This window comes from Thunnus albacares, chromosome 12, assembly GCF_914725855.1.
Source record: "Thunnus albacares chromosome 12, fThuAlb1.1, whole genome shotgun sequence".
Taxonomy (NCBI): Eukaryota; Metazoa; Chordata; class Actinopteri; order Scombriformes; family Scombridae; genus Thunnus; species Thunnus albacares.
The window spans coordinates 21,506,010-21,645,352 of record NC_058117.1 but is presented as its reverse complement, the minus strand read 5'-3'; the positions used below and the strand labels follow the sequence as shown (position 1 = coordinate 21,645,352).

Here is a 139,343-nt window from a genome sequence, read left to right as displayed (position 1 = left end):
TTCAGGCATCTTATCTGCCTGAGTTTCAGTACAAATTTTGCTGATCACCTTTGACCAACTATTCAGCACAGACGCAGCCTGCAGTATATCAAGAAGCCTTTAAAAAGCTGGATGGATACAAGAGTACAAAAAAAGTAACAAAAATCAACAAACAAGGCTGATAATCTTAGTAGTTTCTGGACTTAATCTTTATCATACATAGAGCTGAAAAATCGGTTGATTAATTGATTAACAGAACATTGCAACTACTTTGACAACTGGTTAGTCATTTAAATCACCTTTAAGGCAAAAATGCCAAAAAAAAAAAAAAAAAAAAACTTGTACAAGCTACATAAATGTGACTATTTTGTGCCTTTCTGTGTGTCTGTGTTTACGTTTTCAACAGCTGACAAAGTCAGATAAAGCAATCTGAATATGTCACCTTGAGCTCTCGGAAACTGTGATGGACATTTTTCTAAATTTTGTGACATTTCAAGGTGCGTTCAGACAGATAGGCTGCTGCTACAATCCCATCATGTAGCTAAATAGAGCGGAAATGGTTATTAACATGACACGATAATTATGGTGAACTATCATGAGCATTGTGTATTGTCCTTGTATAGATTAGGCTATATAGTAGTCAGCGGTGGAAGAAGTACTCAGATCCTTTACTTAAGTAAAAGTACCAATACAGCAATGTAAAAATACTCCATTACATATATTATTATAAAAGTCCTGCATGAAAAAAATAGTATTAGCAGCAAGATGTAATTAAAGTATTAAAGTAAAAGTACTCATTTCATCCCTCTAACTGTTATATTATTATATATGACATCATTATATTATTAATAGTGATGCATCAGTGTGTAAGCAGCATGTTACTGTTTGAACTACTTTATATACAGTTAGCTAGTTTAGTCCAGTGGTTCCCAACCTAGAGGTCGGGCCCCTCCAAAGGGTCACCAGATAAATCTGAGGGGTCGTGAGATGATTAATGTGAGAGGAAAGAAGAAAAAACAAATCTGTTTAAGTTTTTGGACTTTTTCTCTAATCTTTGATTTTTGGCAAAATATCGGATCATTTGAACATTTACTTGAATGAAACCATGTGAGAAATTTAGAGGGAAAAATCACTATTTGGTGGAGCTGTTAACAACTCATAAACATCTGAAATGTGGCCCCGACTACACACTGCTTTATGTAAGACGTCAAAAGCCAAAAATGTTCCATCTTTAACAATGTGTTGTATTTTAAAAGCCTGTTATATTATCCATTGTGTCAAATTTTCACCTGGAAAGTAACTAAAGCTGTCAAATAAATGTACTGGAGTAGAAAGTACAATATTTCCCTCTGAAATTTAGTGGAATGGAAGTAGCACAAAATGGAAATACTCAAGTAAAGTACAACTTGGCCTACTTCGAAGCTGTACTTAAGTACAGTACTTGAGTAAATGTACTTAATTACTTTCCATCACTGATAGTAGTAATGTTGTTTGTTTGCTGTAGGTGAAGAGGGAACTCACATACCTCTAAAATCAGCTAATGTATAATTACCACACTGCCAGTGCGGTTTCTGTGGTTGCCATGGTCACACAATGAGCCGTGAAAGCAAGTTGATGAAACTGAACAGCAGTGTTTCGCTAGAGCAGCAGCCGCCTCTCTGTTCTCGCCACTGCGGCAGGGCGGAACTGTGTATGACCATGGCAACCACAAAAACTGCAGCGCCACCCAGGAGCTGATTTTTACTGCCGGTCTCTTGAGCTTCTGGCCTAAACCTCTTTGCCAGTAAAGAGTAAATAGTCGTGGAGCAATCAGCTTCAAAGTTTAATTTACACGACTTGGCAACTGAACGACATTAATGAAACCTGCTGTGGTGAAGGTTATATCTGATGTAGCCAGGAGCTTATCGTATGAGAGACGAAACAATTAATAATTAAAGGACCAGTGTGTAAGATTTAGGGGGATCACCTGGAAGAAATGGAGTATAATATTTATAAATAAGTTTTAATTAGTGTATAATCCCATGAAAATAAGAATCATTGTGTTTTCATTTCCTTAGAATGAGCCCTTTATATCTACACAGGGAGCGGGTCCTCTTCCACGGAGCCCACCATGTTGCTTCTATAGTAGCCCAGAACAGACAAACCAAACACTGGCTCTAGAGGGGGCCTTCTGCGTTCTTCACGGCCACCGTAGGTTCTCCTACATCCCTTTAAAGGGGAGGTTGAGTAAGTGTTATTCAGTTGGTTGCAATCTGCAACCTCATTAGATGCCACTAAATCCTACACACTAGTCCTTTAACAGCTGTAGATTTAAAGGTATTGGATCCTTTGTTAGCTTTTATTATAGCTGGGCAAAAAAATCAATATATCTCTTCAAAATACTTAAGGCGCTGCCAACATGATAACGGCTGCAGGCAACTTATACAGCAAAAACGACTAGATTGTAATTGTCAATGAAATAAACTGAAGTGTCTGACGTTGACCTGAAGTCTACATGTGAGCAGTCAAATACCAGAAAAACTGGACTTACATTATAAACCCATAAGATGTAACCCATTACATCCTGTTTATCATTGAGAGAAAGATCCCGCTCCTGTACAACCATTGTGTCACCTGCAGTAAACTGTCAACTCACCCACATGGTTTGTAAATATCAAGAAAGTAAAGAGGAAGAAAAAGCAGCCGGATGGAACAGGTTGGTACATGTGGGAGACTTTTTTACAAAGAGCCAGGATGTAACAGAGATGTCACATTTAAGAAAAAGCTTTTTCCCACAGTGACAGACAACAGGGCATCAGGTCACACTTTCTATTCATGTAGCCTACTCATGTGCCAAGTCTTAAAAGAAAAAATGATGTAACATATCAGATGAAATTCCTTGAGTTATGCTCTCCTTGTGTCTGTGCTGGTTCAGACACTCTAAACTCCTTTTAAATGTGAGTGATTGTCACTTTTAAGCCCGTCACAGATCATCATCCTCATGCCTTCTGCCCAGTGCATCCTAGGAAAAAAAAAAAGAAAAAGAGGAAGTAACACTGCAAGAGCATGACAGCATACAAATGAGTAAACAGAATTAGTTGGTGGAGAAACTGTGTTCCAAACTGTAAATTATGCAGAGATATATATTTTATTCTGTCCAGACATCTAAGGTCAGAATTTGTCTGTGACTTTCAAACAGGAGACGATGTGAAAAAAACTGCTTTTCTACCGAGGTGCCACAGAAAGGAAGATAAAGGGGGAAGAGTTTGGGAGCGGCTGCAGTTGTTATGTTCTTAGTTTAGATGTATATTATTGTGTCGAGCTGTATGACAGGTACATGCATCAAATATTAATGCCCTTGTGCCTGATGAATACAGTATATAAGCAAGTTTTGGTCTGATTCCTGCTCACTGCAGTCAGCGCACAGCATACATCAACCTGTAGGCCAGATCCAACACATGAATACAAAACGAATGGACCACTCTCACTGATATCCAAGGTCGCAATCCCCCCTCTCTGTGGCTGCTGTTACTCGTTATTGTACTGTTTTTCAAGGAGTACATTTACTAAAGACAATGTTTCAGTACACCACACCTTACTGATATCTTTTAAGATGGATTTACGTTTGGATTTTGCTCAGAAAGTCTGATTTTTTAGAAGGAAAATTATCGCAGAGGTCAGTCCAAAATGGTTTATTTTGTAAAGGGGGCAGTTGAAGGAGATGAGAAAACATGGTGCGCTACTAAATGATATATTCAAATGTACATGACATTCAAAGGGTATTACAGTTATCACTCAAATTTTCCACACATGAAGTAAGCCTTCATTCCAACATGTTTACCAAATGTAAATGAATAAAAAGTTTGTACATTTTCCAAAATAAAAATATGTATCAACACAATAAACCCTCGGGATGCTGGAAAAAAAAAAAAACAAAACAAAAAAAAAACAGTTGCATGCAGAATGTAGGCTGATGAGTTAATTTTCTTGACTTGAAAAAAAGGTCATTAAAAAAACCACAAGGGTGAATGACTAACACATATTATTAATTTTGAGACAAATTTGAGGTGAATCCTTCTGCCCTTTTGTCCTCACATCATTAACTCACATTAGCAGAAGCTGCATTGTTTCAGTCTTTTATTCACTATAATATAGGTCAATAGGAAATATAAGAAACTGCTATTAATGACAACTTGAGTGGTCTTGGCTAGCCATTACAAACAGCACATATGTGTTGAGATGCCTCATGAAAAATGATGGCCAAAAATAAATTACATTTGCCAAAACCTAACGCACAGACGGGTTGGGATGGGTTGGGGGTTGGGGGGTTGGGGGGTTTGGAGGGTAGAAGGGTTGGACTCGACGTAGGACTCGAACTGGATGACTAGTCAAATACACTGTGAATGAAGCTCCTCTGGATGTGTGGCGTCCAGAGGTACGGCTGTAGAGTGAGTAAAAAGGTCCCAAAGTAGAAACTGCAGTCTTAACATGTGCCATACTTTAAAATGTAGAGGAAAACACCCTTACACTCATCAATATGATGAGCAGAAAAGTCCCAAACCAAAGCTTTGAAGTCTTTATTTTTGCTATCGGGGAGAGGAAAAAATACTCGAAAACAAAAATAAAACACAAAACAGGAGAGGGAGGGAAGAAACGACTCCAGATATTACGCTGAATGCAGAGAAGATGAACTGCACGAGTTGGGTGAGACACTCCGGCACAGGGGGTTATTTCCTGGAGCTAGACTTCTAATATCCAAAAGTACTGGTCTGGAGGACCATGTTTGGTCAAGGGGTGTCCATGGAGATGCCTACAGCAAAATGCCTCAACAGCAGCATCTTAGCAGGCTGTCCGAGAGTGTGACGCTATGTGCTTCCTGCCGCTGCCTGGCCCTCTCCTCCCTCTGAATTACCTGCAGGAAGAGAGTGGCAGCAGGTTGACCAAGGTGGTACCACAAACACTCCAAGTCATGACATTTATTTGATTTAAAAGCAAGAAATCCCAAAAATGTTGCAACATGCGTTCAAATGTCAACAACACATTTTCTTTTTTTTTTTAATTCACTGACTTGTAGCAGGAGTGGAGGCTGAAGCGGAGGCAGAGGCATTGTCTTCCTCGTCGCTGTCCTCTTCGTTGGACTGCGGTACCTCGGCCTCAGGGATGGTTGTTGCTGGGGTCTCGGGCTCCTGCTCTGCCCTGCTCTTTAGGGCTAAGATACGGTGATGTAACGCTGCAGCCAGTTGACCTATGTCCTTAGAGCTACCCTGAGGGAGAGAGAGAGACGTGGCAGAGACAGCTTAACCACAATGAACAAATTAACACTTTCACATTACCCTGTTCACATCATTATGTGATCAGAGCGGTCGAGATCATTTCACAGCACTTTTCCAGGACAATTTTTTAGTGATGATCCGGCTGGTATGACAGTCAGTGATCGCGCCATACACGAATATGTTCCTCTCTGTGGAAGTCTGATTTAAAAGTCAAATATCATCTCTTACATGCTCGACAGATTGATCACAGAATAATGCAAACACACCTGCAGATGTACAGCACTTCACTTTATTAGTCTAACCAAGTTACAACGATGGTTTGGGCAACTCTCACCTCAGCTTTCTCTTTTCTCTCTTACTTTTTTCTCCCGTCTTTCTCTGAATAATAAAAATTAGTAAAAAAATAAAGAGCCAGCAAAGGTGTCTGGCGCCTGCCTTACTCAATACATAAACAAATAATCAGTAAGATCAGTGCATAGCGCAACATAAATTGGCCTAAATATAACTTAATAACATCCAAATGTTCATTTAAGTAACTGAAAATATACCAGCTGTATCATGGATATTCATTCTGCAAAGTAGTCAATACAAAACAAAGTAAATGTCACATTCAAATAAAATTGTTCCTCATTGAGTTTAGTGTAGTCTCTCAACACTCTACTGTGTTTTCCCAGACTTTTTGCTAGTGCTGCCAGTTCTTCCCTTTTCTAACACGTCAGTGATAGGCATTTGATCTTGACAGTAATGTGAAGTCGTGTTTTTTTTCTCCGCCCTGACTGCCATTTCATCTGCCTCCTTCTGCCTCAATGCTTAGCATTATTCTTTGCTGTTTTGTTTTGACATTTGCCACTTCATGGGGGATGTCCTTTCTTTTCTTCTCATGAGCGGTTTGGTCTTTTTTTCTTCTTTTCATCCTGCAGGTACTGCACATACCTCATCCTTGCTCCTTTGCGGTGTTGAATGAGGTCTTTGGGCAGGGCTTCATCTATTGCATGCCCAGCCACTGCATCCTTGACCAAGTGCAATGCTACTACAGACCTCTCCTTCAGGTTTTTTTATGAGCATATCCTTGTTGACAGAGTATCCTCTTTCTACTGCAGCTTGTCCATGAGACAGTGTGAGGGGACATTTCCTTTGGTCCCACAGTGCTGCATACTCTGCTCTGCCACTGACAAATCTTCCAAAAGATTTATTTTGTGGTTATGGTTTGCACTGATATGTAATGAGAATGCTTTATACTGAGCAAGAACTTTGTCACACTCAGAGGCAGTGTACCATCTCGCATTGAGGACAACCTGTAGGAGTTTCTCAAATACTGCTGTTGCACTTTCGGCTTCTGTTACCATGGTCACAGGGTCAAGGGAGCTCATGTGCTGCGCTGTCGGATAGATAAGAGGACTTCCCTCCATGATTTTCTTGCAGGTCACAGCAAAGTGTTTCTTGGACACCTGTATATTCACTGGATTTTCCTGGAGCTTTTCAGATGCCATCTCCAAAGCTTCAAATCCCATATCCAGCTGTTTGAGTGGCACATGGATTACTTTGTCTTGTGGGTCCAGTTTCAGAAGCCGTACAGGTGTCTATCTTCTTCAGTTCTTTCCTTTTGATAAAGCGTGACATCAAGGCTCTCAGGGTGGACTGGAGCTTCTTTGCTAAAAAAGGTATCATTGGGGCATCGGTCTGGAATGTCTCCAAAAAAGGCTTCTCTCCATTTTGAAAGCTTCTACGCACAACAAGCAAAGCAAAACTTCCCAGATTGATAATCTCTGGCACATCTGGGTCCACTTAGCTCTTGTCCACTTGGAATATGCTCAGGAACTTCCAGCTGATCATTGGGCCACCTATTGAGACCTGCACGAGCTTATTAGTATCAAGTGGTGACTCTTATTTTCTCCAAATGCTTCTCTAATTGAGTGTGTCCCATAAACTCTGAATAAAAATAACACACAGCTACCTTCCCTTCACGTTCACTCTAGTACCACACAGCATCCATCTGTTCTTTCTGTGTCACTTTATTTAGGCATTCATCAAAAGACACTACATAGCACTGTGCTTTTCTTATGTCTTTGATCAGCTGCTCTTTGATATATGGACACAAGCCAAAACATGCAAGGTAAGCCGATTTTGTTGCACCACATGAAAACCACAGGGATTAAAGCAAGAAAAGATTTGTGAGCCTGAAAAGTTGTCCAGGAAGAAATGTGTACAAAGTATTGAATTAAGTATTATATTAATTTAGAACTGCTCTATGCCTGATATCAGGCATGGTGCCTGAGAACTTTAAGCCCTGAGACTGTTTGGCAATCTCACTTGTCCTGGAACATCTGACCAACAATGACTGACATATCAGAGGTGGAGTTGAATGACTGGTGTGAAATGACCGTCTTGATTACCCAGCAAATCTCTGCATCAAGCACAGCTTGGCCGGAAAGCCGAGCTGCCTTGTGCTCTTGAGCTTTTTCCATGTTCACTTGTACTGGACACTTGTAACGCTGTGCTTCCGTGACGGCCACTTTCCTTATGCACAGGGGCTCCTTGGTTTGCTGGACAGCTACTTCCCTCTCCTGTGTCTTTTGAAGGCATCACCCTAATGAAATGTTTTATTCTTCTCTGATTGTTTAATTGTCCAGCAACTTTGACACAGTGCTGAATGACTTTGAAAAAATATCTAATTATTTTGACAGATATTGCAATTGCGGTATGATTTGCAATATTAGAGGGAATGATCATTTTTACATCATTATTCTCATTTTCATTGAAAAAGATTAAAATGATTATGGTGCGATTTTTATGGGGATCTGTACCTGTGCGTAGAATATGATGTATGGGCCAGGACATCTCTGCAGCACGACAATATTTAATTCAAAAATGGTATTTTGACAAACATTGTGCCTCCTGCAGTTTCAAAACTGCAGTAGGCCATATCGCAGTTTCGATAAAATTTTAATTAATTGTTCAGCCCTACTTTGAAATGGCCTTGCCCTCGTGCATTACTCTTGAGTGCTGAGATTCCCACATTAACAACATCAAAAGACTTCTTGCAAAACTTGCAATATGCCCCATGCACATCTCCTGCCACTTCCCCTAGGGGGTCCCTAAACTGGGGGTCTTCTTTCTGCCCATTCTTGAACTTGCGTTGTCCTCCTGACATTCTGTCACTACTGTAATTAGAGGACAAGTGTTACAGAAACATTTCAGTATACGTGCATAACCTTTAGATGTTTTAATGTCACTACTTTTTACTACCATCTCCTCTTACTGTTGTTTTTTTACTTCTTGCCTTGTTGTAATTCTCTGAAAACTGAGAAACATCCCCTGTACATCCCCCACACCACTCTTAAGGGGGAATTTTACAACAAACAAGAGTGCAATGCGTGCGTCCCGTACAATCAGACTGACTGACTATGCTGACAGTGTTTTTAAGGCAAGTACTTGGCCATTTAGCAAAGCAAGCAGCTGTTACATCTCTTTACTGAGGCTTATTATCATTTACCAATCATTGAGTCTACATATATCGTACCAGTGTGCAAGGATCACAACACAAACGGCGCACTGGAGTCAGTTATGTTGATCACACAGTGCTGGCCGGCATACAGTCAAAGCACCTCTGATTCTGCTGTCGCCATTTGAGCTTGGTGTTGGAAACAAGTGGAGATGAAGGGGCGAAAAAATGCAACCAAATGCTGTTTCTTCTATCGTTTTGGATGATGATGAAGATCGGATTATGCTCAAGTTGGATGCAGTCGCAAGTTACAGGTTACGTTAACTTAAAACAGTCGCTGTTCTGTATTCAAAGTTAAAAGTCTGATATAATATTCTGTCAGAAAACAGTCAGGTTTACCAAAGCACCACCAAGTTTGTTGAAGTGCAGTTTTCAGTCCGTCTCTTTTCTTTCTGACCATCCTCATTAGTCATCGGTTCATGGTGCTGCCGTCTGTCCAGTTGCAGTGCCTCTCTTTTAGGCTGCCGCTGTGATGTAGCTTCTGTGGTGGCTGCTTCCTCCTTGACACTCTGTTTTGTTTGATTCTGAAGCACTGTATTCGGCCTCATAGGTAGTAATAGTGCTGCCATATCTCTGCTCTGACATTATATTGTAAAGCTAGTTGTTTGTGTTAGGAATCACAGAGAAACTCAGCAGCTAAAGTTTGTATCAGCTTGCGACTGTAACGTCGCTGCGGTGGTCACTTTCTACTCCACAGCCTGCTGTGTCTGACTCCACAGCGCAATATTCAGCCTCAGATCATGAAACTAGTTTTCCTAGTATGATAGATTAGTGTCTTCTTTTCCCTATCGTGAGCATAACAGACAGTGTGTGTGTGTTTTGGAAGACCCACATTTTACTGTCTTTGAAGGCACCACTACCGATATCGCCTGTAGTTCTTCCTTGACACCAACGGCATCACTGTATGTGTGAAATGACGGCGCTGGCGTCGAAAGAACAGTAGATTTTGCAGCTGAGACACAGAGGACATTGATAACAACTGTTGTTGTTTTTCACACTATATCCCTAATTTGAATGGCTAGAGATAAGGCTGAAAATGCAAAGTGGCCCTCTAATCTATATACCTAATAAAAACTACCATAGTTACCAGCCAGCAGTGACTAATATTTAGATTTGAAGGATAATGAAACTTACATTATTCAGCGTTCCAGCCATTTAAGTTGTAATGGCTTCCAACCTGCATGTGCCACCATGTGACATGACTTGGGGTTGTGTTCACAGCATTTCCGAAACATAACCGAGAGCAGCCTCTTCAAAATACTCTTTTCCATAAACTACCAATGAAGGTTAATATGATCCTGATCATAACTTAACCCTTTCAAATGGAAATATTATCCGTTTTAGGGGAGCTCTGATAGATCCTGTAGCCTAGTAGTTTATTCTCAACTAAAGGGAAAATAGGAAAATGTTGAAATAATATTCTAGGACAAGATTTTCCAGGACATTTGACGTTTTCTCTCATTTTCCATGTGTTTTCCGTGACTGGAAAATTGTTCAATTGTTTTCCAGGATGTGTGGAAACCCTGTGCTGTTACTGTGCACCATCAGCAGCAAATTAAATCAGGAGTAGATTTGAAAACAAAGATGCTTTTTACTAAAATATGATATAATAAACAGGACAAATTGGACATAAAGCCTTGATTCTCTCTGCAGTCCAGGTAAATAAAAAGGTATAAGCTGCTAATTTACAGTATAGTGTTTTGTAATACGTACCGATATTAGGAAGACCTTGACCCCCTGGTCCTCTGTGTCCATGGCAGTGATTCGTACACTCTTCTCGCTGGCCTTGTCCACCTGCATCTGGGGCCAAAGCTTAGTGTTGAGGATCAACCGGAGGCTGCCCTGGGTCCTCATCACTGAAAGGGTTTAAACATAAACACACAGCAATGAACTACAGGCCAAAGAAATGCTTGAATTATTGCTATTCTACCCGACTCTGATCTCAGTCTTGTTAGTTCACATCAGAGAAAACAGAATGGTTACTTAAAATATTAGTGATAACTAGACACCATCATGCAGCATATTTAACTGCTGTAATGTCTAGTCCACAGAAGTGTGTAGAGTGGGAATGGGCTCCCCCTTGTGTTCAAAGTCAGATACTGCAATAATGATGGTGATGAAATCCAACACTACGAACCATTTGTATTTTTTACTGAGATAAATGTCATCTCTTATCATTTGGCACAAACATTCAACCCACAAACAAAACAGCATTCACAAGTAATTCTTCAATTTTTCTGTCACATACACTGATTCAAACACGGAAAACCAAAGCTGTGAACACAACAGTAAGTTGTTTATTTTCTGAGTTCATTCCGAAGAGATTTCTGCAGGTGTGTTTACCTAGACGGGACTGTAGCGTGCCATCATCTGTCGATGCCATGTCGTTGAGCCTCAGCAAACCTCGACCTCTCTCTATCCAAGACTGAGCAGTCTTCTCAAAAACATATAACTTGCACTGCATCTGAAGTAAAAGAGTGAAAAAAAGGACTGCATTGCTTTCTGCCACATTTATTTACTGCATGTCTTGAATCCAGTGAGCCCACCACCTACCTGTAAAACATTGCTTTCCGACTCCTCTCCAGTTTTGACGTCGACTTTCTCTAAGATGCACTTCTTGGCTGTGGCTTTGGTGTACGCTGCTGCAGACTCCTCCAAAGACTCCGACACACTGTTCACTGGAAAGATAATACACAGCGGTGAGAAATCAGCACCTAGCTGGAGTTTGATCAACAATTTGTGTGCACAAGCGTTAAGTCTGCTCCCACTCCTAAAACATTTTTGTAAGACATGATGGACCCAGGGTGGCACTTTGCCTCATACACAAACTCTTTAAAGGCTGCTGTGGATCCTTTATATCATATTGATGAACAACAGCTATGAATTGCTGAATTTTTTTCCTTTGTCCTTGGGTAAAGTGGACAGTAACAAAAACATGCTGTCAAACCCCATGAATGTGCATACAGTATCTCACTAGGTCACACAGCCTTTTATGATGTTGTGTTTAACCCACAAAATAACTCACTACTGTCAGTTGTGTTAACACATTGACCACAACTGTAAAGTAGGAGTTCGTGTTTGTATAAATATGAAACCGAATAAATGAAATATATAAAAAAAACAGTTTGTTGTAAAAACATTCGTCTAACCAAGCAATAGAATAAGCAAGTCTTAAAAGGGAAAATTCACTGCTGTGAATGATGATTTCTTAAAACTAGGTCACCTATGTAGTAGAAGTGTGCAATTACTTTTGAAATTGGTGCCCTATGACAAGAGAAAACCGAGAAAAAGGCCGTAGATCCCCCATATCGCTCTGAAGGGGGAATCCTACAACAACCAGAGTGGACTGTGTGCGGTCCATTCCAATCAGCTACCGATGATGGTGTGTTTATGGAACGCAGGGGGAGAGTACATTTCCCAGCAGAGCAGCCGGTTAGCAGACTCAAAGTATTATATCTCTTTACAGAGGCTTATTTTCGTTTACAAAACATTTTTCTTCATTGAGTGTGGATATATTGTAGCGGTGTGCAAGGATCATGGGGTCAGTCTTGTGGCTCATGGCAAACTTACTAGAGTTGCACACAAGCCAGAATAATGCCAGAGCTGCCGGTTGGCCGTCAAAAAACCTCAGCGCCTGCTGTCTTCATTCAACTTAGTTTGGGAAACAATCATGGACGAAAGGATGAAAACTGCAAGCAAACACTGTTTCTTTTGCCTGTTTTGGACAACGAGGAACCGGGACCGAATTGTGCTCCTACTGAATGCAGCCGCATCTTTTCCAAGTTATCTGAATAATTTCACTTGCAACTTGGTGCAGATGTGAAAAATTCTCTGTTGGTACCTTATTTCTACAGTTACTTCTATTACTGACTAACTGTTACTATTACTGTTACTGACTAAAAGAAAAAAAAGGACAGTTCGATACCCTCTTGTATGGCATAATGTATGGATGTAATCAAAATTTTGTGTTGGGAGGAAAAACAAAAAAGATATTACTTGTAGGGCTGTCATAGTTCCAGAAAAATTATGAGACAAATAAATATGCATCTCAAATTACAGATGTATATTTTACTATTACATCTCTTTAAGATGGCTGATCAAACACTAGCTCCCAATTAATTTTGATTCTAATGCTGAAAGACTTCACATAAGTTGGAATCTTTCAGAGACGACAGCACCGTTACATTTCTGTCGAATTGCTTTTTTTGACTGTTCCAGGTATTTCTGTAGCCAAGAAATGTTCTTTGTGTCTCTTACATCTATTAGTAGTCAAACCAAACAGCAAACATTTTTTGAATTAACAGGGTTGTGTTTTTTTTTTTTTACCCTTCTCTGGGGTGGTTTCCTGTGATGAGGGCTCTGAAGCAGGGGCAGCTGAAACCTCTTTATTTTCCTCGTTTGAGGACTCGCCCTTGGGTGGACTCTGAAAACACAACAAAGCTGATCATTGGAACTTGTTCAAAGCTCAATCATTAGGAGTTTTCATGGCAGAGAGCAGACTGACTATTGAACAAGCTGTATAAACTCACCAATACTCGTTCCGACATGTTCTGCCCAAAAACAAATTTTGCCCCACTGTCTGTACTGTTTGTGGCATTTTTTGAACTGACACAGCATGAAAGGAAAAAAAAAATAGATTAGTAAGTTGATCAAAGTTACTCATGAATGAAAATGAGTTGCTAAAAATACTTGAAAGAAGACACCATTTCATTCTGACATTACCTTGGGGTAGAGATGTACTGTAAGAAATAATTAGTGCCCTCTGATTGAGAGTCTGGTGGCACACCATCCTTTGACTTGTCTTCCGTACTGTTCTCCTCCAACTAGAAAAAGAAAACAATTGTGTTAATTTTGGAATCATGCATCATCCAAGCTTAAGGAATGACCAAAACACTCTCACAAATTCACATTTAATGAAAAGCTGACTAATATGCAGCTTAGCAAGTGAGCAAGCAGCGAGTCATCATTTCAAAATTGTCTAAACATTCCTGTCACAACAGTTCCAGGCTGACGACAAAAAAATATACAAAAATCATTTTGGACACCATACAAAACACCACAGAAAATGCATCTCTGAGGCTATAAAAAGCATCTCATTCTTCAGAGTGAAATCTTAGAGAAAGGTCTCAAGCCGCTCCTCTGACTGCCACTTTTAACTGTGTATATTTGGACAGTTTGTCACACATTATCACCTCAAGCTTGTCTGTTCACTGTGTGTCACAAACAGATGTAAGACGAGTAGAAAAACCCACCTTTGCTCTGTCTTTGATATTCTGACCAAACACAAAAGATATTGCTACATCTGTCTCCTTCTCTCTTCCGCCTCCATCTTTGTTACCACTTGCTCCATCTTCCTCATTTTCATGTTTCTTGAAATTGAACAAAAAAAAAAAAAAAAAAAAAAAAAAAAAAAAGAGAACCAGGATCAAACTTTAATCCATTTCTACTGCAGGCACACTGTTATCTATGTAGCTAACTAATGCTATGATATTATTTACACAGGTCTGTGATGAATGAATTAATTCAATGTCAAACATTTGCATAACTTTTTTTTATGAATACAAGAGTCGATATACTTCCTCATTAAAGCAGAGGATGAAAACAACCACAACGCTGAAAATCATTAGCTCTTCTATAAATAAGTTTCACACTTGTTCACACTTTCTGACGCCCTAAACAAAAGGGTATAGCCTTAACTGAACTGGCTGATTGCTTGCTTGCTTTTCAGTTCCCATCTGCAGATAACGGGCAGAGATTTAGCTTCTTCTTACCAGTGACTTGGCCAGGGTGGCTGAGTGCTCTGTGTTGTTCAGGAAGAGGGACTGGGTCACAGGTGCCCCATCTGATGACTTTTTCACACCGTTGGTTCCACAACTGGAATCTGAACAGACAGAAACGATAAAATCATTTTCAGTTTATTTTCCCTGAAGGAAAAAAGGCTCGTGCAGCAAACACTTACAATATAAAAGTAATGAATTATCAGACAAAGATTTTAATGATGTTAGAGAATGTTGTAGAAGTATCAACTCAAGAGTGAAGGTCACTCCAAGTTTTACTCACTGGACTCTATATGTGATTTTGAGGGTGGTGCCTGGAGAACTGCAGGGCGGAGGACACTGCGTTGCTGCTCCTTAGGTTTCTGACTTGGGACGCCTGCAACAGAGACAACTTATTGGTGTGATTTCTCTGAAAGTCACTTCCTTTTTTTTTTTTTTTAAACACAGAGAGATTTTATAGTTTCACCTGTTCATGTCTAGATGTACCATTTCTGAATGGAGCCTTATAAAAGAGTGCAAGCTTGGGTTTTTTCCCCCATTTCAATCAAGCTAATGTGAGAAAAATATTACTTAAAGACATCAAACCCTCACCTGAACTCGGTGCCTGTCCATGTATGAGAGTGGGTGGCTTTAAACGGAATCCCACAGGCTTCTCCTCTGGTGAGATGGAGAACGGGAGAAGGCGGACATTAAAGAAACATCCAAGTTACACAGCAACTTATAAAACTTTCTTCCGTCTTTGCACCTTTCAAATCACAGGCCCCGTTACCACAGCAACCCTTTATGAGTCTCAGGAGTTGTGTACGCTCTAACTCCTGTGCAGTAATATGGCGGGCTCTAGGGCCTCCGATCTATTTCTACATCTACGTCTCCATCTCAGTGGCTTTACTAGCCTGACATGACCTGGCACTCGTGTAACTATAAAGGAAGGACTCTGTCTGTATGTATGTCCTTCGTTTATCTCGAGAAGCGTTCATCCAATCGACTTCGCACTTGGCATGTTAATTGCTTAGGACCCAAGGACGTGCAATGTTGAATTTGATGCAATTTGGACATGCGACACGTTAATAAACTTTGAATAAACAAGTGTTCAGCCAGACGCTCAGCTCCCCAGCAGTGGGGTGGGGCTTCAGGGCTCTGCGACTCCATGTTATGAACACAGCCAGAGATCAGAGCTGTACAGTGAGTCAGAGAAAAGTATTTTCACATGGTGTGCTTGGACATGCAACATGTTTAATATTAATAAACTGTGAATAAAAAAGCAAACAGCAAGCCACTCAGCTCTGTGTCTGAGTGCGGAGTATACAGCTAAAACACGTTTGGACATACGAAACGTTTAATATTAATAAACTTTGAATAAACAAACGAACAGCGAGCCACTCAGCTCTGTGTCTGAGCACAGAGTATGCTCTCCAGGAGTAAGGAAAGAGCTGGGTGCTGAAATGGAGTGGAGCATTTCCCTTAATATGGAAATGAATTTGGACTAGAGTGAGTGGATATTCCTACTCAGAATAAAATTCTATGATTTGGAAATTGCAGAGGACCTGGAAATGCTTAATAGTTTGTTAAATGACGTAATAGTCAAATAACAAAAAAAAATTACTGAAAATGTTGAGTGGGAGTGTTTATTAAACCTTTACGTCTCTGTATGAGTTGTCTTCATCAAAAAATATTTATGTTTCTGATTTTTTTGTAATCCATAATAATAAAACCATAAGCATGAGCACAGCCAGCGATCAGAGCTGTACACAGAGTCAGAGAAAAGTTTTTTTCACATGGCGTGCTCTAAAAAGAGAGAAGTAGACAGCGAAAACGCAGCTTTTAATCAAGAATGGACAGACTCTTAGGCTAGTTCCCACGGGCAATTCAAAACCAGTATGTCTCACAATACTGCACAAATCTTCTGAGCAAATATACCCACTCGAGTGAAAATAAACAATCTAAGAGCCCAAAGTGATTGATCCACTTTATTTTGGGATGCACATTTTTTTCAAGAGCTCTCTGTTATGTATTTTATTTTTAAATATAGCCCTTATTATACTTGAAATGAGAAAAGATTCACTATTACAGTACTTTTATTACAAGCACAGAGCCAAAAGCACTTATAAAAACTGCATCTTCTATTTCTCAATATTTATGAGATCCTATCCATGTCTACTGAACATTAATATTAAACAAATTTCACTTTTTTTTTTTTTAAACAAACAGGGCCTATTTTCAATTTACTAACCAGGTCCTAATACTTAGGACATGGAAGTGCACTAGACACAGCTGCACCATGGAGATCTCTGGTGTGTTCATCGTTGTTTTCACTTTCCAATAAGTGCTTTATGTAATATATTTGAAATGGTTATTAATTACAGCCTTGTTTGCTCAAGTGGATGTCTCGTCCTCTCTGTAAAGCCGTGTTAACTGGTGACATCACCGCTCGCCATTTCTAAACAATGAGCTTGTTATAAGGATGGTCAAAATTATGAAAATAACACCCAAGTTGTTTATCAAAAAACACAATTATTCCATCATCGACCCACTAAATATAAAGCAAGGTAATTTTTCTGATGAGACATATTATTAACAAAGAACATTTACACATTAAACATACAGACATTTCCACAATTGTTACAGTCCCACTGCAGTCATTATTTTAGCCAATTTAATTTTTCTCCATCTTGCTTTTATATCTGTACTGTAAAGTTCACGTTAAAGTGATTCTGTCAGTTTAAATAACTTTTTATTACTACTGACTGACTGAAATGTCTAATTTCAAATGATTATTAGCCGTTTTCCATGCCCACCTCCAGTGAAATGCACATGATGAACCTTGAAAAATATTCATAGTCACAAATGGTGAACAGCATGCCACCGACTATGATATGATAAATGTTTTATTCAGAGCTTGAGAGGACTCCGAACTGCAGCAAAGAGACCGCACAGGTACAGAACGGCGATCCAAACCTGTTCTGTTCCTTTGTGTTTAAGACGCCACAAAGCTTGACTTATTCTACAAAATTTGAGACCCACACACTAGTATAATAGTTATTCCTTTTTTTAAAGAGATGTGAATGAATCACAGCAGTCCATCCGCACAAAATACAAGGGGGCTTATAATAGCTAATAAGACATTCCTCTGACATGTTCAGTGGCACCACACAAAGTGCAGCCAACTACCACCACATGACACTGTGGCATCTTACAATAATAAACCCTCTGCCTCAACCAATATCAAGCTCAAATTTGCTTTTTCCCTAATACTGGCAAGATGAATTTGGCTGGTAAACTTAGAACTTGTTTTCCAGCTAAACTTGGCAGTTCAAACAGTCATAATCCAGAACAGAACTACATTATGTACAGGCAGAGTCACGGGTCATACAAGGTCATAATGTTCCCACAATGAAGAAATCGTCCCTGATTTACTAGGGATTTTGTGAAAATACTCTAGAAACTTATATTTGATTCAATACTGACCATTATCTTCCCAAACAAATGCAATAGGCTACACCTCTCTCTGCAGGTTCTATTTGCAACACATGATAGAGACACAGACCACTAGTGCAGACAGAAAGAAACAAGAGAGGACGTCCAAATTATTTCAAAATAACCAAACCTCAACCCAAAGCTAAACACAACAAACCAGCCTGAACTGATATCTTGAGTAATCAAAGTTGACTGGGAATGCACTGATCTGGCACCGTATGCCTCTTCCGACTTCACTGTGTAAGGTTAACACCACACATAAAAGAGGAAATGTATTGTTTATTTCAACTTTACACTTATGTTCGTCAATGTGCATTCACTTATTTAAAACTGTTACTGAAAAATCCAATCATGCCTGTGGGCTTTGCATTCTGTAACAACACATTTTCCTCTATCCATTAATAACACCAGACGTCCAGAGCAGATATTTGTAGGGCTAGCTCAGAAGTAAAATTACCACATGTGATTTGACCAGAGCGGGTCACGGCGAAGGGGGTGCATTTGCAGGCAGAGGATATGCAAAACTTTGCTGACATCTTATTTCCAACTATATGACTTTATAATACAAACATCTTCAAAAATTATTTCTGATATATAGAATCTTCAGGCTAGCAAGTTATTTTTCTAACAATTTCAGTCAATTTATTGCATTTGTAGTCTTAAATTGTTGAAAGTAACTGAAGATATAAATGTTTTTGACCTTTGAGACTAACATTTTCACTGCAGTGGGCCTTTAAGAAGTGAAGAGAAACTAATGGTGATCTAGATGCCTCACCTGGCTCAGAGTCAGAGTTCCCAGTCGGAGACTGGCAGAAACTTGAGGGCATGAATACATTGTTCTTGGGAACTGCAAAGTAGCGGACAGGCATTGCACTCAGCATACAAATCAACATGTACACCACAAGCAAGAACCAAGAAAAAATAAATGCTCTGCTTAGTCACCACGTGCCCTTACCAGAATGTGGGGGTGGGAATGATGAGGTCCTCTCTCTTTTCACAGGGGGGCAATAGGTTCCCTCGTCTTTGTCTGAATCTGAAAGTGGCAACAAAATATTAATATTCCAGTTTAAATAAATCTTTTATAATGATAATATTAGCAGAGCAAGTGGCCAGTTTGGATATTAGATTTACCCTCTCCATCTTCTGCACTTGAGCCCTCCGCAGATCGCTGCAAGTGAACATAATGCTGTTAAATTCTTATTTTTCCCCAAAAGAGTGGTACTGTTGTTGTTAAGTTGTTTAAAGAAGTATTTAAAAAAAGGACACAAAAAATAACACTGGATTCCATGTTCCTGGTATTTAGTCTGGAGCTGTAACTATTAACAAAAGTGAAAGTGGTATTAACTCAACAAAGATGTGCTTGACATGAGATCAACAGATTTTGACTTGTTTAAAGTTCTAGTGATGAAATAGTTGATTTGCTTAACAATTCTTCATCAATGTGTGCTTTTCTGTGATACAGTCCAGACTGAATATCAGTATATACTCTGTATAATCATACAATATGTCTTGAGCCTTGATTAATACTTGAATAACATATGAAAAACTTACCTTCTGTGCTTTATCTTTTTGGAAAACAAACACAGGAGGCGCTATGGCAGGCTTGTCTGTTAAGAGAAGATGTAGGCTAGTCATCCCAGCACTGACTCAAGGTATACAGCAATCCAGTCTGTTTGGTTCTTTAACAAAACAGCTTAAGCTATGGCCTTCACATTCTGTGACCTAGATATTCTCTTAAAAACATGAGTACCTGGTATGACACATGGGAAGTTATGCGCATTACAAATTTTCATACATCCATAAGTAACATCCTCATAAATTCATAAACTTGCAGTGCCACTTCAAGATATCGCTGGTGAAGCAATCAGTAAAGTCTAACACAACTGTTTATAATATTTAAATGCCAGATTTAGCTACTGTCAAAAATAAGTGTAAAAGTAGGAAGTATGAAAAGACACTGACAAAATAATTTCCATAAATGCAGAACAAGGATTAACCTTGGTCAATGTAAACCAGACAACAGAAATCAACTCTTTTAAACCAGGCTATACTACAGTAATAATGCAATGCTATTCAGAAAGAATGTACTTGTAGGATGTAGGACAAATTGGATCACACAAAGTTGACCTAAACTTCATCATCAGATACCAAAACAATATAAGAGACATTACTGTAATAACCAATGTGTCAGACAGCCATCAAACTTGCCAAACAGTAACCTAACTATTTTGTAATCTAAAAATGGGGTTTTATTCAGGTCACCACCAAAACATTTTGTTGCTACTGTTAACTATTATTACAGCCAACTAGAATAGCAATCGAGCCAGGTAACAATTTCATTCCACCTCAGGCCACTTAACGCGTTTACCTTCACACTGTAACCTCTGTAAGATGTGTAATCCTATAACGTTGGCAGACAAAGGTTTTTCTCTGTCTGGGTTGGGCCTATTACACCGAGCAGGTGTAGCATCGTTGTCGTTTTTGAGCCTTGCCGGGGTATAAACGCATGCGGTAACATCCAAATCCCTCCGACATTCACCATCTCTAACACAAACCCTCATGGCTGTTTATATATGGATGAAACACATTTAACAGCATAAAACGTGAAAACCTTGTGTGACCTATATTTAAACATCTAGCTTTGTATCTCTACGATTTGACTACGCTAACGTGGTTATGAATGTATGAATTCCAGAAAACGACAGTGATATTCAACTGCAGAAATTCAGATGTTCCCGGCTTTATGTTGAGCATGCTAGCATTTACACTATCTGACCCGATCCAGCAAATAGCCGACACCACCGGTTGTTCCCTAAAGCCGACCCGTAGCTTAGCTTACTGGCTATAGTTAGCTTGCTAATGCGCTCCATCTCGCATGAGTCATCTCGCCTGTACAAGCAATAACAACAAGAGCCTCAATGAATTCTGCCATAGTTAACACATCAACATAAAGACACTGTGTTCTGAATGGGGTGAATAAAGAACATGAAGGAAGCATTGTCTCTGGGCTGACGGTTTTTTCTCTCTACGCGCCTAAATGCACGTCAAGCAATCCGGCAAACGAGCGCTAACTACATTAAACAAGAAGGAGGTCGTACTGTAAACGTTTCCTATCAATCACATTAGCTGTGTAACAAGCAGTGCTTCACTTCTAAGGCATAACAGCCTTTGGATAAACGTTATATCCACTGTAACTCATTTAGCTCACCACAAAAAGGCAAAACATCCCGACTATAAATAGCCGGGTGTTAGCGGCTGCATTTGAGGGCGTTCCGAGGCATTCCAGGTATTACCCACATCCCAACGGTTAGCAATGTTAGCCTGCTTGCTAACGCTGTGGTCTTGTAAACGCTACGGATCAATATAACTCACTTGAACCCACCATTAACATGCGGCCAAGTAGCTTCATTTCAGTTATCTAATATGCACACAACGTAAAGGCGCCGTTTATAACACCACAGTGTCTGTATTGTTTTTCTCACACTGCCACTTACTCACCTTCGTTTGCCAAGTCCGCCATTTTACTTCGACGCTCACACACCCACAACCCACCGCGCAGATAACACAAGTTGAGGCAGAAATGTTTTCATCAGTGGCAGAGAGCACATTGCCACCGTTTAATAACCCCCTAACCCTCTCCTGTGCCCGCCAGTCAGCCACACAAAACAGTGTCTGTTCGTGGCTGTCATTATGTTTTCACTGAGCACGTTTCAACCAGTTTTAACCAGGAACAGCTTTAAAGGGTAGATTCACAATTTTTTCAAGACTGTCTTAAAAACAACATTCAGGTGCCCAAATGAGCACTGAAAGAGGTTTTCCTCGCCGTAATCATTCCTCCTGTTCATACTGGGTATTAAAGGACCCCCTTCAAATGTGCTTTTAATGTAAGTGATGATGGGGAGGCAAAATCCATAGTGTGTCCATACAGTCATTTTGTATAAAAATGCATTAATGCATTTAAAAGTTTACCTTAACTTTATGAGGCTTCAGCAGTCTTGTCTGAGTTATATTTGCCACATTTACAGTCTTTTTAAGTGTAAAATTCCCTCTTTGTGTTTCCCCAGCAGGGCCGTTTCTAGCTTTTGGTGGGCTGTGTGCAAATTGTAGTTTGCACCCCCCCCACCACCACCACACTTATGAATACACACCAAATTTGCATCATATTCCATATGCATATAACTGAGACCAAATTACACTTTTTACACATACAAAACTAAATGAATATTGGAACAGTGTCTATGTTTGTCGGGATGGATTGAAGATCAGTAAAGGACTCAATCAGTAGCTGGAGCCAGAGGCTAGGTTCAATAGAAGATTGTACTAAAACTTTTCTTTTGTAAGAATATAAAATGATACAGCCTAAGCTGTCATTTTAACAATATCTATCTATCTATCTATCTATCTATCTATCTATCTATCTATCTATCTATCTATCTATCTATCTATCTATCTATATCTTCAGGTGCAATTTATACAGTTTCACAGTAGGCCTATACAAAACCCATATTTCAATTCAATATTTCAGCAGTTAAACATACTGTTAAAACCAACAGATATAACTTAAACCAATTCAACCTCTTAATTAACCATATTGGTGTCTTTAGTTCCTCTAAAACAGTGTCCCTTATGGTGTAACAAAGTTTAGTTCTTCTTCAGATATGTTCAACCTTCCTCAGTCCTTAGTTGTAGTCAGTCTATTCAGTGTTTAGGTCAGGTTTAGTCAGTTCTGGATCTGTTCTCAGTTCTGAGGTCAGTTTAGAGTTCTGGGTGCAACTGGTAACACAAGCAAAGGGATTGCGGGGCTTTTAACACAGTCCTACCACACCAGTGTCATCACATAAGGGGATGATGGAAAGGTGTCTTCCTCCGGGTAGATGAAGTCTGAATGGTGGCTCCCCATCTCTTTCGTCGAGGAGCAAATCCAGAATCCAAGGTCTGAGGCATGGTATCTTCAGAGAGTCTCAAAAACCGAGCCTGCATAATAACAGGGCTATTATTTTAGGTCAAGTCTCCATTATCTATGGTTATAGTAAATCAACACATCATTAAACTCTCAATATGTCACCATAACATAATAGCAGTTGCAGGGGCCCTGCGCACATTTATAGTTACTTATAGTATAGTAACAAAAACAGGGAATTTGGCACTAAAAAGACTGTAACATTGAAAGATATCTACTTGATTTGACTAATTTGGACAGCTGAAGCTACAGATAAACTTTTAAATACATTTTTGCACAGAAGGAGGTTTGTGGATTTTGGCCCCCATCATTTACACTGCAAGTCCATTATGAAGGGATCTTCTAATGGTATGAACAGGAGGAATGATTATGGCATTTGGGTACCCAATGATTATTTTAAGACAGACTTGGAAAATTCTGAACCCATCCTTTAAAGTTTGCTTGGGTAGCATAACCTACTACTACAGCAACTCCTCAGGCCCTTATAGAAATGTGATACCGTGTCTTGATTTAAAAAGTGTTTCCAACTATGAGTGGCACAGACATACAGTACATAGAAATACAAGTTACTGACCTTGTGGAAAGAGTAGTTTGCCAAAAATTCCAAAGAATTGTTTTGTGATCATGATTGATGCCAACAAATGCGCCCCTAAGGAATTAATAGAAGAGACAAATTGCAAAAGAAAATGCTGCAAAGATCTGCTCACGGTGCACAAGCAAGAGAAGCCACACAACAAGATGAAAGATGCCCAAAGTGCAACAATAAACCTCAAGAGACGTTCCTACAGAATCTTAGATTCCTTGCTTCAGGACAAACTAGAAGCTGAAAAAATAAAAAAAGCTTCTGCAGCAAAGATAAGTACTCTGAGTCATATGTGACAGGGAGGAGGGGGAGTCAGCAGCAAAAATTAATCAGATAGTAATTATTCCATAAACTTTGTCAAAATAAAGAACAGGAGTGGTAACTCTGATGTTAGATATTTTGTGTCATATTTCTTTCTTGACACACTAATGTACTTTTTAAATTTACCTTTCCAGTTTCAGCTCTAGCACTACCGCCTTCCTCGGAAGTGTTGCAGGTGATTGTGGTGTTTAGTATGACAACCAACTGTGCAAAGGTAAACAAACAATGCCCTGCTCACATTTCATAGATTCAGATTGTGGCTCTCCTGTTATCGTCATATTTAAGTTTGTACACACAGTGGCGCAGTGCTACCTCACAGTGTGAACGTTCAGAGAGCTCGCCCTTTTTGAGTGATGTTTTATTCTCATATCTGTATAGATAAGTGAACTGTAGGTGCCTGTAGCTGTGAATGTGAATTGTGTTGTCCACTGTTTTCGATCAAAACATACAAATGACTCCAAAAAGCGGTCACAAACTTATCCTTTTTATTCAAGAACAATAAAATGTTTTCATATTGCATATTTCAGGAGTCATGTTTTAACACTTTCAGAAAAACAAAACAAAAACATAAAACTCTTTGGTATGCTGCTGTAATGTCAAGCATGAGTAATTTTACCGAACAGATTCAATTAAAGATAGCCTGTTGAGTTTTATATTCAATGTTTCCAACTAAAATGCCTTATGTGTATCCTTGAGGTCTGACAAACATGTTGAAAGCATTTCCTACCTCATAAAACATTTGCAAAGCCTTTGCATTGTTCATACCAGCTTGCACTTGTCCTCTCTTCTTTTATGGGTGCATTTAAGGAGATTGCATTTACTTTGCTATGAATCAGACATGAAAGCATGATGAGCTGTTCTGCAGTGCTGATAAGTTCCCAGAACCATAAACACAGAAATGCTGCTCTGCTCTGATCAAATCCAGGAGTGCCACTTTGTTTAAGATTAAATCTGACTTTCGTCCTGATGCTCCACATGTGTCTTTATCCATGTACAGTGCCGTGTAGATAGGCCTATTTATGTGAGACTCTTGTCCATGTAAAGCCAACGCAGTTCACCTCACCTGCCACCAGAGGGAAAACTAGCCCATGATACCATATCTTTTATGTCTTTATTGTTCAATCAAATGGAAATATAAACCAGACATATTTGGCATAACATAACATAACATAACATAACATAACATAACATAACATAACAAAACATAACATAACATAACATAACATAACATAACATAACATAACATAACATAACAAAACATAACATAACATAACATAACATGCTTTTCAAGGCTTTCAGTTATTGTGTAGGCTGGAACCATCTTTTTTTTTAACTGAAGTTAACACATGAAAATCCCCACAGTATATGCTGAATGTAGCAGTGGGGTCATAGCTATATTGATTGTTACATACCATTTGTAAATTGAGATATACAGTACTTTTATTTTCCTTTTTTGTGTGATTTCTAAATCTTGGAACTGCCATATTTCCCAAACCTCCCCAAATATCAGCTTCTGTTATCATGAGAAATTGACATTGTCATCTGGACATAATGAAATAATTATTTCATAATCTTGAGATAATGGGATTAAAACAATAATGACAACCGTAGCGGTTCTCTGGCCCTTGAAAGTGACCAAGTGCCAAATAAACAACAGTTAGACAGAAAACACTGGGCGAATACTGTTATAAACATATACCAGTTGTTTGCCTTGTAAGTTCAGTTATGGTTAAATAACATTGAATAGAACACATTTCATAACAATTTGTGTTGCACAATGTTAACTAAAAGTTCTCAGAAAGAATCATACTGTGAATTTTCCCTCTGGCAAAACTCAAACAAGCCACTGCATGTGTTTATGCTGCTTGCCACAGAAGGCCCTCATCTATCAGAGGAGCTTGGCTTGTGCTTTGAACCAAAACAGTTTCACTTCTTTTCACCACCATATCTAATGTCCACTTTAAATCTGTGAATCAACATTTTTTTTTTTTTTTTTTTTGGTTGCAGGCCACGGAAATAAGCTCTGATGAAGTTGTAATTATGCTCCAACTTAATGTTTGAACATTTTTGTCTTTGCCACACTGGATGGTACCAAACAGTCTGTTTAATGTTGTTAAAACAGTAAAAATTGCTACTTAATTCCAGCAGAATCTATTTGAGACAAGAAAATCAAACAAACAGTTCTGATTTGTTGACTGCTTTGAATTACTGTAAGACATAACAATATTACATAACTGGCTTTAAAGCAAGGGTAATTATGATGCATTCTATATGCATTCTAAATTAGTATAAAATACAAATTCCAGCTGAAAAGCTACATTTAACAATACACCCTACGCAAATGCATAGTCCACCTATAGCAAGACACGGCCTTGCTGCGGTGGAAGTATAGTAATAAAAAGAGGGAATTTGGCACTAAAAAACACTATAATGTTGAAAGATATCTACTTAATTTGACTAATTTGGACAGCTGGAGCTTCATATTAGCTTCAGATAAACTTTGACCTCCATCACTTACACTGGAAGTCCATTATGAAGGGATCTTCTAATGGCCAGTATGAACAGGAGGAAGGATTATGGCAAGAAAAAAACATTTTGATGTCCATTTGGGCACCAATTTTTCAAGACAGACTTGAAAAATTGTAAACCCGTCCTTTGAAGTTTGTTTGGATAAGATAACCTACTACTACTACAGCGTGTTATCAACTACAATGAGGTTGCCATAAACTCACTACTGAGTGGCACAGACGTACTACATAAGAATATAAGTTAAGGGAAGAGTAGTTTGACAAAAAATCCAAATCATTGTTTTGCAATCATGATTGATGACAACAAACGAGCCCCTGAGGCCTTGATGGAAGATACAAATTGCAGCAGAAAATGCTGCTCAGATCTGCTCACGGTGCACAAGCAAGAGAAGCCACACAACAAGATGAAAGATGCCCAAAGTGCACAGACGTACTACATAAGAATATAAGTTACTGACCTTTTGGGAAGAGTAGTTTGACAAAAAAATCCAAATCATTGTTTTGCGGTCAGTTTCATTTCTTTTCAACACCATATCTGTCCACTGTAAATCAACATATTTTTATTGGTTGCACGCAACAGAAATAAGCTCTGATGAAATTGTAATTATGTTCCAGCTTAATGTTTGCATATTTTTGTCTTTGCTGCACTGGATGGTACCAAACAGTTTCTTTAATGTTGTTAAAACAGTAAACATTCTTACTTAATTCCACCAGAATCCATTTGAGACAAGAAATTAGAACATACAGTTCTGATATGTTGACTGTTTTGAAATACTGTAGGACATAACAATATTACATAACTGGCTTTACAGCAAGGGTAATTATGATGCATTCTTTTTCCAAAACCACAACTCCCTTGTTATATTTGAGTGGTTATTCACTTGATCTTATCAGCCTGCGGGTAGTGCTGAATACAGCTGAGTGATTAATAAATCAGAATAAAATTTCAAAAGTGAAAAACTACACTTAACAATAGTGCAAAACCCCCCAAACAAACAAACAAACAAACAAACAAACAAAAAAACAATTTAGCCAAGCGTAAAAATCTGCATTATTTTTCACTTTGAACAAATCCTGAGACTTGCAGTGTCCTCCACAGATCAGTCCTAATTTATCAATGATGACACATGAACATACTGTAGATTTTTATGTGTTTCAACCCTCCAGCCCCGCCAGAAATAATGTTAATATTTGACAATTTTGCAAAACACCAGATTATGTTAATGTAATCTGTTTTTCTGCAAACCCTTACCTTACCCTAATATCTGAATGGCAACTATGGTGTGGTTGAATTTAGGAAAAGATGTATTTATGGTTTAAAAAAAGAGCAAACTCCGCTGCACAAAAGTCAGAGTGATACACACCCATCCATCACCCCAACCGTACCCTCTGCTTCTCTATATAATAGGTTTTGTTTTAGTTTTTTAACATATTCCAGTTAGGTTATGTGATTGCCTAAATTTGTGATTATTTCTTGCTTGGTATGTTTCAAGCATACAGTATCTGAGAAGTAATGGCTGCACTGAGATGAAATTCGCTCTCTAGATTCAGGTAACCCCTGACCTTTCTTAAAAATTATGTGTTACCTGACTGTTTTGTATTGAATTTGCTGAGCATGTTCATGCTCCCAGCAGGAAGAAGTTACCAAAACAGGAAGGCTTCAAAATCAGTGAAAAAGCAAAATATGACAACTGGTGGAAAATTATGTGTTTGTTTTCATTTTTTTCTTTTTCAGGTACATGTAGTTTACAAATGGATGGTTGCAATAGAAGTAAATCAGTATCATTATTTAGTTTGTGAGACAGCTCTGTCCTCATCTCTACTCTAGCGTTTTTGTACTGTATGCCAAGGGAACGTTTCTCACACAGTGATGAAATGACAGAAACAGTGATGGGATAAAACAATGGATCATATTGTTGGAACGGAATGCTAAAGACAACACAATGTATCAGTCCAAGTACCCTTGGCAGTGGACTATCATCTTCTGACAAATATTTAGTGCCATGAATCCATCAGGATTTTTGGATATGTAATTGCAACCAGGAAAAGAGATAATCACACCCGACTCTATACTTTTTTTCTTGTCAGAATTCCAGATTGTTTTGCCAACAAACATTCAGAGCCAGAATCATATAATCGACTGAGGCAATTTGAACGTAAATCACAGCAAACCAAAGTTATATGAACTGCTTTAAAGCCTGGGTGGCAACTGAGATGAAACAGGAAATTTTCAGATTCCTTCTGTACAAGACAAGGTACAGCTAGTCGTCTATTCTGAAGGAATAGAGAATATAAAGAACTGAATTGAACACCAGTATCCTTGCAGGCAAAGGAAATGGAAAGGGCAGTTCCCTGAAACGCCTCATTGGGCTTTAGCGGGGATGGATGTGAGCTCTGCTAAGAGTATAAACAGTGAACAACACTATCATATGTCCACTCATGCACTCCAGGCTCATTAATATCTGTCAAAAAGCGTTCAACAAAAATCCATGTGAAAAGAACACAGCAGCCTATTTTCATGAATTAACAGGAAAAGCTTTGGGTGGATACGCGACATGGCAACGCTGACATGTGTTTTTTTAATGCAAAACATCTCAACTGTCAGATTACAATGTGACTAAAAGGACACTTCATGTTTGATTCTGTACAACTGATGTGTCATAAATCAGAGAGTCAAGCTCTCCTGAGAATACTGGCAAGCTAAGAAAGTTTTAACTATGAGACGGGTGTATTTTGACAACATCTTTTTTGTGGGGATTGAGTATTGACAACAACAACCGAAATTCCCACCTTCTTCATCTGTCGAATTAACTTCACTTAATGCTACAAGTTGATTTAGCTGTTCATTAGCTGCATGTGTTAAAGCCCCTTTAACACATGCAGTCTATCCCTGTAATGTTCAGGAACATTTCCTGCATGGGGTCATGTGTGAATGGGAGCAGGGATGGATATTCCGGGAAATCTATATGCAAATTTCTCACCTCAAGACTTGATGTATGAGTGGCATACTGCATGATGGGCAGTGCTTGATTTTGGCTTGTGTTTTCAACATGGTGACCGTGTCACAAACTTTCTCATTTTACGGCTAAACAGTACATTAAAATATGTTTCAGCAAACACTTGAGGTGAGAAATAGGCAATGCAGTAACATAATCTTGATTCATATTTGATCGGGACTGCCTAGTTTGAAAGTTTGATCTGAGTTTTGTGAGTTTCGCCTTCTTCTTCTGCTGAGGTTTATGGTGGTTGGCATCCACGTAAGTGTTGCATTACCGCCATCTGCTGGACTTGCCCCATCTATTCCGGCATTGCCATGGCGTGTGTGAAAAGGCGCAGGATGGAGATTCTCCTGAATGTAGCTGCATATGTGAATGGTGAAAATCACTAGCCGTGCCTGAAAGGTTATCCTAGTAATTAACAGACACTATGTGTGAAAGAGGCTTACTCTAAGCCAATCAATCATTATATTGACCACCAATGTTGACATATAAGTCATTACTTTTTCATTAATGGCTTAAAAAGTGCAAAGGCTTTCCTGTCCAGGGGTCAAAATGAGAAATACAAACATTGCCACAGCTGCAAAACTTTATCAAACATTCATAAACCATTTCACAAGTTCAAAATATTTATGACCTTTATTTGATTCTGTACAGGTCAGCCAAGCTATATTGATCCTGAGATACAGTCTTTATGGCCTGATAAAACTGTCTGTGACATCAGTTGGGGATTTCAGCAGACAATTACAAGTAAATGAGCAACAGAAACACCTTTCATCTTCACCTTTATACCGCACTTAGTAGTCTCTAAGTGATAGGAATTGTTTTTTGTTTTTTACGCTAAGCAGGACTATCCAATATGCAAGGCAACATTATTCATTTCTATTGTGCCTAACAAATAAAGAGCAAAATAAATGAAATAAAACAGAGGCCGGATGTCATTTATGTGTATGCATGGCAGTCATGCTTCATATTATCAAATGAAGCTCAAATATGCTTTCAGAGCAACTTTTCAGACTGAAAGTGTAATTCAGTCAGTGGTGCCTTTTGGGTGGATTTGTTTGGAAAATCTCAAGACAATTGTCATATTGCATGTGTACAGTATTTGTCATGTTATTTGTGTATGTATGATGTGTATTAAAATGAGGTTTTGAATCAAAATGCTGCTCTATATCTTTTTTGAAACAAGCAAGCAAACAAAAAACACTCCAAAAGTTATGGAGGTGGAAGAGTTTTCTAAATAAAGATATTTAAGATGTCTCCTTGCATCTTATACTGGATGTAACACCAGCCAGCAGTGGCGTCATTTTGATTATTTACCAGTGGAATTAACTACCTATGGCCCCAACATGGAGAGGGCCCTCAATAAACCTGCAATTAAAAGTTACTATCTGCAATTTTGAAATATCTATGTAATTAACACAAATCAATTATTATTGCTGGCTGATTTTTTATTTTATTTTATCTAAATAAACATGAAAATAATGTTCTCTGATGTTCTCTCTCCAAGCAAAGCTGAAATTTGCAGATAATTCTGATTATACAGATTCAGTCATATGCATTGATAGACTTTTGTTTTAGTAATATTAAATAATGTATAAACAGTTAATTCCTGACTACCTTTAGAACCACTTCAGATGCATGTGTTTGGCTGTTGATTCAGTTATCTACATGTGTCAAAATAGATGTGTTAAAAGGGGAAGAGGGCCTACTGGGAAATGTTGGCAATGCTTGTTTCCCTGTTTCTTTTAGTAAGTACTACGGGTGTACCCAATACATTAGTCGGCACAAATAGTGGATTTTTTACAAATATTTGTTTCATACAAATATTTTAAAAATTATTTGTTTTCAGGGAAGAAAAAAAAACTCATGTCAAATACCAGCACGCAGGTTGGCTACATCGCTATCTCAGTCTCTCTCCACTGCTCCGCTGTTATGACTATCAACAGAAGTGCACACGTGAAGTGCTCCCAAGGGACTTTCCATAACCTGTTGTTCCCTTTCTCTTTTTCACAAAGTTAAGTTGTAAAAAATAGGCAATAAATGAAAAGTGCAAAGCAATAATGACCTTTGAAGTTCTTCTCTACATATTATACGGTGTGCTGTCTCTGTATAGATAGGTCTGTCTGCAAGGAGGCAATGAGAAAAGTTTTAGTTCAGTAGTCAGCGCAGTCGTCTATGATCTGGGAGACTCGAGTTCGAGACCCGGTGTGGGAGCCTCTTCGTAAGGTAGTTTATTCATTAACACTTATTTTTCTATCTATCTATTTATCTTTAACTTTCTAAAATTAAAAGCGTAGTAAAAACAAAACCAGGATTTTTAAGCTTCTTTCCACTTTTATTTGAATACAAATACAAATATAAATAATTTTGCTGCCTCAACAAATACAAATACAAATACTTGGCTCTCTGCACATCCCTTGTAAGTACATTACTTGGAACTATATGTAATAATGTGTTATACAAGTATGTGGTGTATATTTAGATATACAGTATGGATGTACATTTGTTTGTGCATGAACAGTTCTTTCCATGGTGTTGATGCCATGCATGATGTGTTTGTATTGAAAGAGAAAGGCGTTATTTGACAAACAAGATACAAATACTTGATCAACAGCTTTTTAGGAAAAAAATTAAACTGTCCAAGTCTGTTATCCCATCCTTTTTGTTACTTGTTGTTATTAAGCACAAAGATTTCCTCAGCAGAACTTTTCGGGGGAACAACTTATGTATGAGTGTCTTCCACTCTAAATATTGAGTATTTCTCAATATTTACATGTCAGTGTAACAGGCCAGACTCCAATTACCCCGGGCAACGTGTCTGTTTCCTGTGTATTTCTGCATCAGAATGTAGATTAAGAGATATGATATTTGTAAGAAATGCTACCCCTCACTCCTACACATGCATGTTGTTCCTTTTTTCCCAGTTTCCTAAGATTATTACAAATTGTCATTGCACAACATTTCTGGCTCTAATTGCACTTGTTTTACTTTTGTTTTAGTATTCCCAGCTCTCTGTCAATGAAACTCCTATAGGGGGGAACATGGTAAAATTAATATTTAAATTCAGTAACACACTAATCTAGAGAGAAAAGGCTAAAAAAAACAACAACCCTTCACCCCCCCAAAAAACCCATCAATGTCCTGTTAAAAGAAAAAAGAAAGATGAGCTGAGGTGCAAAGGTGAGTAACATGAAACCTGGCAAAATGCCCATGAGTGCTTTATAAGAGTGCCGCGCCTGCACAGGTTGACAGACACAAGAAGAGAGCTTCACAATACATCTGGAGCATTAGAGGTGAGTAACCTGTAATGTCACAGTAACATGTTATCTGTTTTTACCTGGAGTTTCCTCAATAATTTGTCTTTATAGAAATAAATGCTGCTTTGTAATGGTCATTAGTGTTGTCATTAGTATTAGTATGGTCATTAGTTTATTTGCATCACCAAACAGCAATGAAATGAATTTTGGTTGTTTACCAAGAAAGTCCAAGAAAGCAGAAATACAGCAAACATCTGTGGACATCAACAAACAAATGTTTTAATGTTTTAGAAGCATGATAGCTTGATTCAACAAGTGCAAAAATGGTCTGCAATGTAAAACGCACTGAGATTCGTTCAAGAATGCATATAAATAACAAACAAAGTTCAGACTTTCATGTGTGAGTAGGGAAGGCGTGGGAGGAACTGAAGCACAATAATCACATCGCGATAAGGCTGATTGCAGGTAAACTTTCTTATTCTTTGCGTCCATCTTTTTTTTCAGAGCTGCAACTATACCTACTGCACCATGAGGTTCAACACATTGTTCTTTTTGCTGATCCTATCCGGTCTCTGTCTTGCATTGGCACAAGGTAAGACATAGTAAAGCACTGTATCTGGCATTAGTGTCACATAGGCAGCATGTAATACAAAGCTGTGAACACACAGCAAAGATAAAATGAGGGTCTATGAGGCTTCTTTATTGGCTAAGTACCTGCTTGGGAGGATATGGCCTTTAAGAACTTCAGCATACCCTGATTGCATGAATTGCCTTTTATTAGCAGAGTTATTTTAATTAACTTTGAATACTGTATAAATTATATCATACATACTGTGGTGGCACTGGAACGTATATGTCTGACTGTACTGTACTGGATTTCTGATCCTTCAGTTTCCTATGATGACTGTTGTCTAAAGTATGTGAGAAGATTGAGCGAAGGCACCCAGAAACATGCATTGCAATACAGAGAACAGAAAGCAGATGGAGGTTGCAACATCCCTGCAATAATGTAAGTACACATGCAATAAAAGACAATAAAAGTCTTCCCGAAGTCTTAATGTTTCTATTTAGAAACATTTTCTATTATTGCTATTGAAAATTAATATTTGTTTGCATCACTTATTCTTTAGCTTCAAAATGAGGAAGGGCCGTATGATTTGCGCAAACCCAAAGGATACATGGGTGAGACAACTGATGAAGAGAATTGACAACAAAAAACTCCACAACAAGGTGATTACTGAAGACAGTTTTTGGCCTGAGCATTTAAATTCAAATTAATAAGTGTAAAGTGATGTTCAAACGGATGTCTTTGTTCTTCACAGCACCATCCACAAGGCTGAGGGTGATTGCCAGCTACGGTGGCCCCCATTCATATCTCCCTCCTCTGTAATATCTTATCATTAAGTGTCAAGAGGTTTTATGGGGGTGTTAGGACATCCCTCTGGAAGGCAATCAAGGAGGCTTGCCAAGGAAATCTTGTAGCATTACTTTTGCTTTCATTCTGAACTAAGATAAACATCAAGAGCTTTATCAAGATGATTGTTTAGGGTGGAACAGCTGATGCTGACCAGCCATCACACGTTGAAGTGCCTTTAATAGTATGGCTGCTACAATGAGAATATTTGTGCCCATTTTCTTGCCTTTTGAGACAATAATTAAGCTGTTTAATTATCTAAATGGTGATGATCTAAATAACTGAATGATATGTGTGTCATAGAAAGGGAGAAATCTAAATTTCTAAATTGTTTAAATGTCTGTCTTTTAATACATTTCTGTAAAGGTTTGTAATATGCATTCCCACAAAATATTATTACAATAAATCTGTCAATCACCTCCGGCTCTGTGTCATTTAAAAGGACAAGATTATGCACACATAAATGTTTTTATCCATTCTTTGATAGTTTATTCTATGTGTCAACACTTTTTAAGCAGTCTCCTCTTAAACAAGTGAGATTATGTAAAAAAAAAAAAAAAAAAAAGAGCGACACCCCCTTCCGTTTCTTAAAAAATTATGAAGAGAGTTCGAAAATAAGATTCCTGAAAATTGTATGGCGTGGGGCACAGTTCAGGAATGTGAAGCATATAGCAATGACAATCTCAGTATTTTCCTTAATTCTGAGCTCCCTATACAGCCTGTTGTCACTCTCACTTAACACACTGGGTACCCCTTTAACGTAATTTTTTAACGTGCAGGGTAGTCCGATAGACTTCTGTTGAGCTCCCACTTCGTCTGAAATAGACGCCATGAGACCGATGACATCTATATAAGGTGACAAATTTTAGCCTCGTCGCCAGAATAAAATGTTGGCATTGTAGGTTTCTGCAAACCACAGATACGTTGAATACATTTCAACACCTGTAATACGGAGCATATTAACATTTCAACAATACGTATCATATCAAGATTTCTGAAGTGACGTACTACACATGACATCTTTATAAGCTGACTTACTTTCTTATTATGAGGTGGAGGGGTCGGTGGATGGATGTACTGTTGTTGGCAGAAAGTTGGAAATCAGCACAGAGTCAGCACGGTTCGAGGCCACCTTAACATTTTTATTTTATTTTTTATTTTAACTCAAACCGTGATCTTTCCCTAACCCTAACCAAGTGGTTGTTGTGCCTAAACCTAACCAGACCTTAACCACCACATTGTCACACCATAAAATGTAATTATTTTTTAACAGTGACTACCTTGATAGTGCGCATTGAAAAACAATGCTAAAGGGGTACCCTGTGTGTTAAAAAGTGACGCCACGGGGTCCTGACCAAGTTTCGATATGTGACGAGTTGGGAGTGAGAATGTGTTGCCCTATATTGTCTGCACAATCTGGTCTCGAGTTTCCTTATTACTAGACTACTTTCATTCTTTCTCATCGCCTGATAATCTCATTAAACAATTTGGAGTTTTGATTGGTACTACACCTTAAATACAACAGGTGTGTAACTACTCACTTGTGCCGATTTTATTGGAGTGCAATAAAAAGAAATCAAATCAGAACTCTTGATATCTAGACAGTCATTAACAGTGAATTGCTGCAGTGACACATTCACTATTTACCGTAATGCTTCCACATATTCATGTATACGGATTTACTAAACATTTAGCATAAATTTGGCCTGCTTTTCACATGTTTCATGCCATAGTTTCGCACATTATTTCCCTTTTAAGATGATATTTTTATGCCTTTTATCTATACAATCATACATTTTCATGCTGTTGTATTGAAATTTTGTGTTGCTTTCTTTTGTTTCCCTGCTTCTTGGCAAATGCACAATCTCTATCACTTTCCCATGACCTTAAACAGAATAAGCTGATAAAGAAAATGTGTCAATGAATATTTAATTTATTTATTGCTATATTCCTGTTTTATCCTTTTGTATTAAAGATGAAAATGGGCGTGCAGTTATTTTTTAATGCCCTTATCTGAAGTTCACAAGTTAAATTATCTTGTTATCTCAAGAAAACAAAAGGCCGATTTCTCAAGATAACGAGAGATAATTTATTATGACATTTATCACGGGTGGAGCTCATTCTCATTTCTTCATTCCTGCCTCTCAAGGACATGGGTTCAAATCTGTCACATGTTAGCTCTTTTTCCCTCTCTCCACCCCACTTTTGTTTCTCTCATTAAGTCTAATAAAATAAAAATGCTTGAAAGGTATTGTTTGGTACCTCTCCTAAATGAAACATCCCATCATATTATGAGCAGGAGTCAACTTGCCATTTGGCCACGACACAGATGTCTTAAAGTCGAGATGAAATGAAAAATGCCTTTTTAACCCTTTTAGATCACGTCCCTGGTTGTATTGTGCAACTATTTAATTTAATATATGACAAAAAAAGTACAAAAAAATCAATTTCTTTGTATTGTTATATTAAAATCCAATCATGTTTTCTTCCTGTAAAACAAAATATGACGTGTGCTTACGTAGGCTTGAACCAACCAATTTCAAACAATGATATCATGACGTCCACCCATCCATCAACTTTTAGCAGCACAGAGCCCACTTTTCAACGTTCAAATCAAAGTCCTCCTAATGTTATGTCCCGCCTGTCTATCCTGTTTCACTCGGAAATATGTCATGATACGGAAGTTAGATATCCCCGAAATGCCGTTTCATCTGGACTTAAATGAAGGTGCTGTTAATAATAATGGGTACTCCTTGATCTGACATTTTCAGCTTAAATCAACTGCTACAGTTGTCAAGATGGCATCTATACATACTGATACGGCACTCCTGATCTTACTTGTATGACTCACAAGAGTAAATGACCTTTTGTCTACCCGTGATGATGGGTTGATGATCACATTACCATGAGATAACGGCACAATAAAAAATTGCGAGCATGGTCGTTATTGGCTTCTGTATGTTTCCTGTCATACAATGTAACTGTAAATTTTACAGCCTCCAGGATTTTGTCTGCAGTTAATTTCCATTACACAGAATGCAAAGCTAATTATATGTAACTAAATCAGCAAAATCACAAGATTCAAATGTTCCGCTTTAAACTGCAGATTGAAATACCTTCAGGGAGAGAGCGGACATATATAAAACACCAGTGAGTCCGATGCGATATGCTGATTTACAACCAACAGTATCTGATCTGATATGGTGCTGGATTTACTCAATGATCTATGTACTTTAATGTCTCATTTTCACTGGTATTCACAGAAACTGCTGAGACATGCAGCTGATGAAATCTTACTGTGAGGAACGCAGTGTGTTTGACAGTGTTGTCTTTGGAGATTGATGACTTCCACAAATTGGTGCCTGGCAGAGGCGCTGCACCGCAAACCCTGTGTTAAAATATGCCTCAATAGCAACGTTATCAAACAATAGGGGCACTGCTATCTGATGACCTAATTATCTGATGTCTGCTAATTAAAGGAACATGTCCTCTGAGCTAAAGTACATGTGACAAAAAGGTAAGAGTTATGTGATTATTGACAAAAAAGTGTGAAAGTATAAGGCAATCAACGTTTAAAACCAGAGAATCTTCTGTGTACACAGTTGAAGTATGTGTTTGAATAGACTGCCAACTTAGCCCCAAGGCAATGGTGATAGATAACCTGACAAATATATAATAATTACCTTTACATTAATGGCATATACATTATTGATGGACATCCAAAATTGCATTGAGTATCAGGGCGCCCTGGTGGGCTAATGGTTAAGGTGCATACCACACAACCACAACGGTCACGGCTTGACTCCTGGCCGGGGGACTTGTGCTATGTGTCATACCCCTCTGACAGACGGTGTAGACTAGTTTCCTGTCTACACTGTCTGTCAAATAAAGGCAAAAATCCTGAAAGAAACAGTCTGTATGACTAATAAAGATGCACCACCTTTGAGGTCAAAGAATTGGGTTGCAACTTGAAGAAGATTGCAGTGCTGAGGCTTTGTTTCTTCTTGTTTATATCACAGCAATGCTGGCAAATGTGCTGCGCTCTTCACTTTGCATGCCGGGGCAAAAAGAAATGGCTGATTGGCATTGTGAGCAGAAACTTAACCTTTCTTTTATCAAAGGGGAAAACCATCAAAGGAAAGTATGAAACCGGAAAACAATATGTGGAAAAATCGCTTTACACTGAGACAAATGATGAATTACAAGGGTGTTTGAGTACAGATTAGGACACGAAGAAAAAAAAGCTATCAAATGTGACAGGAAGCTTTAAACAAGACTAAGAGGCTACAGCCATGATAGCAGCTCTGTGAAACTGTACAGTGGTGCTTGGAGCTAAATGCATCAACTATCATACTTGTGAATGATTGTGAATGATTTATGTCCTTCTATATTTTGATCCTTACAATCCTATATCAGAGTGATCCTTTTATGTTTAGATTATTGTTTCAGAGTAAGTATTACTGTATATAAGTAGTGTATAGCTAAAGACTACAGTGCTCAGCTGTTTTAGGAAGTAATTTAGTTTTTCTTAAATATGAAAGTATATATTTTGGACCCATTTTTAAAAATATCTTCAGTAGGAACAAAGGTTTGAGAGCCACAGAGATGCTGGGGAAGTCTGGTCTGGTCTGATATGGACTATCCATATCTTATTCCCTAAACTTAAGAAGTAATCGCATTAAAAATTGTATTGTGTTTATTTATCGGGACAGTGTACAGATTTTAACATAAGTGACGCACTGCACCAGAGTTAGCGCAAAGCTAATTTACATCTGTAGTCCCCCACAATCAAAACATACAACAGCACAACAACAAACAGTACAAAGCAAAAAACACACAGAACACAATGACAAAATACAAAGCTACACACAAAAGCATGTCACTTACACCCACAATGTCAACCGGAAAACAACAATACAAGCATGTCAAACTGAAAGCAAAATTATTTGAGAAGACCATGAGATCAAGCTGGGAGACACTTGAGGGATCTCAAGCTGAAACAGCTGTGGTGCTTCAAATATATTACTGGGGGGGGGAGTTGTTATATAAAGAGGTTGACCTTTATCTGACCAATGTAGCATTTCTTCGAAACTTTTATGGCAATGACTCTGTTGCATAATTAATTGCAGCCATTGCAGACCTTGCTTTATAAGAGCGCCTCGCCTGCAAAGGTTGACAGACACAAGAAGAGAGCTTCACTATACGTCTGGAGCAGAGGTGAGTAACTTGTAATGACACAGTACTCTGTTTTTACTTGAGGTTTCCTCAATAATTTGTCTTTTAAAGACATAAATGCTGCTTTGTAATGGCCATGATATTCCATCAGAACAAGATTTATTTAACTGGTAACACTTTCTTTTATTTTCCTTTATCAATGACAGGACACATTAATTCACATTAATTTTATGCACATGTATGGCATCCATATAAATGTGCCTGTTTTAGCCAAAAGGGTCATTTTCATGATGTTAAGGGTTACAATTATATGCTTTAACTCAGACAGATTGTTCAAGTATAGAGCAAGGACTCAGTGAACATTTTGATTTTTTTAAATTATTGTTTATTTGCATCAGCAAACAGCAATTGTATAAAAGCATTAAATACATCATTTGAGCTTTAAATGGTCATTTTGTCTAATAAAAAGTCTTGTAATATAGAATTTAATTTTGTCAGTAATTTTACCTTTATTCAATAGTTTCAAGGTGTACATATTTGTATTATTTGCATATTTTTATGCTGTTATCTTATATTTCATATTTAATATTAGGCTACACAGTATCCAAGGTAACGATGCGGCTATAAAGCCCATCACCAGGGGAACAAGTCAGACCGGGCTTGTATCCCCCAGGTGAGTGTGTGACTGTTAAATGGAAACCTGTAAATATTAATGTATAGCTGATCTGAGAGAGACTTTATTACTAATTGTAACTATATTGACATTCAGCGTGATTATCTATGTGAACTGATTCATCTGTATGAATAGTGTCTTTTATGTAATTTGTAATATAGTAAGTCTTTGATCCTGGTCAAGGTTAGACCGTTGGCCCTGTAATTTGTTATTTAACGGCTATTAAGCTTTGTCACAGAAATCATTTATTAGTATTGTAAGTTTCCTTTGATTATGATTTTTTTTATATTAAATAGTTTTACTGAGACCGGGCTTGTATCCCCCAGATCCCGAAGTGCTTGTAAGCAAGAACCAGTTATCATTGAATCGACATCATAGCTGTCTGTGTGTCTTCGTTGGAGTCGTCTACTAACTGTCAGCCATTAGTCTGCCATTATCATCATCACAACACAATGCAGAGACTCTAGGCTGTCACTATTATCAGCAATATAAAGGAGACTTAACGAGGGCGTTATGAACTGTGAGGATAATATAATCCCCCGTTACTCAATGAAATGAATTTTGGTTCTTTACCAAAAGACCAAGAAAGCAGAAATACAGCAAACATCTGTGAACATCAACAAACAAATGTTTTAATGTTTTAGAACCATGATAGCTTGATTCAACAAGTGCAAAAATGGTCCGCAATGTAAAAGAGACTGAGATTCATTCAAGAATGCATATAGATAACAAATGAAGTCACCATAAAATATTTGTTCAAAGTTCAGACTTTCATGTGTGAATAGGGAAGGCGTGGGAGGAACTGAAGCACAATAATCACATCGCGATAAGGCTGATTGCAGGTAAACTTTCTTATTTTTTGCATCCATCTTTTTTTTTCAGAGCTGCAACTATACCTACTGCACCATGAGGTTCAACACGTTGTTCTTTTTGCTGATCCTATCCGGTCTCTGTCTTGCATTGGCACAAGGTAAGACATAGTAAAGCACTGTATCTGGCATTAGTGTCACATAGGCAGCATGTAATACAAAGCTGTGAACACACAGCAGAGATAAAATGAGGGTCTATGAGGCTTCTTTATTGGCTAAGTACCTGCTTGGGAGGATGTGGCCTTGAGGAACTTCAGCATTCCCTGATTGCATGAATTGCCTTTTATTAGCAGAGTTATTTTAATTAACTTTGAATACTGTATAAATTATATCATACATACTGTGGTGGCACTGGAACGTATATGTCTGACTGTACTGTACTGGATTTCTGATCCTTCAGTTTCCTATGATGACTGTTGTCTAAAGTATGTGAGCAGTTTGACCAAAGGCACCCAGAAACATGCATTGCAATACAGAGAACAGAAAGCAGATGGAGGTTGCAACATCCCTGCAATAATGTAAGTACACATGCAATAAAAGACAATAAAAGTCTTCCCGAAGTCTTAATGTTTCTATTTAGAAACATTTTCTGTTATTGCTATTGAAAATTAATATTTGTTTGCATCACTTATTCTTTAGCTTCAAAATGAGGAAGGGCCGTATGATTTGCGCAAACCCAAAGGATACATGGGTGAGAGAACTGATGAAGAGAATTGACAACAAAAAACTCCACAACAAGGTGATTACTGAAGACAGTTTTTGGCCTGAGCATATAAATTCAAATTAATAAGTGTAAAGTGATGTTCAAACGGATGTCTTTGTTCTTCACAGCACCTTCCACAAGGACAGAAAAGCTGAGGGTGATTGTAATATCTCTGTAATATCTTATCATTAAGTATCAAGAGGTTTTATGGGGAAGTTAGCGCATCCTTCTGGAAGGCAATCAAGGAAGTTTGCCAAGGAAATCTTTTAGCATTGCTTTTGCTTTCATTCTGCTTTATCACAATAATGACATTGTTTGTTTAGGGTGGAACAGCTGATGCTGACCAGCCACCACACATTAAAGTGCCTTTAATAGTATGGCTGCTACAATGAGAATATTTGTGCCCATTTTCTTGCTTTTTAAGACAATAATTACGCTGTTTAATTATCTAAATGGTGATGGAGTGTAAAAGATAATTATGCATAAATATAATATTTAGAGTATTTCTTGCATGTGTCCATGTGATATCTATCAAATAGTTGTATAACTGCAAACATAAATTGTTGAATGTAAATGACTGAATGATATGTGTGTCATAGAAAAGGAGAAATCTTAATTTCTAAATTGATGAAATGTCTGTCTTTTAATACATTTCTGTAAAGGTTTGTAATATGCATCTCCACAAAATATTATTACAATAAATCTGTTAATCACCTCCAGCTCTGTGTCATTTAAAAGGACAAGATTATGTACACATAAATGTTTTTATCCATTCTTTGATAGTTTATTATACATGTTATTTGATCTTTGACAGTTTTTACGCAGTCTCTGAGGATGAGGGACACCCGCTTTCTTTTCTTAAAAACTTATGAAGAGTTGTGGAAAATAAGCTTCCTGAAAATTGTATGGTGTGAGGCAAAGTTCAGAAATGTGTAGCATATAGCAATAACAGTCTAAATATTTATCTTAAGGCTGAGCTCCCTATAATGTTTGCACAATCTGGTCTGAGGTTTCCTTATTACTAGGCTGCTTTCTTTCTTCCTCATCAGCGTATAATCTTATTAAACAGTTTGGACACACCTTCAAGTGTGTCCAAACTCCAAACATCATGCAGATTTTAGGCAGGTATAATGTTTACCATTTTCACCATCTTAGTTTAGCATGTTAGCATGCTAGCATTTGCTAAATAACGCTTAACGCAAAGTACAGCTGAGGAAGTCGTAGGTTTTGTTTGTATTTGGTTATAAACCAAAGTATTGGATGAACTGAAATTTTAACCAGATATTGATGAAAGATCAAACTTAGTACAATTCATCCTGTGGGGACCATGAATGTCTGCACTAAATTTAATGGCAATCCATCCAGTAGTTGTGGAGATATTTCAATAACATCCAAAAGTATCAACCTGCAGGTGGCGCTAAAGGAAAAGTCAAGGAATCACCAAAGTCATTAGGACACATCGTCTGGGAACCATGAAATTCTGTACAATATTGTGTGCCAATCCATGAAGTAGATGTTGGGATATTTAATCAAATAAGTGAAAAATGTGACACTAAAGGAAAAGTCAGAGGATCACCAAAGTCATGAGAATGTATCCTCTAAGGAGTTTGAATATCTGTAGGACATTTAATGACAGTTTACCCAATAGTTGTTAAGATAGTTCACTCTGAACCACAAATAACAACTGCAAGAGGAAAAGTCAGGTGATCACCAAAGTAAGTACAATTCATCTTCTGGGGAACATGAACGCTTTCACAAGATTTCATGGCAATCCATCCAATAATTGTTGAGTTATTTCAGTCTAGACCAAAGTGGTGGACCAACATCATTATCCCTAGAGTCATGCTGCTAGCATAGCTAAAAACAGAAATGAAAACATTAAAAGTGCAGAGCACAGACTTGTTCCCTATTTTTGTATCTCTGCCACCTTAAAAAAAAAAAAAACCTTTGAGATTCATGTTAACAGAAGTCTTGTGCAAGTTCTAACACACGTGCTGGAATCATAAATCATAACTCCTTTCAGAGTGTGCGATGGGAAATGAAACAGAAAGATGAAAGCAGTCATAAAACACGGCATACCACAAAGTAATTTGATAATGACATTATATTTATTGCCATAATACTTTGTACCGTTCACATTTGACCAAAAAGCTGTCATAACAGCTACCTTCTTGCACCACAAGCAGTGAAATATGCTCTCATGATTGTAAATTATTGTTTGCCTGTCAACATTATTTAAATATATGACAGATCAATTTTGCAGCACCATAAATGTAGTGATTTAGTAATTGTCTATTCTTTATCAGTAAAGGTCAATTTTCTATTGCAGGCTAAGTGAAATCTGTGAACTGATTCAGGAAGCCTCTTGAGATGCTTTAAAAATAAATATCACTACAATTACACAAATACACATACTGTTTCAACTATTTTAATATAATGAAAGATACACACAGTATGAAACACAAGGAGATACAAGAGTTGAAAGTTCAGAAATAGAGAGTCCCTTTTAGTTTTACAGAAATAAAAAAACAACCTAATTTCATCATTTACTGACTCCTCATCCTCCTTTAAATATAAGGTCAGTATGTAATTTCTGGGGCAGTTACACATTGTTAAGCCCACGTTGTTAACCCTGTCTTTCCTTTTTAAACAAATAGCCTGTAACCTATTGGCCTGCTAATTTATTTGTTTGATTATTTCTATTAATAAGTCTATTATTAAGTTTTTTCCTGTTTCTCATCGAAAAATTATTATGGAGTATAAATAACAAAGAAGAAAAGGATATCAGTATCTCAAAAACACATTATTAACCTGGAAAAGTCATGGAAATGTGATTGAAATGTTTCATAAGTCCAAGCTCTTGAATATCAAAGAAATCTGGATCTGGAAAGAAAAATGAAATGAAATCGATCCTTTCTGGCCGTTGCTATTGCTCACTTTTCTTTGACATTTCACTCATTTATTTAAAAAAAATGGATGTGGTTTTGTTATTGTCATGTTCCTGTTGCCTTACTGGAAGAGGGATCATTTCTTCTTTTTCAGCCCCCATGTGAAATTTCTTTCATGCTCAGTTAGTTTAAATGTAGCTCACAGTATAAAAACTTTAGATGTTATGCTAGTGGACAGAAGAGTGCCAAGTCTGGTCACAGAATCTGCCACTAGGTCTATACTTTTATCCACAGTGACTTCCAGTAATATGAGAGCATGTATTCATAGACAAAGTCAAATCTGAAGCCAAGGTCTGCCCTTTTTAGCTTTGCTACAACAATAGGAATACTATTAAAGGAATAATTTACATTTTGTTTGACATTACAGTTTGACATTTTGCAAATGCTTATTTGCTTTGTTTATTCTAAGAGTTGGATGAGGAGACCAATATAAATCTCATGTCTGACAGTTGCACCAATGTTCTCATTTAATTCTCGGAAAGAAGGCAAAAATATATGATCTAATTCTGTTAAGAAAAAAACTACATAATGATACAGACCACAGAGTGGCGTTTATTCAGCAGGCCATCTGAGCCTGCTCTCCATCTGAGTCTGTTCTGAGACTCTTTGGTGCACGTCTGGTTGTAGCCCACAGCTTCCACAGACCTTCTCTTCTGGATGCGATGTAACAAAATCCGGTAAGCCCCAGTAACGGGGCTTCTCAAATCTAGGCCATTGTTGATGAGATGGACCTTTGTGATACCAAGATCCTCCAAAGCTGCCTTAACATTTAGTTCATCTGAGCTGAGGTTGTAGGAGGGCTCGGCCAGGTGGGAGGGTGTAGTGCTACAAGTAGGGTAGGCCTGAGGGTACTCAATGCCTCTCATCCAGTCACTGGCCATGATCTGTTTCACAGTGAGGCGATCCACAGGCACGGGCCTCAGGAGGCCTTTAATGATCTCCTGGCAGGATGCGGGTACATAAGAGGGAATGGCATAGGAACCCTGCAGGATACAACACTTAAGCCTGCCTGTGTTGGTAGCTTTGAATGGCATAGTGGCAGTCACCATGAAGTAAAGTAAGATACCCAGAGCCCAAATATCTGCATATTGACCGATGTAGCCTTTCTCTTTGAACAGCTCGGGGGCTGCGTAAGGTGGAGAGCCACAGGAAGTGTGAAGGACATCGTTAGGTTGGCAGCAGAATGTGCTGAAACCAAAGTCACCCACTTTAATGCAGTAGGTGCTGGTGTAGAAGACATTCTCTGCCTTCAGGTCCCTGTGGACGATATTACTATCATGCTGGGAAAAGAGAAAGGAGGTAAATGTTTAAAGAGGAATTAGAAAGTTAAAAAGATCTCCTGCACAACTGGTTTAAGGTACGAGAACTTTAAAAAGCAAAGCCAACTGAAAAGCTGTATTCTTAAGTGTTATCATTGCCTGGATTCATTACACAACAGCTCTAAAATATTAGATACAAAAAATAAAAAGTATTATTAAATGATGTGTTATCATTTTACTGTGCTAGGTATCACTTCTTTGATTTTTCTCACTGTGTTTACCTGAAGGCTACTGCTGACTTACCATGTGTTTGACTGCAGACAAGACCTGAGAAAACACAAGCTTGCTCTCCAGGTCAGAGAGGCGCCCCCTGGTGCTGATCCGACAGAACAGCTCTCCCCCACTGGCATACTCCATCACCAGATAGAGCCTCTTGAACGTCTCCACCACCTCATACAGACGCACTATGTTGGGGTGGGCAAGCTTCTCCATGCAAGATATTTCAGAGGCAAAAAGTGCCTGTGATTGCTTGTTCAGACGCACCTTATCCAGGATTTTAACTGCCACTCTCTCTATCAGGGCGAGACAGATATGGGCAATGAGTCATCAAGAATTAAACACATCTTATTCCTAAGTTGTGAATGATTTATGTCCTTCTATATTTTCATGCTTACAATTCTGTGCCAGAGTGATCCTTTCATGTTTAGATTATTGTTTCAGAGTAAGTAGTAGTGTACATAAATAGTGTTGTTTGACAGTTATTACATTTTTTATAGCACATTAATACATTTGCATTTTGAATACATCTGATGATAATGTTTTATTATTATTATTATTAATATTATTATTATTATTATTATTATTATTATTATTATTATTATTATTATTATTATTATTATTATTATTGTCAACAAATCCAATGAAAAGATAAAAACATAAAGATAAAAATGAACTCATCCAACAGGTATTATTTCTGTAGCAAAGGCCTGCTATATCATATTCCCATACAACTCAATTTTTGTGTAAAATGTTTTTAAACACACATTAAAATCACAGTTACACTGGATGACATCTTCCTTCATGAATATGAACATGAGCACTGCAGTTTATTTTTAGTCAATCCTACATGAATCATCCTGCTGCTGGAAATACTCACTGAAGTTCCCAATAAACACAAATACTCCTTTTTGAGAAATGTTTGCCAAAAACTGCAGTGCCCAGCTGTTTGAGGAAATTATTAAGTTTCCCTTAATATGAAAGTATATATTTCTGACCCATTTTTAAACATATCTTAAGTAGTAGTAGGGAGGTGGGTAGTACGAACAAAGGTTTGAGAGTCACAGAGATGCTGGGAAAGTCTGAAAGTGTTTAGAGATGAATTAATGCACTGCTGGTTTTGGTCTCTTTGTGGGATTTTTTGACAGTTAGAAAAATAGAAACTATATCCAGCATTATTCCTCAAACTTAAGAAGTAATTGTTCTAAAAAGTGGGAGGTATTGGGGGAGTCCCAAACTGAAACAGCAGTGGTGCTTCAGATGTTTTACTGGGGAGGGATATAAAGGGGTGTGACCTTTTCTGGACAACGTAACATTTCTTTGGAACATTTATGGCAATAACTCTTGTACAGGCCTTGAAACCAACTAGATTGATATATTTATGTTAGTAAACACTGATCACACATTTTCTGTGATCAATTTCAATAAGTCGTATAACTAAAAAAGAGCATCAACTGTCCATTTACAGCCTGTGTTCTGCCTGCTTACTGTTGCTGTGAAAATGGGGGTAAAAGGCAAAGCATGGAATATCTCACCTTTGGTCAGGTCATGTATTCCCAATCTAACCTGGGAGAAGTTGCCGGAGCCGATCTCCCCTCTCAGCTCGTAGAGCCCAACCCGCCGTCCAAATATCAGATCATTCATCACCTTCTCTGAATGGCTCAGATCATAGAGGGCCTTCCCAAACGTGGTACGCTGCATCGCCTCCTGCTCCTCCGTCATGTTCTCCTTTGTCTCCACATTTTTATTCCTTTCCCTAACTTTTGGAGAAGTCAGGGTGATGAATTCCTGATGTGGAGTTGATTTCAGCTGAGCCCCTGAGAAGGAAAGAAGAATCAGACTGGTGTTAAACTTTGGGATGCAACAGGAATGTTTATGTATTTAAATATTTACAGCATCATAATATGTTTAACCAAAGTCTATCCAAATCATTAAATGCTAACATTTCAATTTAGCTCTGCGTCTGTACTCACATGTTTTCCCTTTTACGTTCTTCTTACTCCTTTCTGTGTTGATGGCATTATTTCTGTTGTTCAAATACATGATTCCTATCCCAGGCACTGGAAGAAACTCTGTTTTTCTTTGTTATATGAGTTCTTGAGAAGTTTAAAAGACAAAAAGGTGGTAAATTACAGAGAAAACTAATTTCCACAAACCAAAAACTGAAGGAAAAAAGTAACCTGAAAAGACATGAGCTGCATGATGTGAATTCAAAAGCATCTGTATGCATCAGGAAAATATTCCTCAGAAAGCCAACTGCGTGTCCAGATGCTGCTGTAGTGCCACTGCTCTTTGTCCCCAGCTCTGTCCCTCTGCTACGGTATTGTCTCCTGGTGCATAATCCAGAATATGTCACCCTGTAATCCCTGAGTGTTGGACTCCTCCCACACAGACAAGACAACAGACAGGCTTTACAGAGGCTACTTTAACCCCTAGACATGAATCTCCAGCCGGATGCAGGTGCCTGTAAAGGACACTGATAGGATTACCTTTACAATGCGACCATCATTATTGTTCGGGGTCAAGGGGCTGGGACAAGGTTATAATGGAAGTAAGAGTGGTTCAGTTCCCTCTCAACAGCATTAGCCAATTATTTATTCTACTTTGTCAGATGTATTGTGTTGCTGCACTGGTCTGAAATAATTCAAATTCTCATCATTTAGATAAGTTAACAATTTTTCAAGTCTGTTTTAAAACAACAGTCAGGTGGCCATATGAACACTGAAACAATTTTTGCTCGCTGTAATCTTTCCTCCAGTTTGTTCTGGCCATTAAAATGTCCCCTTTAAATGCGTTTACAATGTAAGTGAAGAGGGACAAAATCCTTGTTTTGAGGAAAAAAGTATTTAAAATTTTTACCTGAAGCTAATATGAGGCTTCAGTCATCTGAGTTAGTCAAATAAAGTGGATATCTGCCACATTTACAGTCTTTTTAGTTTCAAATGACCTCTTTGTGTTTCATCAGACAGTGTTTCCCTGTTGAGCTGCGGTGGAAGAATAATAACAGAGGGAATTTGGCACTAAAAAGACTGTAATGTTGAAAGCTATCTACTTGATTTGACTGATTTGGACATATTAGCATCAGATAAACTTTCACTTACATCGTAAGTGCATTATGAAGGGATCTCATGGTCAGTATGAACAAGAAAAATTATTACTGCTATTTTGTTATAAAGACAGACTTGAAACATTGTGAACCTATACTTTAGGCTACTTTGTCAAAAGCTAAAAGATATGAACACACAGGGTAGCTTGTGTTACTGTGGCCCTTTGAACTGGCTACATACTGACCCAGACAGTGGCCATGACACTAGACAGACACAAGGCCAGAAGGTTTGCACAGACACACTGTCTGCTACTCGTCACTCAGGTCAACCTCTGCTGCCCAGACTAAACACAGGGATTGTCTAGCATTCATCATGCATAAGCTGCATGTTCATGTTACGAGTATAATCCAATCAACGCCTCAGTGATCATCTCAGCACGTGCGGTATTGAACTGAATCTAATGAGGAGAGGTTTAATGGAATGGGAAGAGGGGCTGCATTCGAACAGTTGGGATTGTAAATGTTAAATGACTGTCAAATAAGGAGCATTTTCACTATTTTTCAGGACAAATAACTATGCTGTGACATCAGTTGTAGGCTCTGAAAAGTTTCATCCAGTACAGAAAGAAAAAGAGCCTTATTTCCTATAGTTTTGTCCCTGGGTCTCTTATCTCATTGGTTAAATCCTCCGTAAGAAATCTAATCATCACTTTGGACCAGGATCTGACTCTGGTCCAACATGTCAAGGGTCTGATTCACTCTTGTTTTTTCCAGCTGGGACACATTGCAAAGATCAGGCCTAATGTGTCTCAAGTAGAGATGGAAATGTTAATCCATGTTTTTATACTGACCCGTCTTGACTACTGTATCTCTCTTTTCTCCAGCGTGAGAATTTACAAGTGGTCCAAAGTGCTACTGCTAAACTCTTGACCAGGTCTTCCGAAAGGTCTAATATTGACACTGATTCTGATTGCTCTTCACAGGCTCCCTGTCAAATTCAGAATCCGATTCTTCTTCTTCTTGTGATCTCCTTTAGAGCGCTGCATAGTCAGGTACCTGCCCTGTATGTCACCAGCAGGTCTTTAAGGTCCTCTGATCAGAGTTTGCTGACTGTTCCTCAATCTAGGCTTAAAACTAAAGGGGACGATGCTTTTGAGGTTGTGGCTCCCAAACTTTGGAACTATCTCCCTTTGGATTTGAGATCTGCGGACTCTGTGGACACCAAAAAGCAGCTCAAGACCCATTTTTTTAAACTTACCTTTGTGTAATTTTTCTATTTTCTATCTATTCCTGTTTTTTATAGTTTCATGTTTGTATGTATGTTTATGCTTTATTTCCTCTGTGAAGCACTTTGTGACATCTCTGCTCTTGAAAGGTGCTATATAAATAAAGTTACTTACTTACTTTATCATCTGAGATTTTGAGAGATGAGAATAAACAAAAATAGGCATTAAAGCTGTCTAAAGGAAAGACACAATGGGCCTATACTCTAAGACAGTTGAATGGCTGGGAGAGATTCACAAGCAAAATCATTTTGTGGACAATATGTGATACCAGTAACACACGGCCAATAAATAAAATAAAGAAATAAATTTGTGTTTTTTTCATGTCCCCAAACATCATGCTGAATAATCCTTTTAAAAATCACCTTTGTAGATTCTTAAGAATTTCCAAAAGTGGAAAACATACACAGCAATTTGAGATTGAAAGTTCATTCTTGACCTTGGCAACAGCAGTTGGCACATCCTCACCATAAGGTCCATTAGTAGCTGTTCTGGAGCTTTCAATCACATCACATGGTCTTTGTTAGATTGTTTTTCTATCTGCTGTTTCCAATTTCAAGAAAAACACTTTCAGCAATCTCAGCTTTAAAGCTTATGTGGGAGAAAAGTCATTAAAGTGCTCAGAAAATGAAAATTTAAACATCCACAATTCATCTGATGAGGAAGGTCATGTGATGTGATCAAAAGCTACAGAAAATGGACTTTATGGTGAGATCGCTTTGCCAACATAACAGCGTTTAATTTGTTAATAAGTTGTGAGTCATATTATCAAACTCACAATGTTTTTTTTTAGTTGTGAGTCTCAAGTTTAATAGCCTGTGACCACTGATAACCTCTAAAATAAGGCTGCAAACAGACAGAAACAAAACAAAACACAACATTATATTCACATTATAAATAATATCACAGTTTCATAACCCCCTTAACGGCCTGAAACTCAAGCTAACTTTATAGAGTTTTTTCATATTGTATTATCTAGATAATTAAATCAACTAATTACTAAGAATCTGGGTTTTACCAGGATTATGATAGAATTTCAGTGTGATTTGTTTGCACTTAAAGAAAGGAATCAACAATTGAAACTGCAGCGAGGCGTCACCTTAATCAAGGTGTCTGAGTGCTGATGACTATCCCGACGATGATCCGTTGATCCTGGTGAAAATGAGGGGATCACATCAGCACATCAAAGACGGACTAACACCTTATTAAGATATGAATGGGAAATCAGTAAAATACTGAGATTATTATGCAGGCAAACTTTTTTTTTTCCTGTGATTAAAGTTAAGATTTTTAAAAACATGATGTAAGATGTCTGGGAAAGGAATAAAACAGAGAGTTTCTCCTTTTAGATGTTTAATTGGCAAAACATAAAGTGTATTCTTGGACTTTTTGCTATTATACTGTGTTTTTTCTTATATTTTAGAAAGTTACATGTGTGGAAGCATTTTCAATATATAGTATTTTATTCTTAATCTTTCCCCTTCCTCTGAGGAGAAAAAGAGGCAGAGATTTGAAGGGCAGTTCTGCGAGGTCTGGCCATTTGGTGTCATGTTGAATAAACACAAAGGTGCTGGGAGTTTTCTGAAGGGGAGGCTCAGGCCCCCACGCTGATCCTGTTTATGTGTTTGGGTCAGGTTTTGTTTTAAGTCAGAGGTGCTAAACACCTTCCCCCTGAGATAAAAGATGATTAATGCCTTTGAATGAGCGCCGCTTTAATGGCTCAAGGCTACTTAAGCACTTCATTAGGGTGAGCTCGGGCCTGGTTGACACACTCGAGCCACTGGATCCTCTCTGCTGCAGAAACAGACAAGAGGTGAAAACTCAATGCTTTATTTTGGAGGTCGCCTTTGAAGTGGCCCCTGGCTGTAAGAACACCATCACCACAAAGCATTCAGCATGGAAATTTGATTAGCTCTCCCCTTTTTTTTTTTTTTTTTTGACTCCACACCACTTTGAGACCTTGTTTTCAGGTGACATCTGGGGTTGAATCTTGATCCCGTATAAATATCAGAGGCGTCAGCGAGAAGAGGGACACTCAGGATCTGGCAGCTGACGAGCAGATTTGAACTAAAGCCATGGATGTACTCAGACTGTGCCTTCTTCTCCTGTGTGCCCTCCACCTGACCTGTAAGTACTGTTTGCTCTATTCTACTGCTGCTGTGACATTGATATAGAAACATGCTCTAACTGGTCTGACATCAGTCTTCTCAAATGTACTTGCGAATCCCTATTTATTTGGCTGGTAAGCATAAGTATTAGAAGTGTTTCTCATGTATAACTGCATCTGCAGAGTGAGGTGGGTCAAATTACTTTAAAACTGTTTTTTTTTCTTGCACATCCAAAACATATTAGATGTGATATTAAGATTTTTTGAAATTATGTAATTGAGAGTAAACACTTTTTAAAAATCTTTTCTCTAGAAATATTTTGTATTTGGGCTAAAATAATCCTGATGAATGTTTTTTATTGTCAACCAATGATGTGAAAGTACTTAGATCCTTGCACTGTTGTGTTCAAGTGTTTAACTTTTTGTAAAAAAATACTGTGATAGCATCTTACAAAAAAAGAATGCTGACTCCTTCTCAAGTAATATTATAACAATGTCAAGACACTGAATAGTGTTTGTGTTATGTTTTCCAGCAACGGGAGTGTTGAGCAAACACATCACAGATCACAGAAACCTGTTCTCACAGAGAGTGTGCTGCAAAAGACAGAGCCACTTTGTCTATATTGGCCAAGGTAAAGCCCCACATTTCTCCACATGGTCATGATCATCTTTGGCCATCAGTAAAACACATGAGTTTTAATTTGCAATCAAGTGCATGTGTGATGGAAATTTAAAAGCAAAGAATTAAATAATAACCACTGTAATAATAATCATTCCTGTCTAAAACCGAATATCTTTTGCTTTTTTTCTCTCCTCAGACATCTCTGGGAGTCCTGTCAGTGTGGATGTGGGAATGTGCAGGTCTCACTGTGGGGGGGCACCTAGGCCATCACATGAAGCAGGACAGCAGGAATCCTCAAAACATTCCTCAATGCTGGAATTTCTCAGGAGCAAAAAAGTAAGTGATGGGCAGTTCCCCAGATGCAGTTCCCCAAAACCACCACAGGGGTGCGCTGCAACTTTGTGATTATCTGTCAAGGCTACTTTATTGACTTACATGTTGTCAGTGTATCATAAAACATATAAGATTTATGCGAAATATCAGTACTAATGCAAATAAATTACCAAAATACGCGGAATCTTATTTTGCAGGGTCAATATAAACTGTTGGGGAGCTCTGTATAAACCACGCAATAAAAATATACCAACTTAGAACATTTGCACCATTTAAAGGCACAAAAACATGTTTTGACTTGCCTAACAAATAATTTCTCTCCCCTCACAAAAGTTGCGGACGCGCGGAGCTGCTGCTGCAGAGAGCTCAGAGCCGCTGAAGCAGCTGCCCTCCTGCGGGCTGAACCAGGTGTGTGAGCCGACCGGGATGCGCGTGGACCGGGTGCTTCTGTTCGAGGGGCCCCGGGAGGTGGAGGTCATCGAGGAGTGCCACTGTGAGATCAAGCTGACCCAGTGCATCCGCGTCCCCGCACTGAGGACTTATTACTCCGAGACGCCGTATGAGACAGTCATCGACGTGGGAGGATGCTCCCGGTCCAAGGGCTCTCCAGGTGTGTGTGTGTGTGTGTGTGTGTGTGTGTGTGTGTGTGTGTGTCTTTACCTGTCCGCCTAAAACAACAACCCAAACAGGAAGGGATGCTCAACAGAAGATCAGCTCATCAAATGTAAAACGCTTGACTGAGAGACAGGAAGTTCCCATAAAATATAGAAATATGGTTTCAGTGGTTTTAATGTAGTTTCAACAATGCAAAAAACATCTTTAAGCAGGTTTCATTGGAAAAGACAAAACTTTACACCCAAATTAAATGAATTTCAACTTTTTGTTTTAGTGCATTTCCACCAACAAAACTACCCTGATAAAAAGGGTACAGTGTCACTGAGTTAATGCATTATTACACATTGAGTTCAACACAGTCTACACTGGATTCACCACTATTTACTGAACTGATAGGGTTCATCATTCATACATTTTAACCAAATTCAAATTCATCATTGAATAGTTTTATGTAGCAATGAATCATTTTTATGCCTAATTGAACAAATAGGCCACTTTTTCTGCTGGGTGTTGAGACGTGACTGATGTAAACAAACATTTAACAGCATCAGGGGAAAAACAGTCAAGAGCTTATCCTGTGGTTTGAATTTTCCTGAGGCGGGACAATGTTTTTGTTTACGTTTGGATTATAATTTGGATCATCTTCCTCCTCGTTTGGCTCTAACTTTTCACTTATCACTCAATCACAGAGGGATTTTCCTGTGTTCCCACAAAGTTTGACTCAGCCTTGGTGGAAACTCCCAACAAAGTGGATCTCATCCAGACAGTTGCGGCCTGTGAGCTGAAGGAGAGCTGCTACAGGGTCCCATATGTGGAGTATTACTATGAAATAGTCCACCATGCGGACGGAGTCAAAGAGGAGAGACTCAAAGTAAGTCACTAAAACATAGACTCTTCTTTTTTCCACATTTATCCCCAACATACATTACTTCAGATTTAAATTTGAATCCAGCCTTTAAAAATAAGTTTTTTTATCTTTGATTAGCATGGCATAAGTAACACTAGCAGAGTGATTCACTGGTGATGCTGGTTTCACACTATCCTTTGTGATCAAGATGAGAGGAAATGGGGGGAGTACTTGGGTGCCAGACAGTAATGAAGTATTTTTATTCATCAGACGCATGTGTGGAAGACAGCACTTAATCAAGCTAATCCACTGGCTGGCACCACACATCCTGGTGTGAAGGAACTTCAGGATGTGAAGTTCGTGCACAATATACAACAATACACATGATAGATTGGGAGATTTAAGAAGAGTCACAGCTGTGTTTTTTCTGCAGGAAAACAAGATTGAAACCTTGATGTAAACCATTTTGTGGGTCATAGTGTTATACTGTCGGTCACGCCATGAAGCAAATGGGGAAACAAAAGGATTAATCTCCTCTCAGCAGCTCAGAACAGTCAACAAACTCACGTTAAATGAACTTCCTACGAAGTGCATTTGCAACCCTCTCAGTACCACAAAAATGTAAAGTCATTGTTTGTGATTTTAAAGGAAGATTTCCTATAAATGAAAGGCTTGATGAAGACAGCTAAGGTTGAATTCTTGGAGAAGCTATTTAGTCTCTCTTTTAGTCGTCTGCTCTGCTTCAGCAGCAAAGGTGCAAACACAAATGGCTCCTGCAGGTGTTGAATCAAAGCAGTTAACATGCTAAACAGCAGCTGGCCACCAACTCTACTGGGTCAATATTTGTGACCAGCTGTGAGCTGATTGCTCTCTCTCTGTGTTGCTAATTTTCCACAGGAAATAGATGTGGGCAGATGTATGGGAGGTTGCACTACAGGAAACCGATGCCTTCTCAGGTAAGTATGAACACAGCTGCTACACACACACACACACACACACAGACACACACCTCCTCTGCCCCTCTCATAACAATTGCCTGTGAGCTCTAACACCTTCTGCACTCAGCATGTTGGCCTTTTAAGGTTAATTCCTACACCAAATGTCCCTTTTATACCTTCTGCTTTACTTTGTGATTGTAGCAGACTTCCAACAGTGTTAATACCACTTTATCTTAAGTATATGAAAATAATAAGAAGTCCACATTCAAAATATAGCTTATAGTTCCTTCATCATGTAATTATAGTGACATTCTAAGGAGGAAAAGTATTGCACAAACAAATAGTCGGTCTTTGAATTTATTAATGCTGGTCTAATTGGGACTAATTCAAATATCTAATGTATTGCTCGGTTGTAGGTTATTGTCAACATATTATTGAACGAATTATAATAAGTTTAAGTTTAAACAGGAATCCTCCTATTTGAGACAATAAAAACTTAAAATATCAGTAGACAAACTCACAGGACAAAATAACTTCACATACTAAGTTGAAAGTCACAGTTTAACTGGAGATACTGACAGTAAGCTATATGTTAACTGACATTTTTCAGTGAAAGATCAATGTATTGGGACACAGACATACAGAACACAAAGTAGTTGTTTTATGTATTGCATAAAGTGATTTTAAATGGTTTTTTTTCTGCTGCAGGAGTCCATCTGATCCAGAAATTTGCCACTTGTGGACTGAAAGACAGTCCAATTCCTGCGTTCCTCAGGGCTATGAGAGTAACAGCTTCCTCAACCAGCATGGACAGATACGCACCGTCCTCTCCATCACTTCCTGCCTTTGCCAAAACTGAAGATAGCTCCCCCTACTGGAAAACAACTCCCAAGATCTACTCAGCTCCAAAGCTTTGACCCACAGTGGCTGCATAACCCCATCAAACAACTGGGACATTTGTTCAAGAATTTGCTACCCTAAAGTATTATTGTATTATATGTAATATATGTAAAATCCTAATTTTGTAAATAAATTTAATACCATAACAATCTGTGAGGACTTGTTATTGTACAACACATTTTGCACAAACTGCAAATAAAACATTTTGGAAAGTTATCCCTGGAATATTACTAAGAAAATTACACTGGTCCACCTTCAGATTACTATAGGAATGTAATGAATGTAATTAATATATAAAATTCTGGTTTGAGGGTAGAAAACAAGTTCATTCAAAAGAAACACAAGCAAGTATCGACAGGCCTAAAAAGATCATCATTTAAACTTTGAAGACAAGAATTTATGAAATCTGAATCTGAATCTAAATTTTAATCAGTATCAGACTCTTAAGTTTGAAAGAGCCAGGATGAAGCTTTGAAGAAACACTAGGAAGGACAACATGAAAAGCCAACCAATTTAGCAAATGTCCTTTTGAAAAAACACACGTGCAAAGAGTCAATAGGTCCTTATTTTGATATAAACGTGTGAAACAACACGTTTGTGTCACAGTTTTCTGTGTCTTCTAAAGACAAGAAGTTTTATGGCTTGCTTGCAAGGTGTCATGTACAAAAATACTTTGATGCCTTAAACGTTTACTACAGTGGGGGAACTTTTTTGCAGTCCCAATCTGTCTTTTGCTCGTGCGTAATTGTGCGTAAGGATCAAAAGCACCAAATGGCACAGCGCGCCATTCCTGAGTTCCCCCAGAAATAAATTGAGTTGGCTTTAAAGAATAAGTGAAAACAAGCAGGTTTAAAGAATTAAAATTGGACTTCTGAAGTCAGAATTGATGTTGTAAAATTTTGAGAAGCACTTAATTATTTGATATTTCTGCACGTAGAGAGGTGATGGCGATAAACTCTGCATCTAGACTCACATTTTACAGTTTACCTCCCACAGTCAGTATGAGACATAGTGCCTAAATCTCTAGGAGATGTAAATCTGCTCCAAAGTGTGCGAAGAAAATGATGTCAGATGAATTTTCTTTCAGGTTTAATAACATTTTTACCACCGCCACGCAGGAGGTCAGACCAGATGGAGTTTGGATGCTTTTACAAATAGAAAACTTCAAATTTGATGATTATCCAGCTGTAACTGAATAAGCAGTTATGTAAATCTCAAGACGTGTAGCCAGCGACACCCTTCTCTTTATCGAAGTAATTGGTTTCCACCTAAGACACTGTGCCCATTATTCTAAATTAATGGATTCATTTGGGCGCAGTTAACCTCCCATGGCGAGAGCACTTCCTCATGAGATCAGCTCAAAGTTTATTCGTTCCACTGTATCACATTTTCTTCCACTATAAATTGATAAATCAGACAAAACCTATGTTCCAAAAACAATACACTCTCTCGTCGTTAAGTGTCGAGCTGAATTTAGTTTATTTGAGGCTTTATTGCCAGACGTGGAGACAATGGGCTTGAATAAAATCTACAATCGGGTTCACACCTTGTTAACACCGCCATTAGTCTCCCTTTACATTCGCTGATTGGTGATTTACATTTGCGACCAAATAGCATCTTTACTGCTGTTTACCAAGGGTTTGGGGGGCACTGAAGAGGGAATGGGGGTATTTGATATAAAAAGTCGAGCTTCCTGGACACTGCAGTCACTCCAACTCCAAGTTGCTGGCTGGCTGTGTGGTTTGAGGACACCGATGCACCAGGAAACTACTCGCGGCTCAGATATGTTGATGTTTGTGATCAGCTTTGCCATTTTGGTGTGCACTGCTGCACGGCCTTCGCTCAACTACCTGGAGAATCATTTCACCGCCGAGAATGAGCCAGAGGAAGTCCGCTCAGCTGCCATAAAGAGACTTCTGGAGGTTTTTGGGATGGAGGACCCCCCTGCTATCCATGGACACAAGCAGCCACCTCAGTATATGCTCGATCTGTACAACACGGTAGCTGATGTGGACGGTGTGACCAAGGATCCTTATCTTCTGGAGGGGAATACTGTCCGCAGTTTCTTTGACAAATGTAAGATTCGAGCATGCATGCGTTTGAAACTGGCAGCTGAAGACAAATGAAATGTAGTCACGTTTGTTCTGGTCTCTAATGATGTGTAATTTCCATTGCAGTGCGCAGTGAACAGGTGGAGTTCAGGTTCAATTTGTCCACTGTTGCAAGAACCGAGAAGATTCTCACTGCAGAGCTCCATCTTTTCAAGCTGCGACCTCAGGCAACACTGACATTCAACAGACATCATTTCTGCCAGGTATGTAAAGCATTAAGTAAAATGATTAAAAAATCTGGATAACTGAATGATCTGATGCAAATTTCAACCTTGGATGTGACTAATTCTGTCTACATTAACTCTGTTTTACTCAGGTAAGTGTTTATCAGCTGCTTGACACTACCAAAAACAACAACACACAGGAGAGGAAGCTGCTGTCTTCTCGACTCATCCCAGTCCACTCTACTGGTTGGGAAGTGTTCACCATTACACAAGCTGTAAGTATCCACTTCTCTACAAGGCCTGCATTAACTACTGTAGTTGAATTCTGATCACAGCTGCCTAAATGTCTTTTAATTGACCTATGTGAACTTCTTTATGAAGGTCCGCTCCTGGATGGTAGATGAGGGCAGTAACCTGGGGCTTCATGTGGTGGTTCGGACCCTGGGAGGAAGCCCGATGGAAATGAAACTGATCCGCTTTGCTTCAGGACGCAACCACCACCAGAGCAAGCAGCCCATGCTGGTCCTCTTCACTGATGATGGCCGCCGCGCCACCACTCTCGAGAGCACAGGTGAGACTTGTTGATTGTGTTATCTGTAGTGCCGCTCTGTTGATTGATCAAGTCATGCCCAGTGATAGTAAAATAACAAGTGCAGGCATTTTGCTGATAAGCAGGGGTGTAGATAAGAATTATGGGGGCTTAGGGAAACTCCTCACCCTCCATCTCCTCTCTCCAACTTATCACCATCATTCCATCTGTGACAAGAATTTCCCTTTTCCCATTTACAACTCGAAAATGTCTTTACCTACTTTGCAAACCTATTCATTTACAGATCAATTATCACATGCATTTCTAAAGTAAAGTCAGGCGTCTAATGCTCAAAACCACACTTTCATTGGGTGTTTGCTGTTCAAAATCTGCCTGTTTAGGAATATCAATGACAGTTTCCTCCAAACTCTTTAAAGGACCTGCTGTCCCCCTACTCATCCACTACATTGCTTAACTTTGCATTTTGGGAACCTGCTGTAACTCTTAGAATATATAAAATAATGTGTTTTCTAACAAATTCTCTCCTTTCCTTCACCAGACCCGAACGACACCGCAGCCACTTCCAGCCTGCCCCAGGCCCCCATATCCGGTCCGTCCTCCCGCAGCGCCCGCTCCCTGGACTACAGCGAGGAGGAAAGTGTGTCTATGCCCTGCCAGCGCCTGCCCCTCTACGTGGACTTTGAGGAAATCGGCTGGTCAGGCTGGATTGTGTCTCCCCGTGGTTACAATGCATACCACTGCAAAGGCTCCTGCCCCTTCCCTTTGGGTCAGAACATGAGGCCAACCAACCACGCCACCGTCCAGTCCATCATCAACGCCCTGAAGCTGATCAAAGGCATCGAGACACCGTGCTGCGTGCCTGACAAGCTCTTCTCCATCAACTTGCTATACTTCGATGATGATGAGAATGTTGTGCTGAAACAGTATAACGACATGGTGGCTGGAAGCTGCGGCTGCCACTGACATCTCTTAACTGGTCACTGGTGTCGGGCTGCACAGATTAAAAATGTAAATCGGGTTTTGGTACAAGCTGCCCTTTAAAACTCAACTAACGTGTGCTGAGTCCCACATGTGGCATTGTAATATATGTAAATAAGCAAAAATTATAATATATGACAGTGATAGAAGTGATATCATGTGAAAGATGTAAATGTGTATATTTTATGTTTTCTGTTGTGAATGATTATGCAGTCAGAATAAATGGTGTAAAAAAAAAATTTTTCAAAATCGTTTTCACTGAAAAATATGACATTATTCTTGATTTTTATGTCAGGGCAGCTAAATGTTTAGCTGCCAAAATCATCCAACAATTAGTCAAAAATGTCCTTCATTTAGTTTGAGTCAAATACTCAACAACATGTGCTGGAACAATGCTGCCCAATCTTGCAGTATTTCCATTAAGAAACAATGAAAGCTGAAATGAAAAAAAACATCAAAAATGCCAGTAGTTTCTGCAACAAAAATTTGATTCAGAAAAAATGTTACCAGCCCATTTCAAACTAAATCCCTTGCAGATAATATGTTGAGATTATTATGTTGTTGCATATAAGGGACTTCATGGTGGCACAGGGATACACAGGATGTATTCCCTCCACAAAAACTCCACTAAACAATTAATTTTCTGTCCCTGTGGCCCAAATTTTCTTTTCTTACAAAAATGCTGTAAATTGAATCTCTGCAATTTCAGTCTTTTATGGCTGAAATTATGATAGAAACTCAACATCCTGTTAATGAAGTTGTGTAATGTATAATGTAGAGTATAGTGAAACATTATCACAACATTTTATTTCCTTTACATTAGATCAGATCTTTTCCTGACATTGTTTTCATTTTCTGTAAAGGGATGGATTTTATCACACAAAATATACCCATTGCCCAATAAAAATTCTCCTTAATTGATTGAATATATAAATTTTACTGGAACGTTTGTGATGAGGAGGGCAGTCAAATAATATAGGATACAATAACTACTGTATATCAAGACAAGCTTCATATGTTTTTCATGTAAATAAAGTGTTTGTAGTTGTACATTAGGAATCGTATATTGATAGTAGTTACTGATTCCATCATATGTTTCCTTTAAAATTAATTGTGCTTGAATCAAAAACTAAGACCTGTTGTTTGAAGAACATGAAGTTCGGCATCATGGCTCGGCTCAGTCAGCAGGTATCACTCAGTTTTCTTTCACCAAACATTCTTCTGCAGGACTTGAACTCATGTCACTCATGAACGCAACTCATGTCTGCACAGATGCTGCACTATACCCACACCAATACCCAGTGCCAGCACTTTGGCGGTCATCCTCAAATGATCTCTGTCGACAAGCATCCAGGGAACGCTGAGGTTAGGAACTTGTAAGCATGACTTGACTGCAATCGAGTCTAATGTGTTTGAAAATGCAATCAGGCTGAAAACTGAACAAGTTTGATCGTAATTAATTGCATTGTGTAAAGTCAGTGATATTTGGGCTATGAATATGGAGGCAGAGTGCTGTACCATCCATGGTCATGGTGGGCTCCTATAGGAAGCATGAAGCGTGTCGTCTGTTTATCTATGTTGAGATTCCTCTGCAGACAGCGACAGGTGATGGTAATGTTACAGAACTATGAAAAAATCCCATTTTCAAATCTGCAATCTGACTTCTGCAGTGTTTGTTTTGTATTGTCTCACAACCAGAAAAGCTTGGAGCTTGTTGGCCTGGTCGCCCACTTGATATTTTTATTTCTCTTTGTAAATGAAGAATGGAAGACCGACCACAAACCTGAAGGGATTCTTACATGTCACAATAATATAGATGAGAATAAGTGAGATACAGAGAAGGTGCTTTAGTAAAGTAAATTCACTGTATGGGGCAACAGTAAGGGCATATTTTAACTTCATTGACATCTCAAACTTTAAAATGCCACATGTTAGTTTTCTTGCTCTTACCAGATGACGATGTTCACCAGATGCATGGTAGCTTTATTCAGGCAGTCAAAGAAGTCCTTCAGAGGTTTTCCTTTATTCTCCATACCACCCAGGATGAGGCTGAAGGTGATGCAGAAGATCAGTAAACCCAAAATAATGACCCTATCTGAAGTGCTTGGCATCAGCACTGTGTAATCTATAGCGGTCCCAGTAATACCTTTACAAGTCATGATACTCTCTCAGCACACCTGATGAGATGCAGAAATGCATCCATAGTCTGCACAGACCCCACTTTACCACCAGAGGACACTGAGGTGTTCCCAGTTGATCTGACCGGCTGGTTAAGAACAAGCCAGGGGGGGCATCAAGTAATAGCCTTTCTGTCTACAGATAACATAACTGAGATAATAAGATGTTATAATTTATAAATGTAATCCCATGTTGAATTACTATCATTTTGCACTATAAGTACGGTGGCTCAGAGGTGCAAAACAACATTTCAGAAAACACAACAAAACTTAAAACATCATTCATTTTGATGTTGTGTTTTCTGATTTGTTAATAGTCAATGTGTTCCCTGAAATGATGTTTTAAAAATGGAGCAAGATTTTCAGTTTTACCTGCAATTATTTTTTACAGTATATAACAACAAGCATGCAAATACAAGGAAAACATTTTGACATGGTAAACATACTCTTACTTGAACATTTTGTACAGTGGTTTAGACTGCATTTTATTAGGATGGTTTCTAATATTTTGTCCTCCTCAGCAAATAGGCTTGGACACAGGCAGATAATGTTAAACTGCGGATCTGACATCACTAGATCAAACATTTTATTGGCAAGGTTTGATTAACAATGTGGGTTATCTGGAAGGTGCTATTGCCTTTTTAATTAACTGTAAAGTAATGCTTTTTGTGGCACATGTGTTAACATTCAGGGATCTATCCTGTAATTTTGCTTTAATATAAAAGTTGATGTCCAACCTGCCATCAGACTAGAAGCATCAACATCTCCAGCATCCTCATCAGCAGCTCTCCAGGAAAAGTGAAGTATTTAATGACTCTGGCTGTCATGTTACTGGGCCGCAGAGCTTCTTCTGTGTCTTCTGTCTCTTTCATGAAATGTCAAACATCAAACCTGCACACCCTTAAAGTCCACCTCGCTTCATGCAGGGTACGCTACTTCCTGCAATGTCACTAAACATCGGCATGTGACATAAATTGAAAGATGCAGAATTATCTGATATGGATGTAATTCCTGGGGATATTGGACAAAACATTTCAAGAAAAACAAACAAAAAGAAAATCTGAATAAAACATTATTTTGTGTAACAAAAGTATCTGGTGACCCCTGACCTCTTGAGTGGTCCTGAACACCAGGTCGGGTTGTACTGACAAAACTAATTCACATAGGATTTTCTAAAGGAAATGTATAAATTGATAAGCAAATTTAAGCTGTCTTTGTGTGACTATAAAGCATTGATAGTGCTGCTTAATGTCTTCCTTGTCTCTTATGCAAAGCACAAGAGAGTGAGGAAAAGTTGGAATAAATACATGTGTCCTGGAGTGCAACTGTACTTCTGCTATCATAATTTATAATTGAACAATCAAAGGCAGTGTTTTATTTTAGTGCCTCGGGTCTGGTTGCCTAAGTATTGTGCAAAGTGAATACATTTTCAAGTTTGGTCAGATAAGATCAGATATTCAATGTCTGTTCTAAAAATTGAACTTGAAAATGTATTAAATTATAGGATAAATGTCCAAAAATAAAGATCCCAGCCGAAAACCGAACTTGTGTCCCATCAAAAACTCTATTTGCCCACGACAAAAACCCTGTCTCTAAAGAGTGTAACCTGAGCAGTGACCAAGGCGTTGGCCATAGAGTGGCACTAAAGAGGGTTGATACCACTTGGCATGATGCTGGACGACAGCCCTTGTTCATTGTCAAAGGGGCTGCTATTCACAATGGAGAAAACGATGAAATGCTGCCATTATAATGGGGACCAAAGGGCCCTGTGGCAGCCCGACACCTGATCTCCTCTTTGGCTCTGGCTTCCTTTTGTCCCAGTATTTCATATCTGACATATCCACACACCCTAAAAAAGCACTTGATGCTGGAGCAGCGATGGACCTGAGGCTCGGTGTTTGTGTGCTCAGACATGGGAAATAAACAGACCACCTTTACAGCGCAGCAGCTCGATGCTTATCAGGTTGGTGTTACTCCTGTTTCTTACTGCAAGAGAACATTATCCTCCGTCAGTTTAAATGGTGCTTCTCTTATCAATAACTACTGGTCATCTGTAAACAAAGTTAAATACACAAAAGAGGCTCTAACAAACTTCTTTGTTTGAAATGATGATCCAGGGTCATGTGGTGCCTCCTTCAGGATGGTTTTGAACTAGCTCAAACGTTTCCTGACTTTAATTGTTGACATCATATTTTGAGGAAATTTGAAGTCCAAAGTTTGTGAGAAGATGCATAGAATTTCTTCTTTTAGTTTAAATGTTAAAATGTTTAATTATGAAATATGTTTGCATGTAAAACCAGTGGTAGAAGATAAAGTTGTACATTTACTCAAACACTGGATTTGAGTATTTCCATTTGATGCCACTAATATTCATTTCAAACATAGAAACAAAGCAGAGAATAGAAAGCATAGAAAGTATGATTAAACATTAAAGTACTTCTTACATGTTAATTCATCAGTAATAATAAACCAAAGATATAACACAACACTGACATTCTGCATAATTACTACTATTACTTTGTATACTTAAAGTACATTTTGTTACCATTTCTTGTGTACTTTTACTATACATATAGGTATTTTTATTTGCATGATAGACCAGCAGCTGCACCGTGACCTGTGCTCCTGGTCTTTTTGCGATTTTATTACAAGTTAAACAAATCCAAGCTGTCAACGGAAATGTTCCCATTAGAGACAAGATAATTCTACTGTTAAACAAAACTGGGTGATAAATGTCTGAAACTTGGAATATTATTATATTGGAATATGAAATGTTTTTATAGTTCAGCTACTACATGATGTGAATAATTCTTCCGCTACTGTGCTAAACAGATAGTTTATCATCATACTGTATAAGAACAGCTGCATCTTAACAGTCTTGGTAATAACTGCACTTTCCCACCATGATCTGATTGTATTTGCAGGACTGTACATATTTTACAAGAAAGGAAATTCTCAGGTGAGAAGATTATTTTGTTTACACCGATATGGAAATAGTACTAAATCATGAGTCATTGTTGGTGTATTTTGTTCTGATCTGCACAATACCAAACTGTAACTCTAAACTACAGTATCAGGAGACCTGTCCTACTGTGGGGGCTACCACTGAGATCACATGGTATTTAAATTATTACTTGTAAAATATTGCTTCTATAAAACACTGAGGGAACTTGTAGTGAAATTTATCAAATTTCTTCCGTGTTTTCAGAAAAACAAGCTTCTATATCAGATGGATAATACTAACACAACTTTTCTTTAATACCAATTGCTCCTCATTAATACACAACTATATAATATCTTGTAATTCAACATTGAAAGTAAATTTTTTAAACCTTTCCCTACTCCAGACTGTTCTATCGGTATCGGGATTTGGCACCGCAGCTCGTTCCCCTTGACTACACCAACCACCCAGATGTGAAGTTACCATATGAACTGATTGGCAGCATGCCAGAGCTGAAGGTAGACCCACCGCTCCACGCACACCCTGCAGACCCGCTCTCCCTGTGTTCCCAATCCATAATTAATGGCCAACTAATCGACAGAATTCTTTGAAAGGTTATATGTTACCCGACTCCTTTAAACTTGAAGAATGCTAGTGGGTCCCTCAGGGCACATTTGCTGGAAATGGGTCAATTATATGCCTCTTTACACAATGACAGTACGGTAAACAGGTGTGTTAACACAGTGGTCACTGACATGTCTTGAGAAAGGGAGAGTGAGACCATGAGGATTATACTTCCTCCTTATCGTCATTCCTTATTCCAAATTGTGACATAATTACGACTTATCTTAAGTAAGATAAAGAACTTTCTATGCTTGTGGGGTTCACTGCACAGAAAAACAAAAAATAAGACAAGAATATGAGATATAAATCAAAATGAGTGACAGGAAGCCATCAAATCCTGCAGTATCTCATTGAGCAGCAGTTCACAAGTCTGTATGAATTGTTCACAGAAGTTTTGTCAGACTTTCTTTAAAGTTCTGGTTCCATGCTGTCCAGGACAACCCATTTCGTCAGAGGATCGCTGAGGTTTTCTCCGAGGACGGAGAAGGAAACATGACATTGGACGACTTCTTGGACATGTTCTCGGTCCTGAGTGAGATGGCCCCGCGCGACCTCAAGGCCTACTACGCTTTCAAGATTTATGGTAACGTATCTGAAGAAACGGTACAGTTTTTAAAATCAAATCAAGGAGTTCCAAACTAGTTTTCTAGCTTTCTTCTATAACATATATAAAAACACACAAACCAACCAAAAAAGACCCCACATTTTGAGCAACAAAATCATTCAATTCCTTGTATAAATTTTTACTGTCAATATTCCCCCAATAAGTTTATGAAACAAGGGTTTTAATATGGTGTAAGCATCTGAAAGAGGGACACGGTGAAGCATTATGGAGCTTTAAGCATGACGGATGGTCTATAGGATGTTATAAATGATTAACCAGCCCATTATGGAGGCAAAGAGCTTGTCAAAGACCAGTATCTGCTCAGCTCCCTCAGTGCCCCTAATTAACAAATGCTGACAGATGAAGAAGTTACATACACATCGCCGTGGTCATCATGGGTCAAGGAAATTTTTCATTCATTATTCAGGTCAACGGCAGAGGGTGACATACTGTAAACGTATAGCCGCATAATGGTGAACAAGACTCAGATACTTGAAAATGACCTTTCTAATGATGCATGAATATGTAACTCATGACAAATACGTTTAATCAATGTCTAAACATTAACTTACAATTAAATTAGGAGGGAAACATATTCTTTATGATTTCTTTTATATTTTAAATTTGAATACACTGAATATTGTCACAAAATGTCAGCTGCAAAAACAGATATTTAGAGATGTAAACAAAAGTAACCCCAACTGAGAATTAGTTCACTTTATGTGATGGATATCTCTAGAGCTACAACACATCTAGATTACTTGTTTGATTATCAATCAATCTTTACAATTTTAGGATTATTTTCTTGATTAATCATTTAGTCCATTACATGTCCATCAAAGCCCATGTGGACATATTCAAATTACTTGTTTTGTCCTATCACATTAGTCTAAACACCCAAGGATATTTAGTTTAACATCATATAAGAAAACCAACCGAATTTTTGCTATTTTTGTCTAAAACAATTATCAAATTGTTGCAGATTAATTTGTCTTATCAATCATGTCACCTCTAGATATATCCTAATTCTCCTTTTTTTTTTTGGTCGCAAGATTTCAACAACGATGACTTCATCTGCAAGTCCGACCTGGAGAAGACGCTCAACAAGCTGACACGTAACGAGCTGACAGAGGACGAGGTGAGGATGGTGTGTGAGAAGGTGATAGATGAAGCCGACCTGGACAATGACGGACGTCTGTCACTGGAGGACTTCCAGCACATGATAGTCCGAGCCCCAGACTTCCTCAGGTAGCAACCATTTATCATGCCATAAAGGTTTAACTCACACAATACATGAAAAATATAGTGATATTTTTTGTGCATTTACCCATTTTGTTGTTCACAGCACCTTCCACATAAGGATATAAGGAAATAAAGCAATGTGCCTTTCTTAATTAGAAGAGCACCTAAGGATGGACTTATAATAACAGACTGTCTGGGAAGTGGAAGAATCCTGATGTCTCAGCTAAAAAACAACAGTTGCATACAGTATAATGAACGTCTTGTCATGGGAACATTAACATTTCTGCTCATCTGTATTTTGTAAAAACAAAACCTCTTCTTCCAAGTTTATCAGACTTTGACATTTATCACCCAGAATTATCTTGTCTCTAATGGGAACATTTCTGTTGACAGCTTGGATTTGTTTAACTTGTAATAAAATCACAAAAAGACCCAACATTTCGACGGAGCATTACTCCATAACCGGCCCACATCCGATTTGTCTTCTATCGTGGCAGCTGCAGAAATAACACAGGTCACGCTGCAGCTGCTGGTCTATCATCGGGTGGCTGCGCCAGCCAATCCATCAAAGTCAGGGCTCATTAGTTGTGACCATCAGCAGTAGATTTGTGTTTTGAATCTAAAGGGATTCAGTTACACCACACTATAAAAGAAACACATGCCAGAATATTCCAGTGGGTCATAGCGGGCCAATAAAGGGAGAGGCATTTATCATGAAGCTCCATTGTGGGACTGTGGGCTCAACTGACAGCTGAGTTTTCCTCTTACAGTCGGCCAATAAACACACTGAAGCTGAGTTTTATAATCTTATTTTATTAAATCAAAAGTACACATATCTACAAATTGTAGATACATTTTCATATGGGTTTAGAAAGTACAGTACAATTTAAGTAGATCTCTTTGTTCAATGTGATATTTACAATGTTTTTTTTCCACTTTTTTTTCCCAAAATGCATTATTTATTACTCTCCCTGTGTATGTCACAATTGATGGAATGAAAATATGGCTGTAAAAAGGGATGTACAGTATATGACATGTGATAGGTGTCTTAAGAAAAAAAGGATATGATTTAAAAACAAAGAGTAAACACTTTACCTCAAGTCCTCCTATTTAGCATTTATAAGCAGTATCCAGACATTTAATATATGTTTATAACACACTACAATGTAGCTGTAAGCAGATATAAGTGTTATAATGTGTTTGGCAACAACTGTAACTCTGGTGTATAAACAGATAATGAATGACAATATAGTTAAACAGCTGTGGCAGTATAGAATATGTCAAAATACACCTAATTATGTACTTGTATCTGCTTATAACTACATTACAGTGTGTTATAAATTGTTTATTAAGTATTGTATGCCGCTTATGAAACGCTAAATAAGAGGCCTTAAAGTGTTACCAACAAAAACAAAACAGGAGTATCATTTCGGCTGAAAATGACACAGCTTGAGTCCCACAAAAGTCTGCTCCCAATGTTTTCTGTACATGACTTAAAGCTACAGAAAAGCTACAGTATCACTCGCATGAGACTACAACACTTTCTCCACGTTTCCCAACCTCCTGCTACTCAACAATCTTCCATCATGCTAAATTTTTTTTTTTCCTGCATTGATGTAGCAATGCCATTTCTACAAAACAGATTATGTCCTGTTTTTGGCTCAGTGAACAAAAAAAAAAAGAGAGAAAAGAAATGAAAAGAAAGAAAACACTTAACAAAAGCCCATACATTCAACTGTATGGGTCTAAAAATATGTCTGAAAATTACACACATATGCACAGGTCCAAGATTCACAATGCATAGCTCACCTATGACAGAACAGAGTATTAGCGGTTAAGACAAATGGTCATGGTAGTCATGAGGTCCCAAATTATTAGTTATTTAAAAGCTGTGCAGGCAAGCAAAGTAACAGATTTCCCCCCTTCCATGTTGTGCATATAGGAGTTTGATTTTCAGACTAGCAAACAAATGTAGGAAAACATGAGGAACAATGGAAACAGATCGAGACTCAACATCAACGTTCAATACGAGCAGACGGTATACGTTTGCATCACAAATGTCTATTCAACTGTGTTCTTAAAATACTGATTAAAATTTGGAGTTTGGGTGGGCATCCAAAATGCATACCGAGCCTCTGGCGCCACCTAGCTGTCAAACTAAAGAGCCACAATGACACACGTAACAAGAAAATGTACAATACTACTAATGGGACCACTGTTAAGCTTAAGTCAAGCCTGTTTTCATGTATTAAGCCAAGAAAATATCACTATTAAACTACATTTTGGCAGGGCAGTAGCATAGAAACAGAGCTTTTTTTTTTTTCTTCTCATAAATATATACGGCTGTTGAAGTAAATCAGGGCAATGTTTGTCAGTGAACTAATACCAGGACAGTGGATCACTAGCAGTGAAATATCAAAGGAGATACAGTCATTTATGAGTAGGTGTAGTAAAATTTAGGAATTATGCCCATTATATTACCAAGACTCAATAAATCAAATGGTTTTTTTTTTATAACTAAGTAATTGTATTGTTGTATTGCAAAACTATCACTTGGCACAGACTACACACAAAACACAAGTTACTGGTAAAGTGCAAGGAGAGCTGCATTATAGCAGTGGGGGGGGGGGGGGGGGTTTAAGGGGCTTACAGTGATTTTAATTGCTGATCAAATGACCAGAAACATCATTTAGCTTGACAGTGAATCAGAGCTGCTGCAAAACTTTCACTCAAGTCAAATCAAAGGCAACAATTTAAAGTAATTCCAGACGATTGATTAATCTACTGACAGAAACTTCATCGCCGACTACTTCCATAATTGATTTTTTTTTTTTTTCAAGCAAAAATACCAAACATTTGCTAGTTCCAGCTACTCAAATGTGAGCATTTGTTGCTTTTCTTACTCTTATCTGATAGTGAATTGAATATTTGGCGGTTTTGAGCTGTTGGTTGGATAAAATGAGACACGTCAAAGACGTCACTTTAGACTTTTGGAAATTTTTCTCTATTTTCTAAGGTTTTATAGACCAAACAATCAAGAAAACAAGTGGCAGATTGATCAATATTAAAAATAATTGTTCTTTTTTTTTTATACTGTACTTAGCTGTGGAGGTTTATTGAAATTATACAGCGAGTACTTCCTAAGATGTGTATTTACAAATAAATGCTTAACATGAAATGTCAAGAAGTTTGAGTTTCAGTAAGTTACTAACGGAGAAAGTCTAAGCAGAGACATGTCACCAAATCAAAGCTCTGCTGATCTTTTGAGAGCAAAAGTGCTCTTGAAAGCTTTGGGGAAAAGGATAAAAAAAAAGAGTTGGAGGCAGTCTGTCTGTGACACAGAAAGTAGGAGCAATGATTGGGGCAAGATGAAACGCCCGTTTTATGTCACATCAAATGATTGTCAAGGACTACATGTAAACCAAAGAGCAGAAAACCTTCCTCTCTGATCCCTTGACTGCATTATGCTCATTAGACTTGGTATGATTCTAAACTGCTGAAATGAAAATGAAAAGAAAGCGTGTGCAACTCTGTTTAACTGGAGTTCAAGCCTATCAGTCTCTGGCTGACATTTATCACATAAAAAGGGAAAGATCACTAATAAAAATAGATCTAAATATCACATTTGTGTTTCAATCCCAAACTCTTGACATTAATTAAGTGATTTCTCCCTCCGAGTGGAACTTTTAACAGTTGTGCTACCGGCTGTGTGAAGTATGAGTGTGTAATACAAAGAGACTAACATCAGAAGTACGAGCCTGTTATCTGTGTGATATGGAACATCTGAAGAATGCTCCTGGTCGCGTCCTCCACCAGTCGAGTGGTCTGACCCCTGAAGATAACGTGTCTCCTTAAGATGGAAGAGATGCACCACTGGAAGCTTTAAGAAGAGGGAGAAAGGAGGGAGTGTCCTCCACTTACTGGGAGTATAATGGTTTGTGTGGACTGGGAGGACTGGCCATGGATGGGAGAAAGAGGAAAAAGGGGGAGGAAGTGCTAGAAGCAAGCACAGTCCATTTATGTCCAGCCAGCTGGCAGCCAGTATCGAAGGCCTCTGTCCTCAGAGTAGGCTGCAGCGGAAGAAGCTGGTCTTTTTCTGCGGCTCTGAGATCTTGACTCCGTGACTGCTCCCCTGCGGCGTGTTGCCCTCCTGGAGCGAAACAGCAAACACATAAGTGACGGCTCAGTCATTTAGAACAGTTTATGCAGAAGATTTTTAAATCTGGTTCAATGCTCATGTACTTTTCTACAACCAGAGGCGCCTTGCTGTTCATTTTCTGAAGTTTGGAACTCAAAAAAGTCAATTTCTCACAGTACACAATATTAATTTGTATAATCAAGGCATTCATCTTACCAATTTTGTGTCCATTTTTGATTTGATGTCTCTGGCGAGTGTCAAAAATGCCTGTGAGCAGAGCAAATACACATGTTGTCACATTTCTGAAGCATCTAATAGGCAAATAATATGTCAAGGAAGAACGGCTGCTTACGTTTTCCACATTGATGTTTGCCTTTGCACTGGTCTCCATGAACTTGATGCCATACTCTAAAGCAAGCTAAAAGAAAGAAAGTCAGAGAAAATTACAACAACGTACATTTTTACCAACTTTGTTGAAAACCAAATTAGAAAAACAGTGCACCAATAATATCTACCAAGAAATATATTAAACAATACGTCCCTCAGACCAGATATAACTTCAGTCAAACTTCTCACCTTCTCCCCCCTGTCTTTGGACACCTGCCGCTTGTCGTTGATGTCACACTTGTTGCCAAGGACCATCTTCTCAACATCAGATGACGCATGCTGGATCAGGAGAAGAGAATTTTAATTTAAAAAAAAAAAACAAACAAAAAAAAAAAACATGCTACATGGTGTCATTCAGATATTTGAACATATAGCCATCAAATAAAGGTTATATTGGGGCCTGTTTATATACTGTACCTCCTCTATGTTCCTTATCCAGTTCTTGATATTATCAAAAGACTTCTCGTTCGTGATGTCGTAGACGAGCATGATTCCCTGTAAAGGACAGTAAATCCAATGCCTTGAAGTTAATAGAGCTCAATAGCAATGGCTACCATGGAAAGTAGATTTTTCTTAACATTTGTGTGGTACCCTGAGAAGACACCCACCATTGCCCCTCTGTAGTAGGCTGTCGTGATTGTTCGGAAGCGCTCCTGACCAGCTGTATCCCTGAAAAACACCAACAAAGTGACATCTCAAGGTGACTGTACATATTGACAAGCTACAGAACAACCATGAAAGACCCCTAAGATTGATTTTTGGCATGTGGGAAGGTTTTCCTCAATTCCTCTTTTTGAAAAGTAAGTATGAAAGGCAGGTAAGGGATGTTGGGTTAGCTTTATCCAACAGGCTAGTGTAGAGCGAAGCTTAGCTGTGAATCTAATTATGGGTCAGTGCTGATCTGATGTGAAGCATTAGGTTGATGAGTTTCAGACAATACAATTACATGATTCAGCTGTTGAAAAACTGAAACTAAATTGAGAAAAAGAGATTAAAAGGATAGGTTCACAGTTTATCAAGTCTGTCTTAAAACAACAGTCAGGTCCCCATATGAATACTGACAGAGGTTTTTCTTGCTGTCATCATTCCTCCTGTTCATGCTGGATATTAAAATATCCCCTCTAAACACATTTTCAATGTAAGTGATAGAGGCCAAAATCCACAGTGTGTCCACATAGTCATTTTGTGCAAAAATGCATTTAAAAGTTCATCTGAAGCTTATATGAGGCTTCAGCAGTCTGAGTTAGTCATATCAAGTGGATATCTGACATATTTACAGTCTTTTTAGTATCAAATTCCCTCTTTGTGTTTCCTGTTAAGTACAGTAACAAAAAGAGGGATTTTGGCACTAAAAGGACTAACATTGAAAGATATATACTTAATTTGACTAATGTGGACAGCTGAAGCTTGATACTAGTTTCAGATTCAGTTTTAAAATACATTTTTGTGTATTTTGACCCCCATCACTTACATTGTAAGTGCATTATGAAGGGATCTTAAAATGGTCAGTATGAACAGGAGGAATCATTACAGCAAGAAAAACCTATTTCAATGTTAATTTGGGCATCTTTTAAGACAGAGTTAAAAAAAAAAAAAGTGAGCCTGTCCTTTCAGTGCTAGTATTTCTAATACTAAATCTAAGATGTGTGGATATTTATTTCTTGATTACTACCATTACCTGACGTTACTAATGTTACATCTGTAAGAACCCTTGAGTAAAAATGTGTGCTATCCATGTTTTATTAGCAAAAACACAGCTATAACGTCACATGTGCTGCTGCATGAGAGATATTAACATAAACTTACCATATCTGTAACTTTATCTTCTTGCCGTCAAGCTCTATTGTCCTAATCTTGAAATCGATGCCTGGAGGGATAAAGGAGGATCATACATGTCAATCATAACGTTAGCTTCCTAGCTTAGTATGACACAATAATGACACTTATGTGCTGGAAATATGCGGCGGTTCACTTGCATGTCACGGTAGACAGCAGTGATAAATTCATAAAAGAACAACGGCGCTTTTTTAATGCATAAATTAATCAGCAATTACGTGCTACATATGACTTTCCGGTTCTTTCCCAGGCTGTAGACGGGGCCTAACGGCTGACGTTAGCGCTATTTAGCTAACCGCTAATGCTACCGGCATGACTTTCAATCGTAACCACTTCCTACTCATACATTATTAGCCTCATGCAAAACACACAAGTAACAACGATTCCTTGTTTAATCCACGATATGTTCGTTTTATATTACCAATACTCTAAAGCATAACAAACTGTATTATTAATAAAGAGAAAATACTTTTTTTTTAAATCAACGTAGCATAGCATTTCCAGCAATTAGCCCGCACCGCAGAGCCCATTGGCGTACTGTAAACAGACAGAAAAGACACATTTTACATCAGATAAAAAAAACCGTACCTATAGTGGAGATAAACGTTGAGTTGAAGGCGTCCTCTGAAAACCTGAACAGGACACATGTCTTCCCGACACCGGAGTCCCCGATTAACAGTAATTTAAACAAATAGTCGTATGTCTTCGCCATACTTGATATTATTGCGGAAATCCCGCCCGGCGAAGCAGCGAGCTGGTGTTCAGAGAGGCGCCGCCTGTCGGCCCACAACAGCCCGCAAGTTTATGTCTGACTGAGACCAGAGGGCGTGTACTTCCTTTACCAGCTACATAGAAACAGCAGTGGACCTAAATCCAGACCATTTACCTAAATACAAGTATCAATACAGCAATGTAAAAGTACTTAAGTATTAGCAGTAAAAGTAGGCCTAGTGGTTTGGTCCCTCTGACTGATATTATTATTATTTATTATTATATATGACATCATTAGAGTATTTATACTGAAGCATCAGTGTGTAAGCAGCATGTGTAGCTGCTGGAGGTGGAGCTGGTTTCAACTACTTTATATACAGTTAGTTTAGTCAAGTGGTTCCCAACATAAGGGGCAGGCCCCTCCAAAGGGTCACTAGATAAATCTGAGGGGTCGTGAGATGATTAATGGGAGAGGAAAGAAGAAAAAACAAAGTTCTGATAGTCTGATGCCCAAATAAACATTGAAACAAGTTTTTCTTGCTGTAATCATTCCTCCTGTTCACACTGACCATTAGCAGATCCCTTCATAATGCACTCACAATGTAAGTGATGGAGGCCAAAATCCACAAGCCTCCTTCTGTACAAAAATGTATTTAAAAGTTTATCTTAAGCTAATCTGAAACTTCCGCCGTCCAAATTAGCCAAATCAAGTGGATATCTTTCAACATTAGTCTTTTTAGTGCCAAAGTCCCTCTTTTTGTTACCATACTTCCACTGCAGCTCAACAGGGAAACACAAAAACGGAATTTAATGCTAAAAAAATGTGGCAGATATTCATTTGATATGACTAACTCAGACTGTTGAAGCCTCATATAAGTTTCAGATAAACTTTTAAATGTATTTTTGCATAAAATGACTGTGTGGACACACTGTGGGTTTTGGCCCCCATCACTGAAAGTGCATTTGAAGGGGATCAGTATGAACAGGAGGAACAATTACAGCGAGGAAAACCTCTTTCACTGTTCATATGGACACCTGACTGTTGATTTTAGACAGACTTCAAAGATTGTGAACCTATCCTTCAGTTTCCTCATTTGTTACGACCTTGCTCGTAACAAGACTATTTTTACATTGTGGTCTAAATTCTCTTTCCTGTGTGGCGCTTATGTGTGAAACGGAAACCAGAAAAAGTTGTTGAACATTCATTGTTACCCTATAAGGAGAATTCATAAGTTCTACTTAATGACATAAATTAAAGATCAGTTGTAAGCCATTAATAAGAACAACGTTTTGGTTGCTAGGTTGTATCAAAAACCTTCTGGCTGCCGGATTGTCTGCAGGTTTTCTGAGAACATAAGTGATCTATTAGAAGGTTTTTCTGATGAATCTGATGAATCCAGCACACAGAGAGATTTGTTACAACTTGGCAACTGAAAATGCTATTTATATTACTGTTTTCTCTGATTAATAAAGTAATAGATAATGATTTATTAAGCATTACTACAGCCATTACTTACACCTAAGTATTTATAGTTGGTGACTTACTAGGAAGTGGTACCAAAAATCTTCACTCATGGTCCACTTGTAGTCTTAAGACTTAACTTTGTGAAGATGCATTCAATTGCTGGTTAATAAGGAGACTGAAATTATAATTTACATATATCTTAACTCCAGAAAACATTAAATTACTGTATTCTTTGACAATACTGTTGTGTGCGACCCAGGGGCCGGCAGCTGAGCCTTATCTCTGGTCTTGCGTTTGGAGAATTTGCTTTCTTTGCAGAGCAGAAAACACTGTGCATGTTAGCACATGTAAACTGAGGGAGGAGCTCTTCCTCAGGTTACAATTGATAGCTATGTTTTGAAACGGCCTCACTGACATAAACAAACACATATAGTACACAGCTGCACATATTAACACACACAATCGACATAACACATCAAATTAACTGCATGAACGCTGTCATCATCATCAGTTTTATTTGTGCTCAGAATTTAGTTGACAACACAATTTCTAGCACCGAAACTGAAAATCATATGGACCCAAAAATGTTATAAAAAGGGGAAAGGAACAAAAGAAACATAAATATATAAAAGGGGTACACGTGTTTTATCAACCAGGGAAAAGAGTGACATTACAGAGGATGGATGGCATTTAGAAAATATCTTTTAACAAAAGAATGTATTTTTTTTTTATTGGTTTGATGTTCTTCTTGGCATTTTACAAGCTACTGAGCTCCTGCAGTGTTTGGTCCAGGACTTGGTGCATTCCTATGTTTTCCTCTTTCGCGTGTGATAGGTTCTCTGCAATAAAAGAAGTGGCAGCAGATATAAAATGCAGTGTCACAAGAGCAATAATAGCCAATAAAGTTAATAATGAAAGCTAATAAAATACGGATCATTTTAGAGAAGGCAAAGCAAAGGAAAACACTTGTGTACAATATGTAAACCTAAAACTCTGACTTTTCTACTGTGGTCAATAAATATGGAAACTTTATTATATGACTGTATTACTGACTGTTTAACTAAGGCATGAGTGTAATATAACTTTCAACCATAAGTGGGGAAAAGCGCAGTGGTAGAGTTGTGGAAAGCAGGCTTACTTGAAAAGACAGAAGACAAGGTAAAAGAGAAAATATCTTTATTGAGCTTCAGTTTAATGGAAAAGGAGAAATGAGAGGAAAGGGAGAAAAGACAAAGTGCTTCCAATCAGACAAGGAGATAAAGAGAAATGAAAACACCATGAGCTAGATACAAGGTTTACAAGGTGTTCATATCATTGAGGGCATGATCCAGCTCCTCACTGATAGCCTTGTATTTCAGCTTCTGAGTGTACAGTTCGTCTGCAGGTCAAAGATCAGGCAGGGCGGAGAGGAAAGCAGGTTCAGAGGAAAATGCAGGAAGTTGTGCAGGGAAATGCGGAGGAGAAAGAGAGAAATCAGCGAGGTCAGATCAGAGAAAAAGACGAAGGAAATTAACGACAAAGATTTGAAAAGTTGAGTAAAGAAACGATCACTGCAGCTACTAAAGGAAGGATCAAAAGTGTACCTTCTAAGTCATCTATGGACTTTTCCAGCTTAGCCACTGTCCTTTCTGCAAATTCTGCACGGGTCTCCGCCTTCGGAAAGAGAATAAACATATTAATCATACAGAAACAGCTTCACACACCTCCGAAAATAAAGCTTGAGCAGATAGACACCCACCTCCTTAAGTCTGTCATTCAGGACTTTGATCTCCTCCTCGTATTTGTCTTCTTTCTCAGAGTACTATACAGACAGAGAAATAGTTGAAGGAAATCAGTTAATTGCAAACACAATAACATCACGTTTACTTTTCATTAATACACATTTTAATGACATTTGTCTGTTTTTAAGAAAATTAGATGTTAGTTTTACAGGACAGGGTGTGGGACATAAAGGCAGGTGAAATATCCAGGTGAGCTGCTGAGTGGTTGTAATGGGTCATAACTATTATATGAGTGTTAAAGTGTGACATCATTTTCAGGTCAAGCAACCAGCATAGATAAACAACTTGCCTTATCAGACTGAGCCTCTAGAGACTTCAGGTTGTTGGTGACATTCTTCAGCTCTTCCTCCAGGTCTCCACACTTACTGTAGGAATAAAGCAAAACATTAAAAACTCTCTTCAGTAACTGTTTCTGGCATTTAGTATGTTTGAAGTCGACTTGTTAGCTTGTCTGTAAACATGCATGTAACTTTTTTTGATGTATTTGTACTTACAGTTCTGCAATTTCTGCCCTCTCTTCTGCTCTCTCCAGCTCACCCTCCAGGATGACCAGTTTACGGGCGACCTGGTTGTAAAGAGACATAAAATCACAGTCAGGCAAAAATAAAAAGGGCATCAGCTTCATCTAAAATCTGGAAGTCAGCTGAAATGTGATCTATGTGCGCCCCCTACCTCCTCATATTTGCGGTCGGCCTCCTCGGCGATGTGCTTGGCTTCTTTGAGCTGCATCTCCTGGATCTCCATCTTCTCCTCGTCTTTCATGGCTCTGTTCTCAATCACCTTCATGCCTCTGATGACGGGAAATATACACACAAGTTTTAGCACAGCGAGACTACAAGGAGACCTCACGTTTGAAGACGTTTCTGATGCAACAAAGTATTGTCAGACACTTACATAACTTGTCAGTTTGAGGTGTCATTTTCAATTCAATATATCATTTATGCAATAACGTACACATAAACAATTTATGTGGTTAATCACTCTGCTTCAGTCCAAACATTATGAAGATGCTTCAACTCTGTTTTTGCATTTCTTTTCTGGTTTGCTTTCCATGACGAGTTTTTCTGAGAAAAAAAAAATCCCTTTGAATTTCTTACACTAAACTAAATATTTTCAGAATCAGAAGCTCCAAAAACTTGTCAACTAAAATATTTGTCATTGACCCTGGTTGATGGATTACATTTCACATTTTTTTCCTTAAATATCTCACAACTTAAACTAAATAAAACACTAAAAAAAACATCATGAAGGCTAAGCTAAAACTGTGAATGAATGCTGGCAATGAATGAGCTTCTTATCTCTAAAAGATCAAGATGTCGCAAGCATTTTACAAACAGAGATAATTTAAAAAATATGCTACAGTCATTAAAGGGAACTATATTACTTTGTTCTTTTCTCACTGTTGTGAAAATTTAGGGCGGTTAAACTCTACATGGTAACAACTATGTCTCTCATTTGTGTTTCCTGCTTTAGGATTGTGGGTAATGTAGTATTTTACGTAGACAAAGTATTAATTATTAGCTTCCAGTCATAAGAACCATTTTCCTGTTTTGTAGTTGATGACATGTTGATCTATATTTTATAGTTAATATATTATGACTTCTAATGAAAACACCTATGGTGACAATAATTTCTACTTTAAACTTTTATCTCTATTAGTGAATACAACATAAAAATCCTCTCATGTGGCCTCTGTTGACAGTCACCTTTCACTCTCATCCGCAGCCTTCTCAGCCTCCTCCAGTTTCTGCAGGGCTGTGGCCAGTCTCTCCTGAGCACGGTCCAACTCCTCCTCCACCAGCTGGATCCTGCGGTTCAAGGATGCCACATCGCCCTCGGCCTATAGAAGTATGGCAAGAGGGAGAGAGAGAGAGAGGTCATAGGTCAGACAGGAAACATGTTTTTGCCTCAGGAGGAAGGACGTGGTTTGGGAATGTTTAAGCTGTGAAAATGTTCTGTTTTTGTCATTTTGTAGGATTTTGAGCAGATGTCAGTTCCTTGTTCAGTCATATATACTTATATATATATATAAATGCTGTTATTTATCCCTCCTTACTCTCTGGAATCATGTGCAATACTCTGATATTGCATGTGTTCCTGTTTTCTTTTCCCTCTGCCACAGATTTCTTAAGTGTAATCCATTTCACTCTTAACTACTGTGACGAATTTGATGATGTTCTGAACTTTGCAGCTTGACCAGACACTGTACTTTGACCAGATGGCCTGAAAAAAAAAAACATGCTGATGTAGACTCACGGTCTGGCAAAGTTTAAACCCTGTGACACATCTCAAGTGGCACAGCTGGCTTGACTTTTGTAATGTGGACCCATGTATGTCTGAGGAGACAACAGATAGCTTCTTGTCAGCCTGTTTCCTGTGGGACTGATGTCACAGATAACCACCTCTGCTCTCTTCTTCCTGTGTAGCGAGAGGCCGAGGAGGAGCAAGGAGGATTGCAGCTCCTCATTTAAGATATGTGTCAAACATTATTCTGCCAAACAGCTCAAAGGGCGAGCAGAACAAAGACTTTTGAATGTTTGACAAAAAAACCCATTTCCATAGTCCGAAACAGCTGATGGAAAGAATCCAAGCTTATAAAATGTTATAAATCTGTATTCATACAACCACACTAACATTATATCGGATACTCAGGGTGTTGGAAGTATGTCTGGGTGTTTTACACCAGTGGTTCTCAAACTTTTTCACATCAAGGACCCCTAAACTGACACAAATTAGACCACGGACCCCCATTTGATAAGATTCTGTCTCAGTGTCCCCCGTCTGATTTGCTTTTAGATGTCCTGTGGCAGAAAGCGTATGAAACCCATGACCAACATACTCATACATTCTGTCATTTGGTTAATTATGGACGTAATTATGGTGAAAATGAATTAGACTATTCCAATTTTTGCTGGGGACCCCCTGAAACCCACTCAAGGACCCTTGAGAGTCCCCCGGACCCCACTTTGACAACTGTTTTACACGGTATAGGGCGGGTTTCAATTAGATAACGCAACCCGAACAAAAGTCTGCGAAGGAATGTCGCCACAATGATGACTCACTTTTCCGATAAGCTTCTAAAATGACTTTATGGAAACATTAGAGGATATAAGTATCAAATGTACTTCTGGAGTACGCAGGTTGGGTTCTGAGGTTGTTATAGGAGTGTTATATGAGTATTATTATCGCTACCGGCAGTTCAACACTGACGGTGTTCGCGTCAGTTATTTACAATCATCAATAAAGATGAGCAAGAGGTTAAAGATAAACCCTAATAATGTGTCTTTCATTGGATAAATGTTCAATAATCTCACTTTTTCGCGCAGTTCCCGTTCAGTGTCCAAGTCCCTTTGTACTGCCAGTGCTCGATCTTCTGCCTCATCAACTTGCTGCTGGAGGGCTTGGATTTTCTTCTTAACCACCTCCATAATCTCGACTACTTTGTTTTCTCAAAAAAAGGCAAAAATAAAAATGTAAACCCGAATAGAGGAGTGTGTATCCCAAAATAAAAAGGTATTGATATGCGTCAAAAGTTGCAAGCACCGAGGAAAAACTTTTTCTCGGGCAGGAAATAAGGGACGTGCAGTGTTGGGATGGGGAAAAAAAGGGCTGGGAGTTTTCAGGAAATTTATGGCGAGATCCTCCAATCCTGTGAAGAAGCCTGTCTCAGATGACATCACAGGATTTAGGAGGGGGAAGGCATTGCTCTTTTCCTTCACAAAAGAGGTGTGTATGTGTGTGTGGAAGTCTGGATTTGCTATTGTGGACTTATATGGCAAATAAGGTGTTGCTTAGGCTGCATTTTTCTGCTCTGATTAGAGAGAACAGTTGTCTCATGTGAGTCATCTATCTGATTCAGATGTGCAGGTATGAGCCGTATCTAATGTGGATCATAATTTATGATCGCTGGTGTGAAGAGGAGGAAGGAAAAGGAAAAGTTTGAGCGAGAAAGGCTTGTTGTAAACTTTATAGAAATCAAAAGTCCAAAGATCTGCTTTTACACGAGGAGGAGGGAGGGTGAAGGGTGGGGTGGGGCGGTAATAATCCTCTCCAACAAGGGTTGTTGACCTGCAGTGGCTTGGAATGTAAATTGATTTGGTTGCATACATGACCCGCAGCCATCGGGTGGCGACACATTCCTTTCAGCGCCCCCCTTCTCCTCCTCCTCCTCCTCCTCCTCACTTTTCAGAGCAAAGCCTGGGTTTATTTTCTCTTTCTGTCCCTGTATGACATATATATGTATCAGTATCCTGCATGAGCGGTGTTGAAACACATTGGAAGAAGAAGTAGATACGAAAAGCAGATTTGTCGGCGTCTCCAAGACAGATATCATCTGTGATCTGACCTTTAACCTTTCTTATCTTAACCTGATTTCACTGGTAGTTAAAGAGCTACAATGACTTCACTGAGTACTTTCATGGGATGCTTTATATTCGATTCAGTTTTACTGCAGTCATTAGAGCTGAAAGGGTGAGTTGATGAATGGATTATTAGAAAGCTCATCAGCAACTATTTTGATAATCGGTTAATCGTTTTAATGATTTAATTAAGCATTTACATTTGCTGATTCCAGCTTCTCGGTCATGAGAATTTGCTGCTTTTCTTGATCTTACATGATAATAAAATCTTTAAGTTTTGACCGTTGGTCAGACAAAATACATCATGCTGGGCTTTGAAAAGCTGTAATTGTGAGGCTTTTTTTTCACTATTTTCTGACATTTTCCAGACCAAATGATTAATCAAGAAAGATAATGAAAATAATCATTAGTTGCAGCCCTTTGGTAGTTATATGTGTGCACAACAAAACGCAGTCTTGTTACACCTATATAATGCATCTTCCCAAAAGTTAAAGAGAGAAAGAGAAACCATTGTAGAAAACCATTGTTTCTCGGGTGTCGTGTCAATAATATTGGTCATGGCTGCCCAAAAAAAAAAAGCAATCTGAAGTGAGTTTGTGTCTGTCTCCACATTTCTTTTGCTTTTACTGCTTTTACTGCTCTAAGCCAACTGAGATATCACAGGAAAAGAAAAGATCATAAATCAAATAAGTGCTCTTTAAAGGTGAGTGGTCATCCTGTTATACACCGACAAGGTATGTACTGTAAGGCCAGACAGAGGGAAGTGTAATGTCTCCGCCCCAAAAAAGGCCAGAGCATTGATTTCATTAGACACTGCAGTATGGGGTTCTCTGTTTGCTTAAGCTGCATTCCTGAGATTCCAGGTCGACTACAGGCTGGCCAAGTTTTGTCTGTGCTTGAGAAATAGCTCTGCTTCAGACCTCAGTGAGCCACCAATAACTCAGTAGCTCCCGATACTAACTGAATAGGTTAGAAGATGCAAGTTATTCACACTGTATGTGGATGATTGTTAGTTTCCTTCACGAGGTGATCCTAAGGTGTTGAGTAGGAGCTTGAAAGTTAAGTGTGGGTAGTTAGTGACTGATATGCTGCACGGCGCCGCTGTGTTTGGTACACAAAAGGGGATTCAGGCTTGAATGACTTGGCCTCTTTAACTTCAATATAATGACAAACCTTTGACATAAAGGTCATATTAGTTTGTCTTTTTTATTCCTTTGTTTCATTGCGATCAAAGAAGGTTAAAAGGTAATGCCTTTCATTTCAGTAATTACAACTTCCATCATAGTGTTCCATTATTTCTGAATGTTAATGTTTTATTCATTCTGCTGCTATGTGTCATCACTCTAGAAACAACCAAACTGAACTATTAAAGGCGAGTCCAGACATGGCCTTTTCTGGGAATGCAAGCAGTAAAACAACACTCATGTCTGAGTGTACTGAACACTGTTTTTTTTACTCTAATTTGATAGAAAAGAACTTATCTTTGCTTATTTTGGTTTTACTCATGCAGTGATATTTCAGTCCATCTGAAAAAAGGATATTGATAGTTTATACGACCGAAACTTTGGTTGTGGTGTTCCACTGTAATGTGGATAATTTGTTTCAGATGGCGTCTTTGTGGTGAACTCACATCTGTGGCCTTCTTCTCCGACAGTTCCAGTTTCTCCTGAGCATCCTTCAGGGCCTCCGAGTACTTGTCCAGCTCATCTTCTGTTCCCTTCAGTTTCTTCTGCAGAGCGAGCAGCTCATCCTCAAGCTGTAAGAAGACAAAGATGAAGGATAGTCAGAAAGAGTACAGCAAAGCCAAACCAACTTTGTACTGTGGAAAAGTAAGAATGTAAAGTAAGAATCAGCATGCTGAGATGCTTACTATGGCAAGGAGGTATAATGTTTACACTGTTCATCATCTGTGTTTAGCATGTTAAATGCTAAATTTTGCTAATTACTGTAGCACTTAACACAAACTACAGCTCAGGCTGACATGAATGTCATTAGTTTTGCAGGTATTTGGTCAGACACCAAAATATTGGAGAAATTAAAATTTGGACCTGACGATGACGCTGGATGTGAGGTTAACAGATCACCAAAGTTATAATAATTCATCCTGAGAGGAACATGAATGTCTGCACCAAATGTCACAACAAACCACTTAAAATCACAAATATTAACCCCGTGGTGGCACTAGAGGATACATCAGGAGATCACCAAAGTCTTTAGGTTTTATCATCTGGGGACCATGAATGTTTGTACAAAATTTCACAGCAATCCATCCAATAGTTGAGATATTTCAGTCTGGACCAAACTGGTAGACCAATGTTCATTGTCATCCTTGGAGCGATACCTCTAGTGTGACTAAAACTTAATTGCTCTTGATAATCCACAGAACATGCTGTCAACAGCTTTCATCAGGACTATTTCTTGTATAGAAAGTAGTTCCAAAGTAAATCCTTCGTGATGAGGACTGTGGGTTGTTGAGACTAACCGGGACGCCGTTTGCCAGTGAATGTTTAAAATTCTTTTATAATTTGGGTGAACCAATCCTTTAATTGCTGCTTTAGTCTGTGCCTGTTTTGTATAATAGATGTTGATATTTGAGTATTAGTTTTGTGTATTTTCAGTGTCTTCCGTCAGCCTAACTACACTCTGACGTTCATCTCGTCGTGCCAAGAATAGCAAAGAAAGAAAACATCTCTTAGCACAGCTTGTGTCTCCGCCATCCAAACAAACTAAAGAGCTCTGAATAATCTTCTAGGATTTCATGCTGACTGTTCCTTGATGTGTAAGACATGCTGGGGGTCCATATGTGCGGTGCCAATGACAACTGTCACTCCTTGTGCTCTCTGAGGGTATGATTAGGGCATTAGCCACCAGAGAGAGGATTCTTTCCACTTGCTTTAATGTAGATCCTGGCTTTGTCCATTCCTCTCCAACTCACTGCTCTCTAGCATTCCACTCGTACCGCCACGATGAAGACACCGCCTCCCACTGTGCAATAATTGCCTCTTTTTAGAAACCTCAAATATCCTATTACATCCCTAGATCCTACTTTGCTTGTATCAAGTGGTACAAGAATGCTATCATCAAGTTGGCCCTTGAAATATCAAGCTGCCAGAGGCTCTTGCACTCCAACACCAAATATGGATGTACAGATATTTGGAATTTGTGAGGTTTTGACATGGTAGACTTAAAATCAGATAAGGATGCTGGGTAATGCAGTCCCCTTGATTCAGAGCAACAGCTGCTATAGATGGGTTGTTTTACCTCCTGCAGCACAGTTCTTGGTTGCTTCAATGAATCCCTCAGGTTCACTGTGGATAATATGTCCAGTAGTCTTCACTCTGGTATTCTGTTTGTGCCTCCCTGTGGACATAAACTACCTTCTCCACCAGAAGACAGGACCCTGGGGCTCAGGATCAGCTGCTCTCTGTATTTCAGCAGTTGGTACTTTGGGAAATACTTGACATTTTGTGTTGAGCCTTTCGACAGTCTGCACAAGTGTTTTTGTTTTAGAGCATTCAATTATCATTGGAATAAAAAAAGAACACCAATATGTTAATCTTTTATTGGCTTTTTTTCTCCCCAACATAAATTCAATTTGGGTTGTTGTTGGACTACAAAACACTGCAAATTAAATCACTTTAACGGACAGGTCACTATTTCCAATCTAATTCTGGAAGAACAACTAGATGTCACAATAACTTTGATATTTTTATTGCTCCAGATAGTGCTGGAATACTTTTACATTCTGATATATATTATGATATGGAAAATGTACATAAATCTACATATACAATAATCCAGTAGAGTTTCCATATGCATACGTCGTACAAAAACTCTTGACCGTAAAACAAAAAAAATGATCATTTTGTTACTTTAAAAATTACAGTTTGTTACGATTCATTTATTTGGACAACAGACTTTAACTATATTGTTGTAGTATCTTTCCTTTTGTGCTTATTAATGTATTTTCAGTCAGTGCTTCATCTTGTATATATTAGATGCTCATAATAGTATTCTAGTCTTTTTAAACATAACTTTTCTACACTATGCATCTTCTTATACTTTCGTTTTCTGTTATGACACTTCAACTTCCCTTTGTGGGATCAATAAAGTTATCTTGTCTTATCTTATATATGAAATGATAGTATTGAAATTGCCTAGCTAACTCCAGATTCAGTATGACTTGTGTTATACAAGAGCACATATTGTCATCCATCACATCCATCCTTTGTTCCCCTTAAATCGCATCAGCCATGTCTCACCTGCTTGCATTTATCCTCTGCTGCCTTCTGGTCGGACTCAGCTTGTTCCGCCCTGTCGATGGCATTCTCCTTATCCAACTTCAGCATCTGCATCTTCTTCTTGATGGCCTCCATGTTGACAGTTAGGTTTCAGTGACTCGCGGGTTTCAGAGAGAAAAAAAAAAAGTTTTTATTTCTTTTTAGGTGAAAAGCTGTTGCAGATGTTTAAAGGAAGACCCGTCACAAGAGCCCTCGCAAGGTTGACAGAGAGAGAAACTGGTAGATGCAGAGAGGAGGAGAGAGAGACAGAGGGAGCTGAGAGTGCGAGTGAGCAAAAGAGAGGAGGATGCAAACTGAGAGTCGGTAGAGCTCTGTGTGATTTAAACTTGACTAGAGGTTTGGAGACAGCCCCAGTCCCAAGTGACAGCCCTTTCCCACCGTTTACCCTTTCCGCCACTCCCCGCCTTGGCTACTCTAGAGCTCACTGTGCCCCCCTCCCTAATCTAAACTTCACCGCTCAAAGGCTCCTGCAGGAACGATGTGGTGACGATGTTTTGGCAGTATCCAGCCTGTCTCCTTATTTGGATCACAGCCGTTTTGTTTTGGACGGAACAGGAGAGGAATAGCAGATAAGAAGAAAGATCAAGCTCTCAGACATCAAAAGGACATTGTTCACATTAGTAATATGAGTTAGTGAAGGTTCACTTTTTCCCCTTTGGGCTGCGTATCTATATGCCTGTGTTCTTACTTAGGAATGCTCAAATTGATGTTAATACCAGAGTTGGTTAGAAAGGACATAGTTTTCATTCTACTGCCGAAATGAAAAAAGGCTGTATGGAAAATGATCCAGCCAAAGAAAATGTGGGGAAAGAGCTGTCGGCATGTGATCTACACCAGGCAGCAAGAGCTTTATAGTAGAGTTGCACAGACATAAACCATAGGTCTACTGCAATTAAGATCCTCTTAATTACTACTGGTTTGACAGACCTTTATTTAGATCTGTTTTCCACAATTTGTAAGGCATACAATATAAAAAGCATGAAGAATACAACTTGTGTTACTGAGATGGTTTCCAGAAATATGATTTTATACTGCCTTTGAGATGTTTGGAAAATAGGTCATGCACAGTTTCAACTTCAGGCTCTTTAGTATATTTGCTCAGTAAAGTTTGTATCAGAAACCAAATGACAGAAAAAGTGAAGAAATGAAGACAAAATAGAATTGGATATTAATATTAATGTTTTCATTTTTGTATTATACAATTAATCTTGTTACAAACAGTGATAAAAGTATAATTGTCGTAGTGAGTGGGAGGTGCACGAGTGCGCGTGTGTGTGTGTTTGTGTGTGTTTACGTGCTGGTGACATCAGCACTGATGGACCTGTCTACTTGCTCTCAACTCTCATGTGCCAGCTGCCCCGGCTAAAAATAAAAATTACAAGGAAAGTCAAAGAACAGTGAGGCGTATTTAAGAAACATCTAAAGATAAACTTGAACGAATGCATTTATTTTCAATTTTATGTTGCATTGCCACAGATTCTGTTGACATTCCCTCGGTTGATTTTCTTCTTGATACACACATTTTACTTTAAAAACACATTTTCCATTTGGCACAGAGAACACTGTGTACGAAGAGTCAATTGACACCAAACCTGAGGATATGTGCCAGTTTTCTGCAGTTTTGAGGAGAATGTCTTCCGTAGTCTAGTGGAAACTGTGCATATCCAAAGTTGGTGATCATTTGTATTTTTCCAGGTAAACTGAAGGATTAAATTTTCCTTTATATGTAGAGAAAATTAGCCTACTTTTTAAGACAAATGAACCATGGGTTATCTGAAAAATGCATTGTCACAAAGCTTTTTACTTTATGTAAAGCTGATGTTTTGAAGACACTAAATGTCAAATTGTTTGGAGATCATTAAATGTGACATTGGATCCAGCTCTGCTTCATATCACATCCCAGTTATGTAAAGAATTGCAAGTTACACCGTGTGTAACATTAATACTATTATCTCCTGAAAAAACAATGCTCGCTAATTGCCTTTTGAGTATGGAGTGGAAGTTTTTGAGGAAACTAAACTAAGCATAGACCCAGAAATCTTCACTCTTCCCTTTGAGAGAAAGACACCAACAGCACAGAAAACAGGATAGAGAAACTTTAGCCTTTTTTGAATATGTTTATGAAAGTTAGCACAAACTTACATCATGACCTGTTACGAGAAGAGCAATGTGTGCCTTATTTGGTCTGTCAAGATGCTGGCTGCTCAAAATGTTATGATAACAGATTGCTTAGATACCGTTCTGAAGATTTAACGCAGCAAATGTTGATTTAGGGTAAAGATATTTTCATTTGATGAAACGATTTTATTTGTGCAGGGTGTATAGTAAACAGAAATGAGTTTTGAAGCCAGGACAGGAGAACAGACAGGGAAAGAGAGAAAGTGAGAAAGACAGTGGAGGTAAGAGAGAGAGAAATAGAGGCAGAGTGAATCAGATGCAGAGTGAGAGAAATCAGAACCCTCCCACAGGAAACCGAGCTAAACTCCTCTTCTCCTTGTATGGTAAAAACTCCCCCAAAAGCCACAGGATCGCCTTGGGAGTAGAGTCAAAGTCCTGCTAAGTATAAATCACAAAGCCATGGGAATGGCAGAACAGATTAGAGTGTATATGAATGCTACCATGAAGAATACAAATTTGTACAATTTTAGTCTTAAGTGCTTGATGTCATGCAAGGGAAATGTGGACACTGATAGTAGAGTTGGGTCAACACTGTATGAAAAGAGCATCAATTTCCTTGCAGCTGCATACAGCAGTTTTATCACTACAGTGAAACAGCAGTGAACATCTCATATCCCCATGTTTGCTGTGGCAATACCTGAACGTCTGACTAATCAAATATGTAACACTGGTGTGATGCAATGACTCATAGTGTACCGAGACAAACCCATTTGTCAACCAAAGTAAACACGTCAGCACTGCTAAGCTCCAAAGCTTCTGCACAAACATGTCCGCTCACTACGCAATAGCATCCAGTGAACTACAGTCCTACACACAAACATAGTGCATAGTGTATGGAAGTGGCTGAAGGAAGTGGTAATCTGTTATATTTGGCTCTGTAACTCAGTCCAGTTGTATCTGTGACTTCTAACAATGTCTAGGCTCCATCTTACCAGCCAAGGGATCAGAGATCCGTCACTTCAATGAGGCACAGTTGTCTCACACAAGCCTGGTGCTGAAAGGCTTTTCACACCAAAAGGGGTCTTCAAGAAGAAGACTTGCATGGTCATCGCATTTTAATTTATAAAAGTCATTTTACTGTGCCTCCTCCACATGTAGTTTTAACTACTAGTGTAGATTGTTCATTCACGCAGCATTTGTATCCGTAGTTATCTCTCATCACTTCACATCTGTATCTTTGTATCATAATACAGAATAGTGATACCAGAGGTGAAAAGTACCAACTGTTTGTGTTTGTTATTTTAATGCTAAGCCTCAACTACCTCAAGTAGCTTTGTGTATAATGATACCCTAACATGTTCATGAGTGGTATATTTTTAGGTATAAGAAGCAGGAGGAGTATATGTTTCAGGAGTGTTTTCACCTCTCATGAAGTCAATATTTGTTGCTTGGCCGCCATTTGAACTTCACACATCAGCAGTTATAATCAGAGGGATGTTCAAGTTCATTAAAGTTCAATATTGAGTTTGGGCACATCAGCATAAATCCAATACAGCAGAATAAAAATCTGATTTCAACGTCAGTAAAGTTTGACACACATTTTCATGTTTACCAATAGAAATTATTTTTCATGGTTTGGCTTGGCCTCTTAGTTCCAGTTAAGGGGAATTTTAATGGTATACAAAACTATATTAGACACTATTTTAAACAGTTCGGGAAAGACTTTTTCTTTTTTTAACATGACTTTTCCGCTGTGCACAAATAATGGTCCGTAAAGAAACGGTTTTCCAAGCCTGCAAAGAGCCCTGACCACAAATCCGTCCAACACTTTTGGATGAATTCAAACTCTGACTGTGATCCAGGCCTTATAACCCAACATCAATGCCCAAACCCACCAGCGCTCTTATGTCATAATAAGAGAAAATCCCTGCAGTCAGGGTCCATAATCTTGTGGAAAGCCCGTGGTTTTAGAGTGACATGTTAAAAATCAAATATTTAGGCATCTGCATACTTTGGTTGTCCACATTACTTTGTTGTTTAGTTTACATTCACTAAGCCCGCTGTGAGCATGTGATTCATTGAAGAGTGGTAGGGCTTGCATTGATGACAACACAGCAATAAAGGGGTCATAGGAAGGAAATTACTTGTGAAAATACGTTCTGAGTCATAAAAATAAAGGAATGACGAAATGATGATGGATGGATTGATGGATTTTGATCATTAGGCTGGTTTATAGTGTACAGTTTAATTCATATTTTTCACGTAAGAGGACATGTAGGAGACATCGTTAGAAGGACGTACTGCAGTTTGATCTGTAAGGTATATAAACAGTTGAAAATGGTGCTATCTTGTGGTGATCATCATGCAGCAAGAGCAGATTTACCTAAAAAGTGGCAACTGCAGGTTAACCATTCTTCCAGTAGGGGGAGTGACAAGATAAAAACACAAACGAAGCAAAGCAGAGGTCAACACAACTCATAAACCTTGAGATCATTTGAGATTATTTGAAATTTTGAAGAGCATGAGTGCATGCAATAAATACAAACTCAGCATCAATAATTGTCCTGGTCTGTTTATTTGTGATCTGTATATTGTGTTTTGAAACTGAGTTCAAATGAGCTCTGTGCATTTTGTAATGCTCATCATATAAAAACCTGTGACCTCATAATATAGCACAATAAAATGTGACGTTTATTACACAAGATTTAATAAGGGCACATTAAAAGGCAAATCAAATCACAATATTATTGTCTATTTGAGTGGTAATATCGTAAATATGAATATTGAGTCTCATGTCTACAGTTGAGTAATGAAACATGTAGCTACAATTTTTTGGGCTGTTGACATGAAAATGATACCAGGTGATGTTTTATCTGTTTATCAGTATGGCGCACATGTGTGCACTCAGTCATGCAGAACTGGTGAAAGTACAGGCAGTACAGTGAACAACATAGTGAATATCTGATGGGATTTACCAGCAAACATACTGACAGCAGTGACATTTGTTTTTTGGGGGTTTTTTTTTGTAATTTCATGTCAGAAATGTAATTTATAACTTCTTTGTGAGTCTGTGTGATGCTACTGAGCACAAGTTGGCTATAAGCAGGGAAATGCTTTGAGTTGTTCATGTCACTTTTTAACAGTGACATGAATAATGACTATTAATGATGAATAATCAGAGACAATTATAACCCACATTAAAGATTCAGGAGACTTTATTGCCTTTTGCACAGACACAGGATACATGCACACTGGAATTCTTGCGTCGTTCACTTGTCAGGTGAAAAAAAAAAGAAAAAACAAAAAATTTAAGTTAAAAAGAAAATGAAAAGAGAGTAGCAAAGTCTGGGAGATATTACATTATTTACAACAGTTATTTACAGCGCTCCAACAATTATTCAACAATTATGAGCTTCTAATGAGGAACTGGAGCAGCAGGTGGAAGGAGGTATTACATCAGAAAAAACAGATATTAGACTGGCAAGGTATGGATACTGCACCACCGTGTAGCAACATGTTATACTAGGATATAAATAAGGGTTTTGAATAATTAAAACTAGCGAGGTGTTTGTGTGCCGGATGTAGGTAATTCATAGTCCATTTACAATCCAAGGAGGGTGTGTGTGTGTGTATTCAGATAATTTTGTTTATCCTTGACCACCTCATTGTTTGAAAGGTATACCAGGCTCTTTCTTTTATTTGACAGTAAATCAACTTATTCAGAAAACACTATCCTGATCAACCTCAGCGATTAAAGCTCAATGATTAATTATTTTTGATTAACTGATTTGTTTTTGTCTCTCATTCCTTCTATATATCTTTTGGTATGGAAACTGTCGACAGCAATGAGAGTAGGGATGTTTTCTCAGGCTCTGTAACTATTCCCTTACTCTTTCTAGAGACAAAAACATTACAGACACGCACGCTGAAGCCATTAAAAAATAAATATCCACTCAATCAATTTATATGGGAGGAAACAGGCCCGTCATGCTGCTGTCTGTAGTACCTCCTCCCGGCCAGCAGGGGGCGCTCCTACGATGACTGGCTGCTGTGACAAACAGGGAAGGGTCGCTTTGCTCTTCTCAGTATTATGAATGAATGTCTGTTCTTTGATTTTATTCCCGTAACTTTACAGCTTCATTATCTACAACATAATCAACTAGGCGCGGTAAACGAGCTGAACTAAGCTCAAAATTAGTTCAAGATGTCTGCGAGCGCCGTGTATGTCTTGGATTTAAAAGGAAAGGTAAGATAACGGGGCAGCCGCGACGTTGCTAAGCTAACGTTAGCCTAGCTAGCGGCTTTGCTAACACATTCCTCACTGACAGATTATGATGTAGCTTATAGGGGCTAATATGCTGCATCAGGTCTTTGCTTGTGGTTGAACTCACAATAACGGCTAAGTTAAAGTAGGCGGTCAGTTTACCAAACGATGTTGAAATTGGAGACATGGAAGCCCACGTAGCGTTATGACAAAGTAACTAGACACGATGACTAACAAACAGATGGACAGCTGTTTTTTTTCACACAGCAGCAGTGAAAGTAAATAGTCACTGTAAACTGCTACATGTGTACGCGTCCCATTGCTCACAATCACTTGTCTTCTAGGAAAAAAAGGCGTACATGTTAATAATCGTGATGCATTACATTCAGGAAGCATCCAGTTTAAAGTCCCCTTTCACTCCAAAATATGTTGTTTTTTTTCTTGTTCCTACAGTTGAATGTTTGAGCTTCACTGTGCAGAAGGATATATGTGCAGAGATTGTCACTATAAGGCTATTTTCACAAAGTTTTTCTGTGCTCATTAATAATCCAGTTTTAAGGGGCAGGCCTAATAGTTGAGAAACTGATCTTTGTCCAATATTCAATTTACAGAAGTGTGATGTGGAAACTTGAAGCCTCCAGTGCACGTTCACTGACTTTTCAGTGAATTACAAGACATCTTCTGTGAAATAGTTCAAACTTTTGAGATGAAATATATTTGCATATTCATAGATTCTCAAAGTAATTAATTAATCAATTAATGAGGGAGAAGGTGTAAATGTCATTTTAAGAATTTTAAAGTGGTGATTATACCTTTTTTTTTTTTTTGTAGAAAAACCATATCAGACACACATTATCGTCCCATGCAGAGTATTGCTATGTGTTAATACACATCTGGAGGGGATCTTTAACATGTCTTTCTTGCTACCGCCCTTAGCTCTGTTTCCGTGGAGGAAACCCTGTTTTTGTATCAGATGCATCATTCACACAGTACAGCGCTGCTGCTTGTTGTACGCCGAATTGTAGAGTAGACTCCTATTACTTATAAAACGTTGTTGTAAATGTGTTTCAGTTTGCCTGTATTCAGAGTACTATTTAAAGATCCCCTCCAGGCATGTTTTAAAACATATAAAAATACTCTGCTTTGAATAATAATTTTTGTCTGTTTTTTCCACAAAAAAGTTCTGTCGCTAAGTTAGAAACTATTAAAGTTACATCTACTCCTTCTCCTTTATTGAAAAATCCAAAATCTATGCATATTTCATTTAAAATTTTAACTGCTGGACACAAGATGTCTCCTACTTCACTGACAAGTCTATTCTCATTATATATTCAATCTACTATTATACAAGGAAAATATTCACATTTAAGAAGCTGGAACCTGACCTTTTTGTTCCCTAAAAAGATTAATCAATTATCAAAATAGTTGGCAATTAATGTTCTGTCAGTTGATTGAATGACTGATTGTTGCAGTTTTACTCTCCTAATTCATTGATAAGTCCATTCTCAGTGTATGTTTACTGGAGGCTTCAAGTTTCCACATCACACTCGTGGAAGCTGCATACTGGACCACGATTAGCACGTGACGTGTTAAAAGTGTGAAAACAGCTTTTGAGCGTCACAGTCTGCACAGTAAACAACAAACATCCAAAGAAGGCACAATAAGCAAAACACAAGATTTAACAAGTATATGAAAATAAAATAGATGTTCTACTATTGGTAACATTACTTCTTATAGTGATCACACCCAGTGTATTAATAATCATCTCATCACTATTTATGACCGTCAAACTGCAGCTGCTGGTGATTGCTGATGAAGAAACACAGACGCTGTAAGTTATTCTCAAATGTTGTCTTTTCCTTTCAGGTCCTGGTGTGCCGAAATTACCGTGGAGATGTGGACATGTCAGAGATTGAGCACTTCATGAGCCTTCTGATGGACAAAGAGGAGGAGGGGACGCTCTCTCCAATCCTGGCCCACGGAGGAGTCCGTTTCATGTGGATCAAACATAATAACCTCTATTGTATCCTTATTGTTTACTGCATGGTATTTGTAGTCTGTGGTTCAGTTTTTGTGTTTTTGTTTTGTTTTTTTGTGCTGTTGCGACGCTTATTGCTACATTTCTTAACACACATCACCGCAGTGGTTGCAACATCCAAGAAAAATGCTAGTGTCTCCTTGGTGTTCTCCTTTTTGTACAAAATTGTCCAGGTAGGATGTAATTCTTTATCAGCTTTTGTTTAAAGCAGTTTTGGTTAATAAACAACACTGATAAAGCTTTTTATTGCGGTTTATAAAACTGTGTTTGTGTTTTTCAGGTTTTTTCAGAGTATTTCAAAGAATTGGAGGAAGAGAGCATCAGAGATAACTTTGTCATCATATACGAGCTGATGGATGAGCTGATGGACTTCGGTTACCCTCAGACCACCGACAGCAAGATTCTGCAAGAGTGAGTATCCTCTTGTTCATAGTCTCGCTGTAATTAACTGAATTCATTATTGATTATTTAATATTTTTTGATCAGTGTTTAGTCTAAAAATGTGCAAAATGACAACAAATGCTCAACACTAGTAGCCAGAGTCCAGTGTTTCCCCTATGAGGAAACACAAAAATCTCTTTTTTAATGCCAAATATAACTATTAATTCAGTAATCAATAACTTCTGGGGGATTCTTTGTGCAGCGTTGCTCCGAAACCCGAGTGAAGCTCTGTGTCGTTGCCTGGGAAACTGTTGGTAGCGTAGTTTCTTTAGGGCAGTGTGTAATGTGTGTGCGTAGCAAGTGTGAGTTTGAGTGAGTGCTAAAAAAAAAAAAAAAAAAAGTGTTAGTGGTCAGTGGTTAGTTGTTAGTTGTGAATCTGGCGGTAAATGTACAGTACAGGCTACAGTGTGTCAGTAAATAAATGCTCGAGCTTCTCAAGGCCAAGAAAGGTCACATCTGTTGTTTCCCCAACTGCTGGAAAAGTGAAGGGGGTTAGTTTCGAAGTTAGCAATAGAGAACAGAGAAACATGTGGCTGCCGAGTCCCTCTGAAGATTTGCTCAGTGCACTGCATCTCCCCCCCGTAACCCCAAGTAACCCCAGAATTTCTCTCGTTGCTAATATTCATGGAGACATTTCATGATGCAGCACACTGCGACGTTCTCATACATAGATTTCGTTTAGCAGTTGAATCAGGTTTTTTTTGCTCCACAGGCTTTGTGGTATTGTTCTGTCATTTCTAAATATCGACAAGTTAGAATGAATTTACTTTCCTCCCCATAAAGAACTCTAAATGACCGTTTCAACTCGCAGGACTGTGGTTAACTCAGACATGTTGCAAACTAACTCTGGATTTCCCCACGTTCTCTCTGAGTACAGCAATAAGTCAGACAAATCATCCGTCAGTAACCACGAAAGTCTGCTCTTCTTTGATTTTTTTTTTTCTGGAAACTCACCACCGCAGACAGTTAGTTTCCCCTTTTTTTCTCTGTTTTGCTTGACTGTTTATGTTTTTGTCTCTCAGATACATAACCCAGGAGGGGCACAAACTAGACACTGGCGCCCCACGCCCCCCGGCAACAGTCACCAACGCTGTCTCCTGGAGGTCAGAGGGCATTAAGTACAGGAAGAACGAAGTCTTCCTGGACGTCATTGAGTCAGTCAACCTCCTGGTAGGAACTGCTTGTTTTAGAAGCGCTGCGTTGCTCAAGGAATGCCAGGCATACTGTTTGTAAACTTCCCTCCTCTGTGCGTCACAACATGCCCCAAAAGCGTCTAGCTAGTTGATCTTGCTGTGCTGTGCTTTTTTTTTTTATGTGGCTAAATCTATCACTGATGAGTCTCTTTGTCTTTGTCACGAACTGACATTTCTACTACTTCCATGTTTCAGGTTAGTGCCAATGGTAATGTTCTACGTAGTGAGATCGTGGGCTCCATTAAGATGCGTGTCTTCCTGTCTGGGATGCCTGAGTTGCGGCTGGGCCTTAACGACAAGGTTCTGTTTGAAAACACCGGACGTGAGTTCCTTCTAATAACCGACTTGGGTTAAAATGGGTTTACGAATGATTTGAGCTGGATGAGGAGCCTGATGGAAGCTTTGATGATGATAAATTAGGTTTTCAAAGCATTCATTTCTTTCCTGGCACTGTTCTGAATCACACACCACATCCTTCTGGTACTTCATGCAGATTAGAGAAACCCTAAAAATGTTTTGCAAATGCTATTTGATTTCAGCCTGATTGATACCAGATCATGCAATGCACGTAAACTCATGTTTATGACTATGTAAAACTGTCTCTTATGCTTCGTTCAGGAGGGAAGAGTAAATCAGTAGAGCTGGAGGACGTCAAGTTTCACCAATGTGTCCGTCTGTCTCGCTTCGAGAATGACCGCACCATCTCCTTTATTCCTCCCGACGGAGAGTTCGAGCTCATGTCCTATCGCCTCAACACTCATGTGAGTACCGTGGGTCTCGACTGCCTCGACGCCCTCGTGCTTTACGGGAAAAATAAATTGTTTATTAGTTAAAGAGACTGACCAAAAATCACCTGCCGATCCCCCCAAATCCCACCATGCAGACACCAGTTCAGTTCCTCAGAGCCCTTTTGAAATAATATAATACAAATAAATAAATAAAATCAATCTGTCAGGGAGTGGGAATGAAATAATAATAATGATAACTGTGTGTGGCATGTTTCAGAAACAGTGTTACAGTAAATAAATGCCCTGGACTCTTGACTCAGAACACCACAAACACAAAAATTGTTGCAACAATGTGGGAGATTGAAAAATAATATTGAAATATACTCCTGCAGTTCTGTGGAAACACTCCCATTTATCAGCATCATGGATACATTTTTAACCACCACGCCATCAATTCAACAGAATGTCAAGTAAATCATCGCCACCATGCTGTGCATGTTCTACGATCATGACTCATGACTCATGTGTTTCTTATCGCTGGACAGATATCTTAAGCAGCCTATCAGAAAAACACCTGGTACGCCTGACAGATAATCTCACCCTGATGTCTGGTTAATAGTAACAAAACTGTAAATGCGAGAGATTGTCCTTTTCAGAAGCTTACATTTAGAAAGAATGTTTAGAGCTGTTTTGAGAGGCATAGTCGGTACGCTTTGTAAATATTTATACTTAACTCCGAACCCAGAAACGCCGAAAGAGATGAGATGTCGGCTGAACAAACTTTTCAAGTCATCAACTAGGCAAAGCATTTCAAATAGCAAAAGCAGAGTCGCGAAAGGAAGTGGAAAGTCCTATAAAATGAGTAATGGTGGAGGCTGTAGTCAAAGACTTTAGGTTATGAAAGTTTAAACTGGGATCAAATTCTCAATAAATGTTTCACAATAGGGTTTCCAGTAATCTTGTGGGAAGGGAAATACAAGTGAAGTCTTTCCAGTTGCTGCTAGTAGCAGCCACCACAAACGCACATGAACTCTGCTGTTCAGGAAACAATTGTCACAGTTTGTTGAATTCTGTTGCATTTGATGCCGAATTGCCGACTCAGTCCGTATAATAATGTTTCTACTAAACTTTAATTAGCTTCAAGCGACTGGTTTTATACAGAAAATAAAACCTTGAAGTCTTGAAGAACGTGAAGAGTGATGTTTCTTCATGAAAAACTAAAAATTTTTAAAAAACACCCTAAAAGGTAATTTCAGTAATACCTTTCCAGCCTTTATCAGGTGATCAAAACATCTAACTTGAACACAGCAGAAGGTCAAAGATTTGATCTTCTTCTATGTCTCTGACATCCAGTTTGAAGTGTTTTTGAATTTATAGGCTCCAAGAGACGTTATCCTTTGCTATGGCTGAACTCTTACCTCTCTGTTGGTATGTGTGTATATAACTAATAATATAATGATTAATGTAATATTTTAGTGGATATACAAAGAAACAAGTTCTCTAACATAGTGTGTGAAGTGCTCCTCAAGTTTTTCAAAATTCATGTTTTTCATATTTTCCTCTAAAACCTTTAGATCACTCAACTCTGAACATGAACTTTTCTTGTTGTAGTAATATCTGTTACACACTAGAGGGCGACTGTGTCACATGTTATTTATACTGACGTGCGTGTTAAATGTACTACAATGAATTTGCTTGTGGTAAAAAGGTGTGTGTTGCTTTTGTTTTAGGTGAAGCCCTTGATCTGGATTGAATCTGTAATTGAGAAGCACTCCCACAGTCGGATTGAGTACATGATCAAGGTACGGTCACTTCTTCAGCTGTTACATCATTTCTAGCTGTCTCATTGTCATCATGTGGTTTCCATAGTTACTGTAAAAAAAAAAAGTAACAAATGATTGGTATGTAATACATCTCAAATTATGTTACGCAAAGAATATTTAATTTCTGTTGCTAGGATTCTCTCAATTGAAACAATAACAAAAGATGGACTTTGATGACGTCATAACATAGCGTGGGATCATGGGAGTTGTTGTTGTTGTAAGGATTACTCCAGTTTTTCTCATTCAGGAGGTTTTTTACTGGGAACCCAAAATGATCTGCAGAGGTCTTCTCCTCTCCAAAACAAACAGACCAGGTGATTAAAACTGGTAAAAAATCTGTGTTTCTCTGACGCTGTTCAGCGGACACAGGACGTCAAGAGGGGTTACGAATCAAACTGATTCTTTGCTCAGCTTGTTTCTCTGGAAACTTAAGATACAGACGTCTGATGACTAAAAACCTTCATCCGGTTAAAAGATACAATAAAAACAACCAAGATCTAAAAGGTTTATTGTAAAATTGTGGCTTAAAACTGAATAGAAAGTCAATGTATAACAGCTGCTGGTGGCCAACCACAACGCTGACACATGCGCTCAAGATGATGGTCATCATTTCTTGGTAGAGGGTAAAGGGGATGTGACGCCATTGGCAGGCGACCGAGTGAAACGGACCATTACCTTGATTTAAAATGACGAATTTCTCTGGGTTTAAAAATTGATGGAAACAATTGGGATAATGTAAGGACACAACAAAATACAAAACACATGTCTGGTTGTTTTGAGTCATTTTAATGCAGAAAAGTTACATATTATACCTTTAACATTCACATCAGAGAGTCCTGTAATGATTTTCAGGGACTTTTTTTTGTAGTTTACATTGTGTATCATGTCATGACTTGTGGTAAACCAAAACTATGTGTTTAAAACATCTATCGAGATCTGGTTTGATATCCTGTTTAGGCGGGACATCATGTTAAACTTGAAAACCTGCTTGTTTTGTATCTCAGGCGAAGAGTCAGTTCAAAAGGCGTTCCACAGCCAACAACGTGGAGATCCACATTCCTGTGCCAACCGACGCTGACTCACCTAAATTCAAGACCACAGTAGGCAGCGTGAAGTGGGTGCCTGAGAACAGTGAGATCGTCTGGTCAATCAAGTCCTTCCCTGTGAGCAGAAGTCATTGATTTTTTTGAGTATCACACACATAGTTACAATATGATTATGTAATCTTATTTTGGGGTTTTTTGGTGATATCTTTAGATTTGGACATTTCCTCATTTTATATCAGTTTCTGCATTTGTGTTCATAAAAACTTGGTAGAATATTTAGTTGTCAATTTATCACAAGAATTTTCCAGAGTTTTGGTTTTGTACTTAACAGTTTCTGTCATGACTTGTCACAGGGGGGAAAGGAATATTTGATGCGAGCCCACTTTGGTCTGCCGAGCGTAGAGGCTGAAGATAAAGAGGGGAAACCACCAATCAGTGTCAAGTTTGAGATCCCGTACTTCACCACCTCAGGCATTCAGGTACTTTGTTCCACACATGGACACACATGACCTCTGTCAGACAGTATTTACAAGTAATTCCACAAGTAATTTGTTTAACTTAGTTGCAGCAGCACATGAGTAGCAGTAATATAAACTTCATTCCTCATGGGAAGATTAGACGAATCAGTTTTAATCACATGAAAATCCATCTACACTTCTTTTTTTTTTTTAGTAAACTTTCTTTGAGCAGAGTCGAACAAACGCTGCAGTTTATTTGCACCTGCTGTTTGATTATCATCCAGTGCACATGCATGCATAGTTCAAATAACTTGTGGTTTTCTGTTGTTTCCCTGTCATCCTGGATTTAGGCCGTATGGTATGTAGCACTGTTGCTCATCTGTCTGCCCTCCACAACAGGAATTTAAACAATTTATATTCGTCCCCTTTTTGGCCAGAGGGGGCAGTAAGGCAGCACTGTTAGACTGTCAGATTCCTTTTGTGGTAGAGAAAATTTCTACTGTTGAACAAAACCAGAAAGCAACTGCTCATCAACTTGGACTTGGCCACCTGCCTTTATCTTAATCACTGTAATAAAAATGACATTTTTAATTTCAGGTATGCAGATTCACGGAATTTCGACTGAGATTCCCATGAAATTGAACGAGAGGGGAATGTTTTTATTTTTTCCTTCATGTTTGAATGGAAATTCTTGCTGACTACAGACTTACACAGATGTGCTGCACATAGTGTATAATCACAGTTGTCCTGTGATTATATGTGTAGCACCACAGTAACACAAAATTATGTTTTCCCATGTCTTGATGTGAGGAAACAATGGCGACTTGACAAACTAGTTGAAAATATATTATATTATAATATTGTCCTAAAGAAAATTAATTGTTTTCCACAGACAGGTACATTTATTCACTCAGTGTTACATTAACCAAAGCTGATTCATAGAAGTTGTTTAATGTTAGTTTTGTAAGAACATTCGACCAGTAATCAAAATCGCAGCCTCAAGAACACGAAGACTGTTTCTTCAAAGAGATTTAAATGAGTGTTCACACAGTTTAAATCTGAGGAACAATAAAAATTGGAGCAAAAAACTCAACCGAGGGTTTTCTTGTAACCTGAGTAAAGCCTCACTGTAGACAGTGTATATACACTTTAACCCAAACCTTACTTTTATTTCACTTTCTTCTCATCTTTTTGTCCCTCTTCTCCAAACTCCCCCCCGAACTTTGATTATTGCAATTACAAATGTTCAGTTTCTTTGAGAAAGTAGTGAACTCCAGCTCACTGTGGATACAATTATATGAAAAAAGCAGCGACAATTTTGTCTCACATATTCATTAATAATCATTTGTTTCTGAAACCAAAGATCCAAGATTGATACTGAAATAATATTACGTAAGGGTTGGTACATAATTCTGTTTGTAAATGTTCTTGTTAAAGCAGCCAAGCTTGGTGATAGGCCCTTAATGAATTCTTTTAACAGTATAAGGACTAACATTGTAAATAAAACCTCCAAATGAATACTCTTAGTGAAATAAAACCAGCATTAAGCTCTCATATCAACTTATAGTTGATTCCTAACGACTGAGTGCCCAACTGTCTGCTGACACACACTTGTTTACTTCTTCTGCTTGACTTTTAGTACTGCTTTCTGTATGACTTTCATTAAAAGAGCTGAGAGGTCATATTTTCCAGCATCTCCACATTTCCTATGATAGTCAATAAAACATTATTAAGTTGTATGGACATTATGCAGCCCACTCGGAAACAAGAAGCTCAAACCCAAGTTAATTGAAATATATGATATTTGTAATTGGGGTGGTTTTGGCAGTATAAGAATGCTCACCATTTTCCAAGTTAATTTGGCAGCTGAAAGAAATAATGTCCTTTTCCTTCCTTCCTTTCAAATCTTTGCCAATCCTTAAATGAACAGATGCTCAAATAAGGGCATGTGCATAAGGTCACGGTCCGGTGACAAAGGTGTTGAGTCAGCCCATGTTAACAGCTAAAATCCTTTATGTAGATTTAAAAGTATAATGTAATGTGAAATGAGAAGTATTTTTAACTAACCCGTCCAGAAAAAAAGAAGTTTCTTAACCACTAAATAAATTTTTTTAAAACTGACCGCACAGTTTCAAGTGCACTTTCAACAAGACAAAAAAAAAAAGGTCAATGTGTAAAAACTTGAGAAATAAAACATTTTACATACAACATAACAACAACATAAACAAGAAATATGTTAAAGATTTGATATATAAGTTGAAAAAAATAACTAAAGGTTATATAAAAACAACAAAGTCATATAATTTGCAGTGCAATCTTTGTAGATTTAGATCAAACATGCTCATCTGTGGTGGACCGACAGCACAACAGTTTGGGTGATGGATCCTCTTTTTGCGGTTTTTCTACAAACCATTGCTTACTCGTGTTCAAACACAAACAAACCGAGTATTTCCTGTTCACTTCTATCAGGACACACCCTTTGGGTCGAACTGTCATACACCCCGTGATCAGAGTGAGTCGGTACATGTCCTCAACAACAACTGTGCTCAAGTTTGGCTTTGTTGAATCACTATTACCAGTTTTAGCAGGATAACGATGCAATAACATTAATCATAGTGACAAGAGTTTACAACTAGAAAACATTGCACTCCATGGAAATACAATAAACGTACAAATAAAATTATTGGCAACACAATCTTAACCGTCACCATCTTAACTGACTGGGTATGCAAAGTTGTCACACCTTTTTGAGGGTATGCATTAACATCATTCTGTTCAGTAAGCCTTATGAAACTAAACAAAATAATACCTATGAAACTATTTTTCTTTCGCTAACTTCCTGGAAGGAAGCCACCTAAACGGTCTGGTTCTGAGAACCACACTGTGCCCAGGGGAAGGATGTTTTTTAGCCCAGTATACTTCAACTGAATACCAGAGATGGCTCATTCAGTTTTTCAACAAGACATGTGCTCTACCAAAAGGTTAAAGAAGACTAGTAAAGAGTTAAACCCTGAACTTGAGTTGTAGTTTTGACTCTTTAACATTTAAAGGCAAATGAAGTTATGAGTTAAGAGAGATATTGGAAATAATAGCGTGTTATGAGCATGTTAAAATATTCAGATTAATGCTTTAATTGCAGCATTTCCCTATTTGAGTTGTCGCAGGCCTCCGCAGTACAGCTGTGTCAAATAACAAAAAGTCTTCCTCTGTCACGAGCGTTAGAAGTATTCGGTGACTAAATTGAAACTTTTCTCAGTGTTTGTGATCTCCCTCCCTCTCGAAGGCGCACAAGCAAAAGCCATATTCACATCAAAATCCTGTGTCAAGCCAGTAACCTTTCCCTTATTACAGGGCAACAACAGACTGGTTCTCAGACTCTTAATGCAGCCAGTAACACCACTCTCTATGTTTGAGAAGAGACTGTGAAGTTTAATTAGACACATGTAAATATCAAAGCATGAGAAAGTTTCTCTTAACTCCACCACTAAGTGTAGGGGAGCACACATGCGAAGTGTGCGTGATGCACATAACTACACCTTGTAAATGTAACTAGAAATGCAGTAACCCCACACTTTGGCTGAGTGGCAATAAGAGCTGAGCTGTAGTTTAAATTTTCAACTTTCCTCTCCTTAGGTGAAGTCGAGAGAACCCAAACAAGTTGGTAGATGCATTTTCAGCTATAGCTTCTACTAAAAGCCTGATAAATCCAGACCACACATGTAGTCTGTACTTACCAAACAAGATACAACAAACATCCTCCTCTCCCCTTCTCATCTTACAAGCCATAATGATATTTTGCGGATGATGGCTTTTGATGCCGTTTTTGCTGACTACGTACCCACGGTCAGGCCGACTGCATGTTTGGCTCCTGCGTTCAAGGAGAAGTGCTGCGCCGGCAGACTCGGTGATCCCGCGTCTATGTGTTTGTCGTCATGAGTCTGGCGGGCCACGGCGCTCACTCTCTCTCTCTCTGACCTCACTGTGTAGTGGAAGGTAATAACAAGGCGGCCAGTACCGAGGCCCGCCGCCACTCGACCAACAAATTCCTGCCCTGTCTGTCCTGTTTTCAGCTGGGAACCGGCATAATGGAGACATGGCACGGCGTCTTCTCCCAAAGAGGGGTCATGTCAGCCTTAAAATGGTAGAACTCATCCCCGCTAACTGTGAGAACATGTGTGTTAAAGTTATTACTGCTGAAGTACACTGAAGCATGAAAGATGCCTCTGTTTTTATTTTTGTAGTGCAGGTTTTTTTTTAAAACACTGACAGATACTTATTGCTACCACAAGATGAGATGACATACCACAGAGAAGTAAGTTCTCTATTTTATTGTGGTTGAATAGAAACAGTTATTAACTCCATTTATAAACAGGTCACTATAAAATTTAATCAAACTTGCATGGACAGATTGTTTTTTTTTGTTGTTTTTTTTTAGTTTTTTTTACAGTGTAGTAAATCTAAGGCATAAAAATTTCCCACCTGACAGAGAAAAACTATGTGCAATCATGTTCTAGTGCCGCTCAGGATGGCAGGGTATTTTTAGAGTGTCTTCTCGAAATTCAGCCATGTGGTAACACAGGTCTGGTGAAATATCGGTTAATGGCTTGTGAAAGTTGTATCTTGATTATGCTGATGTGCACTTTTTTTCCCCTCTCGGGCCTCGAAAAATACAGTTATGTAAATTAACTTGTGTGTCCCTTGAAAGTTGCTCTGTAGCTGCTTCCCTCTTCTCAGTGTGAGTCATACTACTGCTTCCTCATCAACAACACTACAACTCGTAGCTCACCAGCTGTAAACGAGTACTCTACTCATAATCGTTCTTTCAAGTGTCACATAGCTTGAAAGGTAGCAGATCACAGCTACGATAGATTCTAACCACGACCCAGAGTAACCACAAACTCTGTATCAAAACATTGATAAAAACACTTTTCTTTTCCATTAAATCACTAAATACGAGCAACTGTAAGAGGAGCTATGAAGAGGTGATGGCATGACACAGATGTAGTGTGTTTTGCTACAATGAGAAACGACGGCTGTGCCCCAGCTCCATATGAAATAATATTTATGTACAGTGTACACTATATATACACAAAATTTTATGATATACTGTTTGGGCAGTTGGTATACAAGAAATGAGCATAGGTTACCATTTTAACAGGAAATCGCACAATACATGCAATGTAAATAACATTTTTGGAGCTGCATCACTACCATTTGCAATATTTCTTTATTTGCAGCTGTGAGTACCACCTCCACGTCCTTTATGCATTGCATTGTGGGAGAAAACTGTGTAAAAATCTTTTAGTATGCATACTGACACTTTTCAGAAGATGTAATATTGTCACTTTTCTAACATGTACACAAAACATGCTCAAAACCTGCTAAGAATTAGTCTTGAGAGTTTGCATTTTCTCCTGTGTGGGTGCTCCGGTTCTTCCCACAGCTCCCATTGCATGCTGGGGATGGGCTCCAGCACCCTGTGACCCTGCACAGGATAAGCGATTTAGAGAATACACTAATGGGTAGAGCTTTTATATGTTTAGGATTAACTAGTTTTACCTTAATATCAACAAATGATGTATCATATTGCGTTGGTCATTACGCAATATGATGCAGTTTTTTCTAATTTTTTGCATAAGTGCAAACCTGCAATATGAGTTTATTTGATATTGTTCGAAAATACACGTAACACTCTCCACCTTTTGGCAGGTGCGTTACCTGAAGATCATTGAGAAGAGTGGATATCAGGCCTTGCCGTGGGTGCGCTACATCACCCAAAATGGAGGTAGGTTAAGAGATCTCTTATGCTTGTGCAGAATGCCCATATGTGCAGGTATTAGGCAACAGTTGGGCAATGCAGTGCAATGTGGTGGGAACTAACCTTGAACTGATGCAGTTCTATGAAAAGGGGATACACTGTAGAACATGAGGCAATGTGGCAACGTCCTGCGAAATGTGAGAAAGTGAACTTTTTCTTTTCAAGCTTCCCGATCTTCATATTGAGATTACCAAGGTTGCACATGTTGGTCTTTTTGCTAATGTTGCCAGTAATTGCCAAACATCCTCATCTCATTTCCTTTGTGTTCCATTCATTCTGGGTGGAAAGCATCAGCTGCCTCCACTTGATTTCTCTCCGATTCCCTCTTTTCTTTTGTCCATTTGATTAAGTCTTGTTCATTTCCTCCTCAGATTACCAGCTCCGGACCCAGTAGGCAGCGCCTCAGCTGGCAGTAGGCAGGTGGAGAACCGAGGGGGCGGAGTTGAGCCGCTAATGCGCTATCAATGGCAGGTGTCAGTCATGAGACCATAGGACTGTCAGTATATACATTTTGTTTGTTTTTGTATTTGTTTAAAGTTATAATGATTTCAGATCAATGCAACTATTAGATGGGGCCTTCGGTTTAGCACGGTTCAGAAAAAAAAAAAAGTAATTCTGTTTTACTTCAGCGTGGCTCCTAATGTCAGCGAGGCCAAAGGAAAGGAGAAGAAATGTTTACATCCAACGGACACAGTGCAGAGTTACACGCAATCTTATCACTGTGGGTCAGATGGTTTAAAATCATATGTTACAATTCTTTTTCTCAAGTTACTGTAATCACCTCCACACAGGTCAATAACACACTCACCTGTCAGTTTGAGTATATTTTTTATAAGAAGCTGCTTTTTTCTGCCACGATTCCTATTTGTTGATTATCTGTATATATTTGTTACATTATAATGATCTTCAATTCAGTGTTATTAGTTAAATGTCTGTAAATTAAAAAGCAAAGGTCTCTCTTTTTGTATTATCGCCTCCATACGATGCCATTGATACATGCCAGAGCAATGCCTTCCTCCTTGGCTGTTGTGCTTTTCATTTGACTCCTTTGACATTCAGCTTTGCAGAAAACACTCGATGTGGTCAGTTTAGGTTGCACGGTAAACAGAGTACCAGTTGAAAATCCCTCTTTCCACCCCGACACCTGTTTCCCTCTTTCTCTGTCTGTAACCACGCTATTTTAAATCATTAAATGTCTATTTAGAGAAAACTGTTCCATCGTCTCCTTGCGTCATTTCACATGTGATGTCAGTCCTGTAGAGTCATCACTCCGAGCTGACACGGGTGTCATCTGCAGGCACCTGTCCCGCAGGCCAGTGAGGAATGCTGAATGGGGGGAAAAGCTCTGCAGAGAGAGAGAGAAAGAGAGAGAGAGAGAGAGAGACAGAGGAGGGGGTTTCCTGTATCAGGCTTGTGGTCGTAGCTAACCCTGGATGGTTCTTTCCACCCCGTCCTGGAGGTCTTTTCAACAGTGCGACTCTTAATACCCAGGGCCTGTGATATCATAGGCAATTGAGCGCCAGCACTCCGTAAACATGCAGGAGAGCTAGGAAGGATGTGACTCAAGCTGCGGTCAACGGTCGCAGACATGCTAGAGAGCAACACGGGATGGACCAGCACAGACTAGCTATTGTTCATGCCAAGCCAGACTGCAGTGGTCCTGCATGAGGTCATTTCTTAAGTTTGTCTTGTAAGAGCACTGTGATACTTTTAATTCATGTGACTCAACTCAAAGAAAAGGTACTGAAGGCTGTGAGTCCGTGTTACTATGACGTGAAATGCCAGATTTGTTTTTTTACTCACACGATGGACTTGATTCTATCATTTTGTGTCCAGTGAGATGTTTTTCTTTCCCCTTCAAACCCCTATTGGAAGCATCTGTTTGGTTCAAACACCTACACTACAGGTGTGCTTTGTCTGGGGAAAAAAATATGATTCACCTTTGAAAACAAGCTGTGTTACCCAGCTTTCAGTGTTCAGGATAGTCATCAAGATCAAGTTTAGTTATAACCACCTGTAACCAAAACATGGAAGTTGGACATGTTATATTCTAGTCTGCAGCTGTCTCTTTTTTTTCTGCCTTCTCAAATAACATCTTTAAACATTATAATAATATAAGATTTCAAGCTGCATTTTCCTCACAATTGAGACAACATGACGGAGAAAACAAGTCAGTTCAGTCTGCTACTTGATAGTTGTTTCTGTTTTGGGACTATATTGAGGTTTTAGAACTTTTTTGCTGATTTGCAGACTTTACCTTTGACTGAGCACCCATATTAGAGTTCAGTCCTGCATGTGAATTCTTGTCCTATCCAGCAGCGATCTGAATGACAGGTATGAGACTGGTAATAACGCCTACTCAGACCAGATTAACGTATCTCGTCTACATCAATCTCAACTGTCTGGTGTTAGGAGGGCTCTGGTTTTGGATCAAGTTCTTCAACGGGGACTAATGCTGCAAACATAATCATATAAGTATCTCTTAACTCCAAGTCATGAAATGCCCGCAGTTCGATGTGAGCGTTCCCCTCAGTGGAGAGCAGTCTCTGTGATACTTGGCAGAGGATGTGAATGTAGTATTTGGCACATGATGAGAAGGTTGCATTCATGAAGCAAATTCAACCTCTGAGGATGCAGAGAGGGGAGCCCTGACATGTAACTCATGCTTTGATTGCTTGCAGAAGGCTTGAATGCAGCAAACCATCAGTATCCTCTCTCATGTTCACAAATATTTAACACAAACACACACTCTCTTATCTCAGATCAACCACAGGGGTGTCAAAACAAGTTTCTCAGAGATGCAGCTTCGTCATTTATGTTGAAAATGTATAGTTTCAAAGAATAACGAAAAAAACAAATTAGCAATTACACTTTCAGTTCTTAAACTCAAGTGTTGAAGGAAGGACTTCTATCCTTTAAGTAGCAATGTACCCAAATAAATATACTTCATTATAAGAAAAAGTCCTGCATTCAAAGTATTATCAGCAAAATGTGCATAAAGCAGTCATTTATAGCAGAATGTCTCCTGTCAGTGTTATTGTATGTATTATATTATTGACTTATTTTTACTGACGCATTATTGTGTGAGCAGTTTTTAATGTTGTAGTCGGTTGAGATGGAGCTAAATTTAACTACTTTGTACATAGTTTAGTTTAGCATACAAAATAACCATGCATCATACATACGGTATATCCTCACCATGTGATTGTATGTAAATCTCCATCTGCGAACTAACTAGTAACTACAGCTGTTAAATAAATGTAGTGAAAAGTAAAAAGAACAATATTTCTCTCCAGCATGAAATGGAAATACTCGAGTAAAGTGTCATTACTGTAAAATTGTACTTAAACACAATATTTAAGTAAATGTGCGTAGATACTGTACATTCCACCACTGTTATCATCTCTAATGTATATTTTAGCACTTGGTTAACGACTCAAGCAACAATTAATTGAAAAATGTCAGATCTAAACCATTTCCAATTTTCAATTTTACAGTCACAAACTTTTCCTGATGCACCTTTTCTTTCTTACTACAATTATTTTATAGTAAAAAATGTATAAGACACATGTACAATGGAATGAATTGGACAACTTTGGACAATGATATAAATCATGATTATAATTTTTGAGTTTCAAAGTCAAAGCCAACATGGAGAAAAAGTCCTTAAAGTGCTGAGAGAAAATGGAAATTTTAGCATCTATAACTCCATGACAACCAGATCATCTCTGTGCACCAATGAAGATCATGTGATTGAATCAGCTTTGATGTAGTGCCAACCATAAAATGAATGAACCTTCCCATTCCTGCAGTATAACATAGATTGAAGATTAGCATGTGAATAGAATAAAAGCCTTACCTTTCCCCTCTTGGTTGTCGTGACAACGTTACACTATTGTTACTGATTGTGTGGCAATTGTCAATGGAAAATAACTATGGTTACTCAACAGTGTGATGAAGTAACAGATATAGGCTTGACAGCGTGGCAGTGTCGACTTCAAACACAGGTGTGTCACGAGGAACCCCGTGTTTATTCACACACGGAACCCCGGTGCCTAGCAACCGAGGGAAATCCTCTCCTGTCACATCAGGACTATGATCCTTGCGTGACGTCAAAAAAAAGGTCGTTCCCCTCTCAGGCATGCGAAGTGCCCCTATAATCGTCTGTGTGAAGTCTCTCACCCTGAGTTGTGAAATACAAATAGTTGATGAGTCACTTGGAGACAGTAACTAGAGAAAAGGTATTCCACTATAGGTGAAAGCCGCAGAATGTGAGGGACTTCCTCCCACAGAAACCTGAAAAAGTTGTTACACCAGTTGAAAAACACCGGGAGCTCAGTGTGTGGTCCGGGCTGGCTATAAAGGAGGGTATTCCTCGAGTGTAGGGAAATTTCCATCCTCCTGTGTAGACTTTAGAACAATATTGGTTTAAAGAGCATATAGCTGAGTGTTCAACCGAGCTGGCCTTGAGTCTTTTAGTGTCTCCAGCCCTAACAGATAGTATGCTGAGACAGCCCGGAGCAGTACGTGACAGTAGGTCATACATCCTCATCAGAGCATTTCAGCTTGGGTCAGTTATTTGCAGTGTCATTGGGTAAAAGTGTACATTAGGGCAAACATTTGACACTGTTGCTATATTTACTTCCCATTAAGTGATTTCATGTAACATGTGTTTTGTTTTAATTTTGCCTTGGAGACTAACTGACTCAGCAGTGGAGTTCAAAATCTGAAAGATCAGCAGGTACAGTAGGGCACGTACAACCTTGTTCATGTCATAATGTACAGAGCAAATTATCATGGAGTACTAAAGCAGTGGTTCCCAACCTCAATGTTGGACCCCACAAGAAGTCCCAAGATAAATTGGATGTATATTTTTACTCATTCTTTTCTTTTCGTGTGTGAAACATTAGATACTTTCACTTTTTCGGGCCTCTAAAAATCCTTCAAATAGGACAAATTCAGTTTTTGAACTGGCCATAACCATAAGTCATAAGAGGTCACAAGTAGACATTGCCTCATTTTAGAGCTGCTAATAATGATTATCTTAATTATTGATTTCTCTGCCTCTTACTTTCGTGATTCATAGATTAATCAAAATATCCCAGGATCCAAGGTAACTTAGTTGAAATTGCTTGTTTCATCAGCCCAACAAAGATGAACGATGAATCAATTATCAAAATAGTTCCTGATTAATTTTCTGTTGATCGATAAATCAAATTCAGCTCTACTTCATTCTTAAGGGTCACAAGCCAAAAAGATTTGGAACCACTTTACTTGAGGGCACACTGCCACGTACATATTTCACTTGTACTTGGGGAAAATCTGATGGGAAAATCTAAATGATCATCAAACTCTTTTATCAATCACTTACAGATATACACTCACTGGACACTTTATTATTTTATTGTTACCTGGGCAATATTATAAATATTATTATTATATTGCACATTATTATTATTATTATTACTACTACTATTATTATACTTTTCAGTATAATGAACTCCAGTACACCACCACCACCCGCTATGACCTCATTAATAAACATAAAGTAGAATTATCATATTTCTGACAATGTCAACAAAAACTGAGAATGTATAAGCTTCGGGAAAGTAAAATTTATGGCAGAGCTGTTGTATTGGATTGTATTAGACTGCACAGGCGTTCCTAATAAAGTGCCCAGTGAGTGTATTTGTTCAAACAACTCACTGTTAAAGGAATAGTTTGATGTTTGGGAAACAGGTAAACTAGCCTCCTCTTTAGCTATCAACTCGGCCTGTACAGTCACCAGTTCCCAACAGTGAAGCACACCAGGAACAACAAAAATTGAAGTTGTGGTACACTTATATGTAACTCTGTGATAGAACCAAAAGTACGACTCCACTGAACTCACTTTAATGTACTGTGTTGGGCTGCTGGCTGTTGCTGGTTAGCTTAGCTTAGCAGACTTGGAAACAGCTCGCCTGGCTAGCTTCAGGTATTCACTACACCCATGCAGCCAAGAAACAGTCCTGCACATAACCCCCCTAAATCAACAGCTTGTTTTTACATTTTTGGTTTTTGTACAGACTTTGTTACCTTTGGACAGAGTCAGGCTAGCTGTCCCCAATGTTTTCAGTCTTTATGCTAAGCTAAGCTAACTAGCTGCTGGCTGTATCCTTATATTTACCACACAAACATGAAAGTGGTGTCGATCTTCTCATCTAATTCTCATCAAGAAAGCAAATAAGCCTGTTTCCCCAAAATGTTGAACTATTCCTTTAATAGAAAGAAGAGACTCTACGTCAGACAGTATGTATTACAGAGCCGGCTCAGTGACAATAACTGGCAGTCATTTTCTTCACTCCAGGTTTCAAAGTTCTGCTGCTTATATTCCTGGAAAACTACCCTGGATACTGTCACGGCATCCAAAACAAAAAAAGCACTCAGTGCTCACCGTCAGTGGAGCTGTGTTTGTTTTGTTAGTTAGTAGATGTGTCCTCCTTATACCCTTATCCAAACCAAAAGTCAAGACAAGAGGTATGACTTTCCAAATATGCCCCCGGTATCACTTAAGCTTTCTATAGTAACACATTTGCCTTTGCTCTTTGCTGTTGAGTTACAGTGCCACGACATGCCCCTCACTGCTGAAGGATTATGTGAAAATGACATATCTATAATGGCAGTTCTGTACAACCTGAGGCAAAATCTGCAGGGCGGTTTGAATAATGTTTTCCTTTAACAACTGTCTGTGATGGCACGGGTCTCGAAAAGTAAACACCCCCCCCTAAAACAAATATACAGTAGATGTGTCCAGCTTGTATGAGAAGGAAGTTGTCTTGTAAAAAAAGATGTCTTCCTTTATCAGATAAATGAAAAGAGACGAAGGCCTTAATATTTTCATGTAGCACTGAGGACAATTTATGTTTTATGACAAAGAAGGAGGTCTTTCACTATTTTCTGTCTGTGAACAAAACCGAAAAAATAGATGTTGCTTGAGGCAGCATGGAAGTGGAGAAGTCTTTTCTTGTGACACAATAGAGGGTTAAATCCTTGTCTGTCCTCTTTGAGAAAACATAAGACACCTGGCAGTTCGATGTGAGTTCAAAGGGTTGAAAGAGCTTTCAGTAAACTTCAGTTCTTGTTTCATATTCGGGTAAAGAAAGACAAGTGCACACAGACACCTTGCACTCTGGATAATGACAATTGCAGACCTGCAGCAGTGCCAGAGAGGACAAAACCTCCAGTCCATGGCATTCAGACTGCTATTTTAACCAACTACCAGTCTACCAAATCTACATCTGGATATTATCTGGACAGTAACAGCTGTAATAAACATTGACGCACTCATCAGAAACCCCCAAATTCACTTTGATTGTCCACCAGAGCGCCTTTTGGTTTCACTCCCTGCTACTGAAAATATTTGTGTTTTCGCTTCTCTCGCTCCTCTGGACATTTGATAGGCCTTGGACGCCATCCGACATACTTTCTGCTGTCTTAATGCCGGCCCGTTGCACCAAATGATATTTTAGCACAAGTGCATGGCAACAGCAAAACAAAGAGGCACAAGATGAATTCTTTGGCCGACCACTTTTTGAATTACTGATCATGTAAAAACCCTCTGTGGCTCCCAGATTGCAAACATCAGTCCTTGGAGCCTGCATGCAAACCAGTCCTCTAAATAGGCTTGTCTATTTCTGTTGGGCTGCGGGGGGAAAACATGTGTTTGACATCAGTGTCACTCTGTAGACGTTTTGCAGCGGGGCTTCATTGTCCCTTTACGGCAAACTCCACTTCTCTATGAGACAGACAGATGACAATGGGTAAAGTCAAAGAGTTACAGTAATTACAGTCTAATCAATGAGCTCACGTTTTGAGGACAGCCCAGCATGCTGAGGTTAAATGGTTTTGGATTCAAGGTTGTGTCTCATTTTGAATCTGTTTGGGCTGCTGTTTATACTAGCTCTTTGAAAAGGGCTCTGGATAGACAGCAGCAAAGTAAACGGACGCACAAAGTACAGTGTGTCCCATGCCACAACAAACTGTCCAATACTATCAAGCCATGTACAACATGCTCAACATCAAAGAGCACAGTCATACATAGCTTTAAATCACTAAATTACTCAAAAACCTGATGTGCAGTGACAGTTTGGACAGGGGAAAGTGAATGAGCTGCTCCGTCCTGCCATAACAACTGAGGTGCTCATAATCAAAACACTCAACAGGCTCCAGCTGCGCTGCTGACTGTTCAGTGGGGAAAATGCTTAGTGGCTCACAGGTGTGGGTATGTATGAGCTAAGATGAGCGTTTCAGCTAATAAATAATATTAGGTCACACAAAACTTTGTCTTATGAAATAATTTGAAATGAGCGAGACATTAAAATTCAGTCCATGTGGAAAAGTCAGAAAGATACTTTTGCCCAACTTGAAAGGATTACATGATGGAAACATAAAAAGATACTTCAAACTGTGGAGTTTAGGAGGATTTGCCTCTAAATCTGACAGATTGTGATTTTTACTTCTATTTAAGTTTTCACTTTCAGTTTGTCTCATTCTAACCATACCTTGTTAATATTTTTCTCTGTTTTAGTTACCTATATATGACTGTAACATCCATTGTTAATTATAGCTGTTGTACGTATTTGACTGTTTTGCAGTACAGGAACTGAAACTTTATGTTTTTCATGTTAAACAAAATCTGCTAATCTATTTCCTGAAATTCAGTGACCCTGAACTGAATGTAAGGAGTAGAGTTCAGCTGAAAAAGAGCAGGCCTATTTCACAACTCAAATTTCCAAATAGAAAACTCTCCTGCTAGAAAGACAGGTGATGCTTGTGAACAGAATCCTCATAAAGTCCCGGTTCCAGTCGTTGAGAAACCTTGTGTATTTACCAGCTCATGGGGAAGAGGAGGAATGAGAGGCCTGTGTGACACCAGCTCTCTCCCTCTATAATTTCCGTCCCCATTTTCCACCAAGACCACTCAATCTTACAGCCATATGGCGGTTTGCTGCCTTAACCATTCACAGCTGAATAAAAATAAACCTTTGGGACGCATCCTCGGGACAGGGGTTTGAAGACGCATTCATTCAACTTGCGCTTGACTTTGTGCTGGTTAAGATAACCTACTGTGATTCATCCTATCTGCAGATGATTCCCCTCATATAATTTGCACCGGGAGTACGGTCAGGGTATACAATATCATTCAGTTAAGATTCGAGGGTGAGGCAAAAATAGAAATTCAACCACATGAAGAAGCTGAGACCAGAAATAGCTTGTTTGATGGGTATATATTTCAGTGGTGCAATGATGGGGTCTCTCCAGAGAGCTTTAAAAGCTCCCCCCCATTTATGATTTGGGGTAGGGTGGTTGTACGCGTGGTTACTTGCTGTGTGCTTCTGCATAAGACACAGAGAGTTTAAGAAGTCAACCATCCCGCAGCTTTTAGATTAAAAGAAAACATCTCAAAATGTCAATTACACACATCTGTGCTCCCAAAATAAACACGTGTTGAGAATGCCACTTATTGTTAATCTTAGACATGATTAATGGGATTAACTGACGCTCTTTCGTCAGTCTTTCAGCAAACACAACATGTCGTCATTTCACAGTCTGATGTAGTAACTTTTGTATATTAGGAGGTGTGGCGGAGGCTTACTGCCTCCCACGTCGATTAACCTGTAAATGTGGTGTGAGGTATGCAGACAAGGAAGGAGACAACCTTCGCCCACCTCAGAGCAATTAAAGAGATAACTGTCTATAATTATTGTGGCTGATTTATGGCCTAGTATGTATTGTAACAGTTATCATTTCACAATGTAAAAAAGGTGTTGGTACATATGTTCAGAAGCAGTCAGTTCAAGATGTACTAAGAGGCACTAAGTTAATTTACTAAAGCTCTTTTAACTTTGATGTGTGGACTTAATAAGAATACATGTTTTTCTTAAATTGACATAAACACCTTTTTGAAATGCTACAGTGGTTTATGGGTGAGTTTTTAAAATCTCTGTGTGAGTTATTAGCCATGGTAGCAGAGTACGGATGGCAATGTCGGTCTGTCAGTTGGTCAGTTCACCACTTCAGACTGAAATACATTTACATTTTGTCATTTGGCAGATGTTTTTATCCAAAGCAACTTACAAGCAAAGCAAGACAATCAAGCGTTAGAGGACAGTAACTCAAAAGATCCATGGTACCAATTCTCAAGCGTTAGAAGTTTTTTTTGTTTTTAGAATTTAAGTAAGAGACGACTAGAAGTAGACAAGTATATAAGAAATACCATAAACAATAAGAAAGTAGTGCAACAATTAGCAAAGTGCTAAAAAGTTAAAGGGGCTCAAGTGTTGAGGTGATCACGGAAGAGCTGAGTTTTTTGAATGCACCAAGGGAGTCAGCAGACCATGTGGAGCTGGGTAGCTCATTCCACCATCGCGGAACCACAGACGAAAAGGGTCTGGATCTTGATTTCGTACCAGGCAGTGATGGTATTACCAGACCAGTGTTTCCCCTATAATTCTACAGGCCTGGCCAGCCGCCAGGCCAAAAAGAATCCCTGCCAGGCCAAAAAAATATTTTTTAATGCCAAAAATAATGCCAAATATCCATTCATTTGGAAATTAATAGCATTTGGGAGCTTCTGTGCAGCACTGAACCGAAACGTGAATTAATCTCTGTGTCGTTTCCTGGGAAACTCTGGGTAGCGTAGCTGCTTTAAGGAATAGGGCAGTACGTAATGTATAGCGAGTGTGAGCGGCGGAAAAGTGATGGTGAATGCGAGTGGAGCAGAGGAAAAGGTTAGCAGTAAGTTGTGAATCTGGCACTAAATATACAGTTCAGACTACAGTGTGTCACTTAATAAATGCTGCGGCTTCTCAAGACCAAGAAAAGTCTTGTTTGTTGTTTCCCCAACTGCTGGAAAAGTAAAAGGGAGTTAGCTCCAAAGTTAGCAACAATGGGTTAGCCTAACCTCACGATGCTAAACAGAGAAAGAGAACGAAGAAATGTGTGGCTGCTGAGTCTCTCCCAAGTTTTGCTCAGCGCATCCAACACCCACTTCACGTTGCTGCCGCCACCCCTAAGCAGTCAACCTAGGGGAAACACTGACCAGATGTTGGATCATTTGCAGACATACGGCCTGAATATAGTGCTGATCTGACTTTTCCTCTAGCGCCACCATGAGTTTGACATTCGTGGTTTTGAGTGAAATGTCTCAAAAACTATCGGATGGGTTTTCATGGCATTTGGTACTGACATTCATGTTTCGCTGAGGATAAATTGTGATAACTTTGAGGATCCCTTACCTCTCCATAAGGCAGCATCATGAGGTCAAGATTATAACTTGTTCACTACTTTGTTTTAATACTGAATACCTGCAAAACTGATGACATTCCCATCACCTTCAGCTATACTTTGTGTTTAGTGCTAATTAGCAAATGTTAGCATGCCTACAATCTGTAATCTTTCGTTTCCAAAACAAGAAAATCACCCAAAAGTGTAAGTACAGAGTTTTCACCTGACAAAGGGATCATGCTCTGAATAAAATTCTTCAAAAAGTAGGTTGTGAAAAGGGGAACTCATTATACTGTGTATCTGATTTGTTGTTGAAATGAACATTTCACATGCAAAGGCGCTGAAACAAGAACAAAGACCTGAATGTCAGACAGTAAAAAGATCCTCTTGAATTGACCTTTTCACCTCAGGTTAATTAACTTCTTGACTCTCACCACTCACAAGTGTCTGAAAAGGTTCGGCTGCCATCTGTCAGCACACCAAAGCTGAGGTTGTAGTGCTGTGATCACTATCTCACCATCTACACAGAGGGGCAATTTACTCCCATGCCCACAGGAGATCATAAGGCACTCAAGCGATAAATTACAAGCCTGAATCAAAGACTGTGGCTTCAAGTGTGTGAACAGGAAAGATTTGCAAAATAATGTTTCCCCAGCTTTTCCAGTTTTATGTGTCACTATCACAATAGGACGTGCTTCCCGATTACTTCATGCTCAACTTATTGTTTTAACAAGAATACACAAGGGATCTTTCACCAATATTAGCACTGACACTGATATTGTTTTAGTAAACATACCGGAAACATTATTTAAGAAGGTATGTCTACAACTGATCTACCTAGCGGGACACATTTAGTGAGTCACAGCATACCGATGTCTTCTGCCAATGACAGGAAATCCTACTTTGGTTTCATGAAACTACATCAGCTCTAACTTTAAATGTGAAGCTATTCAGAGGGAACTACGTGTGAATATAATAAAGGACCATATCATATATGGTTTTGCATCTAATATATTAACAGCTAATCACACATACTGTTGTACTTAACATCAATGGCAGTCATTTCCCAAAGCATACCATGTGTGTTTAGATTGAATTCTTAGTTACCAGGCATTGGTTTCTGTTGATCTCACTAAGGTATGAAAATTAACTTGGAACATATCATTAGCTTCTAGTTTTTGTCAAAGATGATTCATTGTAGTGTGGGAATATAGCTGTGAGAAGGGACCATTTTGAAACTTCCCTTGCTTGTACTCAAGAGAGCTTCAAGAACAACAGGCAACCATATTTATTTACCTTTTTAAGCATGTTTGGGCACTTTTACTGTCATTAGATAACATTTCTTACAGTAAAGGATTGTTGGTTTGGTTGCCAAATAATCACTAATATTGGAGCACCCTTGAATACATGTACAAGACTTTCCACACTGTCAATGCAATAATGTAACTTTCACCAAAAAGGGTACCATGGAAGGTTTGAAACCAGTCTGAAATAGGCTTAAAAATACAAAACCACTGGTATGTCCTTTGAGGTGTGTATTTGTAGGAGGAAGTTGGGATTCAGAATCTATAAATGGCATGTAAAATTCATGGTATTCACATAATTGGTGCATCTGGATCTGCCTCCAGGACAGCTTTCATCACTTAAACTCTTCTAACTAAAAAGTTAGAAGATTGAAGAAGATTGGGAATTCTTCGACAACCTCCTTCTTCCTTCCTCTTTATTTTCCTCTCCTCTCCTCCACATGCACACCTGACAAGACAGGTGAAGCGAGGTAAAGAGTAACAAGAGGCAACAGCATCCCTCAGGGCTGAGGCTCCTCTCCTTTGATCCTCCACAGCAGATATGATCATTGACAGTACCTCACTACCCCCCCCCCCCCCCCCCCCCCCCCCCCAAAAGACCTTCAGAGTCATCTCCCTGAATCCAAGCTGCACTAATCTCAGTGATCTTTATCTCCACACTTCAAAAAAGGGACCAAAGGACCCAAAAAAATCCTGTTTCTGTCTCAAAGTTCAACAAAATCTCTTGACCTAAATCCTAATGAGCAGTTTCACTACCCAGGGATGAAACAGCTCAGCTCTGCCACCTGTTTGTATGCTGTTGTGGGCTCCGCTTTCCAAAGGAGGCTGAGGGTGAGCCAAAGTTCCCCATTTGTGTCAAGCTCATAGCTTTTAAACAGATGCTGGACCTGCTGTAGCCAAACCAGCCTCACTTTTAGTGTTGACCCATGTGGTGATGCTATTTAGCTTCTTACAGACCCCATTAAATTTACCCGAACGAGTCGAGCCAAATATATCAAGCAATTTCAGTTTATAAGGAGTCGACTTTAGTGAGTCACTTTTAGTTTTACCAGCGTGCACAGGTTGGTTTGAAGGAATCCTCCAGGAGATATATTTTGAGGATGATTTAAAACTCAGGAGTCTTAAGTTTTAGTCCCACAGGAGATGTGTAACAGTGTTTGAGTTATATTGTTAGAAGCTTGTGTGGGAAACTCCTCAAACATGTGTTCCCTCAGAATGGAAACTGTGCATGCCGTTTGTTGACTCACACCGCGATACACTGTAGGGCACCCACTTCCTCAGCATCCAACAGAAAAATGACTGACAGATACATTTCAGCCATGGTAGAAAATTAGCAGAGTAGGCGGTTACAGAGGAAGGAATTAGTCCAATGTGTTGATTGTCCTTGTCTAATTCAGCAGAACATCCCCATAAGCTCATCTGCACTCCCTCCTAATCATCTATTACCCTCCTACATAGACAACAAACACAAAAAAGCCCATTTCCCTCTGCAGATGGTTAGCTGCAATGGTTTTATAATGGCTTACACGTTGAAATGTCCTCTTGTATTTTATAGGAAGAAGGAAAAATAATAACAGCAACATTCCAGAGGGGCTATAATTTTCTTCCGGCGGGTAAAAGTTGTCCATTATGGTCAGGGTCAAGGAACACATGCAACCCCGTCATCAGGGCCGCGTGGTCGGCCACATCAGAACCGCCCGTCACAACCAGTGGAAAGGCCCTGTCTGTTAGCACAACACACAGCCAATCGCTAGCCAGAGGCCCCAGCTCCTCGGTACATTTGCCCCCCCTAACCACGCCACGCTCTAATTTAAGCACACATATTCCATTGAAATTACAGCATACATACCCACCCTTCCCTGCAATTTACATGATTTGCACGATGATGGGGTGAACTTAGACAATGCTGATACAGTAGATACTCAGGAAGTTTCTTTTTCTTTGTTAAGGGCAGGGTTAGGGGAAGTAAAAGTTTCATCAGGAATCATCTTTTGATTCAGATGATAAAATAGCAGTTATGTCACACGGTAACAGATCACCGAACATCAAAAGTCACTCGTTCACTAAATTCACTCGGCCTTATCAGATGACACATGAGATTGTCTGCCAAACAGTTTTCTGAACAAGCAAACAGAAGTGAAAGGTGTTTTGCCAGGACTCACACCATTTATGCCACAAAACTTAATGCATCCAGATGTGCAGCACAAACAACAATAATGAGTTTGACACTTATCGCAAAACAGAGTTTTCTTTTCATTATTTAGTCTGTGTTGAGTTTGAGTTTTGGAACATTTTAATCTCACAACAATAGTCTGAAGATTCTTTCTAAAACATGTGGAGAAGTGAAATAAAATATAATAATAATAAAATATTTTATGACAGATGCCAAACAGGAACATGAATCATGTTATCAATATGATTTTCAGATTGGCACAGTAATAAATAATAAAGATAACTTTTCAAAAGAAGGTTGTAAAGTTTTTTTACAGCCACCAAAAATGTGCACAGCAAGATGTTCTTGCTAAATATATTTACAACACTGAATGTTTAGCCTCCTTATGCTTCTTTTGCAAGCTAAATTTTGCAGCTTGCATCCATTCTATAATGATTTATTATAACTGCATGTGTCTTTTAAAGCTGCATTAGTCAGTATATTTATATTAATGATATATTAAATGACTGAGAGGTGTCGCTTGTAGTGACACCGTAGTTCCCCTCAGCTCTGCAGAAGGTTTTAGCCTCATTCAGCTCATTGTTGGACTTACATTTGTCAGGTAGCCAAAAACATGACTACAAGTCAATGCTAATGTTGCTCCTCTGTCTGCTGAATGTATAAATAGGCTACTATTTGCCAACACATTGACCAGAACTTTATAAGGAGGGGGATAATATGTTCACTGTAAAACACTGTCAGCTCATTCAATGTGAAAAAGTACATTTCCTGCTGCCTTAAAAATATGAGTAAACTGAACTAAACTGGAATATTTTGTGAGTGAACTCATGAGTTATTGTGATGAAACTCATCTAAGTTCACTGAACCTGAGAAAACAAGATAATTACACTTAAGACATTACGTTTAATCAACAGCTGTTCAATGACACATGTTAGAGTCACAGTTTCAAGAGTCACCAAGGTCTTAACAGCTGTTGCTGCCACTTTCATAACAGAGGCAGTACAAAGACAACAAGATAAGATCCCAGTCATTTTATGAAATTAAAGTGTATGTGGGACAGGGACCGAATCATCTTGGTTAGCATGGTTTTAATTACTATCTGAAGAAACAGTCATGGCTTAGCTAATGACACACAGCAAGTCTGCATCATGCATGTTAAAACTACAAGAAAGAAGGCTCTCATGAGAGTTTGGTAACGTTTTAGATTATGGCCCGCAAAGTACAGCATAATTATTCCCAATTTACAGTGTAATTTTTTGTACTAGCAGTGTACCAGTACAGTACGTATGGATACATAGGCACAAGGAAAAAAGATGTGAAGGGGATAATAATCTGGGAACTGAAAAGAATTTTCACTGTTGGTATTTTTAATAAACAGGTTCCTATTTTAATGTTAAGAGGTACAGTATGGCCATAACTGAGCAACAAGGGTGGAAGTTTGGGGGAAGATAGGGAAATGAGTTCTGTAGCCCTTTAAAAATCTGCTGCTGTTAATGTTAATGTTAAGTAGTATATTAACGTCATTTCTAGGACACAGGATTGGCTCTTGATGTCTGTCCTAAATTGATTGCCTTGTTTTTAATTTATGCTCTGTGGTGAAGCTTAAAGGACGAGTGTGTAACAGTTAGTAGCAGTGAGGTTGCAGATTGCAACAAACTCCCCCTCCCTTTCCAAGCGTGTAGGAGAACCTACGATGGCTGCAAAACTCATGAAAAACACAAAAGGCCCTCTCTAGAGCCAGTGTTTGGTTTGTCCATTCTGGGCTACTGTAGAAACATGGTGGTGTTACAAGGCGGCCTCCATGGAGGGGGACCTGCTCCATACGTAGATATAAAGGGCTCATTCTGAGGTAACAAAAACACAACAATTCTTATTTTCAGGTGATTACACACTAATTAAAACATACTCATGAATATTATATTCAATTTCTGCCAAGTCTGTTCCACTAGATGCCACTAAATTCTACACATTCTGCTTCTTGAAGATAATTTTACACAATGTGAACAAGTTCCTAACTGATGAGCTCGCTCAACATGATAACATCAAACAATACTTAAAGTTAGATGGAAAAATCTCTAAACATGAAAGCAAGTATGATTGTGCCAGAGATAGTTTGGGCTATTTATGCATCAATAAATCCACGGCAAACTCTTGTATATAACAGTGTGAGTTAAGGTAAAAATAAAACACACCCTGCCAACTTGCGTGCATATCTGCTGGTGGAAGAACTGTCAAAAGGAAGTTAAAAATGTTGTTCATTGTGGTTTTTGGTCATGCAAGAGTACATCTCTTTCATGTAAGTATGTGTATTGGCTTGTGGGATGTTACAGACAGAGTGGAATTTTACAGGTGTTGTGGGAATGTGAGTCTCCTCTCTACAAAAAAAAAAAAAAAAAAAAAAAAATTCACACCTACACAATCTCAGACCTTGTTTAACCAGAAGTTATTCGGCATGTATCTCCCTCTGAGGCGTTAACAATGAATACTGTCCGGATCTCACAAGAGCTGTCTCTATGTGTGATAGGTGCAATGAAAGACATGACAGACAATTTAACACTCACGCCTCACCTGGGAATGCCTCGAAAAACACACACCGCTACACTGAACAGTGCATCCAGGGATAGACGGTGGCGGTGATGACTCATCACGGCGTGCTGGGAACCTGTAGAGTGAAATGTGGTTATGAGTTATTGTGATTAGACTATCAGATCCAGACGCAGCTGATGGTATTTATTTTTAGAACGTTTATCTGTTGTATTTTTCTTTGTTGTACTGAAGTGTTTGATTCTGAGAGGCAGATTCCACAAGTCTATTCAACATGATGTTTTTACTTGGCCTCTCACGCCAACAAAGATGTCAACGGTTGTGTTTAAGCGGTTGGCAGGTGTCCGCTGCAGAGGTGTGTTTAACTTCCGTTCACCAAGGAGACAAAGATGTTTAAAGAGGACATAACATGTACATTTCCAGGTCTATATTTTCTGGGACTCTACTGGAATACCATTGCATGATTTACAGTTCGATAACTCCTTATTTATCTTATACTGGTCTTTTATGCAGCCCCTCAGTTCAGCCTCTGTCTGAAACAGGCCGTTTTAGCTCCTGTCTCTTTAAGGTCCCACCTACCAATGAGCCCACTCTGTTCTGATTGGTCAGCTCCAAGAAGCTGCCCCTCGGCAGGCTTCCAGTGGCTCGGGAGGCTATGTAAACAAACAGCAATGGGAGGAGGATTTCACTTTGTTTTCCTTGTTCTTTACTTGAAATGGAAACTTCTCAAATATATCAGCACATGTTCGAGCCCGAATCTAATCCAAAATATGCGAGTGGACAACGTGAACAACCTCAGCAACAAAGACAAACAATCTGACGTCATCAAGAGGAGGAAGTAAAGGTAACGTTGCAAACGAAGAGTTCAGAACAGGCTGAGGCCCTGGCTTGTGACTTTCAGGAGACGCACATCCGACATCATAACAGTATAAAAATAACAGGGAATAAAAAAAAAACATTATATGTCCCCATTAAGTTAACACAGATTTCTAATCAGGGGTACTTATACTAAGAGTGTACTTCAGCATTTTGCCAGGGTGTCCATGCAAATATCATTTAATAAGTAACTAAACCAACTCAACTAAAAGACAAAAATAGTTATTTGATTTTTTAAAAATGTATTCACATATTTATGTTAAGGAGGAAAATAGCCAAATAGCATTACAAATGTGTTATGTTGATTTTTAGTAAATTTAAAATTACCAGTAAGCTTCCCATACTGAGTCAGATGTCACCAAATGTTGCAGAGTGAAAACTAGTTAGCAGGGAAGCAGATAAATCAAAAATAATTAGCTAAAACTGATGGATTAATGGTTGAAATAGCCTACATAACAGTATTTGATTAATGGTTGATATTAAACAGCTGAAATGATTAGCTATAAGTGATGAATAAACTGTCAAAATAGCAAAAAGTAACAGATATACTGTTGAAATAATTCATGGTAATGGATAAATGGTTGAAAATACATCCAGCTTTCCACTGATCCAAGTGTTGGTATGAATGCAAACTACCTAAACATTTACAATTTAACTGTATGAAAAATTATTCTAACAGTATACTGAACAGTGCAATAACATCCAGTTTGTAATGCATTCATATGAAAACAGGAACATGGCAGGTGTGTTGCGGATGAAGGGGTCTAATAGGACTATGAGGGAACTTCAAACAAAAATAGTTTGGGAACCTGACCCAGACAATACTTCATGACAGAATGATTTTAATCCACAGTGAAATGTCTTTATTTTAGGCTGCTTTCAATATGTCAAACATGCATTCGTCCAGTGTAAGTGCATCATACATGTATGTCACGTTTACAGTTCAAGGCGGACTTTGTTCAGCAGTGATGTGGTTCATTCATTTACTCAGGTGTGTTGAAGGCACCACAATGCTACGCTATCGCACAGTAAGTGCTTTTGAATAGGAATTTGTTCATTGTCACGTAAGATGGAGAGCTATGGGGGCCTTGGCATTTGAAAAGGCCATATTTGAGGGCCTCCTCGGTGAGTGTTTACCTTCAGGGACAAATGAAGCCATTGAGTCCCTGCGAGCTGTGAATGAGCTCCTTTTGCACACACAGGCTTTTTGAATGCACATCAAAACAACCTCAGCAAACTCAGGGACACATTCCACAGGCGTTTAATGTGAGGGCAAATAGGCAACCACTTCAATAAAATACCTCTCGGATGGAATTGCATAAGTCAGAAAAGCAAGCGCTTGCCAGATCAGGGTGAAACTCAGGGAAACACCAACAGTTGAAGGTTTACCTGAAGTTTTTAAGGACTGTTTTAAAGAGAGAGGATTTATTGCGTTGACAGGTTTACAGCGGACGTACATGCAAGTGGTTTGCACTGGTACAAAAAGTCGATTGAGGGAACACTGGAGATGTTTATCAAAACAGATCTTAATCACAATGATAGAAGCAGAATTCATTCATCAGATCTTTGTAAAATATATAGAGGAAGACAAAGAAAACCCTCTGCCACATGTCTATTTTTACATGCCGTCTTTTTGAGGTTGAAGAGACAATAACAAGTTGAGCCCAGCGAAGGCCATCCTATTTTAATTATATTGTACCAAAGCTCCCCCGCCCCATCTCCCTCCTCTTTCCGCAACCCCTTCCCTTCACAAACACACACAAAAAGGCATCACATTACACGCTAACATCCCCGCTACCCGTGCCATGTAATTATACAATCGGCAGAAAACATTTATTTTTAGGGTCAGTAAATGTTTGACTTCTGCTTGTGTGTGTACAAGGCTGAGAGAACAGGCAGGGGTATTTCACTATAAAATTTTTAACAACTCGAGCTTCATTGTCCAGTTTGGGGTTTTTATGATCTGTAGGCGTTTACGCAAGTTGAAAGCGTTTCCAGTTCCAGCATTATCCAAGAAAAGATTTGAGGCACACAGTGTTCTCAGTATAACAGGTGTAACTAGTTAAAGCTACTTTGGTTGCTGTACATGGGTGGATTTTTTTGGGTAACCCTTCTTTTGTGACTGTTGAAATTCTGTGCATTATTAAAGTTAAGATTGAAGGGGAGTAATTCAATTTTCACAGTAAGTTTTACTGATCTGATGAGGAATTCCAAAAATATAATATAATAGTTCTTAGATTACACTCAGAAATATTAAATTAAAGTGGATTTAAGGAAAAATATATTATGGTGCACAGCCATATTTCTTCAACTTTTCACTTTTTTTGTGTCAGATATGTGGTTGCTAACGTGAAGCAGCACCCATCAATAGAAAACACTAATAATTAAGTTGTTTATAGTCTTAAAAATAAACAATGATCCAGGTCAGAACCCTCATTATTTTTATTTTTTAAATTACAATATTCTTGAAATGTTTACTGCCGGGAGCATTTTTGTGCCGATTTAATGGTGTACTGGCCAGAAAGTGAGTTTTGATTGCCAAAACTTTCTGAAGCTGGAAAATTAATCCGTGAGTCATTGGGATTGGTTGACAACTCGATCAAAGCTTTAAATATAATAATGTATTATGGGGATTTTGTGCTTTGGGAGGGTGAAATCTTAGTCATGGGATTTGCAACCTATGCGTGAGTAATTCTCACATTTTTTAGACATGAGTGTGGTGAGCATAACAAGTATATTTGGAGTTTTCACTCCTATAACAGATGCTGTACCTTTCCTGACCTGTTCTGCAACACTGAAGGGTGGTTATTATTATTATTAAGTAAAGATAACAGAATAAACAAAAGTCACTTTTTCATCGACTAAAAGTAAAAACACAAACTCTTCCTGTGCTTTAAGCCTTCGAAGGATGGTCTGCTGTTCATTTTTATTTCTGTTTGAGTAGTGTTTGTTAAAAACTACTGTACTCAGATGTTTTTGGAAATTAGTTTACCTTTTTTTGCGAAGGATGGTCTGCTGTTCATTTTTATGTTTCTGATTGTCAACAAGTCTCTTGAAAAGACTGAAAGTGTTGCTGTGTAGCCAAAGGCTGATATATCTTATCCCTCTGTGTCATATTAAACACATCAAAGAGTCACACTCTTGCACTGGGTGACATTTTCCTTCTTTACGGAAGTTAATTTTGAGTCAGTCCCACATACACCCACCAGTTTCTGTAAATACGCACTAAATACGTATTAATCTGAACGTTGTCCCCAACAAATGCACCGTTTATTTCTGTTTGAGTAGTGTTTGTTAAAAACTACTGTACTCAGATGTTTTTGGAAATTAGTTTACCTTTTTTCAAAATGAAACTTGTTTGTGAGATGACTAACAGATTTTTGGCTTTGATCTTTCCTCTAGATTTGTTGATTTAAAGGAAAATGCAGCAGCATCCGGTTCAACTTCACTCAAAGTTGACAAAGTAGACATTTAAAAGCTCAACTCCTCACATTTGTTGTGTCAATGTAAAAAAAAAAATAAGATACCAATATTATGCAACGATACTGGCATATTTTGCACGAAAAAACAGAACAGTAAAATAACAGCATAACATAGCAGTGATAAAGTTATTGTGTTTGTGCTTTTGTAAAATTGGTTCAGTATCACTTAGACTAACTGTTGCACTGGGTCATATCTTCCTTCCTAACGTAAGTTTATTATGAGTCAATGCCACATACACCAACCAGTTTCTGTACATACGGCACAAAACGTGTATGAATCCGCCACTGAAAATTGTCCCCAACAAATGCACCATTTATTTCTGTTTGAGCGATGTTTGTTTAAAACTACTGTGCCCAGATGTTTCTGGAAGTTAGTTGACCTTTTTTTCAATATGAAACTTGTTTGAGAGATGGCTAACAAATTTTTGTTTTTGATCTTTTCAAGAGATTTGTTGATTTAAGGGGGAGGGGGAAGCATCATCCAGTTGAACCTCACTCAGAGTTGACAAAGCTGACATCATTCAAATGCCCAACACCTCACAATGCTTTCTGTGTAAACACATTTAAGATACTGATATCACTGCAACCACACTGGCTTATTTTGCACATAAAACTGCCAGTCTGTATTCACCGCTTGTTCAAGCACTTTCTGTACTGTACCTGCAAAATATATTAAAAAAAAAAAAAAAAAGTACAACTGAGAGACAAAAAAAAGAGGGTGAAAGTCATTCTGCTTTCTAGTATCGTTTTTAGCAAAAGAACAAGACAGCACATGGTTCATCCCATTATTTATTACTCATCATAAGAACAAAGAGTAAGAAGGGATGATTGCTGCTGTAGCTATATGCTGTGACTTGTCTCTCTAATGTCTTGCTGTCCATCACATCCTCCGAGGACAGACATGTATTTACTTAATAACTCATTGTTTGAACATGATGACCAGAGTGCTGGTGTTAGGAAATTAGCACATGTTTCACCGGTGAGGTTCATGTGACCTGCTGGGGCTGCAGTCAAACAGATCTACGCCCCGCTTTTGTTTTCCGAGCCGCACGATCACCCAAAGCACACTGTTTGTAATAGCTCGGGCCTTATCTCGGGTTTAGAATAAATAAAACATTCGCTAAAGAAGTTATCAACGCTGGTGATGTGCCAGAGTTTAATCTAATCTGCAGCAGGAGGAGATTGAATCTGTGCCAAGGAGTTTTACAGCACAGTAGGGAAAGGTTCTGTGAGTGTCTGATTCGCTCCTGTTTTTTTTACAGCTAAGTGACATTGCAAAACTCAGTCACATTGTGTCGCAAGCAGAGATGGAAGAGTTAATCCATGCTTCATCCAGTCTTGACTACTGTAACTCTCTTTTTCCCCAGCGTGGGTCATTTACAAGTGGTCCAAAACGCTGCTGCTAAACTCTTGACCAGGTCCTCCAAAAGGTTTCATGTGACACCGATTCTGATTTGCTCTTCACTGGCTCCCCGTCAAATTCAGAATCCAATTCAAAGTTGTTGTGATCACTTATAGAGCTCTGCATAGTCAGACACCTGCATACATTAGAGATCTGCTGCAGCTTTATGTCACCAGCAGGTCTCTAAGGTCCTCTGATCTGGGTTTGCTGGTTGCTCCTGGATCCAAGCTTAAAACTAAAGGAGACTGTGCTTTTGAGGTTGTGGCTCCTAAACTTTGCAACTCTCTCCCTTTGGTCTCAAGATCTGTGGACGCCTCAAGACCCATTTGTTTAGGCTCGCTTTTGTGTAATTTTCTATTTATTCTGTTGTTTTTTTAATTGTGTTTTATGTCTGTATATTTATGCTTTATTTCCTCTGTGAAGCACTTTGTGACGTCTCTGTTCTTGAAAGGTGCTATATAAATAAAGGTACTTACTTACGTAGTCCTTATGTGGTTTATCTTATCTAAAAGTGCCCGTAAGTATCAGATTGTCCGAGAAATTTACTGGCGCACACTTAAGTTATGTTTTGACCCAGTGCCTCCACGAAGTTCAATTTTAGTACCTCCTGTTCAAAGTAAATTTAGAAAATTACAAAATTGGAATAATTATTCCTTATAGGTTTCTGTTTTAAAATCATTTACTGTACATTTATTTTGGAGAAAAGATAAGAAACTCCCAATGTTTGATGTTCAAACGTTTAAAAAGTGATATTATTCCATCAGCCATGGTCATAAGTGGCCTTTTAAAAAATATGAAATGAAAAGGAGAAAGAAACACGCTAGATGTTTCAGGCCAGATCCCTTTTTGGCCAAATCTCTGTTGAACGGAGCCTGACGGATGACAATACGTGCCACACCTATGGTTGCGGTTACGGTGACTCATGCTCAAAAATCAAGCTACTGGCACTAACAGTACGGCACGTTCACACTCATTTCTTCCCACCTAGTCAATACACACAAATATCTATAATATTCCAGTGATACAAAGGAGTTTTATACACTTTACTGCATATTTTGCTTCATTTGATGACAGTTTTTTTCCTGTGCTGTTGATTCCTGCACGCAACCTGAGATCACCCGGATTTATCCTCTTTCAAGGTTAAAGACCAAAGGTGACCTGCCTTTTGGTTTTTGGAAATACCTGCCTGAGGAGCTCCAGCTGGAGAAGTCAACTCACCATGCTCACTCATATGTACACTACTCATAAAACTTTGTCTTTGCCTGTTTTATTGTTTGCAAGGTTCCTGTTGAGGACAGCACATTGAGTACAGTAAAGCAATTTGAACATTAAAGATAATCAAAGGACTTTCAGGATGAGTCAAGATTAGGCAAGCTCTTCCTCGTTTTGGGACAAGCAGGATGTTAATCAGCCTCAGACAAGAAATCGCTGGAATGTGCTGATAAAATTCTCGTTGGAAATCCCTCTGGAAATGAAAATCACATGTTGTATTGTTCCACTGAAGTAATAATGTACGATGAAGTTTGCAGTCAAAGGTCTTACCTGAAATAAAACGATCCAACCTGTGCTTGTTGAAACAGACGCATTCTGGTCATTTGTTCAATCAAAAGTTCTACCTTAACGTCTTCTCTGTTTCATATGCCCTCAATGTTTTTCTAACATAACAAATGAGATTTACTGCTATTGTCATTCTTGATTAGTTTGGGGATGGAGGGACCTCAGGGCTACGGCTTCGTTACCTGCACTTAGTGTTTGGTGTTGATGGGAGAAGGAGGGGAGGGGGTTACTTTACCAGAGATGCTATCAGGTGACGGAGTATTTACCTCCATTGGTGTTTTCTGTAATTAAAGAGTTTACTCAAAGCTGTGACCACTAATCACTTCAACAACCGTCCTCCAATTCATGGTCCCGGAGGTCCACATGTCTCCTTTAGCTGAGAATAACGCGTTTAAATGCATGTATATTGAGAAACAGTTGAAATTCAACTGTCATTTGAATATGAAACTTTGGTTTAATTTCGATTCTATTCTACTAATTACAAGATGAATCAGTCGTCTTTCTCTAATGTGTTTTGAGTAACATCTCATCTTTGAAATATGACACCGTCGGCACAGAATCTGCAGCCTTCGGGGAACGCCGTGCCCAAAGGAAACCACTGAGAAGCCTTGACTGTGTTAAGCTGGACAGCTTATCTACGACACATCTCCAGGGCTGCTTAAAAAGTCTGCAATTATAGGTTGTCACAAAAAGAAAAAGAAGATGAGTTAAGCTGGGCTGCTGGAACAGAACGGGTGTATTTTAAAGGTTACAATTTACGTCAGACATTTGTTCTAGCGCTGCATCCTCTTCAATCCATAACTGAATAATCATGTTTTGGTTTCTATTTTGCTCTGCAAGACAACTTTGTTCCTGTTAGTAGAGAACAACAATAGGAATAAGCCCTCCAGCTTCTCATGCTGTTAACAGAGAATAATAATCATGACTGCAACCAAACAAGTGACCATGTGGCCTTTTTTTTGTGTGTGTTGTTGTTCCTTCAGTCATATTTTCAGTTATGGGGTCGTTATCTCTGGATCTTCTTTTAAATGCCCAGATATGTTTACCTCTAACAGTAACTGATCCAGAGACAACATTTCCTCAAGGAGAAGAGATCAAAAAGTGGCACAAAGACTATATTTAGGTAAGTTTTGAAATGAAAACCAAACAATCCACCTTCTTTTTTAATTTGTTGGACATTTTTATTGACATATAATTCAATATAATTATTAGACTACTTTTTGTACATTGTCAGCTTGGATTAGCAACACGATACCTCAAAGAAGCTGCTCAGTGAGAAGCTTAGAATATCAAGAAACATGACCTCTGTCACAGTGGGGACAATAATATCTGGGGCAGCTACGAATTTTTCTATTTTGCAATGTGATATTGCCACAGCAGGACATGTGATGTCATTTCCCCTGGGTGTTCAATTTGGCAGGGTGGCAGGAGATTAAAGGTCCTTCCGATGTGCTTCCTCTGCCTCAGAAGAAGCACCGTGCTCCCCTTCTAATTTGCCTCCTCCTGCCATTTGCTGTGTGTACAGACTGAAGCCTTTGAAGTGGTGAAGCTCTCTTGCATATGATGTAAATGCTGCGTGTGTGTGTGAGTGTGTGTGTGTGTGTGTGTGTGTGAGTGTACTAGTCCTGATGTGATAATACAAAATATAAGAGTTCAACAAAGGGTAGGTTTCCTGCCGTCCTCATTCCCATGTAACACAATGCAGGTGGACAATAGAGGCAGGCTCAGTCAGCGTCATTATCCGCCGAGATTCACTGCGAGCTTCAGTTACATGAGCCCGGCACACATCCCTCCAGTGACTCTACTGAAGAGGTAACCTCGGGTTTATCTGCTTGACCGTCAGTATAAGGTTGCACACGATGGCTTGTGTTTCCAAATGCTACTGTATATATGTTTTTCCTACGTTTGTGTAGAAAATTCTCCCATGAAAACACAAGATTGTATAGCCAGTATTTGAAAAAATATACATTCACCGTATTCAGATAAATAGCAAATAATATTTAAGGTTCTTTTCCACATGCTGAGTTTTTTAACCGAACTTTTGTTTCTCAGCAGGCCTGGAATGTTTTTACTGAATAAACAACCTGAACAAAAAGTAAAACTGAGTGATATGAATGATTTATAAGACTGCTTAGAGCTGATTTTAGAAACTTCAAAAGCTTTTGGATATGCAATTAACTGTCAATCTAAACTGTATATTTTAGCATCACAGTTTCTTCTCCGCCGCCTCAAAGCTGTTCTTTCAGCATCATGCTGAGAGAGGGGCTGTTAGCGGGGGCTCGGCTGGTTTGTCTGCCTGCTGACAGACATTAAAACGTTCCCTCATCTGATAGCAGCCCGGTCTTTGATTAGTTAAGCGAAAACAATGCTTCTGCAGCCAATGTGAGAGAGAAATCACAACACAGAGCCAGAAAGAGAGAGAGCCAGAATGTTGAGGCAGATATTGATTTGAAGGTTTAATTACAGCATCCTGCAGGGAAAACATGAGAGTCCAAACACAAATAATACATTCCTGTATCTGGAATGTGCAGCTGAGGGCTTTTGAATCCAGATTTACTGTTTGTGTACGTTTCAGTATAGTGTGTTTCTATGTGGCAGTTTATGTTTATGTGTTAATTTTAGTGTGTAGAACTTCAAGGCTAAAGATTTATCTTCACAGTAACTGTAGAATCAGATGGCAGAATTGAGACATTTTACATCCAATACTAGACTGTTTGTGCTGCTGAAAGCAGCCTCAAATGTTCCGAAAGATAAATTAAAAGAAAAAAGTAAACTACAGTTTTTAGGGGGGTGGAGACACTCCAAAAAATCTGCTTTTCAAGTCCTTTTAGTCTTATTTGAGTCTTTACAGTGTTAAAACAAGTACAAAAAATCTGCCAGAGCTTAAGAGAGTCAGATTATTTCCACCTTTACTTGATTCTAGTGCATTCTTATTATTTATTGATTATAAGTGTTTATTAATATATTTGTGGACAACTATAACTCCTCCGGTGGATATCCATAAAACCCATCATCAATCAAGTAAAACAAAAATAAATATACTGCTCATTAATGCTCAATAGATGGACTTAAAGTAAAGTGTTACCATGTTAGGTTTTTATAACTTATATACAGATAATATGGACATTTTCTGCAGTGTGTGACCTTTTAGTCACAGAGGGTCTAACTACAACATCACCCCAGGATCACTGTTCAGCATCATCGTGTTTCCTTACAGCTCTGCGCTACTTTCATTCACGTTTTATCATTCACACTTTTATCCAAAGCGACAGACAAGCGAGGCAAGACAATCAAGCATTAGAGAGCAGTGACTCAAAAAGAGCCGCGGTACGGATTCTAAAGTAGCTGAACAATTAAAAGTGCAATGAGAAAGAGAAATGAGATAAAATCAGAAATGACTGAAAGTGGACAACTGTATAAGCAGTAGTGCAACAATCAACAACATGTTAAAAGGTTTAATTTATGTGATTTATGTGACTAAATGTGGTCCATGATGTTATTTAGCCAGTTTTCATTCATGTCCAGTTTATTTTTGTGATTGTTGATGACATACTCTCATTGTATTGGGTCACTGTTTGACACTGTTGTTAATCCAGACGGCAGCGGTTCTCCCACATTCTTCTGTCCTGTTGGGGTTTTCTGGTGCCATGATGGACTCTCAGGTGGCTCCATTCAAGCAGGTCAACAAGACCTCACAGGAGCTGCTGGCAGACCCGGTGCCCACACAGCCAATTCCCCAGCACTCAGCAAGACAATAAAGCAAGAGGCCCCTCACAATGCAGGGGCTCCCATTAACAATGAGGGGGACTAAAGCAGCAATCAATGCAGGACTCCCGATGAGGCAGACCAGGGCTGTGCAGACGTCTGGGCTGGGGATTTAACCAGAGGCCTCGGGCAATCATACCTGACTGCAGGCAACCTGAGACGCAGGGTGGAAGGAGGGGGAGTGGTGGAGACACTTTGAGGGCTGAATGAATTGTAGGTAAATTTTATGGGGGGGAAAAACCTGTTTAAAAGAGGTATTGATGATTTATCTTGAATTCATGGGTGCAGTTTTTTGTGCTTTGGTGTGTCATATCTGGCCAAATATCACATCACATCCACATATTTCATATTTCTACACTGACAGCAGAATATTTTTAGTCACATTTGGTATCAGTTCTTCAGGCTTCTTTCCAGCTGACAGCGAGCAGTGTGGCGTAATTTTTTTACTCAACTTTGGAGCACCTTTTTTTTTATGAGTCAAAGCACCACATCAGGATAGCGCTCTATACCAGCATACATGCTAACAGCCTGTAACATAATTGAAGGCATGGATGGATGGATTACCAAAAAGGTCTACCAGGAACAGACCCAGGGGCCCAAAGAGTCAGGAGGCCTTAAAGACAGAGCCTCTGTTTGAAATGACTGTTATTAACATTTCTTCTTGGAAAGTCAAAGGCCTCAGTCAAAACTAGAAGTGGCCTAATTATGTTTTTTTTTGCTCCTGATTGAAATCTGCATCCTTTATTTTTGATAGTACGCTGATACTGACTTCTTTCACATCTGTTTATATAGTACAGCTGCACAGTGCATCCTTGTATTTTGATTTAAACTGCAATAATAAGCCAAAAAAATTATCAGAGGCCTCTTATGTGTCTGTGTGCAGGCAGCATATTCCAGTAAAGTTCAGGTATTTTACCTTTAGATTAACATTTTTTTATTAAATCTGATCACAAACAACATACAGTAGGCCTATAATGATGACAAATCCAACAGGAATGAAATACAACCCAAATTACTTCAACAGATTTAAAACATTTTTCAAGAAGGCACCTAATTTTCATATAACTTCTGTCTTCTTTAATTAAATTAAATTAAATACAGATAGATGGTTTTAAACAGTACTTTATCAGGTACTTCTCATTATGCTTGTATTCCTACATTTAAACACAGTGTTTTAATTCCTTAAAATTCAGTCTTCGGCTATGACAGCCAAGCACACCTCAGCTTCAACATTCAACCCTGAGAAGCACTTTTTATCATGTACACATTCATTAGTCCATTGAGAAACACTTTGCATGTGAAAACAAAGAACTAAGCATCTAAAAGAAGCAATCAAGGGAAACAGCAGAGCACTTTTCTGGCACGCGATATGTAAGAACTCATGAATCCTGCCAGAAAAGACCAATGAAATCATTCCAGCTCACATAGAGAAAAAAAAAAGGCAATATGAACAAATGTAGAGATAAGTGTGCTTGCCTGTGTGTGTCTGTTTGCACGTATGTGAGTGTGCACGTGTGTGTGTATTTTGGTGACACGCCACATAAATATTTACCATCTCTAACCAAATGAGTGTGCTGATGTGGATTTAAAAGCTAACATTACAGAGGATGAAATAATGAGCTTGTGGTTTCAGGGAGCTGGAGGGAAACACGCTTGGACAAATAAGGACGGCGAGTAAATGGGGCCTTTGTTGAGCTCCGTGATACTTCTCGCTCTGCACAAACAGAAAGGAGGTGTCGGAGGTGATTAGGAAAACAAATGTCAAGTTCTTTCACTCTGCTATCAGCTCTTTTCAACGCAATCCTGCACAGGTGCATGAAGTGTGTGTGTGTGTGTGTGTGTTTGTTGTGTGAGTGTGTATGGAAGCACGCCCAATTTAAGTTTGCTGCTGCTGCTGCTGAATGTCAGACTTGATGAAACCTTTTTTCTATCTCTCTTGCCTGTAAAGACAAGGTATAGCAGAACGTTTTTGTCTCTGCAATCCTTTTTCTTTGTCTCTGGTCCAAATCGCAGGGATGCTATGAGGTGTATTGTGAGATGTGAGACACTACAAGCTCACACTGAGAGTCCTTTCTTAGAAAAGAAAGCTGGAGATGAAGGGATTTTCAGTTGAGCAAACTGTTTGTCTTATTGCAAAGTCAACAAGGTAACAAACGTCTCAAGGATCCTCACTTCAGTATCCTCCACAAACAGGTTGAGTGAGGAGTCGCAAGTACAAGTGAACACAAAAATCACGTGCGCTCTGAAGTGTTAGTGGACCGTAAGGAATTTGATGTGGTTGCCTGTGAGAAAATCAAACCCATAAATGGCTTTACCTGCACGACTTGATTCTGCTCATAAATGGTAAATAATTACAAAAGCAACGGACAGAGATAGCACATCCCACTTCACTACTGTGCAGAATGAACAGAATGCACTCTGAGAGAAACAGACAAAGCGAAGTCGGTCCTCTTTTATTTTTCACTCTGTGTCAACAGAAGCGCATATTCAGTTTATGATGTGCTCATTAAAATACTTGCAGAGCCTCAGTTAGCATTTTACTGGGAGGTCGCGCTCAAGGAGCTCCTCTGTAGATCATTTTATTACAGTTTTATTGCTCTAAGATGTAAACAAAGCAGGAAAAAACACTCACTAAAATTGTTTGCAGGAGTTGTCTCACTTTGACAATTTTCTCCGCTGTGTGTATCTACGGGGGGCAAAGCTGTAATTCTGCTGCTGATTTAACACGACACTTTCAGATCTATGAAAGTACCGTGCAACATATGACCACTTTTTCCAGTTTAAGGTTAGCAGAAGTTAATCTTTTCATGGATTCAGAGTTACCTGCAGTGTGAGCTGTTGCAGATATAATCTATAAGTCTTAAATAGTGAATTAGTATGACACAAAATGAAACTGTTTGTGTAACATGTAGATATGAATAGAAGTCTGACACAAGTTTCTCAGAGAGTTGGAAGATGCATTATGTAGAAAAAGTAACAGAAACTTAGAAAGATAAACAACGAACTAGAATAAAACATACACAAATTGTTTTTACGACTGTTCTTCAAAGGAGTAATCCATTCATATGTAGCTATAACTATAGAAACACTTTGAGGGTGTGGTCGAAGATGAGACCTGAACAGGTAAGGTAAACACACACATGGAATGTTGTAATAGTTTTATAAGCCTGTTGAACACAAAACACACCTACGCCGAGTTACATGACTACAAAAACATGTCCAAAGTTGATTTATAGGTATTACCCAAACACGAGTGTCAGATAGAAACCTCGCTATCGTCCAACCACTATATGCACAACATATAGTTTTAGCATTAGTCACTTAGAATCATTCAAACTGAAGCGGTCGAGCTGCTGAAAAAAAAACCCACCCTTGAAACTGATGAATCAGCTTCACCTTATCAATTGTAATGCAGATAAGTGAGAAATGAAAAAACAAATTGCTGCAAAGCTAATGTCAACGCCCAATGCTTTGCAAACAGTTTTGACATCCTTTGAACTCTGCATTTACCTTGAACGATAGCAGGGATATTATCAGATGTAAAGAGTAGAGTGAAGTAAAGCTTGCCTGATTTTCCCCAAAATACACAGGAGAAGAAGAAAACAGTGGCCTGATAAATAATTGGTGGAATTTCTGTCAAGTTTTCTCTCAGTTTCTCCTTTGCTGTCTCTCCCTTTGTAAATGTCTCTCTCCTCATTTCCTCTTTCTTCTTCACTCTTTTTTTTTTTTTTTTTTTTGGCATTCCAGTTTAGACCAGTTGGAATTGTGAAACCAAATCAAATCCAAACTATTACAAACGTATTAATCATGCCACAAGGAATTTCTCAAAATTTCTATGACAAAAACTAAAACTCTTTCATTAAAGACATTTAGTATGATTTTGTTTGGCCGAGTCAGCGTTGGCATGAAGCAACACGAGGCAACACGACAACAAAAAGAAAAGAGCAGAATGGAACAGTGAAGCTGAGTAATATTTGGAGAGACGCCACAGTTCAGACAAACTGTACATGAGATGGGTTTGAAATTATTTTAAGTGAAAT

The 139,343-nt window shown here is 38.7% G+C and overlaps 10 protein-coding genes across 17 annotated transcripts; 6 read left to right on the top strand and 4 right to left on the bottom strand.

The window, feature by feature from the left end:
- Positions 1–3,634: 3,634 nt before the first annotated feature.
- On the bottom strand, positions 3,635–21,649 carry ranbp3b (RAN binding protein 3b). 4 transcript variants are annotated; one of them, XM_044368058.1, is made up of 17 exons: positions 21,483–21,646; positions 19,536–19,549; positions 19,116–19,152; positions 18,940–19,017; positions 18,760–18,831; positions 15,102–15,167; positions 14,794–14,886; positions 14,505–14,614; positions 13,986–14,102; positions 13,456–13,556; positions 13,263–13,338; positions 13,060–13,156; positions 11,287–11,411; positions 11,077–11,197; positions 10,447–10,589; positions 5,027–5,222; positions 3,635–4,870 (listed from the first exon to the last, which is right to left on the bottom strand). In XM_044368058.1, the coding sequence occupies exons 1-17, from the start codon at positions 21,502–21,504 to the stop codon at positions 4,824–4,826; spliced, it is 1,515 nt and encodes a 504-aa protein (XP_044223993.1). In that variant the 5' UTR covers positions 21,505–21,646; the 3' UTR covers positions 3,635–4,823. The 4 variants fall into 4 exon arrangements, with proteins under 4 accessions (XP_044223993.1, XP_044223992.1, XP_044223994.1 ...); XM_044368057.1 differs by having other exon boundaries at positions 19,536–19,591; positions 21,483–21,645; XM_044368059.1 differs by lacking the exon at positions 13,986–14,102 and having other exon boundaries at positions 19,536–19,591; positions 21,483–21,649.
- Positions 21,650–32,598: 10,949 nt separating this feature from the next.
- On the top strand, positions 32,599–34,451 carry ccl25a (chemokine (C-C motif) ligand 25a). Its single transcript, XM_044368873.1, has 5 exons — positions 32,599–32,668; positions 33,137–33,224; positions 33,524–33,641; positions 33,763–33,862; positions 33,955–34,451. Exons 2-5 carry the CDS (start codon positions 33,161–33,163, stop codon positions 33,970–33,972), a joined length of 300 nt encoding a protein of 99 aa, XP_044224808.1. The 5' UTR covers positions 32,599–32,668; positions 33,137–33,160; the 3' UTR covers positions 33,973–34,451.
- A 4,737-nt stretch (positions 34,452–39,188) lies between these two features.
- On the top strand, positions 39,189–42,181 carry LOC122993145 (C-C motif chemokine 21a-like). The gene is made up of 5 exons (XM_044367038.1): positions 39,189–39,263; positions 40,777–40,864; positions 41,164–41,281; positions 41,403–41,502; positions 41,595–42,181. Exons 2-5 carry the CDS (start codon positions 40,801–40,803, stop codon positions 41,619–41,621), a joined length of 309 nt encoding a protein of 102 aa, XP_044222973.1. The 5' UTR covers positions 39,189–39,263; positions 40,777–40,800; the 3' UTR covers positions 41,622–42,181.
- A 1,371-nt stretch (positions 42,182–43,552) lies between these two features.
- On the bottom strand, positions 43,553–48,836 carry LOC122993804 (serine/threonine-protein kinase NIM1). The gene is made up of 4 exons (XM_044368252.1): positions 47,923–48,836; positions 47,485–47,766; positions 45,977–46,245; positions 43,553–45,694 (listed from the first exon to the last, which is right to left on the bottom strand). The coding sequence occupies exons 1-4, from the start codon at positions 47,990–47,992 to the stop codon at positions 44,936–44,938; spliced, it is 1,380 nt and encodes a 459-aa protein (XP_044224187.1). The 5' UTR covers positions 47,993–48,836; the 3' UTR covers positions 43,553–44,935.
- A 2,944-nt stretch (positions 48,837–51,780) lies between these two features.
- Positions 51,781–56,774, top strand: pnhd (pinhead). Its single transcript, XM_044368370.1, has 7 exons — positions 51,781–52,405; positions 52,919–53,017; positions 53,204–53,343; positions 53,674–53,950; positions 54,645–54,826; positions 55,700–55,758; positions 56,449–56,774. The coding sequence occupies exons 1-7, from the start codon at positions 52,354–52,356 to the stop codon at positions 56,597–56,599; spliced, it is 960 nt and encodes a 319-aa protein (XP_044224305.1). The 5' UTR covers positions 51,781–52,353; the 3' UTR covers positions 56,600–56,774.
- A 1,115-nt stretch (positions 56,775–57,889) lies between these two features.
- LOC122994116 (anti-dorsalizing morphogenic protein) lies at positions 57,890–60,654 on the top strand. Its single transcript, XM_044368630.1, has 5 exons — positions 57,890–58,716; positions 58,818–58,954; positions 59,068–59,190; positions 59,297–59,486; positions 60,004–60,654. Exons 1-5 carry the CDS (start codon positions 58,302–58,304, stop codon positions 60,426–60,428), a joined length of 1,290 nt encoding a protein of 429 aa, XP_044224565.1. The 5' UTR covers positions 57,890–58,301; the 3' UTR covers positions 60,429–60,654.
- A 3,878-nt stretch (positions 60,655–64,532) lies between these two features.
- Positions 64,533–68,582, top strand: cib3 (calcium and integrin binding family member 3). Of its 2 annotated transcripts, XM_044368793.1 has the most exons (6): positions 64,533–64,583; positions 65,545–65,579; positions 65,968–66,079; positions 66,621–66,768; positions 67,842–68,037; positions 68,135–68,582. In XM_044368793.1, exons 1-6 carry the CDS (start codon positions 64,533–64,535, stop codon positions 68,154–68,156), a joined length of 564 nt encoding a protein of 187 aa, XP_044224728.1. In that variant the 3' UTR covers positions 68,157–68,582. The 2 variants fall into 2 exon arrangements, with proteins under 2 accessions (XP_044224728.1, XP_044224729.1); XM_044368794.1 differs by lacking the exons at positions 65,545–65,579; positions 65,968–66,079.
- A 242-nt stretch (positions 68,583–68,824) lies between these two features.
- Positions 68,825–75,187, bottom strand: LOC122993700 (ras-related protein Rab-8A-like). Its single transcript, XM_044368074.1, has 8 exons — positions 74,981–75,187; positions 74,363–74,423; positions 73,165–73,225; positions 72,974–73,051; positions 72,746–72,835; positions 72,522–72,587; positions 72,386–72,436; positions 68,825–72,181 (listed from the first exon to the last, which is right to left on the bottom strand). Exons 1-8 carry the CDS (start codon positions 75,102–75,104, stop codon positions 72,092–72,094), a joined length of 621 nt encoding a protein of 206 aa, XP_044224009.1. The 5' UTR covers positions 75,105–75,187; the 3' UTR covers positions 68,825–72,091.
- Positions 75,188–77,066: 1,879 nt separating this feature from the next.
- On the bottom strand, positions 77,067–87,373 carry LOC122994048 (tropomyosin alpha-1 chain-like). Of its 4 annotated transcripts, none has more exons than XM_044368582.1 (9): positions 86,970–87,372; positions 84,338–84,463; positions 80,056–80,189; positions 79,022–79,139; positions 78,844–78,914; positions 78,639–78,714; positions 78,307–78,369; positions 78,152–78,221; positions 77,067–77,407 (listed from the first exon to the last, which is right to left on the bottom strand). In XM_044368582.1, exons 1-9 carry the CDS (start codon positions 87,081–87,083, stop codon positions 77,325–77,327), a joined length of 855 nt encoding a protein of 284 aa, XP_044224517.1. In that variant the 5' UTR covers positions 87,084–87,372; the 3' UTR covers positions 77,067–77,324. The 4 variants fall into 4 exon arrangements, with proteins under 4 accessions (XP_044224517.1, XP_044224519.1, XP_044224518.1 ...); XM_044368583.1 differs by lacking the exon at positions 77,067–77,407 and adding an exon at positions 77,728–77,946 and having other exon boundaries at positions 86,970–87,373; XM_044368584.1 differs by lacking the exons at positions 84,338–84,463; positions 86,970–87,372 and adding an exon at positions 81,664–81,978.
- Positions 87,374–93,166: 5,793 nt separating this feature from the next.
- On the top strand, positions 93,167–108,148 carry ap1m1 (adaptor related protein complex 1 subunit mu 1). Its single transcript, XM_044368587.1, has 12 exons — positions 93,167–93,372; positions 95,257–95,413; positions 95,534–95,601; positions 95,709–95,839; positions 96,892–97,039; positions 97,258–97,384; positions 97,681–97,823; positions 99,521–99,592; positions 100,618–100,776; positions 101,013–101,138; positions 106,827–106,902; positions 107,307–108,148. The coding sequence occupies exons 1-12, from the start codon at positions 93,331–93,333 to the stop codon at positions 107,327–107,329; spliced, it is 1,272 nt and encodes a 423-aa protein (XP_044224522.1). The 5' UTR covers positions 93,167–93,330; the 3' UTR covers positions 107,330–108,148.
- Positions 108,149–139,343: the final 31,195 nt, after the last annotated feature.

Coding starts and splice junctions, on each gene's coding strand:
- ranbp3b (XM_044368056.1), bottom strand. CDS start 19,619: ATGACTAGCCTACATCTTCTCTTAACAGACAAGCCTGCCATAGCGCCT. Junction 14,103..14,504: donor CCACCCTGGCCAAGTCACTG/GTAAGAAGAAGC, acceptor TTCAATTTCAAG/AAACATGAAAATGAGGAAGA. Junction 11,412..13,059: donor GGAAACCACCCCAGAGAAGG/GTAAAAAAAAAA, acceptor TTATCTTTCCAG/TGAACAGTGTGTCGGAGTCT.
- ccl25a (XM_044368873.1), top strand. CDS start 33,161: ATGAGGTTCAACACATTGTTCTTTTTGCTGATCCTATCCGGTCTCTGT. Junction 33,225..33,523: donor CTGTCTTGCATTGGCACAAG/GTAAGACATAGT, acceptor CTGATCCTTCAG/TTTCCTATGATGACTGTTGT. Junction 33,642..33,762: donor TGCAACATCCCTGCAATAAT/GTAAGTACACAT, acceptor CTTATTCTTTAG/CTTCAAAATGAGGAAGGGCC.
- LOC122993145 (XM_044367038.1), top strand. CDS start 40,801: ATGAGGTTCAACACGTTGTTCTTTTTGCTGATCCTATCCGGTCTCTGT. Junction 40,865..41,163: donor CTGTCTTGCATTGGCACAAG/GTAAGACATAGT, acceptor CTGATCCTTCAG/TTTCCTATGATGACTGTTGT. Junction 41,282..41,402: donor TGCAACATCCCTGCAATAAT/GTAAGTACACAT, acceptor CTTATTCTTTAG/CTTCAAAATGAGGAAGGGCC.
- LOC122993804 (XM_044368252.1), bottom strand. CDS start 47,992: ATGTATTTGAACAACAGAAATAATGCCATCAACACAGAAAGGAGTAAG. Junction 47,767..47,922: donor GAACGTAAAAGGGAAAACAT/GTGAGTACAGAC, acceptor TTTCCTTCTCAG/GGGCTCAGCTGAAATCAACT. Junction 45,695..45,976: donor TGTCTGCAGTCAAACACATG/GTAAGTCAGCAG, acceptor CTCTTTTCCCAG/CATGATAGTAATATCGTCCA.
- pnhd (XM_044368370.1), top strand. CDS start 52,354: ATGGATGTACTCAGACTGTGCCTTCTTCTCCTGTGTGCCCTCCACCTG. Junction 53,951..54,644: donor CCGGTCCAAGGGCTCTCCAG/GTGTGTGTGTGT, acceptor ACTCAATCACAG/AGGGATTTTCCTGTGTTCCC. Junction 54,827..55,699: donor TCAAAGAGGAGAGACTCAAA/GTAAGTCACTAA, acceptor AATTTTCCACAG/GAAATAGATGTGGGCAGATG.
- LOC122994116 (XM_044368630.1), top strand. CDS start 58,302: ATGGGGGTATTTGATATAAAAAGTCGAGCTTCCTGGACACTGCAGTCA. Junction 59,191..59,296: donor TGTTCACCATTACACAAGCT/GTAAGTATCCAC, acceptor TTCTTTATGAAG/GTCCGCTCCTGGATGGTAGA. Junction 59,487..60,003: donor CACCACTCTCGAGAGCACAG/GTGAGACTTGTT, acceptor TTCCTTCACCAG/ACCCGAACGACACCGCAGCC.
- cib3 (XM_044368793.1), top strand. CDS start 64,533: ATGGGAAATAAACAGACCACCTTTACAGCGCAGCAGCTCGATGCTTAT. Junction 64,584..65,544: donor AGCAGCTCGATGCTTATCAG/GTTGGTGTTACT, acceptor TTGTATTTGCAG/GACTGTACATATTTTACAAG. Junction 66,080..66,620: donor GCAGCATGCCAGAGCTGAAG/GTAGACCCACCG, acceptor CATGCTGTCCAG/GACAACCCATTTCGTCAGAG.
- LOC122993700 (XM_044368074.1), bottom strand. CDS start 75,104: ATGGCGAAGACATACGACTATTTGTTTAAATTACTGTTAATCGGGGAC. Junction 73,226..74,362: donor AAGATAAAGTTACAGATATG/GTAAGTTTATGT, acceptor GGTGTTTTTCAG/GGATACAGCTGGTCAGGAGC. Junction 73,052..73,164: donor CCTACTACAGAGGGGCAATG/GTGGGTGTCTTC, acceptor TGTCCTTTACAG/GGAATCATGCTCGTCTACGA.
- LOC122994048 (XM_044368583.1), bottom strand. CDS start 87,083: ATGGAGGCCATCAAGAAGAAGATGCAGATGCTGAAGTTGGATAAGGAG. Junction 84,464..86,969: donor CAGAGGATAAATGCAAGCAG/GTGAGACATGGC, acceptor GTCTTCTTACAG/CTTGAGGATGAGCTGCTCGC. Junction 78,222..78,306: donor TGAATGACAGACTTAAGGAG/GTGGGTGTCTAT, acceptor CTCTTTCCGAAG/GCGGAGACCCGTGCAGAATT.
- ap1m1 (XM_044368587.1), top strand. CDS start 93,331: ATGTCTGCGAGCGCCGTGTATGTCTTGGATTTAAAAGGAAAG. Junction 95,840..96,891: donor GACAGCAAGATTCTGCAAGA/GTGAGTATCCTC, acceptor TTTGTCTCTCAG/ATACATAACCCAGGAGGGGC. Junction 97,824..99,520: donor CCTATCGCCTCAACACTCAT/GTGAGTACCGTG, acceptor CTTTTGTTTTAG/GTGAAGCCCTTGATCTGGAT.